Below are 125,776 nucleotides of genomic sequence, written 5' to 3' on the forward strand. Positions count from 1 at the left end.
GACAGACCAGCTATATTTACTGTCTCTATTATATTATGACAGACCAGCTAGATCTACTGTCTCTATTATATTATGACAGACCAGCTAGATCTACCCTCTCTATTGTAATATGATAGACCAGCTTGATTTACTGTCTCTATTAATATTATGACACACCAGCTAGATCTACGGTCTCTATTATATTATGACAGACCAGCTAGATCTACTGTCTCTATTATATTATGACAGACCAGCTAGATCTACTGTCTCTATTATATTATGACAGACCAGCTATATCTACCCTCTCTATTGTATTATGATAGACCAGTTAGATCTACTGTCTCTATTAAATTATGACAGACCAGCTAGATCTACTGTCTCTATTATATTATGACAAACCAGCTAGATCTACTGTCTCTATTATATCATGACAGACCAGCAGATCTACTGTCTCTATTATATTATGACAAACCAGCTAGATCTACTGTCTCTATTATATTATGACAGACCATCTAGGTCTACCATCTCTATTGTAATATGACAGACCAGCTAGATCTTCTGTCTCTATTATATTATGACAGACCAGCTAGATCTACTGTCTCTATTATATTATGACAGACCAGCTAGATCTACTGTCTCTATTATATTATGACAGACCAGCTAGGTCTACTGTCTCTATTATATTATGACAGACCAGCTAGATCTTCTGTTTCTATTATATTATGACAGACCAGCTAGATCTTCTGTCCCTATTATATTAGGACAGACCAGCTATATTTACTGTCTCTATTATTTTATGACAGACCAGCTAGATCTTTTGTTTCTATTAAATTATGACAGACCAGCTAGATCTACTGTCTCTATTATATTATGACAGACCAGCTAGATCTACTGTCTCTATTATATTATAACAGACCAGCTAGATCTACTGTCTCTATTACATTATGATAGACCAGCTAGATCTACTGTCTCTATTATATTATGACAGACAAGCTAGATCTACCCTCTCTATTGTAATATGATAGACCAGCTTGATCTACTGTTTCTGTTATATTATGACAGACCAGCTAGATCTACTGTCTATATTACATTATGACAGACCAGCTAGATCTACTGTCTCTATTATATTATGACAGACCAGCTAGATCTACTGTCTATATTATATGATGCCATACCAGCTACATCTATTGTCTCTAATATATTATGACTGCCCAGATAGATCTACCCTCTCTATTGTTATATGATAGACCAGCTAGATCTACTGTCTCTATTATATTATGACAAACCAGCTAGATCTACTGTCTCTATTATATTATGACAGACCAGCTAGATCTACTGTCTCTATTATATTATGACAGACCAGCTAGATCTACCCTCTCTATTGTAATATGATAGACCAGCTTGATCTACTGTTTCTATTATATTATGACAGACCATCTAGATCTACTGTCTCTATTACATTATGACAGACCAGCTAGATCTACTGTCTCTATTATATTATGACAGACCAGCTAGATCTACTGTCTATATTATATGATGCCATACCAGCTACATCTACGGTCTCTATTATATTATGACTGACCAGATAGATCTACCCTCTCTATTGTTATATTATAGACCAGCTAGATATACTGTCTCTCTTATATTATGACAGACCAGCTAGATCTACTGTCTCTATTATATTATGACAAACCGGCTAGATCTACTGTCTCTATTATATTTTGACAGACCAGCAGATCTACTGTCTCTATTATATTATGACAGACCAGCTAGATCTACTGTCTCTATTATATTATGACTGACCAGCTAGATCTACCCTCTCTATTGTAATATGATAGACCAGCTAGATCTACTGTCTCTCTTATATTATGACAGACCAGCTAGATCTACAGTCGCTATTATATTATGAAATACCATCTAGATCTACTGTATCTATTATATTAGGACAGTCCAGCTAGATCTTCTGTCTCTATTATATTAGGACAGACCAGCTAGATCTACTGTCTCTATTATATTATGAAATACCATCTAGATCTACTGTCTCTATTATATTAGGACAGTCCAGCTAGATCTTCTGTCTCTATTATATTAGGACAGACCAGCTAGATCTTCTGTCTCTATTATATTATGACAGACCAGCTAGGTCTACCCTTTATATTGTAATATTAAAAACCAGCTAGATCTAATGTCTCTATTACATTATGACAGACCAGCTAGATCTATTGTCTTTATTATATTATGACAGACCAGCTAGATCTACTGTCTCTATTATATTATGACAGACAAGCTAGGTCTACCCTTTCTATTGTAATATGATAGACCAGCAAGATCTACTGTCTCTATTATATTATGACAGACCAGCTAGATCTTCTGTCTCTATTATATTACGACAGACGAGCTAGATCTACTGTTTCTATTATATTATGACAGACCAGCTAGTGCTACTGTCTAAAGTATATTATGACAGACCAGCTAGATCTACTGTCTCTATTATATTATGACAGACCAGCTAGATCTTTTGTTTCTATTAAATTAAGAAAGACCAGCTAGATCTACTGTCTCTATTATATTATGACAGACCAGCTAGATCTACAGTCGCTATTATATTATGAAATACCATCTAGATCTACTGTCTCTATTATATTAGGACATTCCAGCTAGATCTTCTGTCTCTATTATATTAGGACAGACCAGCTAGATCTACTGTCTCTATTATATTATGAAATACCATCTGGATCTACTGTCTCTATTATATTAGGTCAGTCCAGCTAGATCTTCTGTCTCTATTATATTAGGACAGACCAGCTAGATCTTCTGTCTCTATTATATTATGACAGACCAGCTAGGTCTACCCTTTCTATTGTAATATTAAAAACCAGCTAGATCTAATGTCTCTATTACATTATGACAGACCAGCTAGATCTATTGTCTTTATTATATTATGACAGACCAGCTAGATCTACTGTCTCTATTATATTATGACAGACAAGCTAGGTCTACCCTTTCTATTGTAATATGATAGACCAGCAAGATCTACTGTCTCTATTATATTATGACAGACCAGCTAGATCTTCTGTCTCTATTATATTAGTACAGACGAGCTAGATCTACTGTTTCTATTATATTATGACAGACCAGCTAGTGCTACTGTCTAAAGTATATTATGACAGACCAGCTAGATCTACTGTCTCTATTATATTATGACAGACCAGCTAGATCTTTTGTTTCTATTAAATTAAGACAGACCAGCTAGATCTTCTGTCTCTATTATATTATGACAGACCAGCTAGGTCTACCCTCTCTATTGTAATATGACAGACCAGCTAGATCTACTGTCTCTATTATATTATGACTGACCAGCTAGATCTACCCTCTCTATTGTAATATGATAGACCAGCTAGATCTACTGTCTCTCTTATATTATGACAGACCAGCTAGATCTACAGTCGCTATTATATTATGAAATACCATCTAGATCTACTGTATCTATTATATTAGGACAGTCCAGCTAGATCTTCTGTCTCTATTATATTAGGACAGACCAGCTAGATCTACTGTCTCTATTATATTATGAAATACCATCTAGATCTACTGTCTCTATTATATTAGGACAGTCCAGCTAGATCTTCTGTCTCTATTATATTAGGACAGACCAGCTAGATCTTCTGTCTCTATTATATTATGACAGACCAGCTAGGTCTACCCTTTATATTGTAATATTAAAAACCAGCTAGATCTAATGTCTCTATTACATTATGACAGACCAGCTAGATCTATTGTCTTTATTATATTATGACAGACCAGCTAGATCTACTGTCTCTATTATATTATGACAGACAAGCTAGGTCTACCCTTTCTATTGTAATATGATAGACCAGCAAGATCTACTGTCTCTATTATATTATGACAGACCAGCTAGATCTTCTGTCTCTATTATATTACGACAGACGAGCTAGATCTACTGTTTCTATTATATTATGACAGACCAGCTAGTGCTACTGTCTAAAGTATATTATGACAGACCAGCTAGATCTACTGTCTCTATTATATTATGACAGACCAGCTAGATCTTTTGTTTCTATTAAATTAAGAAAGACCAGCTAGATCTACTGTCTCTATTATATTATGACAGACCAGCTAGATCTACAGTCGCTATTATATTATGAAATACCATCTAGATCTACTGTCTCTATTATATTAGGACATTCCAGCTAGATCTTCTGTCTCTATTATATTAGGACAGACCAGCTAGATCTACTGTCTCTATTATATTATGAAATACCATCTGGATCTACTGTCTCTATTATATTAGGTCAGTCCAGCTAGATCTTCTGTCTCTATTATATTAGGACAGACCAGCTAGATCTTCTGTCTCTATTATATTATGACAGACCAGCTAGGTCTACCCTTTCTATTGTAATATTAAAAACCAGCTAGATCTAATGTCTCTATTACATTATGACAGACCAGCTAGATCTATTGTCTTTATTATATTATGACAGACCAGCTAGATCTACTGTCTCTATTATATTATGACAGACAAGCTAGGTCTACCCTTTCTATTGTAATATGATAGACCAGCAAGATCTACTGTCTCTATTATATTATGACAGACCAGCTAGATCTTCTGTCTCTATTATATTAGTACAGACGAGCTAGATCTACTGTTTCTATTATATTATGACAGACCAGCTAGTGCTACTGTCTAAAGTATATTATGACAGACCAGCTAGATCTACTGTCTCTATTATATTATGACAGACCAGCTAGATCTTTTGTTTCTATTAAATTAAGACAGACCAGCTAGATCTACTGTCTCTATTATATTATGACAGACCAGCTAGATCTACCCTCTCTATTGTAATATGATAGACCAGCTAGATCTACTGTCTATTATATTATGACAGGCCAGCTAGATCTACTGTTTCTATTATATTATGACAGACCAGCTAGATCTACCCTCTCTGTTGTAATATGATAGACCAGCTATATCTACTGTCTCTATTATATTATGAATGACTAGCTAGATCTACTGTCTCTTTTTCTTATGACAGACCAGCTAGATCTACTGTATCTATTATTATATGACAGACTAGCTAGATTTGTCTCTATTATATTATGACAGACCAGCTAGATCTACTGTCTCTATTATCATCCTTGATGGCGTAGCAGTAAAGACGTGTTTGTTTTGTCCTCTCATGTACTTTTGTATTTTTTTTTTTAACCTTTTTGTTTATATATTTGTAATTATTTTATTTGATTATACCTTCCGGTAACCTGCCTCACCCAATGTGATATGGAAACGCTATTATTTTCAATTTTAGAACACATTCAAGAATCTCCAGAAGCTACCCATCTAATTAGCTACAAGCTATTTAGTCATTGTTAGCCACTGCTAGCGGCTTTTACCTTCTGCACAGATAGCAGTCCTGTTTTTAGCCTTGAGAATTCTCACCTGTCTACCAATATCTCTTGTCTACCAGTATCGGACTGTCTCTCCACAACAACGCGGGATTCCTGCCGTAATCCCTGGACCACTACTTCTAATCTTCACAGCTAGCTTGCAGCTAGCTAGCTAGCTCACAGCTTGCAGCTAACTAGCTCACAGCTAGCTTTCACTCACAGTGGCACCCAGTACTGAAGCTATTCCCTGAGGCCCACCTCCCGGCCTACTCAGCTGTTCACCCGAACCCCACTCATACACGGCTAGAGCCCAAAACTCCACCGGATCCTTGCTGTAAACTCTGGACCTTGGCACCGGATCACCGCTGCTACCGATTGGATATAGTGGCTAACGCCACTGCCACGAAGCTAGCACCAGTTAGCCGTGAGACAGGCACATCTCCCGGCTAGCAAACTAAATTCCACAATACCTCTTTCGCCATCTGGCTTGGATTCTCTGTCGACACGGCGCCCCGACGCACCACAACGATTGGTCTGCCGACGAATGCTCCATCCGCTGTGCCTTCATCCGGCCTCCATCGTAGCAGACGCTCCTACTAGCCCAGGGCTACTAACTTTAAACTCCGTTTCGCTAGCGTAGTGGGGCTCCCCTGTTCCATCTACTGCTGCCCCCTGGACTCTATGATCACATGGCTACATAGCTGATGCCTACTGGACTGTCCATTAATCACAGTACTCCATTCTGTTTATTTATTTTTTATCTGTCGGCCCCAGCCGCAATCTCAGGCTCTGTGTGTAGTTAATCCGACCCTCTCTGCCTAGTCATCGCCATTTTACCTGTTGTTGTTGTGTTAGCTGATTAGCTGTTGTTGTCTCACCTGTTGTTTTAGCTAGCTCTCCCAATCAACACCTGTAATTACTTTATGCCTCGCTGTATGTCTCTCTCAAATGTCAATATGCCTTGTATACTGTTGTTCAGGTTAGTTATCATTGTTTTAGTTTACAATGGAGCCCCTAGTTCCACTTTTCATACCTCTGATACCTCCTTTGTCCCACCTCCCACACATGTGGTTACCTCACCCATTACAACCAGCATGTCCAGAGATACAACCTCTCTTATCATCACCCAGTGCCTGGGCTTACCTCCGCTGTACCCGCACCCCAACATACCCCTGTCTGCGCATTATGCCCTGAATATATTCTACCACGCCCAGAAATCTGATCCTTTTATTCTTTGTCCGCAACGCTCTAGGCGACCAGTTTTGATAGCCTTCAGCCGCACCCTCATTCTACTCCTCCTCTGTTCCGCGGGTGGTGTGGAGGTAAACCCAGACACTCATTTGTTGACTGTGATATAAAGCCTTGGTTTCATGCATGTCAACATCAGAAGCCTCCTCCCTAAGTTTGTTTTACTCACTGCTTTAGCACATTCTGCCAACCCTGATGTCCTTGCTGTGTCTGAATCCTGGCGTAGGAAGGCCACCAAAAATTCTGAGTTTTCAATGCCCAACTATAACATTTTCTGTCAAGATAGAACTGCCAAAAGGGGAGGAGTTGCAGTCTACTGCAGAGATAGCCTGCAAAGTACTGTCATACTTTCCAGGTCCATACCCAAACAGTTTGAACTTCTAATTTTAAAAATGAATCTCTCCAATAAATAAGTCTCTCACTGTTGCCGCCTGCTACCGACCCCCCTCAGCTCCCAGCTGTGCCCTGGACACCATTTGTGAATTGATCGCCCCCCATCTAGCTTCAGAGTTTGTTCTGTTAGGTGACCTAAACTGGGATATGCTTAACACCCCGGCAGTCCCACAATCTAAGCTAGATGCCCTCAATCTCACACAAATTATCAAGGAACCCACCAGGTACAACCCTAAATCTGTAAACAAGGGCACCCTCATAGACGTTATCCGGACCAACTGGCCCTCCGAATACACCACCGCTGTCTTCAATCAGGATCTCAGCGATCATTGCCTGTATCCGCTATGGGTCTGCAGTCAAACAACCACCCCTAATCACTTTCAAACGCTCCCTAAAACACTTCTGTGAACAGGCCTTTCTAATCGACCTGGCCCGGGTATCCTGGAAGGATATTGACCTCATCCCATCAGTTGAGGATGCCTGGTCATTCTTTAAAAGTAACTTCCTCTCCATCTTAGATAAGCATGAGAACATAAGAACAGATAGAGCCCCTGGTTCACTCCAGACCTGACTGCCCTCAACCAGCACAAAAACATTCTGTGGCGGACTGCAATAGCATCGAATAGTCCACGCGATATGCAACTGTTCAGGGAAGTCAGGAACCAATACACGCAGTCAGTCAGGAAAGCAAAGGCCAGCTTTTTCAAGTAGAAATTTGCATACTGTAGACCTAACTCCAAAACGTTCTGGGACACTGTAAAGTCCATGGAGAACAAGAGCACCTCCTCCCAGCTGCCCACTGCACTGAGACTAGGTAACACGGTCACCACCGATAAATCCATGATAATCAAAAACTTCAACAAGCATTTCTCAACGGCTGGCCATGCCTTCCTCCTGGCAACTCCAACCTCGGCCAACAGCTCCACCTCCCAACCCCCCCCCCCCCCCCAACCCACCCCCGCAGCTATTCTCCCAAGCCTCCCCAGCTTCTCCTTAACCCAAATCCAGATAGCAGATGTTCTGAAAGAGCTGCAAAACCTGGACCCGTACAAATCAGCTGGACTTGACAATCTGGACCCTCTATCCGCCGCCATTGTCGCAACCCCTATTACCAGCCTGTTCAACCTCTCTTTCATATCGTCTGAGATCCCCAAGGACTGGAAAGCTGCCGCGGTAATCCCCCTCTTCAAAGGGGAAGACACCCTGGACCCAAACTGTTACAGACCTATATCCATCCTGCCCTGCCTATCTAAGGTCTTTGAAAGCCAAGTCAACAAACAGATCACTGACCATTTCGAATCCCACCGTACCTTCTCCGCTGTGCAATCTGGTTTCCGAGCCGGTCACGGGTGCACCTCAGCCACGCTAAAGGTACTAAACGATATCATAACCACCATCGATAAAAGACAGCACTGTGCAGCCGTCTTCATCGACCTGGCCAAGGCTTTCGACTCTGTCAATCACCATATTATTATCTGCAGACTAGCCTCGGTTTTTCTAATGACTGCCTTGCCTGGTTCTCCAACTACTTTGCAGACAGAGTTCAGTGTGTCAAATCGGAGGGCATGTTGTCCGGTCCTCTGGCAGTCTCTATGGGGGTGCCACAGGGTTCAAATCTCGGGCCGACTCTTTTCTCTGTATATATCAATGATGTTGCTCTTGCTGCGGGCGATTCCCTGATCCACCACTACGCAGACGACACCATTCTGTATACTTCTGGCCCCTCCTTGGATACTGTGCTATCTAACCTCCAAACGAGCCATACAACACTCCCTCCGTGGCCTCCAACTGCTCTTAAACGCTAGTAAAACCAAATGCATGCTTTTCAACCGTTCGCTCCCTGCACCCGCATGCCCGACTAGCATCACCACCCTGGATGGTTCCCGACCTAGAATATGTGGACATCGAAAGCACCTAGGTGTCTGGCTAGACTGTAAACTCTCCTTCCAGACTCATATCAAACATCTCCAATCCAAAATCAAATCTAGAATCGGCTTTCTATTTCGCAACAAAGCCTCCTTCACTCACGCCGCCAAACCTAGTAAAACTGACTATCCTACCGATCCTCGACTTCGGCGATGTCATCTACAAAATGGCTTCCAATACTCTACTCAGCAAACAGAATGTAGTTTATCACAGTGCCATCCGCTTTGTTACTGAAGCACCTTATACCACCCACCACTGCGACCTGTATGCTCTAGTCGGCTGGTCCTCGCTACATATTCGTCGCCAGTGGCTCCAGGTCATCTACAAGTCCATGCTAGGTAAAGCTCCGCCTTATCTCAGTTCACTGGTCACGATGGCAACACCCACCCGTAGCACGCGCTCCAGCAGGTGTATCTCACTGACTATCCCTAAAGCCAACACCACATTTGGCCTCCTTTCCTTCCAGTTCTCTGCTGCCTATGACTGGAACAAATTGCAAAAATCATTGAAGTTGGAGACTTTTATCTCCCTCACCAACTTTAAACCTGCTATCTGAGCAGCTAACCGATCGCTGCAGCTGTACATAGTCCATCGGTAAATAGCCCACCCAATTTACCTACCTCATCCCCATACTGTTTTTAAATTTTCTGCTCTTTTGCACACCAGTATCTCTACCTGCACATGACCATCTGATAATTTATCACTCCAGTGTTAAGCACCAGCTGTCAGAGCAGCTCACAGATCACTGCACCTGTACATAGCTCATCTGTAAATTGCCCATCCAATCTACCTTATCCCCCATCCCAGTATCTCTACTTGCACATTCATCTTCTGCACATTCTACCATTCCAGTGTTTAATTGCTATATTGTATTTATTTCGCCACCACGGCCTATTTATTGCCTTACCTCTCTTATCCTACCTCATTTGCACATGCTGTATATAGATTTTTCTACTGTATTATTGATTGTATGTGTATTTATTCCACGTGTAACTCTGTTGTTGTATGTGTCGAACTGCTTTGCTTTATCTTGGCCAGGTCGCTGTTGCAAATGAGAACTTGTTCTCAACTAGTCTACCAGGTTAAATAAAGGTGCAATAAAATGTAAAAAATAATAATTGAGCACATGTGTTTCCATTGTTAGAGCGGTCACTTGGCTATCTTGTTAATATAATAGATCATCTTTGGTTTCTTTCTTCTTCTTCTTCTTCTTCTTCTTTGAGGGTTTTTGACAAACTACAACCCCATAAAAAGGGGGGATGAACCGACTACCACCACTGACTATGAGGAATGAAAACAATAAGATCTCTAAAACATGGGGGAACTCCTACGGCTTGGAGTTGGAGTTCCACCATGTTGTGTTCGGTAGAGTTTGTGCATATATATAAAAAAATAATTTTGTGACGTATTTGTTTTGAACTTCAGTGAGGTTTTTTTTCGGAGCCAATGTCTACACCCCTTTGTCAATGATTGGTCAATGGTGGGGATTCTTCTATAAAGTCTTTGCTGTCATTCAATGAGAGATTACTTGTTTTCATGCACATTTTTTAATTGAAAATTACTGCACCAAACATTTTAGTTAGATGCAAAATTTCGCAACTGCCGTGGGTTACGGGACGATGCCCTGTCGGAGCTCAGTCGGATCCCCAAATATATCTTTGTCAATGCCGGAGGCTTCTTCGGGGAAACATGACCAAGGAGGAAGGGAGCACTGGGGATGGCCAGGAGGAGCCTGCAGGCTGTACGAACTCTGAAGATAAATGGGGGGCAATCAATTCACATATGGTGTCCAGGTCACAGCTGGGGGCTGAGGGGGGTCTATAACAAGCGACAACCGTAAAATACTTATTTCTGGAAAGGTGGATTTTTAAAGGTAGAAGCTAAAAACTGTTTGGGCACAGACCTGGATAGCATGACAGAACTAAAGCAGACTATCTCTGCAGTAGATTGCAACTCCTCCCCATTTGCCAGTTCTATCTTTGTGGAAAATGTTGTAGTTGGGGATGGAAATTTCAGAACTTTTGTGGCCTTCCTAAGCCAGGATTCAGACACGGCTAGGACATCAGGGTTGGCGGACTGTGCTAAAACAGTGAATAAAACGAACTAAGGGATTAGACTTCTGATGTTAACATGCATGAAACCAAGGCTTTTACGGTTACGGAAGTCAACAAATGATAGCGTCTGGGGAATAGCAGTGGAACTGAGGGCTACAGGGCCTGGGTTAACCTCTACATCACCAGAGGAACACAGAGGAGGAATAGGATAAGGGTACGGCTAAAGGCTATGACAACTGGTCCTCTAGTGCGTTGGGAACAGAGATTAAAAGGAGCAAATTTCTTGGCGTGGTAGAATAGATTCAGGGCATAATGTACAGACAAGGGTATGGTAGGATGTGTGCACAATGGAGATAAACCTAGGCGTTGAGTGATAATGAGAGAGGTTTAGTCTCTGGAGGCACCAGTTAAACCAGGTGAAGTCTGCATGTGTGTGGGGTGGGACAAAATAGCTATATAAGGCATGTTGAGTGGGACTGAGGGCTCTACAGTGAAATAAAACAATAAGAACTAGCCAAGACAGCAGTAGACAAGACATATTGACTTTAGAGAGAGGCATAAAGCAATCCTAGGTGTTGATTAGGAGAGCTAAGACAACAACAGGTAAATGGCAATGAATGGGCAGAGCGAGTCAGCTAGGTACATACAGGGCCTGAGTTCAATAGGTGATTCAGGGGTCCATTCGGTAGTCACTACTAGGCTAGGCAAGCGGGGGACACGGCGTTCAGAGAGCTAGTGGGCCGGGGCTAGCAGATGGTTCTTCAGCAACATCGTAACGGAATAGCCTGTTGAGACCACATTGGGCGATTACGTCGGCAGACCAGTCGATGGATTGACGGGGCTCCGTGTCGACAATAAAGGGTCCAGACCAAATGGCAAAAGAGGTATTGTAGCCCTAGAATTAGCTGGTATATGGGCCTAGCTTGAGGCTAGCTAAAGGCTAACTGGTGCTTGCTTCGGGACAGTGGCGTTAACTAACAGTAGCCACTCGTTTGCAGCTAGCTAGCAATGATCCAGTGTAATGATCCAGAGGGGCAGGAATCTGGTGATGTGGTAGAGAGAAGCAGTCCGATATGCTCTGGGTTGGTATCGCGCTGTGCTGACTGGCAGGTATTGTCCGAGCTAAAGGTGAAGACCGCTAGCCGTGGCTCACAAAGACTAGTAGCTAGTTAGCTGGCTAGCTCCTGATGGAGGTTCCAGTTATAAGGAATAAAAATAGCAGATCCGTACCACATTGGGTGATGTGGCAGGAAAGTATATTTAGTTCGTAGATAGAACGTGAGATTAAAAAATGGCTATTTACACGGGATAAGACACGACATAAGACAAAGACAAACACACGTCCAACTGCTACACCATCTTGGAAGTAATTAGTGAGATACGGTGTTCCAAACTGCCAATAAAACAATGTCCTTTTCTGGAGAGGTGTCATCATGACACGAGGGAAGTCTATTGATCCCGTCGTTTCACTCTCCCTCCTTACTGCTGACGTTAACACCGGGACCATACAGCCCCTCTCCCTCCTTACTGCTAACATTAACACTGGGACCATACAGTCACTCTCCCTCCTTACTGCTGACATTAACACTGGGACCATACAGTCACTCTCCCTCCTTACGGCTGACATTAACACTGGGACCATACAGTCACTCTCCCTCCTTACTGCTGACATTAACACTGGGACCATACAGTCACTCTCCCTCCTTACTTCTGACATTAACACTGGGACCATACAGTCACCCTCCCTCCTTACTGCTGGCATTAACACTGGGACCATACAGTCACTCTCCCTCCTTACTGCTGGCATTAACACTGGGACCATACAGTCACTCTCCCTCCTCACTGCTGGCATTAACACTGGGACTATACAGTCACTCTCCCTCCTTACTGCTGGCATTAACACTGGGACCATACAGTCACTCTCCCTCCTTACTGCTGACATTAACACTGGGACCACACAGTCACTCTCCCTCCTTACTGCTGACATTAACACTGGGACTATACAGTCACTCTCCCTCCTTACTGCTGACATTAACACTGGGACCATACAGTCACTCTCCCTCCTTACTGCTGACATTAACACTGGGACCACACAGTCACCCTCCCTCCTTACTGCTGACATCAACACTGGGACCAGAGAGAGTCACTCTCCCTCCTTACTGCTGACATTAACCCTGGGACCATAGAGAGTACAGACAAAAATGGTCTTGGTAGCCCAGAACCAAGTCTCACGTGGGATCAGCCAGCTACTCAAGGTTTCGTCATCACAAGAGACTAATTACAAACCATACAGGCCGATGCCAGACCCTCTCTCCTCTTTTCAATCCTCGTCTCTCAGACCAAACAGGCCGATGCCAGACCCTCTCTCCTCTTTTCAAGACTCGTCTCTCAGACCAAACAGGGCGATGCCAGACCCTCTCTCCTCTTCTCAAGCCTCGTCTCTCAGACCAAACAGGCCGATGCCAGACCCTCTCTCCTCTTTTCAAGCCTCGTCCATCTCTGACATCGAAGCATCCATAATCAGTCATGATAATTAATTCTCAGAAATTCATGTCCCAATGACACGAGCGGTTCTCGTCATGACATAGTGCCATGACAAGTAGAGCAGCCGTACGAATGATTTCTGCAGTCAATTTTCTACTAATTAAGTAGGGGAGGATATGTCATGGATCTCCTGTTAATATAAGGGTGTGTCTCTCTCTCTCTCTCTCTCGCTCTCTCTCTCTCCTGCCAATCCTCTGCTGTTTTATTCTCCTCCATTCACTGCGGTAACAAATTATCTAATTTATTTTTAATTATGTCTGTCAGTGTTCCTCAGTGTGATGTAGTTAGTTAATTTAATTGTCCTTCAAATTGTTCATACATTCATTCATGTACGTGAGTCGATGCTTAGTTTCTCATTCTGTCCTGAGCCATTGTTTTGCTCTCTCTCTCTCTCTCCCCACCACTAGCCCACTCATCTCTTTCTCTACCACTAGCCCACTCATCTCTCTCTCTCCACCACTAGCCCACTCATCTCTCTCTCTCCACCACTAGCCCACTCATCTCTCTCTCTCCACCACTGGCTCACTCATCTCTCTCTCTCCACCACTAGCCCACTCATCTCTCTCTCTCCACCACTAGCCCACTCAGCTCTCTCTCTGCCACTGGCCTACTCATCTCTCTCTCTCTACCACTGGCCCACTCATCTCTCTCTCCCCACCATTAGCAAATCAAATCAAATCAAATCAAATTTATTTATATAGCCCTTCGTACATCAGCTGATATCTCAAAGTGCTGTACAGAAACCCAGCCTAAAACCCCAAACAGCAAGCAATGCAGGTGTAGAAGCACGGTGGCTAGGAAAAACTCCCTAGAAAGGCCAAAACCTAGGAAGAAACCTAGAGAGGAACCAGGCTATGTGGGGTGGCCAGTCCTCTTCTGGCTGTGCCGGGTGGAGATTATAACAAAACATGGTCAAGATGTTCAAATGTTCATAAATGACCAGCATGGTCAAATTATAATAAGGCAGAATAGTTGAAACTGGAGCAGCAGCACAGTCAGGTGGACTGGGGACAGCAAGGAGTCATCATGTCAGGTATTCCTGGGGCATGGTCCTATGGCTCAGGTCAGTTGAAACTGGAGCAGCAGCACAGCCAGGTGGACTGGGGACAGCAAGGAGTCATCATGTCAGGTAGTCCTGGGGCATGGTCCTAGGGCTCAGGTCCTCCGAGAGAGAGAAAGAGAGAAGGAGAGAATTAGAGAACGCACACTTAGATTCACACAGGACACCGAATAGGACAGGAGAAGTACTCCAGATATAACAAACTGACCCTAGCCCCCCGACACATAAACTACTGCAGCATAAATACTGGAGGCTGAGACATTAGCCCACTCATCTCTCTCTCTCCACCACTAGCCCACTCATCTTTCTCCACCACTAGCCCACTCATCTCTCTCTCCATCACTAGCCCACTCATCTCTCTCTCCACCACTAGCCCACTAATCCCTCTCTCTCCACCACTAGCACACTCATCTCTCTCTCTCCACCACTAGCCCACTCAACTCTCTATCCACCACTAGCCCACTCATCTCTCTCTCTCCACCACTAGCCCACTCATCTATCTCTCCACCACTAGCCCACTCATCTCTCTCTCTCCACCACTGGCCCACTCATCTCTCTCTCCACCACTAGCCCACTCATCTCTCTCTCTCCACCACTAGCCGACTCATCTCTCTCTCCACCACTAGTCCACTCATCTCTCTCTCCACCACTAGCCGACTCATCTCTCTCTCTCCACCACTAGGCCACTCATCTCTCTCTCCCCACCACTAGCCCACTCATCTCTCTCTCTCTACCACTGGCCCACTCATCTCTCTCTCCCCACCACTAGCCCACTCATCTCTCTCTCTCCAATACTAGCTACTCATCTCTCTCTCCTCACCACTTACCCACCAATCTCTCTCTCTCTACCACTGGTCCACTCATCTCTCTCTCTCCACCACTAGCCCACTCATCTCTCTCTCTCCGCCACTAGCCCACTCCTCTCTCTCTCTCCACCACTAGCCCACTCATCTCTCTCTCCACCACTAGCCCACTCATCTCTCTCTCTCCACCACTAGCCCACTCATATTTCTCTCCCCATCACTAGCCAACTCATCTCTCTCTCTCCACCACTACCCCACTTATCTCTCTCTCTCCACCACTGGCCCACTCATCTCTCTCTCTCCACCACTGGCCCACTCATCTCTCTCTCCACCACTAGCCCACTCATCTCTCTCTCTCTCCACCACTGGCCCACTCATCTCTCTCTCCACCACTAGCCCACTCATCTCTCTCTCTACCATTGGCCCACTCATCTCTCTCTCTCTCCACCACTAGCCCACTCATCTCTCTCTCTCCACCACTAGCCCACTCATCTCTCTCTCTACCGCTGGCCCACTCATCTCTCTCTCTCCACCACTAGCCCACTCATCTCTCTCTCTCCACCACTAGCCAACTCATCTCTCTCTCTCCAGCACTAGCCCACTCATCTCTCTCTCTACCACTGGCCCACTCATCTCTCTCTCTACCACTGGCCCACTCATTTCTCTCTCTCCACCACTAGGCCACTCATCTCTCTCTCTCGCTGTCTCACCTCCCCCATCTCTTCAATCTGTACGTTAATCAGAAAGGAATTGCTCTGTGTAAGCTCTGTGTAGAGCCCACTCAGAGATAGAGACAATTGGTGTCATATAGTAAAGTTTAGGCAAGTACCAATGATTCAAGGTCTTTAATTGAATGCCAAGCTCTTTTCCCTTGCCGGGGTTTATGTTAAAACGATGTACAGGTAAAAGTGCCACTCAAGCTTTGCCCACACAGAACACATTTTAGTGGTATTGTTATTAATGTGTGAGGCTCTCATTTCTTCTGGGCCAAAACCAAGGTCTCGATCCAATCAAGGAAAGGAGTTTTTTTTTAAAAACATATCCAGAATAATGTCGGGACAAAAAATAATCTAAAGTACACAGAATCAAAATCAAATCAATGTCATGCAGTTTGACACGATCCTTCCTTGACTTTCACATGGTTTACCTCACATGGAAGTGCTATTTATTTTGCATTATGAACAATCTAGTGAAGTGAATTCTGCCCTGAATACTGCAGTTATCACAGCCTGTAGGAGAGAGAGAGGGGGGTAGGGGAGAGGGAAAGAAGATGAGAGACATGAAAATGACTAAATCAAGGAAGAGAGCTAGAGAAAGACAGAGATAGGGGTTTATAAAGGCAGGAACTATACAGCATTTTGGAGAGAGTGCTAGTGCGCATAGCTTTCACACTATGTTCCACTGAATGTTTGATCGAACCACCTGTTCTCACTGTGACCAGTTCACACCTGTCATACAGTAAGTACACAGCACAAACGCATCACCTTTATCAAGTGCACCCTCTTTTCATGTTTTCCTCCTCAGGCTGGTAGTTCCTGGTCCTCTGGCTGATGTCGTCCCCCCCCCCTCCCCACCTCCCTTAGACATTGAGGGGAGCCTATGCCGTCAGATCACTCCTGGACTCCCGGCGGAGTGGCGGTCGGCTCCAGTACCTTGTGGACTGGGAAAGGTACGGTCCAGATGAGCGGTGTTGGGTTCTAGATCCCAACATCATCTGAGATTTCGCTTTCAGGGCCGTCCTCTTGGCCGGTGTCATCCTGCGGCTGGAGACGAGCGTCAGGACATCGGGAGTCCAGTAGTGATCTAACGGCATAGGCGGGATGAGGTAGTATTCTGTAACGTAGATGCAGGGAGTCAGGAAGCAAGTGCAGTTAGTGAGTTTAAAAATAACGAGCATGAAGCGATACAAAACAAGAGCAACGTCTGACCATGGAAACATAAACAATAGCACCAGATGACTGCTAACAAAAGAGTGCTATATAAAGGATAAGTAATCAAGGGAGTAATGAAGTCTAGGTGTGACTGATGATGATGATGAGACGCAGGTGTGCGTAAAGATGGTTTGCCAGGTGTGCATAAAGATGGGTTGCCAGGTGTGCATAATGATGGGTTGCCAGGTGTGTGTAAGGATGGGTTGCCAGGTGTGCGTAAGGATGGGTTGCCAGGTGTGCGTAAAGATGGGTTGCCAGGTGTGCGTAAAGATGGGTTGCCATGTGTGCGTAAAGATGGGTTGCCAGGTGTGCGTAAAGATGGGTCCCCAGGTGTGCATAAAGATGGGTTGCCAGGTGTGCATAAAGATGGGTTGCCAGGATTGGTGGTTAGTAGACCTGTGACGTCGAGCTCCCGGAGTAGGGGAGCTGATGTGGACGTGACAGTCGCATTCACGTGCTATCAGAGTTATTGGAAATTAATAGTTCCAACTGCGAAGTTTCACTTGAACGACCCTCCAAGTTGGAATTACAAGTGGGAAATTGTAGAACATGTTGTTGCTCGAGTTGCCATGTTGTGATGTTTCACCACTGACCTTTTACCTTGTCAACCAAAAGATGACAACAAATCCATTTGAGACAACCTTATCGAATAGATAATGGGCCTCCCGAGTGGTGAAGCGGTCTAAGACACTGTATCTCAGTACAAGATGCATCACTGCAGTACCTGGTTTGAATCCAGGCTGCATCACATCTGGCCGGGTTTGGGAGTCCCATAGAGTAGCGCAAGGTTAGCCGTGGTGGGCTGTCATTGTAAATAACAATTTGTTCTTAATTCAGTTGCCTAATTAAATAAAGGTTAACATATTGTCAATGTTAAGCAAGCTAGCTAACTTTATTATTAACAACATCAGCTAGATTATCTAGCAAGCTAAAATCTTATTGGTTGAAGAATTGTTGTTCTGACCAAAAAAGCACATGAATGAAACAAAGTCATATAACTGACATCCCAACTAGGAAATAGGAAGTTCTGGCGAGCATGTATATTTCATTAAATAACTAAAAACATCGTTAGCTTTACTGCTTGCCTGTAGGGTAATAACAAGTGTGGGAAGACCAAACCAGAGGTTAGCAATAGTAACCATAGACATACTGAACAGTACATACTACATACAGCATTGTTGGAAACACTAGTGGGAGTAAGACAGGATGTATAGGTTTCATTTCTCCTGACAGATTTGTGTCCGGGTACAGAGATGCAGTTTCTATAATATCCTACTGAATGCTAGCTAATATTTTCAGTTTGCTTTGGAAGAGGAGAATACGGATTCCACATATATTATATATCTATTTGACAATTTCAAAATATAATAGTTTTAACTCTGTTGATGGCTGTTGGATAGTAGCAGAGGAAGGATGTCAGGTAGGAGGAGAAGGTAATATGAATATGGGTCACTGTAGCTGTCAGCCAATCGAATAATTTCCCCTGGGGAGAACACTGTTGAGTGTCCTGTTTATTTTTTTCTACATAATCTCAGCACCAAATCTCACATGTGCTGGTCAGCCGCTGGCCAGTAGAATGAGATGACTGTACTGATCAATTTTTGTATTTTATTTTAACTAGGCAATTCAGTTAAGAACAAATTCTTATTTACAATGACGGCCTACACCAGACGATGCTGGGCCAATTGTGCGCCGCCCTATGGGACTCCCAATCACAGCTGGTTGTGATACAGCCTGGAGTCAAACCAGGATATCTGTAGTGACGCCTCTAGCACAGTGATGCAGTGCCTAAGACTGCTGTGCCACTCAAGAGCCATCATGGAGTATAGATGCACTGCCTTAGACTGCTGTGCCACAGAGGAGCCATCATGGAGTACAGATGCACTGCCTTAGACTGCTGTGCCACAGAAGAGCCATCATGGAGTACAGATGCACTGCCTTAGACTGCTGTACCACAGAGGAGCCATCATGGAGTACAGATGCACTGCCTTAGACTGCTGTGCCACAGAGGAGCCATCATGGAGTACAGATGCACTGCCTTAGACTGCTGTGCCACAGAGGAGCCATCATGGAGTACAGATGCACTGCCTTAGACTGCTGTGCCACAGAGGAGCCATCATGGAGTACAGATGCACTGCCTAAGACTGCTGTGCCACAGAGGAGCCATCATGGAGTATAGATGCACTGCCTTAGACTGCTGTGCCACAGAGGAGCCATCATGGAGTACAGATGCACTGCCTTAGACTGCTGTGCCACAGAGGAGCCATCATGGAGTACAGATGCACTGCCTTAGACTGCTGTGCCACAGAGGAGCCATCATGGAGTATAGATGCACTGCATTAACCTCCTCTGTTAAGGTAATGGTGAAAGGTTAGCATGTCTTAGCCTTGTTTAGACTCTTTCAGGAAGGGTAAATAGTAATGTGTCCACTTCCTCATTAATAGGAGTGATGGGAAAAGGAGGAGAAGTTCTCCTGTCTGCCTGTGAATCTGCCCATCCATCGATCTGTCTTTAGCCACTCAGCCTCTTTGTCTTTTATTGACAACTGCACAGCTACAGGTACATTTATCTCAGGTCAAGTTATGATTGGACTAACAAGATAGATAGATGGGTGTTGCAATCAAAAACAAATAGCCTAATCAATACTCCTGATAAAGCCCATGTCATATATGTTCCATATTTACTGTAATAATTGACGGGCTAGAACACAAACATGAAAAAAACAACTGAATTGTTTATTGATTTGCCTTCGTGGTCATAATTATTATAATTGTAATACGTTGTGATAAAAACAATTAGGGGGGGTGATTAACACTTGATACCCAGACTGCAGGGAAGGTCTCCCACCTTTTCGTCAAGAGAGGGACAACACATCACACAACGGCCCCTTTAAGAGAGAGAGAGAGAGAGAGAGAGAGAGAGAGAGAGAGAGAGAGAGAGAGAGAGAGAGAGAGAGAGAGAGAGCAAAAGAGAGATAGAGGGCAGAGAGAGAGAGAAGAGAGAGAGAAGAGAGAGATTTTCATTTTATTGGTAAGTGCGAGTCAGTTTGAGAAAGGTCTTTAAACTCAGAGGAGTGGATGTGATTTTACTGTCTCATACTTCTGAATATCGGTTATGATGACAGCCGAATTAACATATTACGCGCTGTCACGAGATGAACTAAAACGAGCACATCGGAATCGGACTGAACCCAAAGAAGAGTCAACATCGTCTCGTGTGAATTACAACTTGAATAATCATTTTTTGCGGTAACATGTTACAGGTAGACACTTAAATGATATTTTCTGTTTTCATAATATATATATATATATTACAAATTAGGTACAACATGTTCTTATAAAACATCTCATAGGCTAATTGTCTCTCAGTTGAATTCATAGCCTATGATCAAACTGGGCTGAAGTTCTTACCTTATAGACTGATGTGATTGTACAATAACAAATGTTGTCGCTTTCTAAATAAGTACTTCTGAGATTACTTTCATTATTACTCATTAGCCTATGCCAATTAATTTAGAGATTGAGCACCTCAGAACATAGTTAGTTAATTTTCTACTAAGTGTGTTTGTATTCTCCAGTAGCTACAGACAGGTTAGAAGATGAAAATTCAATTGTTGAATGAAATCAAACCTGTGGTGTAAATTGAGCCAATTTCTAACAGAACATGTATTGATTCATATAGCATGTGTAGGTAAGATTAAATGGTAAATTGAATGTGCCCCATCAGGAAGGTATCATAACTGTGGTTTGTTGCCCAGCAGGAAGGTATCATTATGGCTGTTTGTTCCACAGCAGGAAGGTATCATTAATGGCTGTTTGTTACACAGCAGAGCTGTGATTTGTGCCAGTCTCCCGTTTTCTCCATCTCCCATCTCTTTCTTTCTTTCTTTCTTTCTTTCTTTCTATTTTTCTTTCTTTCTTTCTCTCACTGGAAATATATGTGATAAAAGCACTGGCTGGCCTGTCATCTCTCTCTCTCTCTCTCTCTCTCTCTCTCTCTCTCTCTCTCTCTCTCTCTCTCTCTCTCCCCCTCTCTCTCTCTCTCTCTCTCTCTCTCTCTCTCTCTCCCCCTCTCTCTCTCTCTCTCTCTCCCCCTCTCTCGCTCCCCCCCCCCCCCCCTCTCTCTCTCTCTCTTTTTAATTGTTATTCCTGTGGAGTCCCCAAAATACAACAGTTGATTGTTTTCAAGTGTGTTAATTTGTGTGGTAGATTCCTCTGGATTGCTGCGCTGTCTTCTAACTGTTATAATGGGTTTATAAGGTAATAATGTACTGAAGCTCATCTCTCTGTCTGTCAGGCAGATAGACAGACAGGCAGCACAGGGGACTCGCTCTAGTGTGTGTGTGTGTGTGTGTGTGTGTGTGTGTGTGTGTGTGTGTGTGTGTGTGTCTAGCCACCGCTCAGATTGACAACAACCAGAACCACAGGAGAGTAGTATTGTCAGTCACCTATATGGAACCAGAATGTGGGTCAGTGTGGACTGTAAAATTGAAAACTGTCCCATATTTTCTGGTGGACTGAATGGGGAAAATAGATAATTTGTCATGATTAGTATGATTGCGATTCTATAAATAATTTTAGAAAGTGTATACTCTAATATCTCAAATATTTTACTAAGAAATGCAATATAGCACATTTTAAATACATACCCAACTGAAATTTCAGCTTTGATTCTTACCATAACCAGATGACGAGAACAGTCCCCATTTGGTAAGTAGGGCTTTATACTTTTCCTGGTTAAGGTTCTTTCTTCGATAAACATATGTTGTACTTTGTCCTAGTGGTTAGAGCATTGGACTAGTAACTGGAAGTTTGCAAGTTCATATCCCCGAGTAGACAAGGTACAAATCTGTCATTCTGCCCCTGGACAGGCATCTAACCCACTGTTCCTAGGCCGTCATTGAAAATAAGAATTTGTTCTTAATTAACTGACTTGCCTAGTTAAATAAAGGCACAAATAAATAAATGCCCCAACCCACCTTGTAACCATCTCAGATATGATTTTTTTAATTTCACTAGACAAGACAGTTAAGTACAAATACTTATTTAGAATGACAGCCTAGTGGGTTAAATGCCTTGTTCAGGGGCAGAACAACAGATGTTTACCTTGTCAGCTCGGGGATTCAATCCACCAACCTTCTAGTTACTGGCCCAATGCTCTAACCACTAGGCTACCTGCCGACTGGCCCAATGCTCTAACCACTAGGCTACCTGCCGCCTGGCCCAATGCTCTAACCACTAGGCTACCTGCCGACTGGCCCAATGCTCTAACCACTAGGCTACCTGCCGCCCTGCATCATGGAATATATTCTCCTGCAGTCGCTCATGTGATTCTGACTGAGGAGTCTTGCTATCATAGTTAATGCCTGAGCTAGCAGATATACAACCCAGGCTGTTTTCAATCATGAGCTTAACACACAAATATATTTCTCCTGCAGTCATCCATCACATTCTGACTGAGGAGTCTAAGCTAGTGTTGTGGTTTTACCGATAGTTTGTCTCCTTGCTGGACCAGCAGATTCTAACCAGGACTCATGGGTTTAATAAATTATATTTTATTTTAACCCATCACATTCTGACTGAAGTTTAAGGGGGGCCACGTCTCGACCATGAGATAAACAAACGAGGAATATTCTTCTTCAGTTATGAATCAGACGTTTCCTTGCTGGGCCAGTAGATAGCCTACATAAAACCCAGTAGATAGCCTACATAAAACCCAGTAGATAGCCTACATAAAACCCAGTAGATAGCCTACATAAAACCCAGTAGATAGCCTACATAAAACCCAGTAGATAGCCTACATAAAACCCAGTAGATAGCCTACATAAAACCCAGTAGATAGCCTACATAAAACCCAGTAGATAGCCTACATAAAACCCAGTAGATAGCCTACATAAAACCCAGTAGATAGCCTACATAAAACCCAGTAGATACTTTACCCAGATTTTAAAAAGGACTCGGACACGATTCGTTGGATTAATGTATACTTCTAGACAATCACCCACGTTTCAGAGGAGTCTAGCTACAGTATAGATTGCTTTCCCTGGCTGGGCAAGACAATACATGTACAGACCAGGCTAGGCCTGATAATGGGATAACCACGTTATACCACATCATTATTGATAAAGATAATCAAAAAAAGACTGTATAAAATAAATAATGCTGAGATATTTTGTATGCAACAATTAAAAATATATATATTTTATAATAATACATTTGCTCAGAGAAAAATATTAGTTTAACTATAGTAAAAAACTATAGTATAAAACTATAAGGGTGAAACTTATTGGCACCCCTGTTTTCAATAATTCAGGAGACGAGGGATACCTAGTCAGTTCCACATTTAACACAACCCCTCTGAATCATTGAGGTGCAGGCGGCTGCCTTCATTGACGTCATCGGCACCCAGGGAACCAGTGGGTTAACTGCCTTGCTCAGTGGAAGAACAACAGATTTTTTACCTTGTCAGCACAGGGATTAGACGCAGAAACCTTTCGGTTACTGGCCCAAAACTCATAACCGCCAGGCTACCTGCTGCTCCTAACACCCTCCCCTCGTGCCCTTGGATAATGATGAGCCTTTTTAACAACGTTTTATGAGATTGGAGAACACATTGGGAGGGATCTTTCCAGATCCTTCATATCATTTGTCTGCACAAATGCACTGTCCTCTTCAATTAAAACCAATTAAAAATGTTGATTTTTGTGGTCAATACATTTTGTTTTTGTTGTTGTGGATTTTGATTTGTGCTTTCTGTCTTGCTGGAAGATCCATTTGTGGCCAGGTGTCAGCCTCCTGGCAGAGGCAACAAGGTTTTTGGATCAAATGTCCTGGTACTTTGTAAAGTTTGTAAAGTTTATGATGCCTTTGACGTTAACAAGAGCCCCAGGACGAGTGGAAGCAGAGTAGCCCCATAAAGTCACCACCATATTTTACCGTAGGTATGAGGTACTTTTCTGGTATATGCTTCTACCACACACATGAAAATAGCTCTTTGGCCATGCACATCAGTGGTTGGTTTGAAACATAGTGATAGGCTATCTCCAACCCAGCTCAGTCCCCAGCCCAGTCCCCAGATCAGTCCCCAGCCCAGGCTGTGTCTGTCTGTGTCCCTTCCAGCTGTGACAATGGATAGCTCCAAACCGACCTAACACATGTCATGGGGCTTCCGAGTGGCGCTGTGGTCTAAGGCACTGCATCTCAGTGCTATAGGCGTTACTACAGACCCTGGTTTGATTCCAGGCTGTATCACAACCGGCTGTAATTGGAAGTCCCATAGGGCGACACAACCCATGCTCTGTGTCTCTTCCAGCTGTGTTCTTATTGACACGGTGAGGGAGGATTGATGTGTTGGTCTGTTATAGTGAATCAGCAGTGTTACTCAGACATCCATCTGATTGAGTCTCAAATGGCCCCCTATTTCCTGTATAGTGTACTAACCAGGGCCCTAGTCAACAGTAGAACACTATATAGGGAATAGGGGGCCATTTGGGATGCAGACCCTAATTTCTCTGGCTACTATAAACACTGAGATGTATCCTCACTAACATGATTAAGGGGAGGGGAGATTGATAGAATAATAGATAAATGAGAGTAAATTACTGAAATGTCATGCTTGTCAGATGTGTGTGGGAGGGAGGGAGAGAGGTTGACTGGGCACACACTGGTTAAATCAATGTTGTTTCAATGTAATGTGTCAAAGTATTGCGACATGGAATCTATTTGGAAAATAGATGTCCATTGGATTTGAAAAAAAGTCATACATTTGTACCGTTTTGAAGATAACATTTAATTCACAGGATTATGTCATCATAGTAACCAATTTTCAACATCTTGTATAAAAATCTTATGTAAAATATGTTGAATTTGTACCTTTTGAAACAACGTCAGATCATCAATGTAATATCCATGATAAGAAAAAAACTATAGGCTGGGCAGCAACCTCCTACTGGACAGTTGATCTATCTACTGGTATCTCTTCGGTCTCCCATCCTGGGTATTAACCAGGCCCAGCCTAGCTATTTGTCCCTGAATACAACTTATGAGCTAGTGTGAGAATGATTGTTGAGAAATCTCCACTTAATAGATTCATTGTTGCTAAATAAGTCATTCCAAAGGGTAGGTTCAACAGATCAAATTAAAAGTACCCATACTTTATTTATTTAGGCCTATATGGCATTTTGGAAGTCATCGACAGCTATTGTTTAAATTCATCCCAGGATTCAACTACAAACAGAAATTAGAATAGACCTAGGGTTTGGTTGATTTCAAATGGAATCTACAAGTTAATAATACATATTTGAGATTCACGTCTGTTGGATTCTGGATCCTCAAGGAATGCTGGCGGCCATAACAGAAGCCAAACTTGAGTTAGCTTGAGGGTGTGGTTTGATGTGGGTGTGTCCCTGCAACCACCAAGACACACCCATCTGTCAGAACCTTGCCCGCAGGGGTTTCCCCCGACTCAATCACAACAAACAATCCTCCTGCAGGTTGAGTTCAATAACTAGTGAAATGGTTACCCAGACTATTTGCATTGCCTCCCCCCCCTGCCCTCTCCACACCACTGTCACTCTCTGTTGTCATCTATGCATAGTCACTTTAATTAACTCTACTTACATGTACATACTACCTTAATTAACTGGTGCCCCCGCACATTGACTCTGTACCGGCACCCCCCTGTATACAGTTGAAGTCTGAAGTTTACATACACTTAGGTTGGAGTCATTAAAACTCGTTTTTTCAACCACTCCACAAATGTCTTGTTAACAAACTATAGTTTTTGCAAGTCGGTTAGGACATCTACTTTGTGCATGACACAAGTCATTTTTCCAACAATTGCTTACAGACAGATTATTTAACTTATAATTCACTGTATCACAATTCCAGTGGGTCAGAAGTTTCCATGCACAAAGTTGACTGTGCCTATAAACAGCTTGGAAAATTTCAGAAAATTATGTCATGGCTTTAGGAGCTTCTGATAGGCTAATTGACCTCATTTGAGTCAATTGGAGGTGTACCTGTGGATCTATTTCAAGGCCAACCTTCAAACTCAGAGACTCTTTGCTTAACATCATGGGGAAATCAAAAGAAATCAGCCAAGACCTCAGAAACAAATTGAAGACCTCCACAAGTCTGGTTCATCGTTCATCTGTACAAACAATAGTACGCAAGTGTAAACACCATGGGACCATGCAGCCGTCATACCGCTCAGGAAGGAGACGCGTTCTGTCTCCTAGAGATAAACGTACTTTGGTGCCAAAAGTGCAAATCAGTCCCAGAACAACAGCAAAGAACCTTGTGAAGATGCTGTAGGAAACAGGTACAAAAGTATCTATGTCCACAGTAAAATGACTCCTATATTGACATTACCTGAAAGGCCACTCAGCAAGCAAGAAGCCACTGCTCCAAAACCACCATAAAAAAGCCAGACTACGGTTTGCAACTGCACATGGGCACAAAGATCATACTTTTTGGAGAAATGTCCTCTGGTCTGATGAAACAAAAATAGAACTGTTTGGCCATATTGACCATCGTTATGTTTGGAGGAGAAAGGGGGAGGCTTGCAAGCCTAAGAACACCATCTCAACCTTGAAGCACGGGGGTGGCAGCATCATGTTGTGAGGGTGCTTTGCTGCAGGAGGGACTGGTGCACTTCACAAAATAGATGGCATAATGAGGCAGGAAAATTATGTGGATATATTGAAGCAACATCTCAAGACATCAGTCAGGAAGTTAAAGCTTGGTTGCAAATGGGTCTTCCAAATGGACAATGACCCCAAGCATACATCCAAAGTTGTGGCAAAATGGTTTAAGGAAAACAAAGTTAAGGTATTGGAGCGGCCATCACAAAGCCCTGACCTCAATCCCATAGAACATTTGTGGGCAGAACTTAAAAAGCGAGCAAGGAGGCCTACAAACCTGACTCAGTTACACCAGCTCTGTCAGGAGGAATGGGACAAAATTCACCCAACTTAGCTTGTGGAAGGCTACCCGAAACGTTTGACCCAAGTTAAACAATTTAAATGCAATGCTAACAAATACGAATTGAGTGTATGTAAACTTCTGACCCACTGGGAATGTGATGAAAGAAATACAAGCTGAAATAAATCATTCTCTCTACTATTATTCTGACATTTCACATTTTTAAAATAAAGTGGTGATGCTAACTGATCAAAAATAGGGAATTTTTTACCAGGATTAAATGACAGGAATTGTGAAAAAACTGAGTTTAAATGTATTTGGCTATGGTGTATGTAAACTTCTGACTTCATCTGTATATTGTTATTTTTTACTGCTGCTCTTTAATTACTTGTTACTTTTATCTTTTATTCTTATCCGTATTTTTTGAAACTGCACTGTTGGTTAGGGGCTCGTAAGTAAGCATTTCACTGTAAGGTCGACACCTGTTGTATTCGGCACATGTAACCAATAAAATGTTTTTTGATTTGATGTATGGTGAGATGCTGGAGGAAGCCTTGAATAGGTCAGTAGCCTACAGAGCAATATGAGAAGAATGTAACTGCTGAATGTATGCAGATAATTCTAAACTAAGTGTTTTTGATAACTTTCAAATGTAGTAACAGGTCCATGTAAAATAAACAACCCTTTACATAATACCATAGAATAAGTGTTCTGCTAATATAACAATGTTCACCTTTCACTTTTCATAGTCCTTCCCAGACGATACAGATACTGAGCCTGTCAGCATTTTGTCTGCTGGCAATGGGGCTACCTTATCAAACATGTCAGAGTGGTCATACCTTCCTGTGTGGTGTCCCGTATACAACAGAAGTTCCCTGATCCTGGTGCAGAATACACAGGGTTTCTCCCTCCCCCAAAAAAGACAATACAAGTAAAAGTTGTGTTGAGTAATATTTTAATGTAGAGTGCTAGCTCTCTCTCCATTCAGAGACATCAGTATTAAGCCTGTCTGTCAGAGTGCCAGGTCTCTCTCCATTCAGAGACATCAGTATTAAGCCTGTCTGTCAGAGTGCCAGGTCTCTCTCCATTCAGAGACATCAGTATCTGTCTGTCAGAGTGCCAGGTCTCTCTCCATTCAGAGACATCAGTATCAAGCCTGTCTGTCAGAGTGCCAGGTCTCTCTCCATTCAGAGACATCAGTATTAAGCCTGTCTGTCAGAGTGCCAGGTCTCTCTCCATTCAGAGACATCAGTATCTGTCTGTCAGAGTGCCAGGTCTCTCTCCATTCAGAGACATCAGTATCAAGCCTGTCTGTCAGAGTGCCAGGTCTCTCTCCATTCAGAGACACCAGTATCAAGCCTGTCTGTCAGAGTGCTAGGTCTCTCTCCATTTAGAGACATTAGTATCAAGCCTGTCTGTCAGAGTGCCAGGTCTCTCTCCATTCAGAGGCATCAGTATCAAGCCTGTCTGTCAGTCTGGACTTCATCCCATCATCTTGCAAGTCTCCATGTTCTGGCTCCATACATGTTACACACAGTCAATGTTCTAAGACCAATGGCAGTTAGGATAGGTAATATATGACAAACAAACATATACTATGTTGAAGTTTGAACAGGTCAAACTAAACCTACCTAACTCTGGTCTCCCCATCCACAACTGTTGGTGAGCAGGCAAGAGGTGAGTCTGGAGGTAAGGTCTTTGCCAGCGTCTCGTTGATGGGCATAGCAGCGTAGATCAGCTCCTGAACCCTCCTCAAATATACTGGTCGTCACACACAAACACACACACAGAGCACTGATTACATTATCAATGGTAGTTATGATTAGCCTGGTGAAAACAACCTGATCACTGCATACACCTTTCTATTCCACTTCAGATATGATGATATGTAATGTGAAATAGAATGATGAACACAGCGATCAGGCAGGTTCCACCAGGTTAGGTTATCAAGGTGAATTGGGACTTTAACTAGGTCAAATGTCACCAACCCTGTTCCATTTACAGGAATGCTCACAGCGAGTGCAAGTCTACATGATGCTGAGGGTGCCCTTGCTGGTCTTCTCTATGTTGCATGTTCGGCTGTAAACTGGACATCTCTCGAACAACTGCAGCAAACAATCCTCATAAAGATTGTACACTACATGACCAAGAGTACGTGGACACCTGATCGTCGAACATCTAATTCCAAAACCATGGGCATTAGTATGGAGTTGGTTCCCCATTTGCTACTATAACAGCCTATACTCTTCTGGGAAGGCTTTCCACTAGATGTTGGAACATTGATGTTATAACAGCCTCCACTCTTCTGGGAAGGCTTTCCACTAGATGTTGGAACATTGATGTTATAACAGCCTCCACTCTTCTGGGAAGGCTTTCCACTAGATGTTGGAACATTGCTCCAGGGACTTATTTTCATTCACAAGAGCATAAGTGAGGTCGGCCACTGATGTTTGTCGATTAGGCCTGGCTCGCAGTCGGCGTTCCAATTCATCCCGAAGATGTTTGATGGGGTTTAGGTCAGGACTCTGTGCAGGCCAGTCAAGTTCTTTCACACTGATCTCAACAAACCATTTGTGTATGGACCTCGCTTTGTGCACGGGGGCATTGTCATGCTGAAACAAGAAAGGGCCTTCCCAAAAATGTTTCCACAAAGTTGGAAGCACAGAATCGTCTAGAATGTCATTGCATGCTGCAGCGTTAAGATTTCCCTTCACTGGAACTAAGGGGCCTAGCTCGAACCATGTAAATCATGCCCAGGCCATTATTCCTCTTCCACCAAAATGTACAGCTGGCACTATGCATTGAGACAGGTAGCGTTCTCCTGGCATCCGCCAAACTCAGATTTGTCTGTCCGACTGCCAGATGGTGAAGCGTGATCTTAGGCTTGGATGTTTAGCAATGGAAAACCATTTCATGAAGCTCCCGACAAACAGTTTTTGTGCTGACGTTGCTTACAGAGGCAGTTTGGAACTTGGTAGTGAGTGTTGCAACCAAGCTCTACGAGTTTCAGCACTCAGCGGTCCTTTTCTGTAAGCTTGTGTGGCCTACCACTTCACGGCTGAGTCATTGTTGCTCCTAGGCATTTCCTCTTCAAAATAACAGCACTTACAGTTGACCAGGGCAGCTCTAGCAGGGCATAAATTTGACGAACTGACTTGTTGGAAAGGTGGCATCTCATGATGGTGCAATGCTGAAAGTCACTGATCATTTCAGTATGGGCTATCCTACTGCCAATGTTTGTTTTTGGAGATTACATGGCTGTGTGCTCAATTTTATACTACACCTGTCAGTAATGGGGAGGCAGGTAGCCTAGTGGTTAGAGTGTAGAGGTGGCAGGTAGCCTAGTGGTTAGAGTATAGAGGTGGCAGGTAGCCTAGTGGTTAGAGTGTAGAGGTGGCAGGTAGCCTAGTGGTTAGAGTGTAGAGGTGGCAGGTAGCCTAGTGGTTAGAGTGTAGAGGTGGCAGGTAGCCTAGTGGTTAGAGTGTAGAGGTGGCAGGTAGCCTAGTGGTTAGAGTGTAGAGGTGGCAGGTAGCCTAGTGGTTAGAGTGTAGAGGTGGCAGGTAGCCTAGTGGTTAGAGTGTAGAGGTGGCAGGTAGCCTAGTGGTTAGAGTGTAGAGGTGGCAGGTTGTCTAATGGTTAGAGTGTAGAGGTGGCAGGTAGCCTAGTGGTTAGAGTGTAGAGGTGGCAGGTAGCCTAGTGGTTAGAGTGTAGAGGTGACAGGTAGCCTAGTGGTTAGAGTGTAGAGGTGGCAGGTAGCCTAGTGGTTAGAGTGTAGAGGTGGCAGGTAGCCTAGTGGTTAGAGTGTAGAGGTGGCAGGTAGCCTAGTGGTTAGAGTGTAGAGGTGGCAGGTAGTCTAGTGGTTAGAGCGTTGCTCCAGTACCCGGAAGGTTGCTAGATCAAATCCCAGAGCTGACAAGGTGAAGAATATGTTGTTCTACCCCTGAACAAGGCAGTGAAACCAATGTTTCTAGGCTGTCACTGTAAATAAGAATTTGTTCTTAACTGACTTGCTTAGTTAAATAAAAACAGGTGTGGCTGAATAGCCAAATCCACATACTTTTGGCCATGTAGTGTACTTCCTCATCTTATGAGGTGGTGTTAACTGGGAGGCCCTGTGACAGGGTGATACAATAGGCAGTCAAGTGTTAAATCAATTTTTTTTTATAAAGAATGTGACAAAGATTTTTGATAATGGCTCTTCTACTTGTATCTCCTTGGCTGGGTAATTAACCTAATGGTTTATCAAATTAGGTATTTTTTATACAACTTTTCACATAACACATTAAATAAAAGCAAAAAGCAAAAGCAAATGTATTTGTCACATACACATGGTTAGCAGATGTTAATGTGAGATGAGTAATGTAGGGTATGTAAACATTATATTAAGTGGCATTGTTTAAAGTGGCTAGTGATACATTTTTCCATACATTTTCCATTATTAAAGTGGCTGGAGTTGAGTCAGTATGTTGGCAGCGGCCACTCAATGTTAGTGGTGGCTGTTGAACAGTCTGATGGCCTTGAGATAGAAGCTGTTTTTCAGTTTCTCTGTCCCTGCGTTGATGCACGTGTACTGACCTCGCCTTCTGGATGATAGCAGGGTGAACAGGCAGTGGCTCGGGTGGTTGTTGTCCTTGATGATCTTTATGGCCTTCCTGTGACATCGCGTGGTGTAGGTGTCCTGGAGGGCAGGTAGTTTGCCCCCGGTGATGCATTGTGCAGACCTCAGTACCCTCTGGAGAGCCTTACGGTTGTGGGTGGAGCAGTTGCCGTACCAGGCGGTGATACAGCCGACAGGATGCTCTCGATTGTGCATCTGTAAAAGTTTGTGAGTGCTTTTAGTGACAAGCTTAATTTCTTCAGCCTCCTGAGGTTGAAGAGGCGCTGCTGCACCTTCTTCTCCACACTGTCTGTGTAGGTGGACCAATTCAGTTTGTCCGTGATGTGTACGCCGAGGAACTTAATTAAAACTTACTACCCTCTCCACTACTGTCCCGTCGATGTGGATAGGGGGGTGCTCCCTCTGCGGTTTCCTGAAGTCCACGATCATCTCCTTTGTTTGGTTGACATTGAGTGTGAGGTTATTTTCCTGACAACATTTTCCTGAGGGCCCTCACCTCCTCCCTGTAGGCCATCTCGTCATTGTTGGTAATCAAGCCTACCACTGTAGTGTCGTCTGCAAACTTGATGATTGAGTTGGAGGTGTGCATGGCCACGCAGTCGTGGGTGAACAGGGAGTACAGGAGAGGGCTCAGAACGCACCCTTGTGGGGCCCCAGTGTCGAGGATCAGCGGGGTGGAGATGTTGTTACCTACCCTCACCACCTGGGGGCGGGCCATCAGAAGTCCAGTACCCAGTTGCACAGGGCGGGGTCGAGACCCAGGGTCAAATTTTGATGTTAAATGCTGAGCTGTAGTCGATGAACAGCATTCTCACATAGGTATTCCTCTTTTCCAGATGGGTTAGGGCAGTGTTCAGTGTGGTTGCGATTGCGTCGTCTGTGGACCTATTGGGGCGGTAAGCAAATTGTAGTGGGTCTAGGGTGTCAGGTAGGGTGGAGGTGATATGGTCCTTGACTAGTCTCTCAAAGCACTTCATGATGACGGAAGTGAGTGCTATGGGTCGGTAGTCGTTTAGCTCAGTTACCTTAGCTTTCTTGGGAACAGGAATAATGATGTCCCTCTTGAAGCATGTGGGAACAGCAGACTGTGATAGGGATTGATTGAAAATGTCCGTAAACACACCAGCCAGCTGGCCTGCGCATGCTCTGAGGACGCGGCTGCGGATGCCGTCTGGACCTGCAGCCTTACGAGGGTTAACACGTTTAAATGTTTTACTCACTTCGGCTGCAGTGAAGGAGAGTCCACAGGTTTTGGTAGCGGGCAGTGTCAGTGGCACTGTGTTGTCCTCAAAGCGAGCAAAGAAGAGCAAAGAAGTTGTTTAGTCTGTCTGGGAGCAAGACATCCTGGTCCGCGACGGGGCTGGTTTTCTTTTTGTAATCCGTGATTGACTGTAGACCCTGCCACATACCTCTTGTGTCTGAGCCGTTGAATTGCGACTCTACTTTGTCTCTATACTGACGCTTAGCTTGTTTGATTGCCTTGCGGAGGGAATAGCTACACTGTTTGTATTTGGTCATGTTTCCGGTCACATTGCCCTGGTTAAAAGCAGTGGTTCGTGCTTTCAGTTTCTTGCGAATGCTGCCATCAATCCACGGTTTCTGGTTTGGGAATTTTTTAATAGTTGCTGTGGGTACGACATCGCCGATGCACTTGCTAATAAACTCACTCACCGAATCACATGGAACTTGGTAAAAGGAGGCATGATTTGTGCTAGTGTATTGGCTAGTTATTGAATAATTTCTCCTTCATAACAATGAGGCACATCCAGTAATGTCCTGTCCTCCTTCACACTCTCTCTATGTGCCTTTGGTACCTAGTAGTGACTGTTTGTGACCAGGAGGATTTTACAGATGAGCGGGCTTAATCAGTTTTTACGCTTTCATTTTTATTCCTCCCTTCTATTGTCCTGAACCTTAATCGCCCCCCTCTCTCTCTCTCTCTCTCTCACTTTCTCTCTCTCTCTAACTCTCTCTCTCTCTCTCTCTCTCTCTCTCTCTCTCTCTCTCTCTCTCTCTCACTCTCTCTCTCTCTCTCTCATTTTCTCTCTCTCTCTCTCTCTCTCTCTCTCTCTCTCTCTCTCACTTTCTCTCTCTCTCTCTCTCTCTCTCTCTCTCTCTCTCTCTCTCTCTCTCACTTTCTCTCTCTCACTTCTCTCTCTCTCTCTCTCTCTCTCTCTCTCTCTCTCTCTCTCACTTTCTCTCTCTCTCTCTCTCTCTCTCTCTCTCTCTCTCTCTCTCTCACTTTCTCTCTCACTTTCTCTCTCACTTTCTCTCTCACTTTCTCTCTCACTTTCTCTCTCACTTTCTCTCTCACTTTCTCTCTCTCTCTCTCTCTCTCTCTCATTTTCTCTCTCTCTCTCTCTCTCTCTCTCACTTTCTCTCTCTCTCTCTCTCTCTCTCTCTCGCTCTCTCTCTCTCTCTCTCTCTCTCTCTCTCTCTCTCTCTCTCACTTTCTCTCTCACTTTCTCTCTCTCTCTCTCTCTCTCTCTCTCTCTCATTTTCTCTCTCTCTCTCTCTCTCTCTCTCTCTCTCTCTCTCTCTCTCTCTCTCTCTCTCTCTCTCTCTCTCTCTCTCTCTCACTTTCTCTCTCTCACTTTCTCTCTCTCTCTCTCTCTCTCTCTCTCTCTCTCTCTCTCTCTCTCACTTTTTCTCTCTCTCTCTCTCTCTCTCTCTCTCTCTCTCTCACTTTCTCTCTCTCTCTCTCTCTCTCTCTCTCTCTCTCTCTCTCACTTTCTCTCTCACTTTCTCTCTCTCTCTCTCTCTCACACTTTCTCTCTCTCTCTCTCTCTCTCTCTCTCTCTCTCTCTCTCTCTCTCTCTCTCTCTCTCACTTTCTCTCTCTCACTTTCTCTCTCTCACTTTTCTCTCTCTCTCTCTCTCTCTCTCTCTCTCTCTCTCTCTCTCTCACTTTCTCTCTCTCTCTCTCTCTCTCTCACTTTCTCTCTCTCACTTTCTCTCTCTCTCTCTCTCTCTCTCTCTCTCTCTCTCTCTCACTCTCTCTCTCTCTCTCTCACACTTTCTCTCTCTCTCTCTCTCTCTCACTTTCTCTCTCTCTCTCTCTCTCTCTCTCTATCTCTCTCTCTGTCTCCCACTTTCTCTTTCTTTCTTTCTTTCTTTCCGTCTTTCTTTCTGGAATCTGCAGTAGTGGGAAACAGTGCCACTGAACGCCATACCACCGTTGTTATTGTTTTTGTTGCAGAGCTGAGGAGCATCGTGCAGCATGGTAAAAATAAATACTGCACATATTGTGCTCTTCTATAAAACAGTGTTCATTGTTTGTTGTTTTTGTTGTTTTTTATCGCAGATGTGGCTGTTTCACCATTTTGGAATCCAGCTTTAAGTTGTTATGTTCTAAGTCCTAAGGTCTTACTGACCTAAGGGTCGATATGTTATAACCATATAGCCTGTTAGACCCTTGGGTCTTCATGAACCTAAGGTCTTAATAACCTGAGGGTTGAATCATTGCCATAACAAAGCCAATTGTTATTTCCCTGGGGAGTATTTACAGGACATTGATATCTAGCTCCTGTTTTTTCCCGTGGATGGTCTTTCAGTGTTATTTCCCTTCCTCATCCGTGAATGTGGATGTCCATGGACTGTGAGTCGTTTTCCCGTGGAGGTTCTTTCTGTGTGTTCCACTCACTGTGGCTGTGTCCTGTGTTGTTTCCCTTCTCCACATGTGGATGTGGGTGTCCATGTACTGTGAGTCATTTTCCCGTGGAGTTTCTTTCTGTGTGTTCCACTCACTGTGGCTGCGTCCTGTGTTGTTTCCCTTCTCCACACGTGGATGTGGGTGTCCATGTACTGTGAGTCGTTTTCCCGTGGAGGTTCTTTCTGTGTGTTCCACTCACTGTGGCTGTGTCCTGTGTTGTTTCCCTTCTCCACACGTGGATGTGGGTGTCCATGTACTGTGAGTCGTTTTCCCGTGGAGGTTCTTTCTGTGTGTTCCACTCACTGTGGCTGTGTCCTGTGTTGTTTCCCTTCTCCACACGTGGATGTATTCTATAGTCTGTTCTCATCCTGTTTTCTATTCTGTTCCATCAGGCTCAGCTGGCCCTGTCGTCTCCCTCCGGATCTGGGGTGGGTCTGGGGCTATGGTGCCCCAGCGGAAGGACTGGATGTCATGGTGGTGCACCGGGGAGCGGTATGGAGATTACTAGGAGAGAGGGTTCACAGGGGAAATGGATGGGGACAGGGGAGTGGAGAGAGAGATGGCTGGAGCCAAGCCTGGGGAAAAGGCTGGGACCGAGCCTGGGTCGAGGCCTTCAGAGAGAGTTTGGAAGCTGGCTGTTCACCCTGCCTTTCCTGCTCCTTCTCCTCCTCCCCCCGGTGTTCCCCCAGTGCCCTGACAGCTGCCACTGTGTGTGGGAGAGCAACATGGTGCTGTGTACGGATGCTGGGCTCCGTGAGTTCCCCCAGGGCCTTCCTCTGGACACCGTCACACTACACCTGGAGAGAAACTACATCCGCTCGCTCCCTGAGGGAGCCTTCAGGCAAGGAAGATAACAGTTGTGTTTTAATATGATTTTTTATTCACCCTGCATGCTGTTATTGTCTTTTATTAATTCATTAATTTATTCATTACAATTCAAATCTGGCTCCCAGTTTGTCTTTAGTTTTGGGTAATTATGATGTTTCTGACACTTCCTCTTGTTATATACCTTCAGGGAGCTGACCCACCTGAAGGAGCTGTATCTCTCCCACAACCACATCAACACCCTCTCCTCCGGGGCCCTGCGACACCTGAGCTCAGAGCTCCGTCTCCTGGACCTCTCCCACAACCTGTTACGCCAGGCCAGCCGGGACGAGTTTGGTTCCACGCGGGCCAAGACGCGCCTCTATAACAACCCGTGGCACTGCGACTGTACCCTGCAGGAGCTGATGGAGACGTTAAATCTAGAGCCGGAGACTGTCAACGGGATCATGTGTGAGAGCTCTGTGAGGAGCTCCGGGGAGGGGAGTCGCTGGGAGGATCCAGGAGGGGCAGCAGAGCACTCCGGTCAACCCCTGGTTAAGCTGCTTAACTCTGGGGTAAACTTCTGTCGTCTCCAGAGGAAGACAACGGATGTAGCCATGCTGGTGACCATGTTCGTGTGGTTCTTCATGGTCATTGTTTATGTGGTCTACTACGTGAGACAGAACCAGGCTGAGACCAGAAGACATCTGGAGTATCTGAAAAGTTTACCCAGTCCGAGGAAAACACTCACGGAGACAGACACAATAAGCACTGGTCTCTGAACGATTTATTTATAGCCCTCGTTTAACAAGGTAAGTTATTGAGAAGACATTATTTTTAACAAAAACAACCCGACCAAGAGAAAACCCAAGAGAAGGCCTAAGAGAAGGCCCAAGATGAGGCCTAAGAGAAGGCCTAAGAGAAGGCACAAGAGAAGTCCTAAGAGACTGCTTAAGAAAAGGCCTAAGAGAAGGCCCAACAGAAGGCTCAACAGAAGGGCCAATAGACTGCCTAAGAGACTGCCTAAGAGAAGGCCCAAGAGAAGGCCCAAGAGAAGGCCTAAGAGAAGGCCCAAGATAAGGCCTAAGAGACTGCCTAAGAGAAGGCCTAAGAGAAGGCCCAAGAGAAGGCCTAAGAGAAGGCCCAAGATAAGTCCTAAGAGAAGGCCCAAGAGAAGGCCCAACAGAAGGCCCAAGAGAAGACCTAAGAGAAGGCCTAAGAGAAGGCCCAAGAGAAGACCTAAGAGAAGGCCCAACAGAAGGCCTAAGAGAAGGCCCAACAGAAGGCCTAAGAGAAGGCCTAAGAGAAAGCCCAACATAAGGCCTAAGAGAATGCCTAAGAGAGCTCAACATAATGCCTATGAGAAGGCCTAACAGACTGCCTAAGAGAAGACCTAAGAGAAGTCCCAAGAGAAGTCCCAAGAGAAGGCCCAACATAAGACCTAAGAGAAGCCCAAGAGAAGGCCTAAGAGAAGACCCAACAGAAGGCCCAAGAAAAGGCCCAAGAGAAGGCCTAAGAGAAGGCCCAACAGAAGGCCCAAGAGAAGGCCTAAGAGAAGGCCTAAAGAAAGCCCAACATACGGCCTAAGAGAAGGCCTAAGAGACAACCCAAGAGCAGGCCTAAGAGAAGGCTCAACATAAGGCCTATGAGAAGGCCTAAGAGAAGGCCCAAGAGACTGCATTTATTTAGGGCTTCTGTCTGTGGAGAAATCAATACATTGCACGACTCTGTATTAGATTGGAGATGGTTGTACTTACAATTGTTACTTTAAAATGGCCTCTCAATAACAACTCTGACTTGAATGAAATAATTACAACATCTTATTTTTGTAACTACTATCTCACTGAACAAAAAAATATAAACGCAACATACAACGATTTTTAACATTTCACAGTTCATATAAGGAAATCAGTCAATTTCAATAAATAAATTAGCCCCCAATCTATGGATTTCACATGACTGTTGGGGACAGATACCGTAAAAAAAAGGTAGGGGCATGGATCAGAAAACCTGTCAGTATCTGGTGTGACCACCATTTGCCTCATGCAGCGTGACACATCTCCTTCCTATAGAGTTGATCAGGCTGCTGATTGTGACCTGTAGAATGTTGTCCTTCTCCTCTTCTATGTCTGTACGAAGTTGCTGGATATTGGCGGGAACTGGAACACGCTGTTGTACATGTTGATCCAGAGCATCCCAAACATGCTCAATGGGTGACATGTCAGCTGAGTATACAGGCCATGGAAGAACTGGGATATTTTTAGCTTCCAGGAATTGTGTACAGATCCTTGTGACATGGGGCCGTGCATTATCATGCTGAACCATGAGGTGATGGCAGCGGATGAATGGCACGACAATGGGCCTCAGGATCTTGTCATGATATCTCTGTGCATTTCAATTGCCATTGATAAAATGCAATTGTGTTCGTTGCTCATAGCTTATGCCTACCCATACCAAATTCAAAAGAATCTCGCACATCTGAGCTATCTAATGGCAACAATTGAACAAGATGAAGGAAGAAAGAAACCGCACACTGCTCTTGATAGTATCACTGATATTTAATAAGCTTACGTATCGGCCTCACGGCCTTCGTCAGAGCTTTTACCCATACCATACTGCCACCATGGGGCACTCTGTTCACAACGTTGTTATCAGAAAACTGCTCACCCACAAGACGCCATACAAGTTGTCTGCCATCTACCCGGTACAGACGAAACCAGGATTCATCCACGAAGTGAACACTTCTCCAGCGTGCCAGTGGCCATCGAAGGTGAGCATTTGCCCACTGAATTCGGTTACGACTCCAAACTGCAGTCATGTCAAGACCCTGGTGAAAGCATGCGGATGAGCTTCCCTGAAACGGTTTATGACAGTTTGTGCAGAAATTCTTTAGTTGTCTCAGATGATCTCGCAGGTGAAGAAGCTTTTTGTGCGTATAGAAATAAGCTTTTGTGCGAATGGAACATTTCTGGGATCTTTTATTTCACATCATGAAACATGGGATCAACACTTCACATGTCGTGTTTCTATTTTTGTTCAGTATCCTTTCCAATACTTGAAATATATTTTTCATTTATTATTTAGAAATTACAAAAAAACAGAGCTTTAACAGTGTCCAAATGGAGAGAAAGACACAAAGAAGAAAGAAGGAGCGAAATAGCGAATCGCAAAAAAAAAGTCATTGGCTCACTAAACTACCTCTAACTTCCTTCATACTGGATGAAGAGACAGAAAAATGGTATCCACAAGTACAATTGCCTCTGTGGAAGTCAAGGGCCTCATTGCCAAATCCTGAAGTATCCTTTTAAAGTAATGGTCCTCTATTTTTCTCCTGGACTTTCAAATTGTGACTGAAGTGAGTTTAAGAGACAGTTGTCTTTGTGCACAGCGAGAGCAGGCCATTGTGACGTGATGTAAGAAGGCAAGTTTTTAGCCTCTCAAAGTTAGACATTCCTGTACCATATCGTTGTTATAGCGATCAGAATAGGATGTTAAGTGTCTCATGAACAAACTGGAGTACATGTTCACCAGCCCATCTGTAATGAGTTTCCTGTGAATATCAAAACGTGATAGATATTTCTCTATTCCATTTGTCTCAGACACTGTGTAGCAACATGTTTGTTGTGAAACCCTATATTACTTTGTATTGCATGTGTGTATCGTTGTGATGTTCAGAGATCCATTCTAGTACAGGTTGTGCTGTTCAGAGTACCATTATAGTACAGGTTGTGGTGTTCAGAGATCCATTATAGTACAGTTTGTGCTGTTCAGAGATCCGTTATAGTACAGGTTGTGGTGTTCAGATCTCTATTCGAATGCAGTTTGTGGTGGTCAGAGATCCGTTATAGTACAGTTTGTGGTGTTCAGAGATCCATTATAGTACAGTTTGTGGTGGTCAGAGATCCATTATAGTACAGTTTGTGCTGTTCAGAGATCCATTATAGTACAGTTTGTGCTGTTCAGAGATCCATTATAGTACAGTTTGTGCTGTTCAGAGATCCATTATAGTACAGTTTGTGCTGTTCAGAGATCCATTATAGTACAGTTTGTGCTGTTCAGAGATCCATTATAGTACAGTTTGTGGGGAAACTGTGCATGGTCAAAACAAACTGTGAAAATTAACTAAGAAAATATTGAAATTAATTTTGTGATAATTGAACAAATTACAAAACCTGTTCCTTTAAATTATAGCAGTGCTCGTTTAATTGACACCCCTGGTCCTTTAACTGATAGCACTGTCCCTTTAAATCAGGGGTGGGCAAACTTTTGTCTCAAGGGCCACACTGAGAGGGCCACATAGATTTTTTTTAAACCAATTACTAGTTTGTCAAAAAAATGTGTGGCCCAGAAAAATGGCAGTTATTTAAAAATATATAGGTCCATTATAATTTATTTAAATATTTAGTTCCATTATAATTTATATAAATATATAGGTCCATTATAATTTATTTAAATATATAGTTCCATTATAATTTATATAAATATATAGGTCCATTATAATTTCTATAAATATATAGTTCCATAATAATTTATATAAATATATAGTTCCATTATAATTTATAGAAATATATATGTCCTTTATATTTTATATAAATATATAGTTCCATTATAATTTATAGAAATATATATGTCCTTTATATTTTATATAAATATATAGTTCCATTATAATTTATATAAATGTATAGTTCCATTATAATTTATAGAAATATAGATCCATAATAATTTCTACATGCTTTCTATCTGGTTTTTAGATGTTCAACTGTGTTCTGGAGTGTTTGTTGTTTTACCCAAAATATTAGTTGACTCAAACCACCCGCGATTTGATGATGATAACACAGCTCCTTTAATTGATAGCACTGTACAATCATTAACTGTTCTGTAACTGTTTTGTGTCACAGGCTACAATGAATGTAGACCACAACCTGAGTGACAAAACCGATTCTGTGGAAATGCCAATGACCCAAACACAAGAACCAAGCATCCCTCCTTTTGTGTCATTTGTTTTATTTGTGATGTATTTTTGTTGATTTGTTTACCTGTTGTTCTTTATGTTAATAATTATTAAAACAAAGATTACATCATAGATTTGGAAACCAATACATTAAATATTAAATGAACTCTAAAACCAAGTTTAAGGAAAAAAATATATGTAAAAAATGAAACAAACGTGGCTCTGTGTTGTTAAGAGAAATGCTTCTACCTTTTATTGCTACGGTGAAAGGTGAAAGGTGAAAGATGTAAAGTCAGGAAAGAAAATTAAATAAAAAGTACAGGATGACATAATAAACCCATACAGTTACTGATTATTGTGGTTGGAAATGTTTCCCATTCTTACTCTATCTACCATGCTTAAAAACGATCTGAAAATATTGCAAAACTATTTTACACATACAAAATAGTACATGATATGAACTTTCCACTTCCTCACTAAATTTAGCCTTTTCTCTCCCACAAATAAAACAAAAAGAAAATGGCCGCTCACCATCATCCACCTCTCCACTGTATCTCCTTGTGTGTTCTGACTGCATCCCACCCCTCGATATGCATTTAGCCCAAACACACAGACCAAGGCAGAGTGCATACAGGACACAGGATCAAGATTTGGTATTGCTTCTATCTCTGAGAACATAATAGCAACAGAAAAGTTTTTCATCATAATTTCAGGGTACAGAAAAAAGACCTTCCCAGATAGTTCATGCACACTTTTCTCTGGAGCAATATGAGGATGAATAACAATCAAAATCCCCCCAAAAATAAAATTAAAAAAGCGACTTCAGTCTGTTACTTGTTTTTTCTTTTATTTCCAATTTACATTTATCAAAACTGCAACAAAAACAAAATCATGATCATCATATTTAATAATAATAATAATAGTAATGCTATCATTATTAGCAATAATACTATTATTATTATTAATAATACAAAATATACACACCCTCAAAAATAAAAGCACCCTCTGCCCTGGTCGTAGGTGGTTTTCCTCTGTGTGTAAAGGAGGTCTGGATTGTCTAGTAGTGATATCACTGTGAGAAAGAACTCACTCAAGTCTAACAGCCCTGCCTTGTTCTTGTTCCTGGGGGGCATGGCCTGTTCCTACGGGGCGTGGCCAGGGCCAAGGTACTTCCTGCCAGGGTAGAGGATATTTCCTGTGTGAGGGGACAGTGGGGGCATATGGGACAAAGTGGAGTGGGATAGGTCAAGGGTTAAAGGCACCTTCTGGTGGTCTTCTCACAACATGGGGTCTCATGCACCAAAGATATGATCACCCAAGCTGGATTTGTAAACTTGGAGAACTTTGCTTAGTTGTTTCTTTCTTTTTTAGCGTGAGGTAGCTTATAATATAATTAAAACAAAACAAAAAAAGTTTAGATCTGAGATTGAAATCCCGAATTGAACATGTCTTTTACAAAAATGATAGACGCTATTTATGTTTCATTGGGCAGCCAATGAGGGGGATTGTGGTCGGGGGGGAAGGGGCAGCGACATTTACCACTCTGAAAACAAATCTCAGCGTGAAATGTACTCTCTGAAAACTGTAGATATATGTATACACACACATATACATATATACACATTATGAACATGTCACTAATACATCAGTATCTGGTTGTTAAAGAATACAGACTGTTTTTTACAGCAATAGCACCATTTGACTATATTATAATACACAGTAACTTCCTGATACACACTGGGGCGGCGGTTGGAACTAGGAACACCTGCACCTATCACACTGCTCCATTTTGGTTTGGATTTGATATAAGGTTTGAGAAGGTATGGAATAGGAGAAAGAAAAGAGGAGATTGGGGAGGTGGGGAACTGATAGATTATGTATGTAGTTGTGCGTGGGGCCTTTTTACAGGGTAACACACTCAGTCCTAACACACCTGGGACCTACACCTGAACAATAAATAAATAACACCAAGTTGGCTCTCTTTCTGTCATGCTCTGACATACTCCCCCTTTCTCTCCTTCTCCTCTTCCTTTGTTCCTTCTTGTTAGTGGGGAGGTGCTCCCAGGCTGGGGGGTGGAGTGGATGGGGGAATGGAGGGAGGGGTTGACGGAGGGAGACTGGAAGTCGATGAAATCACAGATGAATATTGCCGGTGCCATTCAGTGCAGATATCCTAGTTGGAAAAATCACTTTTTACTTAAAAAAAAAAAGTGACTTGATCTTTCTCTTTTCTCTCTTTCATTCATTTTGCTAGAAGTGTGTGTTCCTCTCTCTCTCTCTCTCTGTCTCTCTCTCCCTCATCTTTTATGGGTTTTTTCTCAGCTTTTCCTTTTTCATTCCTTTGTCTTTACAAGAAGCAGACTGCACCGACGTCGACTCCAAACTCTTGGTCCGCTCCTCCAATATCCATGGGAGCAATGTCCACGATGGGCAGCCGGCTGGTCTTCTGTGATCTGTAGTCAATCACTGTCTTGCCCCATGCTCCTGTGTGTTTCTGGGGACAGAGAGGGAGAGCTGATATTGTTAGAGGACAGGGCTGATATTGTTATAGAACAGGGCTGATATTGTTATAGAACAGGGCTGATATTGTTATAGAACAGGGCTGATATTGTTATAGAACAGGGCTGATATTGTTATAGAACAGGGCTGATATTGTTATAGAACAGGGCTGATATTGTTATAGAACAGGGCTGATATTGTTAGAGAACAGGGCTGATATTGTTATAGAACAGGGCTGATATTGTTATAGAACAGGGCTGATATTGTTATAGAACAGGGCTGATATTGTTATAGAACAGGGCTGATATTGTTAGAGAACAGGGCTGATATTGTTATAGAACAGGGCTGATATTGTTATAGAACAGGGCTGATATTGTTATAGAACAGGGCTGATATTGTTATATAACAGGGCTGATATTGTTAGAGGACAGGGCTGATATTGTTAAGAGGACAGGGCTGATATTGTTATAGAACAGGGCTGATATTGTTATAGAACAGGGCTGATATTGTTATAGAACAGGGCTGATATTGTTAGAGGAGAGGGCTGATATTGTTATAGAACAGGGCTGATATTGTTATAGAACAGGGCTGATATTGTTATAGAACAGGGCTGATATTGTTATAGAACAGGGCTGATATTGTTAGAGGAGAGGGATGATACTGTTATAAGACAGCAGACACTGCCTCAAGAATGAACCCCACGAGACTGCAATGTTGGAGTTTCTGTGTGTGTGTGTGTGTGTGTGTGTGTGTGTGTGTGTGTGTGTGTGTGTGTGTGTGTGTGTGTATGAATTGTGTCTATCTATGTATGTGTGTATGGTGTGTCTATGGATGTGCGTATGGTCTGTCTGTCTGTCTGTCTGTCTGTCTGTCTGTCTGTCTGTCTGTCTGTCTGTGTGTGTGTGTGTGTGTGTGTGTGTGTGTGTGTTTTCATCCTCTCACCGTGCAGCCGTCCTGCATAACGGTGTAGGTGAAGCGGCTGTTTCCCTCGGCCCTGATCTCCACATCGTTGGAGCCCTGGAGCAGCACGGCCTTCTTCAGGTTGCCCGTGGCTCCGTCCATGTAAGCCACACTGTTCTTGCAGTGGTAGGTGAGGTTCTGGCTAGCCTCGGTGGATAGCAGCCGCAGGAAGGTCATCTGGATGCTGGCCGTGTTGGCAGCCAGGCTGTCATCGCCATAGCTGAACTGTAGAGGGCAGCGGACAGAGAGGAAGGGAGACAGGAAGGTTACATCCAGTACAATGATGTGGAATTATAACATGTCTTTAGTTAAAACTAGTGAAAGAGGAGGGGGAAACAGGAAGGTTACATCCAGTACAATGATGTGGAATTATAACATGTCTTTAGTTAAAACTAGTGAAAGAGGAGGGGGAGACAGGAAGGTTACATCCAGTACAATGATGTGGAATTATAACATGTCTTTAGTTAAAACTAGTGAAAGAGGAGGGGGAGACAGGAAGGTTACATCCAGTACAATGATGTGGAATTATAACATGTCTTTAGTTAAAACTAGTGAAAGAGGAGGGGGAGACAGGAAGGTTACATCCAGTACAATGATGTGGAATTATAACATGTCTTTAGTTAAAACTAGTGAAAGAGGAGGGGGAGACAGGGAGGTTAGGACCAATGTGATAATTATATACTGTATGATGTCTGGTTAAAACTAGAACCAAAAATTAAGCAAACTTCTTCAGACTGGTGGCATCAATTGAGAATATAAAATTCACTGCCAGTTTAAAAAAAACACTTAACCAAAGGCAAAGATTGAATCTGAGACTGAAGAGGAAATGTGTATTTTGTATTTTCATTTTGAACAAAATCATATAACGAGGATAGAAGAGGGATTGAATGGTGACTCACGTGGAATCCTCCGTTCATGGTCTCTCCGAACCAGACGTGTTTGGCAGCCTTGCTCTTGCTGGACCACCAGTTCTTCTTGGGGATGCTGGCGGGCTTGGGGTAGACACAGGACTCTCCGGTCTCCATGTTACAGTAGACCTTGATGGCGTCTATGGTGCAGCCCTGGTTAGGGTCGATCCAGTACTCTCCTGCAGACAGACGGAGGAGTCAGGTCACATTCAATCAGTAGTACTTCCTATGTAACTGTTTATACCTGGTCATATTTATTTTGTCTTTTGAACACTATAGAACCTTCCAGATTTCCTCATGAGCACATAGTTTTTCCCGATCTAATCGGTAGGGGTAGGAGTTTAACCTCACAACATCACCTGACCATACCAGGAGAAACTCTAGGACCCCAAGTTCTTCCTGGTCAAGTCATGTTGGTCTATTAAACTCTTGTCCCCTAACAAATAGACAATGGTCACTCCTATCCCGTCACTCACCGCTCTTCCAGTCTGGGTGGCACAGCTTCAGGTCTCTGCAAGTACGTGCAGGGTTCTTCTTGGAGCCCTCGGGGGAGCGGATGTTCTCAATCTGGTTGTTGAGAGACTTGAGCGTGGCGTCCACCTCGGCGTCGTGCGTCCTCAGGTTTCCGGAGGCCTGGTCGGCCCTCATGTACCTCAGGGGATCGGGGGATTTCTCAGGCTGAGACAGGCCAGCGAAGGCAGACATGTCGATACCAGGGCCGGGAGGACCAGGAGGACCAGGGGGACCAGAGTTTCCAGGGGGACCCTGCGATACACAGATAGAAAGATAGAATACTTGATTGAAGATATTGTAAAACCAAGATGCTAGACTACGAGGTACAGGTGATGTATTGCTACCAGCGCAGTGCCATAGGTATTACAGAGGAGGAAAAACACAGAGCAAAGAGGAGTTCAAGTACAGGTAGCATCAAGTGTTGCCGTCTGAAACGACACCCTGCTCCCTAGGGCATTACTTTGACCAGAGCAAAGGGAGCGCACTGCATTGGAAATAGGGTGTCATTTGAGATTGGCACCAAGTCACCCACTGCTCTGTGAACTTTGATGATCCGTAAGATACAGTAAGTTGAGAGATGAGAGCGTTACTCACAGAGGGACCAGTCTCTCCAGAGCGACCACGGGGTCCGGGGGGTCCGATGGGGCCGGGCATACCGTTGGAACCATCCTTTCCAGAGGGACCAATAGGTCCGGGAGGTCCCTAAACAGAACACACACAAGGATTCAGATGTACTGTTACTGTACACACTACAACTCTGCCTGCCATGCTCTTTGGTTGAGTATGAATAAGACAGGTACCTCTCAAAACCCTGTGTTAGACTTTTTATTGCTTTTGTCTATACTCACTCTTGATCCACTTGGTCCGGCAGGTCCAGATGCACCCTGGTCTCCAGCTTGACCCTGTGGTGAGACACAGGTCAGACAATGTCTAGGATGTACACAACTTCAGATAAAGGGTACAATGAGATTTTTTAGGGTATAGAGAGAATTTGAGGTACTGGAAGATTAGGGGTACAGGAAAATTAGGGGTGCAAGAAGATTAGGGGGTACAGGGAGATTAGGGGTACAGGGAGATTAGGGGTACAGGGAGATTAGGGGTACAGGGAGATTAGGGGTACAGGGAGATTAGGGGTTACAGGGAGATTAGGGGTACAGGGAGATTAGGGGTACAGGGAGATTAGGGGTACAGGGAGATTAGGGGTACAGGAAGATTAGGGGTACAGGGAGATTAGGGGTACAGGGAGATTAGGGGTACAGGTAGATTAGGGGTACAGGGAGATTTGTGGGGGAGGGAGGTACTTACGGGAGGTCCAGGCAGACCCTGCAGACCAGTGAATCCTCTGTGTCCTTTCTGTCCTCTCTCACCACCCTCTCCAGCCTCACCCTTGTCTCCACGGGGTCCTTGGGGTCCAGCCATTCCTCTGGCTCCAGCAGGCCCGGCAGGTCCAGCTGGTCCTTGAGCTCCCTAGAGAACAGCCAAGAGACATACACAGGGTTAGGACGGGTTGCAATACATTAGTATCTGAGTGAACTCAATTACATGTCCTTTAAATCAAAGACAGTTAATGGATTAATGAGTGGACTATCACATATCCAGTATATCCTGGAAATAGAAATGGAGTGAAAAACTCAACTTCATGTCCTGGCGTCCTGTATTATAGGGGTTCTACGAGGTGTAAACAGGGGCTCCATGGGGATGTTGAGGGGTGTTATAGGGGTTCTACAGGGTGTAAACAGGGGTTCCATGGGGATGTTGAGGGGTGTTATAGGGGTTCTACAGGGTGTAAACAGGGGTTCCATGGGGATGTTGAGGGGTGTTATAGGGGTTCTACAGGGTGTAAACAGGGGTTCCATGGGGATGTTGAGGGGTGTTATAGGGGTTCTACAGGGTGTAAACAGGGGTTCCATGGGGATGTTGAGGGGTGTTATAGGGGTTCTACAGGGTGTAAACAGGGGTTCCATGGGGATGTTGAGGGGTGTTATAGGGTGTATACTCACAGCCTCTCCCCTGTCTCCCTGCTTGCCGGTGGGGCCGACAGGGCCGGGGGAACCATTAGCTCCCGGGGAGCCAGGAGCACCAGCAGGACCGGTGTTACCACGGTCACCCTTGATTCCAGTGGCTCCATCTCTACCAGGGGGTCCATCAGAACCAGCGTTGCCCTGAGAGACAATTACACATGGTTTAATATCAGAAGGATCAAAAGCATAATTAGTGATTCACTTAATCATGACAGTGAGTTAACGTACTGTACTGCAGGTATAGAGTTGACAATGAGAGGCCATATTGGGGACACTGTGCTGCATTGAATGGCACACTATTCCCTATGTAGTGCACTACATTTGACCAGAGCCCTATGTGGACCCTGTTCCAAAGTAGTGCACTATAGAAGAAATGGGATGCCATTTCATACACAACCCATGTTATGGGACAGACACTGACCTCTCTACCGGGCTCTCCTGCGGGTCCAGTCAGTCCAGGGGGCCCCACAGGGCCAGGGGGCCCACGGTCTCCGCTTCCACCAGGAGATCCTTGTTTACCAGGCTCACCCTGGGGAGATGGACACAGGCTAGTTGGAGGACCACCGGTAGGGGTTGACACTCATCTAATCAATAGTCATATTTTCACTGATCATTCTCTTTGAATATCCATCTATCCATTCTTATTTGAAATTGGGTGGGGTGGGTACAAGGCAATTGATTGTAAAATATTATTTTGTAATTAATTAATAAATGGGTGTCAAGTCGCCTTTAGCAACCCATAGTCTACTGTATAATAATGAATCAATAACTTATTAATTAATCAATGTGTAAATGTATTCTAATTGTAATCTAATAGAATGTGAATGTGACTTACAGAGGGTCCTGGCAGGCCAGGGAAACCTCTCTCTCCACGTTGTCCTGGAAGACCAACAATACCACGCTGTCCAGCCAGACCTGAAGGGCCTGAAGGACCATCGGGACCCTGGGAGGAGGAAGAGAGGAAGATAGGAGGAGAGGAGGAAGACAGGAGGAGAGGAGGAAGACGGGAGGAGAGGAGGAAGACGGGAGGAGAGGAGGAAGACAGGAGAGGAGGAAGACAGGAGTAAAGGAGGAAGAGAGTAGGAGAGGAAGAAGGAGGAGATGAGGAAGTGAAGGGGAGAGGAAGAAGGGAGGAAGTGAGGAGGAGAGGAGGAAGTGAGAAGGAAGAGGAGTCAGAGAGGAGGAAGAGAGGAAGAGGCGGAACAGAGGAGGAAGAGAGGCGGAGAGGATGAAGAGGAGGAAGAGAGGAGGACAGGAGAAAGTGAGAAGGAAGACAGGAAGTGAGGAGGAGAGGAGGAAGTGAGGAGGAAGACAGGAAGTGAGGAGGAAGTGAGGAGGAAGTGAGGAGGAAAATGGGAAGTGAGGAGGAGAGAAAGGGGTGAGGAGGAAGACAGAAAGTGAGGAGGAGAGGAGGAAGAGAGGGGGACAGCATGTTATTATCAAGAATCTCAACAAAAAAAGATCAACATTTTTTTTTACTGAAAAGCAAGAAAAAATATTTTGTGTGCACTGCATCCTACTCTCCTCCACTTATGTGATTCAGACCAGAGAGGAACAGTGTGTCTTATGTCTGTTCTCTGTGCTTGCCTATCTAATTTTAGTAACTCTCAGCTGTCAGTTCAGTGTTACTCAAGGGATAATTGTAGGGTGTGTAAGTGCAAAGTAAAAGCCTTGGCCTCTCTGCCATCATGTCTCTGTCCAGGGGAAGCCTACAGGTGCTATTAAGGTCCCGGCAGACAGCAGTGTGGTTAGTCTGGTTATTGGGTCAGTGATGAACACACACTTACAAGCTATGTGTTATGACGGGGATGGGGGAGTAGTGTTGTTGTCCGTTATAATGGGCCTTTCTTTCATTCCCTGGACTAATGTCTATGCCTGTGTGTTGGAAGTAAACAAGAGAGACTTTTTGGGAAATAAAGCCAGTCTGGTTTTATAGCTGCAAAATTTCAGATGTATTTCAGTGTTAACTGGGGTGATGAGGCTGTGCGGGGGCTTTGTCTGTAACATCACAATCTGTGGGAGTTCAGTGGACTAAATCACTTTCAAATGTTGAATAAAGCCTGCGGGACCTTCAGTTGAGGATGGTTTTGATGAAAGATGAACCTACTGGGGACAGATAATTCAGCTTGTATTACCCCCTTTTGCTTAGTGGGGTGCTGGGCTGAATGAGAGTTATCAAGCCATTCACTATACCCCGGGCTGGTGCTTGGAGGACGGTACTGTAGTGATAAACAGGTGAACTTACAGAGGGACCATCCTCTCCAGCATCTCCCTTCTCTCCAGGGGATCCAGCGGCTCCACGCAGCCCAGCATCTCCCTGTCTGCCTGGGGGTCCACCGTCTCCACGCACACCTTTAGGGCCATCTTTACCAGCAGGGCCAGAGGGACCAGCAGCACCAGGGTTACCCTGCAGAGAGACACATCAATCAATCATTCAACAAATCAACCAATCAATCAATACATTGATCAACCAATCCATACATCTGTAAATCAATCAACCAATCAACACTCAATCAATGAAACAGCAATCAACCAAACATTAACCAATCAACCAATCTTAAAAAACAAAATAAAAGACAGACAGAGAGGAGACAGAGAGAGACAGGAGCAGGTCAATACTCTGTAGAATAACAACCATTTAGACTGAAACTGCCCATAGACAGACAAGAGCAGGTCAATACTCTGTAGAATAACAACCATTCAGACTGAAACTGCCCATAGACAGACAAGAGCAGGTCACAACCATTCAGACTGAAACTGCCCATAGACAGACAAGAGCAGGTTACAAGCATTTAGACTGAAACTGCCCATAGACAGACAAGAGCAGGTTACAACCATTTAGACTGAAACTGCCCATAGACAGACAAGAGCAGGTTACAAGCATTTAGACTGAAACTGCCCATAGACAGACAAGAGCAGGTTACAAGCATTTAGACTGAAACTGCCCATAGACAGACAAGAGCAGGTTACAACCATTTAGACTGAAACTGCCCATAGACAGACAAGAGCAGGTTACAAGCATTTAGACTGAAACTGCCCATAGACAGACAAGAGCAGGTTACAACCATTTAGACTGAAACTGCCCATAGACAAGACAATAGCAGGTCAGAACCATTCAGACTGAAACACACTATAGTGCTGATGAATGATTCTGTGCCCGTCTGGTTATAGATCAAAGGTCAGTACTCATTTCACCTTCCGAATGACCATAAAAGTCATAAAATCAAAAGCATTACACCTGCTTGTACTGAAATATATCAGAAAACTATTGGAAAAACCTGGAATTACATAAAAGAGCTCATTCATTTTGGAAAATGTTAATAACCAACACTGTTACACCCACATTAAACTAATTCCTTTTCTATTCCAGTCAAATCCAACACTTTTTACTAAATGAACAGTGTAACGAATCAGTATGATTTATTATTCGATGCTCAGGTAGGGTGACAGAAGATGTGAGTGTTTGAGTTGTATTGCTGACAGGTGGTTGTACTTACATTGGGACCAGGGGGCCCGACTCTGCCGGCAGCTCCAGGGAAACCAGTGGCACCCTGTTAGAGAGAGAGAGAGAGAGAGAGAGAGAGAGAGAGAGAGAGAGAGAGAGAGAGAGAGAGAGAGAGAGAGATTGTTGATGAAAATGGAAACATTAGAAATAGAGCAGAAATTAAATATACAATATGAGATGTGTATGAAATGTGTATGAGATATGAGATGTGTATGAGATATGAGATATGAGATGTGTTTGAGATATAAGATGTGTGTGAAATGTGAGATGTGTATGAGACTAAAGATGTGTATGAAATGTGAGATGTGTATGAAATATGAGATGTGTATGAGATATGAGATGTGTATGAGATGTGTTTGAGATATAAGATGTGTGTGAAATGTGAGATGTGTATGAGTTGTGAGATGTGTATGAGATATGAGATGTGTATGAGATGTGAGATGTGTATGAGATATGAGACATGTATGGGATGTGAGATGTGTATGAAATATGAGATATGATATGTGTATGAGATATTAGATGTGTATGAGATATTATATGTGTATGAATTATGAGATGTGTATGAGATGTGTATGAGATGTGAGATGTGTATGAGATGTGAGATGTGTATGAGATATGAGATGTGTATGAGATGTGTATGAGATATCAGATGTGTATGAGATATGAGATATGTATGAGATGTGAGATGTGTATGAGATATGAGATGTGTATGAGATGTGAGATGTGTATGAGATATGAGATATGAGATATGTATGAGATGTGAGATGTGTATGAGATGTGAGATGTGTATGAGATATGAGATGTGTATGAGATGTGAAATGTGTATGAGATATGACATGTGTGTGAGATGTGTATGAGATGTGAGATGTGTATGAGATGTGAGATGTGTATGAGATATGAGATAAGTATGAGATGTGAGATGTGTATGAGATATGAGATATGAGATATGTATGAGATGTGAGATGTGTATGAGATATGAGATATGTATGAGATGTGAGATGTGTATGAGATATGAGATATGAGATATGTATGAGATGTGAGATGTATATGAGATATGAGATGTGTATGAGATATGAGATGTGTATGAGATGTGAGATGTGTATGAGATATGACATGTGTATGAGATATGAGATGTGTATGAGATGTGAGATGTGTATGAGATGTGAGATGTGTATGAGATGTGAGATGTGTATGAGATGTGAGATGTATATGAGATGTGAGATGTGTATGAGATGTGAGATGTGTACTTACAGAGGGTCCCTGAGCACCGCGAGCACCTTTAGGTCCAGAAACGCCAGTAGGTCCCTGAAATGAAGGAAATTGATAGTCAGTTTTATGAAGAAATGTGAAGCAAGTAACTCCATTTGAATATTTCGTTAACAAAATAACTACTCTCTATATTTTTTTATTTCAGGACAAAGTGAGTTATTGAAGCGTACGGAAGGTCCAGGAGCTCCGGAGGGTCCCTGTGGTCCAGGGGCACCAGCGTCTCCCTTCTGTCCACCCTCTCCCTGCTCTCCCTTGACTCCGGGCTGACCATCAGATCCCTGGGGTGGGACACAGGGGAAAAGACTGCTCAGACAGTTGTTTGCTTCAACATACAACAAGCAGCTGGAGTTGGTCCCGGGCTGTTGACGGTAGCACTGATAGCGAGAGAAAGTGCACGGACAGTACTGTCCTTGGGGTGGTACTTACAGGAGGCCCAGCGAAGCCAGCAGGCCCAGGAGGTCCAGTCTCACCCCTGTCACCCTGTTAGGAGAGAAGAGGACAGAGAGGTCAAGTTGAGCATCAACGACTTCCCTTGACATTTCCTTGTTCAAACAAGCATCATGTACTGTATCAAGTTCTGTGTTCACTTCGTTGTTAATTCTGAGAGGTGGAGAGCATTCAAGGAAACAGCATTGTGAGTGAAAGTAATTCTCGCCGGATCAATACAGTAGCCTAGAGATGGCAGTAATCAGATGGCAGTAATCAGAAGGCAGTAATCAGAAGGCAGTAATCTGATAGCAGTAATCAGAAGGCAGTAATCTGATAGCAGTAATCAGAAGGCAGTAATCAGATGGCAGTAATCAGAAGGCAGTAATCAGAAGGCAGTAATCTGATAGCAGTAATCAGAAGGCAGTAATCTGATAGCAGTAATCAGAAGGCAGTAATCAGATGGCAGTAATCAGAATGCAGTAATCTGATAGCAGTAATCAGAAGGCAGTAATCAGATGGCAGTAATCAGATGGCAGTAATCAGATGGCAGTAATCAGATGGCAGTCATCAGATGGCAGTAATCAGATAGCAGTAATCAGAAGGCAGTCATCAGATGGCAGTAATCAGATGGCAGTAATCAGAAGGCAGTAATCTGATAGCATCAATCAGATGGCAGTATTCAGATAGCAGTAATCAGAAGGCAGTAATCTGATAGCATTAATCAGATGGCAGTAATCAGAAGGCAGTAATCTGATAGCATCAATCAGATGGCAGTAATCTGATAGCATCAATCAGATGGCAGTAATCAGATAGCAGTAATCAGAAGGCAGTAATCTGATGGCAGTAATCTGATGGCAGTAATCTGATGGCAGTAATCAGAAGGCAGTAATCAGATATCAGTAATCAGATGGCAGTAATCAGATAGCAGTAATCTGATGGCAGTAATCAGATAGCAGTAATCAGAAGGCAGTAATCTGATGGCAGTAATCAGATGGCAGTAGGCCCTAGTCAGGTAATTTAGGAAAAGGGAAAACATAGGGAAAACATTTCTTATGTAAGTACGATCTTATCCTAACTTGTATGTGTGTATGTGTGTGCTGACAGGTGTGGTGTGTGTGTGTGTGTGTCTGTGGTACTTACAGGGGCACCTCGGGCACCAGCAGCACCGGAAGGTCCAGAGGGACCAGATTCACCCTATAGGAGGAAACACAGAGGTCAGAGTTCAGTCACAGAGGTCAATCATACATCATACATATATCACACCTTATATAGACTGTTTTATAACACCTAGGGGATACAGTAACCTCATTACAGGTGATATGGCTGAATGTGTATTTTTCAGATGTATCTAATACAAACACTTATTTAATCAATTAACCAATTAACTGGTATACAAGTTAAAATATAAACACACACCTTCTCTCCATTGGGACCAGCTGGGCCAGGAGGACCAATTGGACCAGTCAAACCCTAGACCATATAGAGAAAGAGAGGGAATAGAAGAGTAACAAAGAGAAGGTTCAGTATAGCTCTCCTTCTGCTGTTAGCGTCCATGAACAATTTAACATGTGTACAGCTCTCCTTCTGCTGTTAGCGTCCATGAACAATTTAACATGTGTACAGCTCTCCTTCTGCTGTTAGCGTCCATGAACAATTTAACATGTGTACAACTCTCCTTCTGCTGTTAGCGTCCATGAACAATTTAACATGTGTACAACTCTCCTTCTGCTGTTAATGTCCATGAACAATTTAACATGTGTACAGCTCTCCTTCTGCTGTTAGCGTCCATGAACAATTTAACATGTGTACAGCTCTCCTTCTGCTGTTAGCGTCCATGAACAATTTAACATGTGTACAACTCTCCTTCTGCTGTTAATGTCCATGAACAATTTAACATGTGTACAGCTCTCCTTCTGCTGTTAGCGTCCATGAACAATTTAACATGTGTACAACTCTCCTTCTGCTGTTAATGTCCATGAACAATTTAACATGTGTACAGCTCTCCTTCTGCTGTTAGCGTCCATGAACAATTTAACATGTGTACAACTCTCCTTCTGCTGTTAATGTCCATGAACAATTTAACATGTGTACAACTCTCCTTCTGCTGTTAATGTCCATGAACAATTTAACATGTGTACAGCTCTCCTTCTGCTGTTAATGTCCATGAACAATTTAACATGTGTACAGCTCTCCTTCTGCTGTTAATGTCCATGAACAATTTAACATGTGTACAGCTCTCCTTCTGCTGTTAATGTCCATGAGCAATTTATCATGTGAGTGTATACATGATTGCTGAACTAATATTTAAATATGTTGAATGTTAAACAGTAGAGTGTTGACATCTTCAATGTGTTGGATATTAAATGGTAGAGTGGTTGACATTATAAATGTTGTGGATATTAAATGGTAGAGTGGTTGACGTTATAAATGTCTTGAATATTAAATGGTAGAGTGGTTGACGTTATAAATGTCGTTGATATTAAATGGTAGTGGTTGACGTTATAAATGTCGTGGATATTAAATGGTAGAGTGGTTGACGTTATAAATGTTGTGGATATTAAATGGTAGAGTGGTTGACGTTATAAATGTCGTGGATATTAAATGGTAGCGTTGTTGACGTTATAAGGCTGGGGGATATAGTGGATGATGATGATGATGATGATGATGATGGTCACTCACTCTTGAACCGTCTTTGCCAGAAGCACCCTCAGGTCCCTTCTCTCCGTTGTCACCCTGTGGGACACAAACACAGTTATATTGGACTACATTATGATTAAAGGAATAGGGTAGGTTAACACATTATGAAATCACAACATCAATGAGCATGTACTGTAAATAGACCTACATCATTTGTTGCCACTCCACATCATTACTGCTGTGCTGTGTTGCTTTACTCCAGTGGCTCTTGTTGCAAAGTTCATGGCTAGTGATCCCTTTCATGGCTTAGTACGATTCCCATGCCTATGATTTGAACTAATATTAGGATGCTTCTTTCAAGTGCCACTCACTCTGTCTCCCTTAGGTCCGGGGATGCCTGAGGCTCCTCTCTCTCCGGGCATACCTTGCAGACCGGGGGGTCCCTGGGCACCCGATGCACCACCTGGTCCGATCGCGCCCTACAACACAAGACACACAACAGCTACTGTCAGCAACTGAATACAGAACTAATAGCAACTCAGCAACTGGTAGAGGTTTTGATGGAAAACAACAGTAACAGCCTGTAGAATACAACAGAATACAACAGAATAGAACAGACTAGAACAGAATAGAACAGAATAGAACAGAATAGAACAGAATAGAACAGAATAGAACATACTAGAAAATAATATAACAGACTAGAACAGAATAGAACAGAATAGAACAGACTAGAAAAGAATAGAACATAATAGAACAGAATAGAACAGAATAGAACAGAATAGAACAGACTAGAAAAGAATAGAACAGACTAGAAAAGAATAGAACAGACTAGAACAGAATAGAACAGACTAGAAAAGAATAGAACAGAATACAACAGAATAGAACAGACTAGAAAAGAATAGAACAGACTAGAACAGAAGAGAACAGAATAGAACAGACTAGAAAAGACTAGAACAGACTAGAACAGAACTGACTAGAACAGAACTGACTAGAACAGAACTGAATAGAACAGAACTGAATAGAACAGAACTGAAGAGAACTGAATAGAACTGAACTGAATAGAATAAATTAGAACTGAAGAGAACAGAATAGAACTGAATAGAACAGAACAGAATAGAACTGAATAGAACAGAACTGAAGAGAATTGAATAGAACAGAATAGAGCAGAACAGAATTGAAGAAAACTGAATAGAACTGAATAGAACAGAACAAATTAAAAAAACCATTTCACAGAAGCTCTATCCCCACAATGAGGAAACTGGCCTGTTCACAGTGATATTATTCATCTAAACAAACCATATCAAATGCAAGGTGAACACTACCCAGTAGATAACTAGCTGAAAAGTATTTCCCAGCTTTGGCAACTGGGTATCAGGAGCACCTTCAAAGGTTTTCATTTTTCATAAGGACCTTCATTAAAAGCTTTCATTTTCAGTTTCCTTCAAGATATTGGCTGGTTTGAGAATATATATTTGAGAATGATCTGAGGACTAAATGAAGTTGTCCATTGCAACATGCATGCTCAAATTATGTAAGAAGTTCATTTAGCAGGGACATTGTACAACAAAACCATAAGTCTCAGAGCATTGAGAAAACATTTGTCGCACCAGATTTAGTTAATAGCTCATTTCCATCTGTAGTCCCTAAAACATCTAGACATGGAAATATTATATACATCTAGACATGGAAACATTATATACATCTAGACATGGAAACATTATATACATCTAGACATGGAAACATTATATACATCTAGACATGGAAACATTATATACATCTAGACATAGGTTAACATCTAGACATGGAAATATTATATACATCTAGACATGGAAACATTATATACATCTAGACATGGAAACATTATATACATCTAGACATGGAAACATTATATACATCTAGACATGGAAACATTATATACATCTAGACATAGGTTAACATCTAGACATGGAAACATTATATACATCTAGACATGGAAACATTATATACATCTAGACATAGGTTAACATCTAGACATGGAAACATTATATACATCTAGACATGGAAACATTATATACATCTAGACATGGAAACATTATATACATCTAGACATGGAAACATTATATACATCTAGACATAGGTTAACATCTAGACATGGAAATATTATATACATCTAGACATGGAAACATTATATACATCTAGACATGGAAACATTATATACATCTAGACATGGAAACATTATATACATCTAGACATGGAAACATTATATACATCTAGACATAGGTTAACATCTAGACATGGAAACATTATATACATCTAGACATGGAAACATTATATACATCTAGACATAGGTTAACATCTAGACATGGAAACATTATATACATCTAGACATGGAAACATTATATACATCTAGACATGGAAACATTATATACATCTAGACATGGAAACATTATATACATCTAGACATAGGTTAACATCTAGACATGGAAACATTATATACATCTAGACATGGAAACATTATATACATCTAGACATAGGTTAACATCTAGACATGGAAATATTATATACATCTAGACATGGAAACATTATATACATCTAGACATGGAAACATTATATACATCTAGACATGGAAACATTATATACATCTAGACATAGGTTAACATCTAGACATGGAAACATTATATACATCTAGACATGGAAACATTATATACATCTAGACATAGGTTAACATCTAGACATGGAAATATTATATACATCTAGACATGGAAACATTATATACATCTAGACAGGTGAACATCTAGACATGGAAACATTATATACATCTAGACATGGAAACATTATATACATCTAGACATGGAAACATTATATACATCATGACATGGAAACATTATATACATCTAGACATGGAAACATTATATACATCTAGACATAGGTTAACATCTAGACATGGAAACATTATATAAATCAAGACATGGAAACATTATATACATCTAGACATGGAAACATTATATACATCTAGACATGGAAACATTATATACATCTAGACATAGGTTAACATCTAGACATGGAAACATTATATACATCAAGACATGGAAACATTATATACATCTAGACATGGAAACATTATATACATCTAGACATAGGTTAACATCTAGACATGGAAACATTATATACATCAAGACATGGAAACATTATATACATCTAGACATGGAAACATTATATACATCTAGACATGGAAATATTATATACATCTAGACATGGAAATATTATATACATCTAGACATAGGTTAACATCTAGACATGGAAACATTATATACATCTAGACATGGAAACATTATATACATCTAGACAGGTGAACATCTAGACATGGAAACATGATATACATCTAGACATACACTATGCCTCACAAGTCCTCAACTGGCAGCTTCATTAAATTGTACCCGCAAAGCACCTGTCTCAACGTCAACAGTGAAGAGGTGACTCCGGGATGCTGGCCTTCTAGGCAGAGTTCCTCTGTCCAGTGTCTGTATTCTTTTGCCCATCTTAATCTTTTATTTTTATTGGCCAGTCTGAGACATGGTGTTTTCTTTGCCTCTTCACTGTTGAAGTTGACATGTACAATTTAATGAAGCTGCCAGTTGAGGACTTGTAAGGCATCTGTTTCTCAAACTAGACACTCTAATGTACTTGTCCTCTTGCTCAGTTGTGCACAGGGGTCTCCCACTCCTCTTTCTATTCTGGTTAGAGACAGTTTGTGCTGCTCTGTGAAGGGAGTAGTACACAGCATTGTACGAGATCTTCAGTTTCTTGGCAATTTCTCGCATGGAATAGCCTTCATTTCTCAGAACAAGAATAGACTGAATAGCTAACAAGAATAGCTAACACAACGTGCCAATGGAACACAGGAGTGCTGGTTGCTGATAATGGGCCTCTGTACGCCTATGTAGATAGTCAATAAAAAAAATCAGCTGTTTCCGGCTACAATAGTCATTTACAACATTAACAATGTCTACACTGTGATTTCTGATCAAATTTGATTTTCTTTCAAAAACAAGGACATTTCTAAGTGACCCCAAACTTTTGAACGGTGGTGTAGGTGAACATAGAAGTCAAAACATTGCTGATTGAAACACATTTCTATTGGATAGAACATGCAATAGTCTTATAAAAATACATCAGCCACATCAAGACACAGATTTCTAACACTATCTGAACTCAGGTCTGAGCTGTTTATAGAGTTTACGTTGTTGTTTTTTGTCTCCCTCTTCTGTATTACGCTGACTTGGCCGTCTGGTAGCTCATTCTCATAAACGTTCTCTAAGCTTGTTCTCGGCCAATTTGCCAAATGTTCCTGCTGCGCTTAGCTCGAAGAGGAATGCTGTGTTTGTTCTCTCCTGCTGGCACTGCTGCCTCTCTGAATCCCCAGTTACATTCATCTGTCTGTTCATCCCTCCTCCTCCTCCTCCTCCTCCTCCTCCCTCCTATCATTAGCTTTAATCCCAGCCTCTTTCTATCATTTCCTCCTTGGCTAACAGTCAGAGGGGTTCTGAACTAAAATGGCCCCGAAGGCAAGCAGGCAGGTTCTTTCACCCCCTAGTCTCCTCAAATCTGCCCGAAGTCTGTTCCACTCATTACCAGTATTGAGAATGAAAAGTTGCATTGAGCCGTGGTTGACGGACAACAGAAATATCTGTGAATGTGGCACGTTTCCTTTAATGTGATAACCGTAAATCCCTTCTTCTATGTAGTGAAAAGGCTGTGTAGAATTTTCCCTTGGTGTTAACGAGATGGTATTGCTGGCATGCTTTAAACAGATACTGTGTAGGATCAGGATGGGACTGTGCATTATGGTAATGCACCTGTCTCATATATCAAAGACTACATGTTTTTCTGTGGGATATGGTGGAACCAAACAAGTGTCCTGACTCTCTGTGGTGACTAAAGATCCCATGGCACTTATGGTAAGAATAGGGGTGTTAACCCCGGTGTCCTGGTTAATTCCCAATCTGGCCCTCATACCATCATGGCCACCTAATCATACCCAGCTTCCAATTGTTCACTCATTCAAATACTAGCTGCAAATTCTACTGCAAATTCTACTAGCTGCAAATTCTACTAGCTGCAAATTATACTGCAAATTCTACTAGCTGCAAATTCTACTAGCTGCAAATTCTACTGCAAATTCTACTAGCTGCAAATTCTACTAGCTGCAAATTATACTGCAAATTCTACTAGCTGCAAATTCTACTAGCTGCAAATTCTACTAGCTGCAAATTCTACTGCAAATTCTACTAGCTGCAAATTATACTGCAAATTCTACTAGCTGCAAATTCTACTAGCTGCAAATTCTACTAGCTGCAAATTATACTGCAAATTCTACTAGCTGCAAATTCTACTAGCTGCAAATTCTACTGCAAATTCTACTAGCTGCAAATTCTACTAGCTGCAAATTCTACTAGCTGCAAATTCTACTAGCTGCAAATTCTACTGCAAATTCTACTAGCTGCAAATTCTACTAGCTGCAAATTCTACTAGCTGCAAATTCTACTAGCTGCAAATTCTACTGCAAATTCTACTAGCTGCAAATTATACTGCAAATTCTACTAGCTGCAAATTCTACTAGCAGCAAATTCTACTGCAAATTCTACTAGCAGCAAATTCTACTGCAAATTCTACTAGCTGCAAATTCTACTGAAAATTCTACTAGCTGCAAATTCTACTAGCTGCAAATTCTACTAGCTGCAAATTCTACTGCAAATTCTACTAGCAGCAAATTCTACTGCAAATTCTACTAGCAGCAAATTCTACTGCAAATTCTACTAGCTGCAAATTCTACTAGCTGCAAATTCGACTAGTTGCAAATTCTACTAGCTGCAAATTCTACTAGCAGCAAATTCTACTGCAAATTCTAATGGCTGCAAATTCTACTAGATGCAAATTCTACTAGCTGCAAATTCTACTAGCTGCAAATTCTACTAGCAGCAAATTCTACTGCAAATTCTACTAGCTGCAAATTCTACTAGCTGCAAATTCTACTAGCTGCAAATTCTACTAGCTGCAAATTCTACTAGCTGCAAATTCTACTAGCTGCAAATTCTACTAGCTGCAAATTCTACTAGCTGCAAATTCGACTAGTTGCAAATTCTAATGCAAATTCTACTAGCTGCAAATTCCACTAACTGCAAATTCTACTGCAAATTATACTAGCGGCAAATTCTACTGCAAATTCTAATGGCTGCAAATTCTACTGCAACTTCTACTAACTGCAAATTGTACTAGCTTCATTTAGGCATATCAGAAGACTAAGTTCTCTACAGTAGTATGTTTGTCTCACCTTAGGTCCGTCAGTTCCAGGAGTTCCAGGAAGACCACGGGGTCCCTGCAGCCCCTGAGGCCCAGCACCTCCTCTCTCTCCTGGGAAACCACGCTCACCCTACAAGGAGACAGGGACGGATGGTTAGCATTATTATCCTCCATAACTCCATAAGTGGAGTTAGCTATATGAACATCGTAGGTATGGAGATGATGGAGGAGGAAACTAAACTCACTCTTGGTCCAGTGGCACCAGCAGCTCCACCCTCTCCTGGAACTCCCATGTCACCAGGCTTGCCACCCTCACCAGGGGGTCCAGGAGGTCCGGGCAGACCCTGTTCAAAGGAAGCAAAACAACCAATCAATCAATCACGTGGCTGTTGTTACTACTTGCGAAGTGTATAGTTGACTGAATTGTCAATGTGATTGGACAAATGTAGTGTATAATGGCTGCATTTGCACAGGCAGCTTAATTTTAAAAAAATTCCAGGAATGTCTTTTTTGACCAATCAGATCAGCTCCTTTGTCAATAATTGGGCAAAAGATCAGAATTGCGCTGCCTGTGTAAACGCTTCCTAATATTTTTTAGGAGCATGCAGAGTACCAAAAGACAGGTATTCAATGAATGCATACAGACAGACAGACAGACAGACAGACAGACAGACAGAAAGACAGAAAGACAGGTACATAGTCAATGCAGAGTGACAGACAGACAGACAGACAGACAGACAGACAGACAGACAGACAGACAGACAGACAGGTGCACAGTGAATGCAGAGAGACAAATAGACAGGTACACAGTGAATGCAGAGTGAGAGAGAGAGAGGTGTAGATCGACTGACCTGGAAGCCAGAAGGTCCAGGTTGTCCTTGCTCTCCTCTCTCTCCAGCAGGGCCCTGTGGTAAAGGGAGGCTTAACAGTGAGCATTATTCATTGACCTGTCAAAGCCACTGCTAATTCAGAGGCTTTCCTCAACTGGCCTAGACCAGGCTGCATGTAACTGGTTTAAAAATTACTTGACAGATAGAACTCAATGTGTGTCTACTGTTAAATCAGGTTTCCTGGATATTACGAAAGGAGTCCCGCAGAGGTCGATTCTGTTTACATTGTGAATATCGACTTGTCTGTAAAACATTTTTTCCTGCACTTGTATGCCGATGATACTGTTGTGTATGCTATTGTGCCCACGGTTGACCAGGCTCTATTTGAACTACAGTCTGCCTTCATTGTATTACAGGAAAACTTTGACCTGAAATTAGTATTGAATGCAGGTTATTTTGATTTACTAAGATCAAATTCTTATTTTCAATGACGGCCTAGGAACAGTGGGTAAACTGCCTGTTCAAGGGCAGAACGACAGATTTGTACCTTGTCAGCTCGGGGGTTTGAACTTGCAACCTTTCCGGTTACTAGTCCAACGCTCTAACCACTAGGCTACCCTGCCGCCCCAAAAGGTAAAACTAAGTATATGTTATTATTCAGTCAACGTTTCTATCGGTTCTAGACTATGGCGACATCAACTCTATGAACTCAGCTGCCAACTCGTTAAAGCCGTTAGATGCAGTTTATCATAGTGGACTGCGTTTTATAACAGGCAACAATTTTAGTACTCATCACTGCATTCTCTACCAGGAAGTTGGTTGGCCCTCTTTGATGTCACGTATGTTGATACATTACTATATTTTCATTTGAAAAGCCTTAAAAAAAAAGCCACACTGTACCTAATGTCTTTACTAAACTTTAGACATAGGAGTTACCACTCCAGGTCTCAGGGATGGATAACTCTGGAAATTCCTCTGGTCTCCACTGAGTTAGGTAAATCAGCTTTTACTTGTCTTAAAGCTTATTTGTGGAACAATCTTCAAAATGTTCTTGAATGTGATGTTCTGGTGCCTCCAGGGTAATTCAGACAGCTGATTGAGGACCTTATTACTGATGAATGTGATGTTCTGGTGCCTCCAGGGTAATTCAGACAGCTGATTGAGGACCTTATTACTGATGAATGTGATGTTCTAGTGCTTCTTGGGTAATTCAGACAGCTGATTGAGGACCTTATTACTGATGAATGTGATGTTCTGGTGCCTCTTGGGTAATTCAGACAGCTGATTGAGGACCTTATTACTGATGAATGTGATGTTCTGGCCTCTAGGGTCATTCAGACAGCTGGTTGAACACAATGAATGTGTTTGTTTTTTTATGATCGTGTTTTTCTTTCTGTTTGCATTTTGTATCGATATTGATGTGTGCATTTTCTGTAATTTCTGTCATTCAGGGCTCATTTGTAGAATAGACCTTGTTCTCAGTATGACTCCCTGATAAAATAGGTTAAAGGTTAAATAGAATTATAGCAAAACAAGGCATTGGGCTGCCGTTAAAAAAAACTAAAACATTGTGCCTTTAAACTCAATCGGCGCGTCTCACATCAATCCAAGTCATTGTGAAGAAACGGGTCTCATCTTGACGATACAGTGTAATAATCTTACCATCTTACAACCACAATGAAACTTGAATCAGAAAGGTTAGCTAGCAGCGAATTGACAACGATACACGTTGAACACATTGGAGTATATCCAGCCTGGGTTTGGTGGAGTTATCAGGTCGTTTTTTCGAGAGTACGTTGAGAAAGGTGGATAAGAGCAGTGAGACAGACGTGACTGCAGCAGAGTGTGATTGGAGAGATAGAGATACTCACAGCAGGGCCAGGGGGTCCAGCAGCTCCGGTCTCACCATCCTTACCAGGAAGACCCTATAGGGAGAGAGAGAGAAAAAAGAGAGAGGGTAGAGAAAGAGAAAGAGAGAAGAGAGAAGAGATAAGAGAGAGAAGAGAGAGAGGGTAGAGAAAGAGAGAGAGAGAGAAGAGAGAGAAGAGAGAGAGAGAGAGAGAGAGAGAGTAGAGAAAGAGAGAGAGAGAGAAGAGAGAGAGAGACAGAGAGAGAGAAGAGAGAGAGAGAGAGGGTAGAGAAAGAGCGAAAGAGAGAAGAGAGAGAGAGAGAGGGTAGAGAAAGAGAGAGAGAGAGAGAGAGAGAGAGAGAGAGAGAGAGTTAGAGGCCATGGGAGCCAGATGAAGACTGATCGATGTAATTACTACTATGGCAACTGAGTAGGGATAAACTGAGTATGTGGAATGGTTTCCTAACAACGTCTTTAAAGTGTTTTCTGCACATTTGAAATGGCATATATTATCATCAAAAAGAAGATAGAAGGAAGGCTATTTATGATTTGTAACTCTGTTTGGTTTAATCTTAATGGATTCCTTTCTAGTCGGGCACAAGGTGTGTTTACCCTGGCATATTTCACATGGCTCAACTGAAAAGGCTGTCTGTGTCTGTCTGTCTGGGTGAGATAAATGACTTACTCTCAGACCTGGCGCACCGAGCAATCCTTTCTCTCCGCCTTTGCCAGGTTCGCCCTAGTCAGAAAACACACACAAAGCAGTCAGCCACCAATAATGTCCAGTTGTATGTAAAATAGACATACACTCTGTCCATGTAGATATGCAATCTCCCTATGTATATGTAAATCATCCAACACACCCAATCAACCAATCATCGAATCATTAAAAACACTGAATCAACCAATCATCAATCATCCAAAACACCCAACCAACCAACCAACCAAATCAATCAATCTACAATCAATCAAACAGTCACACTCACGTTGGCTCCCTTGGGTCCGGGGAATCCCATCACGCCAGGCTGACCGCGGGCTCCCATAGGGCCAGGGGGACCAGGGCGACCATCCTCACCAGAAGCACCCTACAGAGGGGAAACAGGAGGGTCAGTCAATCAATCAATCAATTATGCAAAATAAAAACTAGAAGTTATGCACCTGAGGGGGTTTCTACACTGTCAGAGTCAATGATGTACCCTATCAGTCATCTAGTGTCTATATAAATCAGTGGTCAGAGTCCTGTGAACATGCTGATTCATCTAGTGTCTATATAAATCATTGGTCAGTCCTGTGAAAATGCTGATTCATCTAGTGTCTATATAAATCATTGGTCAGAGTCCTGTGAACATGTTGATTCATCTAGTGTCTATATAAATCAGTGGTCAGAGTCCTGTGAACATGCTGATTCATCTAGTGTCTATATAAATCATTGGTCAGAGTCCTGTGAACATGCTGATTCATGTAGTGTCTATATAAATCATTGGTCAGAGTCCTGTGAACATGCTGATTCATCTAGTGTCTATATAAATCAGTGGTCAGAGTCCTGTCAACATGCTGATTCATCTAGTGTCTATATAAATCAGTGGTCAGAGTCCTGTGAACATGCTGATTCATCTAGTGTCTATATAAATCAGTAGTCAGAGTCCTGTCAACATGCTGATTCGTCTAGTGTCTATATAAATCAGTGGTCAGAATCCTGTGAACATGCTGATTCATCTAGTGTCTATATAAATCAGTGGTCAGAGTCCTGTGAACATGCTGATTAATTTAGTGTCTATATAAATCAGTGGTCAGGGTCCTGTGAACATGCTGTTTCATCTAGTGAGCAAATTCATGTTTATTCTTAATTTTTTTTATACAAAAATGTTATTTTTACAGTTGTTGAACAAAACAGACAACAAGTGTACTTACACCGGGTCCAACTTTTCCTTGAGGACCTGCATCACCGGGACGACCAGTAAGACCCTGCAAGAGCACAGAGACACACACACATCACTGTATACTGTACAGTATGTGAGTTAAATCTACAGTGATTATTGTCCTGGCTTCGTAGTGTAGCCATTACCAGAGCCATTACCCTTAGTAACCTACATACAATATTATTATGCGAGTCAAAATTACAAAGATAATGTATTGGCTCCATTACTCAGCCATAGTTTGGAGAACTATTCCATCTTACCAGAGCATTTATACATACTACTGTTACAGATGGTAGAGAGATGTTGTAGTTGAACTTACTCTTGCACCAGGAAGACCGGGCTCGCCAGGGCGACCAGGGTCACCGCCGGCTCCCTTAGGGCCAGACACGCCACCGACTCCACGCTCGCCAGGGGCTCCCTGGATTAGGAGGGAAAAAAATGTGTGTTACTCAATGGAGACGATCAATCAATCAAGTAATCAATCCAATAAATCAAATCAAATGTATTTATATAGACCTTCGTACATCAGCTGATATCTCAAAGTGCTGTACAGAAACCCAGCCTAAAACCCCAAACAGCAAGCAATGCTTCAACCCAGCAATCAATCAACACATCAATCAATCAACACATCAATCAATCAGCCAATCAACAAATCAATCAATCGATCAGATAGATCTATCTCCACAGCCACTTTATATGAGGCTACAGTAGTACTTGTAATGTATTAGGAGGCTAAATGAACTGACGACGCTCTGAGGGAAGTGTCGACAGATCATTACAGACATCTGTGTTCCTCTATCTTTTTGTGTCAGGGGGTAAGATAATTCACATCCTATTGACATCAATGCTTGACTAATGCTTGACTAAGTGAACATTTGACTTGAGTGGAAGTGATGATTCACCCCTATCGTGGGAAACATATGCTCCATCTGTCTCCACAGTCACTTCACATGAGGTTACCCTACGCAAACACCCTCAGGCGGCAGGTAGCCTGGAGGGTAGGAGGATTGGGCCAGTAACTGGAAGTTTGAGCAGAGGTCAAAATCTGTCATTCTGCCCTTGAGCAAGGCAGTTGTTCCCTGGGTGCTGATGACATGAATGTGGAAGACACATATTGGTTGAATACATTCCGTTGGACAACGGAAATCTCCCTTCTGAGGAGGGGGAAAAAGACAGGGGTCAATTGTCTTGAAATTAGAAATGATTCCTTCTGACACATTTACCCAATGTAACGAATACGGGTGAATAATATTTAATTTGGAATGTAATGAAACGCTTCCAATTGCGGTCTGAGACACTGGTGTCAGCTAGACTAGAGTTGGTGGTGAGGATGAGGTTGAGGTGCCCTCTGGTGGTGATATAGTAAAATTATAGATGACGCCAGTAGACAACACTGACACTAAGGCTTGTGTCTAGACTTGACTGTTCATGCAGGATTTGTACACCTACATGTAAATGTGTCTACCTTGTCCACAGTGTGTCCTGATTCCCTTTTCTCGCAGTATATTCAAATGCCAGTATGCATTCTACAAAGGTGAAATAGGCTGATGGCAGTAGCTAACTACCGTAGCTAACTAGCCACCTAACCCCTGTAGCTAGCCAGGAAGCTAACCTCTGTAGCTAGCCAGCAAGTAAACCTCTGTAGCTAGCAAGCAAGTTAGCAAGCAACGCTAAAGAGAATGCATATAGTTTAGCATAAATTCTAAAAATTCAAAATATTAGCTAGCTGGCTAGCTTTTATGAGGCCACCAAACAAGTTCCTCACACGCTAGAAATGTATTTGCTCCAACGTTATAATTAAAAGGTGCCTTTCGGTCCCAAAACACAAGTTTTCTGGAGACTTGTGGGAGGAGTGCTGATGAAGTCGACCACTTTATGGGCTTTCGGTAGCCTGATTCAAAATCTGAACACAATCAGAACAACTAAGCGATTTTTGTGTGTCTACACGTCTTTTCAATGCGATCTTCGTATTCTGATAGCAGAAGTACGTACGTGTCAAGTGTGGACATGGCCTAATAGGGGCTCTGTCTTTTTCACGTATAATTTTCTCTGTGATGCCTGGCTGTTCCACTATCGATGCGCTCCTAACAAAATATTCAGTCAGGTTGGATAGTAATTGCCTGAAGGACTCCAATAAATTATTGTGTTCAGAAAACGATGATGGAATGTCTTCACTACTACTCTAGTACAGAAGGGCATTTTCACACCAACGCTTGGCTGTAGATATATAGATACATATAGTATAATACCCATGATCCTGTGGTGTTGAAATGTACAGATATGTCATTGCTGACCTTATGTCATAATAACCCAGAACCAATCTTGCGTGGTTAACGTTTATGTTAACAATCCGTCACTCAATAGACTATTGCTGACACAGTCCTGCAAGTATTAGTGTAACCTATTCAGTTGATCTGAATGTATACTTCCTGTTAATTTCCTGTGCCATAGCACTTAGTTTCCCCTCCTTTAACGATAAGCCCCTCCCGCGAGACCATATTGTCATGTTGACACTCACCTTGGGACCAGCCAGACCATCCTGACCTGGGAAACCACGGTTACCGGGGGCGCCCTAAACAAAGACAACAACAACAAAAGGGTTCAGGGTTAGAAGAAGAAGAAGAAGAAAAAATCAACATTTAACGCTGGGAGCCAGACTACAGTGTGTGATAACTGTAAAGTGACATGGACAGCCCTCTCTGAGACAGCCCTCTCTGTGACAGCCCTCTCTGAGACAGCCCTCTCTGGGACAGCCCTCTCTGGGACAGCCCTCACTGTGACAGCCCTCTCTGTGACAGCCCTCTCTGGGACAGCCCTCTCTGGGACAGCCCTCTCTGTGACAGCCCTCTCTGTGACAGCCCTCTCTGTGACAGCCCTCTCTGGGACAGCCCTCTCTGAGACAGCCCTCTCTGGGACAGCCCTCTCTGAGACAGCCCTCTCTGGGACAGCCCTCTCTGGGACAGCCCTCTCTGGGACAGCCCTCTCTGAGACAGCCCTTTCTGGGATAGCCCTCTCTGGGACAGCCCTCTCTGAGACAGCCCTTTCTGGGACAGCCCTCTCTGTGACAGCCATCTCTGGGATAGCCCTCTCTGTGACAGCCCTCTCTGGGACAGCCCTCTCTGGGACAGCCCTCTCTGTGACAGCCCTCTCTGGGACTCTGTGACAGCCCTCTCTGTGACAGCCCTCTCTGTGACAGCCCTCTCTATGACAGCCCTCTCTGGGACAGCCCTCTCTGTGACAGCCCTCTCTGGGACAGCCCTCTCTGTGACAGCCCTCTCTGTGACAGCCCTCTCTGGGACAGCCCTCTCTGGGACAGCCCTCTCTGGGATAGCCCTCTCTGGGATAGCCCTCTCTGGGATAGCCCTCTCTGGGACAGCCCTCTCTGTGACAGCCCTCTCTGTGACAGCCCTCTCTGGGATAGCCCTCTCTGAGACAGCCCTCTCTGTGACAGCCCTCTCTGGGACAGCCCTCTCTGGGACAGCCCTCTCTGTGACAGCCCTCTCTGGGACAGCCCTCTCTGGGACTCTGTGACAGCCCTCTCTGTGACAGCCCACTGGCAGTGTAGCCGTCCATTTCATTTCCTCCTTTTTATGTCCAGGAAACACATTGTGCCTCAACAAGTGGTTGGAATGATAGGTAGCCTCGTACGCCGACGGGGTGACAAGATGGGTGTCATCGGTGGGACTCACTCTCTCTCCGGGAGGTCCGAGAGGTCCAGCAGCGCCGGGCTCTCCTCTGGGTCCCCTCTTCCCCTCCTCTCCTGCAGGGCCAAGGGCTCCTTGGGGACCTGCGGGTCCCTACACAAACACAACAGGATGTCAGTAATCACATGTAATATCCATCATCCAAAAATAGATTTCGATTTAGAAATAGATTTCACTAAGAAGGGAGAAAAACTGTTCAAGTATATGCTGATGTTAGGTGAAGATCTGTTGTGTTATCATTTGCTTCCAGAAAGCATTTACCAAGCCGCAGACATCTTACTAAACTAATGATAACACAACAGAACTTCACCTAACCTCAGCAGACATCTTACTTAACTAATGATAACACAACAGAATTTCACCTAACCTCAGCAGACATCTTACTAAACTAATGATAACACAACAGAATTTCACCTAACCTCAGCAGACATCTTACTAAACTAATGATAACACAACAGAACTTCACCTAACCTCAGCAGACATCTTACTTAACTAATGATAACACAACAGAACTTCACCTAACCTCAGCAGACATCTTACTTAACTAATGATAATACAACAGAACTTCACCTAACGAAGCAAAGTTGTCTCTCAATCTCATTTTTTATAATGAATGCTGAGGATAAATATGCATTCTTTACTTTATTTTCGAAACTACCATAAAATGTTTAAAATTATGTTGCTTGCCTGGTCCTTAGTAGGTCTAATGTTACATTGTTGACAGATAACAAACCAACAGGGCCCCCATGTGGCTTAGTTACAAACTCTGTTACAATCTGGAAGCAATCTGGGATGCTCTCCATTCTGTCTATGAGTTTCATGGGGCATTATAAACTCTTGGACATTATCCAGTATTTTGAGGGATTACTTAGCTATGAGAGACTGAAAGAGAGAGAGGAGGAAGAGAGAAAGAGAGAGAGAGAGAGAGAGACTTGAGTATGTACAGACTCAGTGAGCATAGCCTTGCTATTGAGAAAGGCAGCCGTAGGCAGACCTGGCTCTCAAGAGAAGACAGGCTATGTGCACACTGCCCACAAAATGAGGTGGAAACTGAGCTGCACTTCCTAACCTCCTGCCAAATGTATTACCATATTAGAGATACATATTTCCCTCAGATTACACAACAAATCCATATCTACTGGGTGAAATTCCACAGTGTGCAATCACAGCAGCAAGATGTGTGATCTGTTGCCACAAGAAAAAGGCAACTAGTGAAGAACAAACACCTTTGTAAATACAATCCACATTTATGTTTATTTATTTTCCCTTGTGTACTTTAACTATTTGCACATCATTACAACACATAATATGACATTTGAAATGTCTTCATTCTTTTGGAACTTGTGTGAGCGTAATATTTACTGTTCACTTTTTATTGTTCATTTAATAATACTCACAATCTCTCCTTTGGGTCCAGCCTCACCCTTGAAACCTGGGATACCAGGGTCACCCTAGAGAGAAAGAATACATGGGTCATTATTACAGACCTTCAACATTCTTCAATATTCAATTGTCTTTTGACAAGGAAGTCAGATTACAACCATTTCCTCCATTGGAGTTGCATATTACGAGCCTTTGAAATGCAAACTGAATCACGCTACATTACAATATATGATTATATTATAGATACCTCGTATCGTCCCTGACATTCATTATACATTACAACAGCTTTGACGTACAGATGTTCCCTTTGGTCCGAGAGGCCCAGTGGCTCCCTGGGGTCCTGGAGGGCCACGGGGTCCCGGGAAGCCAGGCGCGCCAGCGATACCAGGAGCACCCTATGGTAGAGCAACAGATAGGACACAGGTCAATATCAATCACGTACCAATCAATCATCACGCTGAAATGATCATGTGTGATAGTGGAAGGGAGCATTAAACATTCAATCAACACCGTGACATTAAGATCTGAAAAGAAGAAGTAGTGATATGTTTACTGTTGCTTGTAGATCAATGAGGGAAAAAATCTATAACTTTATCTAAGGAGGTTTCTGGACTTAGATCAATGTCTTCAATTTTACATGAGTTAGAGGGTGGAGCAGGTGGGAGAGGTCCTGAAGCTAGAGACACGGCCTGGACATCCAGCACCAAGTACCAAATGCAGTCTGCTTGACGATTATGTAAGGGATAGGCGTGTGCGTGCGTGTGTGTGTGTGTGTGTGTGCACGTCTGGCCCCAGATCTGGTCTACTCAGCCATAATTAACTCAAAGCGACATATATCCTGACTGATTCTCATCTAAATTATTTTAATGGGTTCTTGATTTTGTTACAGGGAAAATTAAGACCAAGAGCTTTTCCTAACCACGTCACCTGACCAGATAAATAGAACAACTCGTGGTTAGGGGCACACGAAAAAGGAAATGCAAAAACTACTGACTCACAGTAATGGAGATGAGATCCACAATCTTTTTTTTTTCAGGGTCAAAGGTGGGTTTCATAATGTGGCAGTGACTAAATATTTGTATTTATTTAACTAGGCAAGTCAGTTAATTTACAATGACCGCCTACCCCGGCCAAACCCTAAACCGGACGACGCTGGGCCAATTGTGCGCCGCCCAATCACGGCTGGATGTGATACAGCTTGGATTTCAAACCAGGGACTGTAGTGACACACTGGGATGCAGTGCCTTAGACCACTGCGCCACTCGGGAGCTATTTCTCTTTAGTTCTCAGACTGAACTAGTGGACTAGGCTGGTCACAAGCGTTCACATTTAGTTTGGAAATTATGTCTGTAACTCTTTACTTTTAGTCTGCAGGTGCATTATAATGCTTTATAACTTGTCATATGAGACTTTATAATGTCTTACATTTTGTAGATTTCATATAGTGCATGAAAACTCAGGGCCATCTCTGGTTATCTCTGTAGATATCCCAGTGGTTTAGATATGACCTCCATTCACCTTCCATGTTCCAGCTAGAAGCACTGACAGATGCCACACAACTCTATTCAACTCTAATAAAAAGGTACTTCAGGCATAACAGTTTATTAGACTTCATTGGAGATGACCCTCAAACCCTGCCCATACTGTGGACATGGACTATCTTAAGTTACACTGATAGAAGTCTGTAGGCATAGTGTGAGAACAGAGTGTAGGACTATAAGATACAGAGACAGAGGACAGAGGAAGGGAGGGAGACAGGAGAAGAGGAGAGGTTGTCCAGGAGACTCACAGCTGATCCTTTAGCTCCACCAATACCATCAGTACCAGGGTTACCCTGTAGGGAAGAACAGACTAGTTAGAATGATCATTACATCCTTGTATATAGCCATTGTTTTCATCTTACATCATAAGCCTATGACAAGGACACAGAGTGTTTCCTGTTCAAGTGACATTGTCAGGGAAAGATTCAGGTCCCTAGTCATATGAATTGGACCACTGACACAGAGGGGACACTGTTTTTCTGGACACTGTCATAATGGGACACTGTCATACTGGGACACTGTCATAATGGGACACTATTTTGTTGGGACACTGTTTTGTGGGGACACTGTCATACTAGGACACTGTTTACTGGGGACACTGTTTTGTTTGGACACAGTTTTGTGGGGACACTGTTTTGTGGGGACACTGTTTTGTGAGGACACTGTCATACTGGGACACTGTTTGTGGGGACACTGTCATACTGGGACACTGTTTGTGGGGACACTGTTTTGTGGGACACTGTTTTGTGGGGACACTGTTTTGTGGGGACACTGTCATACTGGGACACTGTCATACTGGGACACTGTTTTGTGGGGACACTGTTTTGTGGGGACACTGTCATACTGGGACACTGTTTTGTGGGGACACTGTTTTGTGGGGACACTGTCATACTGGTACACTGTTTTGTGGGGACACTGTTTTGTGGGGACACTGTTTTGTGGGGACACTGTCATACAGGGACACTGTTTTGTGGGGACACTGTTTTGTGGGGACACTGTCATACTGGGACACTGTTTTGTGGGGACACTGTTTTGTGGGGACACTGTCATACTGGGACACTGTTTTGTGGGGACACTGTCATACTGGGACACTGTTTTGTGGGGACACTGTCATACTGGGACACTGTTTTGTGGGGACACTGTTTTGTGGGGACACTGTCATACTGGGACACTGTTTTGTGGGGACACTGTCATACTGGGACACTGTTTTGTGGGGACAATGTCATACTGGGACACTGTTTTGTGGGGACACTGTCATACTGGGACACTGTTTTGTGGGGACACTGTTTTCTGGGGACACTCACAGAAGCGCCGGCGGGTCCGGGAGATCCGGGGGTTCCTGACTCTCCACGTGGTCCCTGGGCGCCCTCAGGTCCACGAGCACCGGTGGGGCCAGCTTCTCCCTGGAGAGAGACAATCAAACAATCAATCAATCAATCAAATGGTCTATAAAACATCAATAAATCAAACAATAAATTCAATCGATCAATCAAGCAATCGATCAATAATCTATTGAAGTGTACTGTTTTAATATTATCGTAAAGAGCCTAAAAACACAGAAACTTTGTGCAAAATAAACGAGGTGCAGATTTGGTTTAGATGGTTAAGCATTTATTGTCAAATAAACACCTCCATAAGAATTAAAGTGTTGAAATCTTGTAAAATAAAGTTACAAGTGTTTATTCTTAATTGAATTTAGTAAAAGCCCAAGTAGGTAAATATTAATATTAAGAATGTATAAAGTCAAACAACATTTATTGGAAGACAAATTAAATTAAGAATCAAATATGGTCAGAATATTTAAAAAAATTAAAAAATTGAAACCCTACTTATGATTGAACTGTTTCTACGTTTCTAGAGGTTTCTAGAGGAAACACTGTCGTTTACACACTAGGTGGTTTTTGTAACATTAGCCACCCACACACACAGTCACACATGCATGCAGACACGGTTGCCCGCGCGCACACACACACACACACACACACACACACACACACACACACACACACACACACACACACACACACACAGTTGCACAAAAGCCCCCAGATCATTTGGCATCTACAGGGCCTTCAGAAAGTATTAACACCCCTTTACTTTTCCCACATTTAGTTTTATTACAAAGTGGGATTAAATTGATTAAATTATCAATTTAATCAATTTAATCCCACTTTGTAATAAAACAAAATTGATTAAATGGTCATTTTTTGTTGTCAACAATCTACACAAAGAACTCTGTCAGAGTGGGGAAAAAATGCTATTTTTTTTCAGAAAAAATAAAATAATTGGTAAAACAATAATATATCTCGATTAAATAAGTATTTAACCCCCTGCGTCAATACATGTTACAAACATCTTTGGCAACAATTACAGCTGTGAGTCTTTCTGGGTAAGTCTTTAAGAGCTTTGCACACCTGCATTGTACAATATTTGCCCATCATTTTTGTATTCTTCAAGCTCTGTCAAGTTGGTTATTGATCATTGCTAGACAACCATTTTCAAGTCTTGCCATAGATTTTCAAGCAGATTTGAGTCAAAACTGTAAGTAGGCAACTCAGGAACATTCAATGTCATATTGGTAAGCAACTCCAGTGTATATTTTAGGCTATTATCCTGCTGAAAGGTAAATTTGTCTTCCAGTGTCTGTTGGAAAGCAGACTAAACCAGGATTTCCTCTATGATTTTGCCTGTGCGTATCTCTATTCTGTTTCTTTTTATTCTAATAACCTTTTAGTCCTTGCCGATGACAAGTATACCCATAACAAGACGCAGTAGTACTCAGAGATGTGTTGTGCTGGATTTTCCCCAAATATAATGCAAACTTAATGAAGAAAAAAGTTAATTTCTTTGCAACATTCTTTGCAGTTTTACTTTAGTGCAGTATTATTTTAGTGCAGTTTTACTTTAGTGCAGTATTACTTTAGTGCAGTATTACTTTAGTGCAGTTTGACTTTAGCAGTATTACTTTAGTGCAGTATTACTTTAGTGCAGTATTACTTTAGTGCAGTTTTACTTTAGTGAAGTTTTACTTTAGTGCAGTTTGACTTTAGTGCAGTTTGACTTTAGCAGTATTACTTTAGTGCAGTATTACTTTAGTGCAGTTTTACTTTAGTGCAGTTTGACTTTAGCAGTATTACTTTAGTGCAGTTTTACTTTAGTGCAGTTTGACTTTAGCAGTATTACTTTAGTGCAGTATTACGTAAGTGCAGTATTATTTTAGTGCAGTTTTACTTTAGTGCAGTATTACTTTAGTGCAGTATTACTTTATTGCAGTTTGACTTTAGCAGTATTACTTTAGTGCAGTTTGACTTTAGTGCAGTTTTACTTTAGTGCAGTATTATTTTAGTGCAGTTTTACTTTAGTGCAGTATTACTTTAGTGCAGTTTTACTTTAGTGCAGTTTGACTTTAGTGCAGTTTTACTTTAGTGCAGTATTATTTTAGTGCAGTTTTACTTTAGTGCAGTATTATTTTAGTGCAGTTTTACTTTAGTGCAGTATTACTTTAGTGCAGTTTTACTTTAGTGCAGTTTGACTTTAGCAGTATTACTTTAGTGCAGTATTACTTTAGTGCAGTTTGACTTTAGTGCAGTTTGACTTTGGCAGTATTACTTTAGTACAGTATTACTTTAGTGCAGTTTTACTTTAGTGCAGTTTTACTTTAGTTCAGTATTACTTTAGTGCAGTTTGACTTTAGTGCAGTATTACTTTAGTGCAGTATTACTTTAGTGCAGTATTACTTAGTGCAGTTTTACTTTAGTGCAGTATTACTTTAGTGCAGTATTACTTTAGTGCAGTTTTACTTTAGTTCAGTATTACTTTAGTGCAGTTTGACTTTAGCAGTATTACTTTAGTACAGTATTACTTTAGTGCAGTTTTACTTTAGTGCAGTTTTACTTTAGTGCAGTATTACTTTAGTGCAGTATTACTTTAGTGCAGTTTTACTTTAGTGCAGTTTTACTTTAGTGCAGTTTTACTTTAGTGCAGTATTACTTTAGTGCAGTTTGACTTTAGCAGTATTACTTTAGTGCAGTATTACTTTAGTGCAGTTTTACTTTAGTGCAGTTTTACTTTAGTGCAGTTTTACTTTAGTTCAGTATTACTTTAGTGCAGTTTGACTTTAGCAGTATTACTTTAGTACAGTATTACTTTAGTGCAGTTTTACTTTAGTGCAGTTTTACTTTAGTGCAGTTTTACTTTAGTGCAGTATTACTTTAGTGCAGTATTACTTTAGTGCAGTTTGACTTTAGCAGTATTACTTTAGTACAGTATTACTTTTGTGCAGTTTTACTTTAGTGCAGTTTGACTTTAGCAGTATTGCTTTAGTACAGTATTACTTTCGTGCAGTTTTACTTTAGTGAAGTTTTACTTTAGTGCAGTTTTACTTTAGTGCAGTTTTACTTTAGCAGTATTACTTTAGTGCAGTTTTACTTTCGTGCAGTTTTACTTTAGTGCAGTTTGACTTTAGCAGTATTACTTTAGTGCAGTTTTACTTTAGTGCAGTTTTACTTTAGTGCAGTTTTACTTTAGTGCAGTTTTACTTTAGTGCAGTATTACTTTAGTGCAGTTTTACTTTAGTGCAGTTTTACTTTAGTGCAGTATTACTTTAGTGCAGTATTACTTTAGTGCAGTCTGACTTTAGCAGTATTACTTTAGTACAGTATTACTTTAGTGCAGTATTACTTTAGTGCAGTATTACTTTAGTGCAGTATTACTTTAGTGCAGTTTTACTTTAGTGCAGTTTTACTTTAGTGCAGTATTACTTTAGTGCAGTTTGACTTTAGCAGTTTTACTTTAGTGCAGTATTACTTTCGTGCAGTTTTACTTTAGTGCAGTTTGACTTTAGCAGTTTTACTTTAGTGCAGTTTTACTTTAGTGCAGTTTTACTTTAGTGCAGGGGTACTCAACTCTGACCCTGCGAGGTCCGGAGCCTGCTGGTTTTCTGTTCTACCTGATCATTAATTGCACACACCTGGTGTCCCAGGTCTATAATCAGTTCCTGATTAGAGGAGAACAATTCAAAAATGCAGCGGAACTGGCTTCAAGGTCCAGAGTTGAGTTTGAGGGCTTTAGTGTGTTCTTGATCCATACTCAGGTTTCTCCTATCACAGCCATTAAACTGTGTAACCGTTTTAAAATGACTAATTCACCATGCTCAAAGGGATATTCAGGGTCTGCTTTTTATTTATTTTTTACCAATATACCAATCTGTGCTCTTCTTTGCGAGGCATTGGAAAACCTCTGGTCTTTGTGGTTGAACATGTTCTTGAAATTCACTCCTCGACTGAGGGACCTTACAGATAAGTCTTTGTGTGGGGTACCAAGGAAACCGTGCGTCCTATAGCTGCATCTTTAAAAGATGTTCCGTAACTGGGACACTGAGAGGGACAACAGAGGAAAGTGAAACCAGCGGTAAAACACACACACGCACGCACGCACGCACGCACACACACACACACAGCCTGGCCTGTCGGCTCACCGTTCAGAAGGAACCAGTCCTTAGCAAGTGGACAGAAGGAAATAAAACAGCCCACCACCCAAACCCCCTCTCTCAGATGGAAGAAAATATGTTTTAGTTTCTGAGCACTTTTCTAACGCTGCCTTCTCCGGTTTCACCTCTTTCACTCTTTCTTCAGCTTATGTTTAAAAAAAAAAGAGATTTCTGAACTGAACTCCACCATTTTCTCTCTAGCCCTTTTACACGAACAGTACACAATGTACAGTGGCATCTTAGTTTGTACCCATCCTTATACTCTAAAATAACGTATTTGTACAAAAGAGTCCTTCATTGACGTACCCCTAGGTTTATATGGCTACGTTACAAAACTGGAACTTTCCAGACACAGAGATAAAAGGACAGTGACATACCTTAGAACCTGGAGAGCCGGGGAAGCCTGGAGCACCAGATGGACCGACTGGGCCCTACAGAGAGAGAAAGAGAGAGGAGAGAGTGGAGGGGAGGGGGGAGGGGAGGTGGGGGCAGAGGAAAGAGGGCAAAGAAAGGAGGGGTAGAGGGAGGAGAGGGGAGTGAGTCAACAAACACTACTGCCACAGTGAGGGCATTCAGGTGTATTGCAGCAACACTTAGATTTCTGCTGAAACGTACAGTGTTACTATACAGTATATAGTGAAATGAAATAATGAATAAAACTACATTGCAATAATACTTACAGGAGGACCAGCAGGGCCGGGCAGACCGTCATTACCACGAGCACCCTAGACAGGAGAAGGACAAGATACTGTCACCACACATCAGAGAACCAGCTCCATAACACATATTGTCATGTACCGATCACTGGAATGACACTACGTTATTCTTCAGAGACAGAAAGTTCTAGACAGGTTGTAGATAGAGTTCTAGACATGGTTCTAGTATGAGTTCTAGTATGAGTTCTAGTATGAATTCTAGAATGAGTTCTAGACAGGGAGTTCTAGCATGAGTTCTAGATATGGAGTTCAGGACAGGGCACTGTAATGAGTGTTCTAGGCCAGGGAAAGGTACTTACAGCAGCTCCAGAGGGACCGGGGCGACCTCTCTCACCAGGCAGACCACGTGGTCCCTTTAGAGAGGGAGAGAGAAAGAGCGGTGCAGAGGTTACAATCACAAACAGTCAACAGTATCACATGTAGATCTCATAGCCTATTTGCCATAGATATTCAATGTGTGGCAGATCTATTTCACAGTATTTCTACTCTACTACATCAACTACATATGATGTCACATTGTGATGTGTCTGACAGGTATCAGTGGTCTGACAGGTATCAGTTATCTGGCAGGTATCAGTTATCTGACAGGTATCAGTTATCTGACAGGTATCAGTTATCCATCTGTGCTCACCATGGGTCCGGGAGCGCCATTCTCACCGGGCGCACCAGACTCCCCCTAGAACAGAGAAGAGTCATTCAATTAGTAGGAGGAGATGGAGAGAAAAGGAGGAGGGGTTTGTGTTTTAGAGGTGGTCAGAATGGTAGGTAAACAGGCATCACAACATGACAGACAAAAAAGGCAAAGTAGGATATCTGTGAGATTAGAATGAATTGAGAGAGATAGAGGATGCTGATGTTGAGTCCTTCCTACCTTAGAACCAGCAGCTCCACCCTCTCCCTTGAGTCCATCAAGACCTGGATAACCCTGGAAAGAAGAGATACAGACAGGACTGAGTACAGGACTGGGAACCAAGTCTTTACTGTCACATTGACTGGGCAATGCAGTTTCTCACAGCTTTATAACGTTCACTAAAAGCAGGTAAACAGGAAAGAACACATTTGAAGATGACATATTATATAATGTCACTGCTATGACATCACTTACTCTATGCCCTTTGATTCCAGGCAGACCGGGAGTTCCTGGGAAGCCACGAGCTCCCTGTTGTACAGAAGAGAAAACAAGAGACAGGGGAAGATAGAAAGAGGAGAGATAGGAGAGAATGGAATGGTTATTCAGTTTTTCTCCAGATCTGCTTTCCTGCTCTGGTCTAGTCTGGTTTGGAGCCAGACATATGATGTTCAAGGGGCAGAAGGCCAGAGGGCCAGAGAGACAGATGACATGAGGGAGGATTTAGTAGAGACAGCTCTTCCTCTTCTGTCTGACTGAATCATCTTGGAGAGCCTTCTAACCGGACTGTATCTGACTGAATCATCTTGGAGAGTCTTCTAACCGGACTGTATCTGACTAAATCATCTTAGAGAGTCTTCTAACTGGACTGTATCTGACTGAATCATCTTGGAGAGTCTTCTAACTGGACTGTATCTGACTGAATCATCTTCGAGAGCCTTTTAACCGGACTGTATCTGACTGAATCATCTTGGAGAGTCTTCTAACCGGACTGTATCTGACTGAATCATCTTGGAGAGTCTTCTAACCGGACTGTATCTGACTGAATCATCTTGGAGAGTCTTCTAACTGGACTGTACACTTCCCTTGTCTGCTTGAATGATCATCAAATAAAATAAAATTGTATTAGTCACATGCACCGAATACAACAGGTGTAGATCTTACAGTGAAATGCTTACTTACGAGCCCCTAACCAACAATGCAGTTTAAATTAAAATCGTTGTGTGTACAACTGTAATAACTAAGTCAGCATGAATAGGAAGTGAGATCAATTGAGTGTAGATAAATGAACATATAAATGAAAAGATAGTGAAGAGATAATGAAACCATACCTGAGGACCAGAAGGTCCACGATCACCACCTTTTCCGGGTTTGCCAGCCTCACCCTTTAGCAGAGAGAAAGAGACAGAGAGGAAGAGACAGAGAGGAAGAGACAGAGAGAAAGAGACAGAGAGAAAGAGACGGAGAGGAAGAGACAGAGAGAAAGAGACAGAGAGAAAGAGACAGAGAGGAAGAGACAGAGAGGAAGAGACAGAGAGAAAGAGACAGAGAGGAAGAGACAGAGAGGAAGAGAAAGAGACAGAGAGAAAGAGACAGAGAGAAAGAGAGAGAGGAAGAGACAGAGAGAAAGAGAGAGAGGAAGATACAGAGAGAAAGAGACAGAGAGAAAGAGACAGAGAGGAAGAGACAGAGAGAAAGAGTCAGAGAGAAAGAGACAGAGAGAAAGAGACAGAGAGAAAGAGAGAGAGAAAGAGAGAGAGGAAGAGACAGAGAGAAAGAGACAGAGAGGAAGGGAGGGAGAAGTGGGCTATTAGATCAGTTGGTTGTCTGTGATGTAAATAAAATAAAATAAAAAGTTTTGATCATTCACAATTTATTTTAATGCTAATATTTTTTTACAAGCCACTCACTTGAAATTAACATTTCAGATTGAAATTCAATTAACAAACAGTGCCTCCTGATGGACACTGATAAATGACTAGTGGGCCAGTCAGATGCCACCCAGTGGCTGAATGGTGGAACTGCAGTTTCAATATTTATTTTTCACTTGTTTCAATCAAATCAAATCAAATATTATATGTCACATACACGTGGTTAGCAGATGTTAATGGCCACGTGGTTAGCAGATGTTAATGGTCACGTGGTTAGCAGATGTTAATGGTTACGTGGTTAGCAGATGTTAATGGTCACGTGGTTAGCAGATGTTAATGGTCACGTGGTTAGCAGATGTTAATGGTCACGTGGTTAGCAGATGTTAATGGTCACATGGTTAGCAGATGTTAATGGTCACATGGTTAGCAGATGTTAATGGGAGTGTAGCGAAATGCTTGTGCCTCTAGTTCCAACAGTGCAGTAATATCTAACAAGTAATCTAACAATTACCCAACAACTACCTAATACACACAAATCTAACAAGTAATCTAACAATTACCCAACAACTACCTAATACACACAAATCTAACAAGTAATCTAACAATTACCCAACAACTACCTAATACACACAAATCTAACAAGTAATCTAACAATTACCCAACAACTACCTAATACACACAAATCTAAAGGTGTGAATTAGGATTTGTGGATGAGCGATGGCCAAGCGACATAGGCAAGGTGCAGTAGATGGTATAAAATACATTATACACATGTGATAAGAGTAATGTAAGATATATAAACATGATTAAATCGTCTTTAATATGGCAGAGGATGATAGTGGAGATGATATACAGAACACGGGTACAGACCACTGGGTACAGACTAGTGGGGATAGACCATTGGGGACAGTTCTGATTATAATATTCATATTATGACCATTTATCATCATGATCAAATGATAGAGTTTGTACATGTGGCTGTTAGAGGTGTGACAATATTGGTGTGAGAGTAGTGTGGACGGACGGGCACAATATGGGCAATAGTGATTGGCTCACACTCTTAACTTTACATGAGGAGTGATTGGCCAGATGGACTGTAGACAAACCAATGGGGATAGGTGACTGTGAGGGAACATCATGATGGGGGCCAGGACATTTTCCTGACCCTGTGACATCATCACCAAGAAAAACTCCTGGCCCTAGTTACGAGGACATTTCTATGTGTAATTATTTAGGACAGTGAATGCTGTTCACTTCATAGTATTTTTGTATTATTATTTTATTGGTGTAAACGTGCTGTCAACATTCTACCAACAGACACAGTCAGAGTGGAGGGTGGAGGGGAGATCAATGGATACAGTGTGGATGGGTGGAGGGGAGATCAATGGATACAGTGTGAATGGGTGGAGGGGAGATCAATGGAAACAGTGTGGATGGGTGGAGGGGAGATCAATGGAAACAGTGTGGAGGGTGGAGGGGAGATCAATGGAAACAGTGTGGATGGGTGGAGGGGAGATCAATGGATACAGTGTGGATGGGTGGAGGGGAGATCAATGGATACAGTGTGGATGGGTGGAGGGGAGATCAATGGAAACAGTGTGGATGGGTGGAGGGGAGATCAATGGATACAGTGTGGATGGGTGGAGGGGAGATCAATGGATACAGTGTGGAGGGGTGGAGGGGAGATCAATGGAAACAGTGTGGATGGGTGGAGGGGAGATCAATGGATACAGTGTGGATGGGTGGAGGGGAGATCAATGGATACAGTGTGGATGGGTGGAGGGGAGATCAATGGATACAGTGTTTAGGGTGGAGGGGAGATCAATGGAAACAGTGTGCAGGGTGGAGGGGAGATCAATGGGTACAGTATGGATGGGTGGGGGAGATCAATGGGTACAGTATGGATGGGTGGGGGAGATCAATGGGTACAGTATGGATGGGTGTGGGGAGATCAATGGGTACAGTATGGATGGGTGGGGGAGATCAATGGATACAGTATGGATGGGTGGGGGAGATCAATGGATACAGTATGGATGGGTGGGGGAGATCAATGGGTACAGTATGGATGGGTGGGGGAGATCAATGGGTACAGTATGGATGGGTGGGGGAGTTCAATGGATACAGTATGGATGGGTGGGGGAGATCAATGGATACAGTATGGATGGGTGGGGGAGATCAATGGGTACAGTATGGATGGGTGGGGGAGATCAATGGATACAGTATGGATGGGTGGGGGAGATCAATGGGTACAGTATGGATGGGTTAAGGAGATCAATGGGTACAGTATGGATGGGTGTGGGGAGATCAATGGGTACAGTATGGATGGGTGGGGGAGATCAATGGGTACAGTATGGATGGGGGGGGGGATCAATGGGTACAGTATGGATGGGTGGGGGAGATCAATGGGTACAGTATGGATGGGTGGGGGAGATCAATGGGTACAGTATGGATGGGGAGGGGAGATCTATGAAAACAGTGTGTGTCATGTCATTTTGGCTCTGCTTTCTTTGACACTTGTGTTAGTCTCCTGCATCAGACACATCCTCAATAGCCTGCGGAGGTTACATTTCTGTGTGTGTGATAGTGAAAGTGGCAGTAGTTCTACTTACGTCATCTCCAGGTTTACCAGAGGGTCCAGGTGGACCACGGGGACCCAACGGGCCCTGTCAGGAGAGAACAGAGACAGTCAGTCAGATAGGCAGACCATGAGGCCCTGTCAGGAGAGAACAGAGACAGTTAGTCAGGTAGACAGACCATGAGGCCCTGTCAGGAGAGAACAGAGACAGTTAGTCAGATAGACAGAACATGAGGCCCTGTCAGGAGAGAACAGAGACAGTTAGTCAGGTAGACAGACCATGAGGCCCTGTCAGTAGGGAAGAGAACAGAGAAGACAGTTATTCAGATAGACAGACCATGAGGCCCTGTCAGGAGGACCTAAACCAATAGAGGGCAGCACTGTAGAGGTCATACACGTAATACAGTGACAGGGTAGACGGAGTGTGTGTGTGTGTGTGTAAACGTGTGTTTGTCTGTGTGTGTGTGTGTGTGTGTGTGTGTGTGTGTGTGTGTGTGTGTGTGTGTGTGTGTGTGTCGTAAAGGCTTCCTTTCATGTGGTCGGTCCAGTGTCATCATAGAGCTGGATGGTTTTTGCTACTGCACTTGGAAGAAAGTTCTGGAAATTTTCCAGATTGACTGACCTTCATGTCTGAAAATAATGATGGACTGTCATTTCTCTTTGCTTATTTGAGCTGTTCTTGCCATAATATGGACTTTTACCAAATAGGGCTTTCTTCTGTATACCACCCCTACCTTGTCACAACACAACTGATTGGCTCAAACGCATTAAGAAGGAAAGAAATTCCACAAATTAACATTTAACAAGGCATGTTATGCCAGGACAGTGAATAACAGTGGAGGCAAGTTAATTGACAATGTATGGTTAAAAACAAGAGAATGTTACAGTAAACTGTAATGTTTTTTTCCAGTCGTTTCACCTTTTCTGGCAACATTATGCACTCTTTCTATGGGTAGACTCTTTATGGGACGCTCTATGGGAAGACAGAATCAACTGACTTTACAGGTAGATTAGGTTGAAGGAATACTTCAATATCCTCTGAGTGTATTGGCCAGCTGTTTCTTGGCCAAATCTTCAGTACTAGGGTTGTTTTTTTGGGGACGTGTGTGTGTTCCGTGTGTGTGTGTGTGTTTATGGGAACTGATGTGATTCATTCTGGCCTGCCAACAACAGAGCCAGCAGGTCTGATTCTAATTGCAGGTGATGATGTATTAAACAGTGGACTCGAGGTGGGAGGTGAAAGGAGAAGGAGCCTCTGTCTGTCTGTCTGTCTGTCTGTCTGTCTGTCTGTCTGTCTGTCTGTCTGTCTCTCTCTGTCTGTCTGTCTGTCTGTCTATCTGTCTGTCTGTCTGTCTATCTGTCTGCCAGTCAATCTGTCTTTTTTCCCTGCCTGTCTGCCTGATCAGGCTTCTGAGTAACTGCTCTCAGCAGGAGGTTAACACAGTGGTGGTGGCTCTCATAATGCCCTCACATCATCTAGGTGTGTGTGTGTGTGTGTGTGTGTGTGTGTGTGTGTGTGTGTGTGTGTGTGTGTGTGTGTGTGTGTGTGTGTGTGCGCACCTCTGTTGGTCCCTTTCAGTCGCTAACCCTGCACTGTTAGAAAAAATGGTTCCGAAAGCATTATTCGTCTGTCCTCATAGGAGAACCCTTTTCGGTTCCAGGTGTAACCATTTTTGGTTCCAGATTGAACTCTTTTGGGTTCCATGTAGAACCCTCTATGGAAAGGGTTTAGCATGGAACCAAAAAGGGTTCTACTTGGAACCAAAAGGGTTCCACCTGGATCCAAAAAGTGTTCTCCAATAGGTTATTCTATGGGGACTGCTGAATCATCTTTTTAGGATCTGTTTTTTTCAGTGGGAGTTTTTATTAGGATGTTTTCTCCGTACATCCACGAATGAGCCAGTCACACTTTATATGCAATGTAGGCTATGGGATGGTAGCTATCTAAGTGCACACAACACTAAATACTTCCTCCAAGCTAGCAAACCACAGTAGCTAGTACTGACATTATAAATAATGCACAATGGATTAGCCAGTTTCCATGAAACAGCTACCTGTGCTAGCTGCCGAGTTAGTGCAGTGTCCTTAGCTAGCTAGCTATGTTGTGCTAGCTAGCATATATGCTAACGTTAACTAGCTAGCTAAACATTTGGCTATGGGCTGGCACTGGCAGTATGGGATTTTGGATAGTGGATTATCCCCAGTTAGATAATGCTTTGTGACATTATGTTAGCTAGCTATCCCCAGTTAGATAATGCTTTGTGACATTATGTTAGCTAGCTATCCCCAGTTAGATAATGCTTTGTGACATTATGTTAGCTAGCTATCCCAAGTTAGATAAAGTGTTTTCACTTAGTCGGTAGTTTCTCATTTCTTTCGAGTGGCGCGGTGGTCTAAGGCACTGCATCATAGTGCTAGAGGCATCACTACAGACCTGGGTTTGATCCCGGGCTGTATCACAGCCAGCCGAGATCGGGAGCCCCATAGTGCAGCGCACAATTGGCCCAGCTTTATCCGGGTTTAGCCGGTGTAGGCCGTCATTGTAAATAATAATTTGTTCTTAACAAACTTGCCTATTTAAATATAGATTAAATTAAATGATTGTATTCTCCCTGGTGCACTCATTCATTAGTATATGGTATAATCTAATCTGTTCAAAACAGGGGCAGCAATGAGCAGCAGTGGTCATTTGGATTATGACTTGCAAAAGTGAAACAGGTGTATTTACGTTGTTGTTTAAATGCACAGGTTGATTTATATATCTTCTCGGAGAAACTAGCAGCTTGAAAACTTAGCATCATAATTCTGTCATGCTGCTTTGTTGACAACAACCACCTTGCGCCAGGGTATTCAGTCAATCAGCGGCCACATAGGATATAGTAACCTAGGCTACAGTAACTTAGGCTACAGTAACCTAGGCTACAGTAACCTAGGCTTCAGAGGGGAGGGGCAGGTAGCCTACATGCACACCCACTGGTAAAGATTTCCAGTTGGCAGGCGGAAGCTGGAATAATGCCGTGTTCATGTGCTAGTCGGAACTCTGAAATGTTCGACTTGCTAACTGGTTGTAGTTATACACATGCCGCAGTTCAACCAGTTAGCAAGTCAAACATGTTTGAGTTTCCTAATTCCGAATGGCACTTGAATGTGGCAGAGTGAGGGCTCTGCATAGGCGCTTTGTTGTGATTTTTGTGGGACTGGAAGAAAAAGCTTGGAACGTAAAAGAACGTTCTCATGCTTTTAAAATAACGTTTATATTCCGGAACAGTATAGATCTCTTTTGTTTTTCGGTTCGGGTTCTATTTCTCAAATAATTTAGTTATTTTCCGGTTTTTGGTTCTGTTCCTTGAACTGGTTCCAACCCTAGGTTAGCCCTCAATATATCCTCATAGCTCACAGTTTCCGTGTGTGTGTGTGTGTGTGTGTGTGTGTGTCTGTGTGTGTGTGTGTGTGTGTGTGTCTGCTTTAGTGTGTGTGTATGAGGAAGAGGGTAGTTGAAAATGCCCTCACACTGTGGGTAACTATTATGGGATACTTACAGCTGATCCGGGCTCTCCAGCCTCTCCGGGGTTGCCTTGGAAACCTTGTGGGCCCTGGGATAGAAGAGAAGAGAATAGAGAGGGCAGATTAGAGACGTCTGCGACGTGAACCTGATGACCTTAGATGGCTATTGGTCTTTTAATAATATGTAATATTTCCTTTGATTTCTTAGCTGATATTACTGTAAGGACTACAGGAGATTTAAAATATACACTATTGTTTTTGATAAACCTAAAAGTATGGTAAAAGTACAACAATAACTGATCTATGATGGGCTCACTAGTTTGAGTAGAGATAGCATGTGATATCCTCTACTACGTGTATGCTATCTTATTACTCAGTTAACAAATACCCCAGCAATATCAAATCACACCAAATCCGAGTGTTTTCCTATCCCCCTCCAGGGGCCGTGACTCTACCAAGACGAGGGTGTGTGTGTGTGTGTGGGGGGGGGGGGGGGGGGAGTGCAGTGGTTCCCCAAATCATGGGCTTCATGCTCAGTCATGTCCTCTGGCTGGCAATACCTTCCACTTGAATTACTTTAGAGGAGAGGTAGGAGAGGAGCTGAGCTGAGGGTGCTTTGGTTGGAGGGCTTTGGAACATACATGGGTTCAAATAGGAGTTGATCTCTTTCAAGTACTTTAGCTACGATTGCCTGGAGCAATAGGACTAACTGAATAGTCGCAAAACTGTAATCCCCATCCATCTGGCTCTCCAGGCAGACTCAAGCAAATGTTTACAGTATTTGAAACACTTTGAATACTATTTGAACCCAGTTCTGGCTGCGCCGAGGGGAATGGCCCACCGAGCTCTATGAAAGGTATATTGTCAGGTGCTGCGCTGCATGTCTGCCTGTCTGTCTGCGGTAGGATAAACCCCTGCAGTGTGCAGCTGGGACATGAAGGTATTCAATGCCATCTTCCTCCTCTGGAAGGGAATGCAGCACAGGAACAAATAAATCTACAGTGTGTGGAATAATGTCTACTCTGTGTTCTACACCTGCATTGCTTGCTGTTTGGGGTTTTAGGCTGGGTTTCTGTACAGCACTTTGACATCGGCTGATGTAAAAAGGACTTTGTAAATAAATGTGATTGATTTGATTGATTGCTATGCAGTAACCATAACCATTCTGCTGTGTGCAGTAACCATAGTAACCATATCTAATGTCTACTCTGTGTTTACGTTATGCTATAGACTCTCTGTTTCTGTTTCCCGTCATTTATTCATTCACTGCTTGATTCAGGCCTTCATCTATACACATTCAGCATGAAGAGAACTAGACTACTGACTAATAATTCAACTCAATACAAAACTTTGTGAAGTTCTTTGAGGGAGCACTATGGGACAAACTACTGTAAAGAACCACAGTCATATCATAATGTACCAGTAGACTGTATATCTGTATATGATTATATATTTATATATGGCTCTGGGCTGAACTAAAGGTGGTTGTGAACATCTACATTAAGAGCATCTACAGTACCCAGTGTTATATAAGGTTATAACTTTCAGGGCTTGTAGACGGGAGTGTGTGTATGTGCGCATGTGTGTGTGTGTGTTTATTTGCAGGTACTTACAGGAGCTCCAGAGGGGCCAGGTGGCCCTCGAGGACCCATAGGGCCCTGGGGGAGAAAGAGAAACAGACGAGACGTTAGACAATAACAAAATAACCTCAACCAATCTTCAAACAACTCAACGTTAAAAAATATGTAGTTTCTCATTTTCATAATGAACTTTGACATATTTCAGAATGGAGGGGGAAGAGATAGATGTGTGTTTTTCCACTTGAACTTCTCTCTTCTCTTGTGTTAGAAAACATATTATTGGCTTCTTCCCCCCAGCAACACAAACTCATTAGCCTGCCTCCTGCCTGCCTCCTGTCTGCCTCCTACCTGCCTCCTGTCTGCCTCCTGCCTGCCTCCCGCCTGCCTCCTGTCTGCTACCTGCCTCCTGTCTGCCTTCTGTCTGCTACCTTCCTCCTGCCTGCCTCCTGTCTGCCTCCTGCCTGCCTTCTGCCTGCCTCCTGTTTGCCTCCTGTCTGCCTCCTGCCTGCCCCCTGTCTGCCTCCTGCCTGCCTCCTGCCTGCCTCCTGTCTGCTACCTGCCTCCTGCCTGCCTCCTGCCTGCCTCCTGTCTGTCTCCTGCCTGCTACGTGCCTCCTGTCTGCCTCCTGCCCTCCTCCTGTCTCCCTCCTGCCTGCTTCCTGTCTGCCTCCTGTCTGTTACCTGTCTCCCTTCTGCCTCCTGCCTGTCAGAACCATAAATCATTTTGGAATTCCACATTCAGACTCTTTCTCTCTCATTCTTTCTCTTTCTCTCATTCTCTCTCCCTCTCTCATTCTCTCTCTCTCCCTCTCTCATTCTCTCTCTTTCTCTCTCCCTCTCTGTTTTCTCTCTCTCGGTATCTCTCTCCCTCTCTGTTTTCTCTCTCTCGGTCTCGGTCTCTCTCTCTCTCTCTCTCTCTGTATCTCTCTTGGTATCTCTCTTGGTATCTCTCTCGGTATCTCTCTCTCTCTCTCTCTCTCTCTCGGTATCTCTCTCTCTCTCTCTCTCTCTGTAGTTCAGAGGTCAGGGCCAGAAGTGTTGTACTCTGAATTGGAGTCTTGAACCCTACGTTAGCCACCTTGTTTCTTCATTAATAAGATCATAAATCTTCAAAGTAATCCTTGCGCTGCTCACTGATCTAACGTTAATCTCCTCTAACGTTAATCTCCTCCAGTTTATAAAGACTTGTCTTGTCAGTAGGTGTAATACTCTTGTCAGCTGAACGTCATCGTGCATCGTTACTCAGAGTTCAGAGAGACGTTTCACATTCTACACAGGTGATCTGTCACACAGAGAAAATCTGTCACACAGAGAAAATCATTACATGACCAAAGACAAGACGATGAGAAAATGTACCTGATCAGTGAGAATGTCGAGGGCTTGCATCTGAAATCACACCCTATTCCCTACATAGTGTACTACTTATGACCAGAGATCTATGGGTACTGGGCTAAAGCAGTGCACTAAGTAGGGGAGAAGTAGTCCCACTATAAAGGGAATATAGTGGCATTTCAGTCGCAGCCTAGACATTCTCTCTAAGAAAAACGAAAACGTTAAAATAATAAAACTAGGGGGGGATGGATACCAGATCAACAGTAGATGGTAGAGGGGATGGATACCAGATCAACAGTAGATGGTAGAGGGGATGGATACCAGATCAACAATAGATGGTAGAGGGGATGGATACCAGATCAACAACAGTAGGAAGGGAATGAAAGTCATCTTTTCAGCAGGGCGCACCGCGGACAAATCCAACGCCGCAACGGACTAGCGGCTTATCAATGGTGCTCTATGTCCATTCGTAGGCGGAGTGTGGGTGAATGTTTGGAGTCTGTGTGTGTGTGTTTGGGGACTGTATGTGTGTGTGTGTTTGGGTGGTGTGGACCACTGCCTCTCAGTGAAGACACTGTGTTAGGGACCAGGGGGTGTAGGTAGAGACGTAGGGTGTTGACTCGCAGTGAAGACACCGTGTTAGGGAACAGGTGGTGTAGGTAGAGACGTAGGGGGTTGACTCTCAGTGAAGAGTCAACCCCAGCTCCCCTCTCCACAGGTCTCTAATGGGGTACAATCCACAGTGGTGACTGGGTCTCAGACTTCAGCTACACCAGCCAGCCAAAAGCTCGCTGTGGGAGCAGCCAGCCGAGCGCTGCTTGGTGGGTTTCCAAACCAAAATAGCTCCTAGTGAGTGTGCTCTTCTTTTCCCTCTGGCTGACAGACTGGAGGTGATGCCAGCTGGATGTGATGCCAGCTGCCAGCCAGCTCGTTGGAGTTTTCAGTAAACTCAACATGTTTTTTTTTTTATGAAGACCAAGTCTGTTTGCCCCAAACTAAACCCTGGTACACTCCATAGGAGGGTGTCGGCCCAAACCAAACCCTGGTACACTCCATAGGAGGGTGTCGGCCCAAACCAAACCCTGGTACACTCCATAGGAGGGTGTCGGCCCAAACCAAACCCTGGTACACTCCATAGGAGGGTGTCGGCCCAAACCAAACCCTGGTACACTCCATAGGAGGGTGTCGGCCCAAACCAAACCCTGGTACACTCCATAGGAGTGTGTCGGCCCAAACCAAACCCTGGTACACTCCATAGAGGGGTGTTGAGTCACTCTGATACCCATTCACCTAAGCTCGTCTCACGTAGGCATTAGTCAGAGCAGACCAGAGAACATATAGAAACCTGGGAAATGATACTACTCCCAAGCTGATAGGAGAAAACTGGTAAAATGGCACCAGGATTAAGGTGTTATGATGTTTCTCATAATCTCTCTCACCATTGGTCCTTGCATCACGCCCATCTGTGCTCCGCCAGCCTTCTCGTCAAATCCTCCAGCCATCTGAGCAGCAAAGTTCTGTTGGAAGACAAATGGCATCAGTAAGACACTGTGATATGACCACAAAAATATTTGAACACTCTCGTCATAACAGTCGGCATATATCTGTCATGGTAGTCTACTCTCAGACAGCACAGCATGACTAAACAGGATCCGTGTGTCTCTGTCTGTGTGACAACAGTAGATGGTAGAGGGGATGGATACCAGATCAACAACAGTAGATGGTAGAGGGGATGGATACCAGATAAACAGTAGATGGTAGAGGGGATGGATACCAGATCAACATAGATGGTAGAGGGGATGGATACCAGATCAACAGTAGATGGTAGAGGGGATGGATACCAGATAAACAGTAGATGGTAGAGGGGATGGATACCAGATCAACAGTAGATGGTAGAGGGGATGGATACCAGATCAACAACAGTAGATGGTAGAGGGGATGGATACCAGATCAACAACAGTAGATGGTAGAGGGGATGGATACCAGATAAACAGTAGATGGTAGAGGGGATGGATACCAGATCAACATAGATGGTAGAGGGGATGGATACCAGATCAACAGTAGATGGTAGAGGGGATGGATACCAGATAAACAGTAGATGGTAGAGGGGATGGATACCAGATCAACAGTAAATGGTAGAGGGGATGGATACCAGATCAACAGTAGATGGTAGAGGGGATAGATACCAGATCAACAGTAGATGGTAGAGGGGATGGATAGCAGATCAACAACAGTAGATGGTAGAGGGGATGGATACCAGATCAACAGTAGATGGTAGAGGGGATGGATACCAGATCAACAGTAGATGGTAGGGGGGATGGATACCAGATCAACCGTAGAGACAGGGAGTGGTGCACGATAACTATTTTCATCTTTCTCCTTCACTAAATATCTCCTTGTGTTTTCTTCAAAGCCCCTCCCCTCTTCTCCCCTTTCCTTTACTCCTCCCTTCTCCCCTTCCCTCCTTCCTCTCCTCCCCACTTCTCCCCTTCCTCTCCTGCTCTCTGCTCCCCTTTCTCTCCTCCTCTCTGCTCCCCTTCTTCTCCTCCTCTCTGCTCCCCTTTCTCTCCTCCCCACTTCTCCCCTTCTCCTGTTCCCCTCCTCCCTTTCGTCCTCTCTTCACCCCTTCCCTCCTTCTCCCCCTCCCCTACTTCCTCTCCTCCCCTTCCCTCCTTCCCTCTTCTCCCCTTCCCCAAATCTATCATGCTGCCTCCTGTCTAGCCACCTCCCTCTTTCTCTCTCTCCTTCCTCCCTTCTTCTCTCACCAGGAATGAAAAGCATTCCACCGTGTCTCTCTCTACCCCACCATTCTACACTATACCGCCGTTTCTTCGCCGTTTCAAAACATCTCACAATATTACACCCTTTCACTATTACACCCTTTCACTATTACACCCTTTCACTGTTACAACTTTTCACCATTACACCCTTTCACTATTACACCTTTCCACTATTACACCCTTTCACTTCCCATTTTCAACCCCAACGTCTTTATTGATAGAATTAGCTAGCCCATGCCTTGTTATTTTGGGATACACCTCCATGATCCATAAAAGACGAAAGCACGTCCATTTTGCACTCTGCATGTGCTTTCACTTTTACACATTGATATATTTTGGGACTATATAACTGCTATTTCAGATTTTTCTGCAGAGATACTTACTCCTCCAAGGCCGGGAGGTCCATTAGGTCCTGAGGGTCCGGGGGGGCCGGGGTTACCAGGGGTACCAGGCTCGCCATCTCTGCCACGGGGCCCGGGACTGCCCTGAGACGGGAGACAGAGAGAGGAGTTAGATGAATAATAGCATGTCATCTCAATAGGGTATCTTCCTCGAAAGCTGAAAGCTTTTGTATTTATTTCAAATTCTATCCCAAATGGACAATAAAAATACTGAACTTTGAACGCTATCACTTCAACATCAAATAAATCAATTTCTTTTGCAGTCACAGTAGAAATAAGTTGTTTCACAGGGGGAAACTTTAAATATAATACAATCCCACAAAAATTGTAAAGAAAAAAAATGTGTGGTAATCCTAATACTTCAGATGAAAAGTCAGGGACATGAAACTGCCCTTCAGTAATGTGAGACAATAATAATATCCATTGACAGTTCTCTTAGAGAGGTACAGTAGGTGCCATTTTGTTTTCAAAATGACTCTTTCCAGATATGAAGGTGCTGCTACTCTGTACAGGGTAGTCCCATGTCATCAGCTAAAACTAGCTGATTCTAGGCTAATTGTACTTTACTGAGAAAAAGTCAGGATAATGTCAGGATAAAGTCCAGAAGAATTCATATGCAGTGGATCAGATTCTGATCACTTAGGACACTGCAGTAATTATTTGGGCAACTTGTTTTCAAACTATCCCACTTGGCAACTGAACACCAATTTGTATCGTTATTCATTCAAAATAAATTCATTTAAAAAAACAACTGATTTTACATTCAAAAAAATGTTGAGAAAAAAAATCCAGAAATCCAGCATGTAAACAGCCTCAATTCCATGATGCAGCCTGCGGCATGTTACTACCTGGGATACATGATTACAACCTGGCCAGGCAGATATTGTTACATCAACCTAATACCAACTGTGTCCTTTCCAAACACTTCCTGATAACAACATGAAATTAAGGGTTGGCAAACTATTCCCTCAGTCAACGGATGATGTCAACCAGCCCTTTGCTGTGAGTCATTGATGTCTGACTTTGCGTGTTACAGACAGTTCATGTCAAAGCGTGTGATTGTTATGTCTATGTACTTAAAGTTGTATTAAAACTCAATAGTAGAATCTAAAGCGGTATGTTACTGGAGATGAGATGTTGCTCATTCAACAACCAGAGGAAAAAGTTGGCAGGTCAAAATGTTTGAAGCACATTTTTTCTGAGAAACCCAGCATACCACACTGCATGCTCTGACAAATGATCATTCAAGGAATGTGTTCACAACACTGTGTGCGTTCATTCCTCTTTCATTTTGGTGCAAACAAAGACTTAATTGCAAATGTTTCTATAGTAGCAGGTACAAAATAATAATACAAAAATGCCAAATTGGAAAAGCAAATTGTAGACTGAAAATGTGAATAAAAACAGTAATTGTAAAAGTAAAAAAATCTCCATTATCAAAGATGAAAACATGCTGGACCTGACCTGAGGACAATATATCCAATGTTATAACCAGGGTTGGGGTCAATTCCATTTAAATTCCAGTCAATTTAGAAAGTCAAACCAATTCCAATTCCACATCTGGCACTAGCTAACCACTACCTGTTCTCCTGGCTGGGTCAGAGACTATTAGCTATTAGCTAACTTGCCAGATTCACAGAGATCAGGTGCATTGTCCCTGTCAAATAAATCTACCAGAGTTATGTAAGTAAAATCATTGGCGGCATAAGCAAATACTGTGCACATGTCACTCAGAGCCAACCATTTTAGCCAACCGAGCAAGAGACAAGTCTGTCACTATATCAGCAGCAGTTGGTGTGACGTCACCAATGGTGTGATGTCACCAATGTACTCCAGCCAACATGCTACGGGCCAGTTTCACTTCCACTACAGACACAACAACCAACCAACGGGCCAGTTTCACTTCCACTACAGACACCACAACCAACCAGTGGGCCAGTTTCACTTCCACTACAGACACCACAACCAACCAACGGGCCAGTTTCACTTCCACTACAGACACAACAACCAACCAACGGGCCAGTTTCACTTCCACTACAGACACCACAACCAACCAATGGGCCAGTTTCACTTCCACTACAGACACCACAACCAACCAATGGGCCAGTTTCACTTCCACTACAGACACAACAACCAACCAACGGGACAGTTTCACTTCCACTACAGACACCACAACCAACCAATGGGCCAGTTTCACTTCCACTACAGACACCACAACCAACCAATGGGCCAGTTTCACTTCCACTACAGACACAACAACCAACCAACGGGCCAGTTTCACTTCCACTACAGACACCACAACCAACCAACGGGCCAGTTTCACTTCCACTACAGACACCACAACCAACCAATGGGCCAGTTTCACTTCCACTACAGACACCACAACCAACCAATGGGCCAGTTTCACTTCCACTACAGACACAACAACCAACCAACGGGCCAGTTTCACTTCCACTACAGACACCACAACCAACCAATGGGCCAGTTTCACTTCCACTACAGACACCACAACCAACCAATGGGCCAGTTTCACTTCCACTACAGACACCACAACCAACCAACGGGCCAGTTTCACTTCCACTACAGACACCACAACCAACCAATGGGCCAGTTTCACTTCCACTACAGACACCACAACCAACCAATGGGCCAGGTTCACTTCCACTACAGACACCACAACCAACCAATGGGCCAGTTTCACTTCCACTACAGACACAACAACCAACCAACGGGCCAGTTAAACTTCCACTACAGACACAACAACCAACCAACGGGCCAGTTTCACTTCCACTACAGACACCACAACCAACCAACGGGCCAGTTTCACTTCCACTACAGACACCACAACCAACCAATGGGCCAGTTTCACTTCCACTACAGACACAACAACCAACCAACGGGCCAGTTTCACTTCCACTACAGACACCACAACCAACCAATGGGCCAGTTTCACTTCCACTACAGACACCACAACCAACCAATGGGCCAGTTTCACTTCCACTACAGACACAACAACCAACCAACCTTCTCTAATCTAGACTGTTCTTCAATAACAGAAACTGTATTCTTTTATCATATGATTTCCTGAAGGAAGAACATGTGAGAGACCTGTCTTCAACAAAATGTCTCATTAAACTAGTGTAGGCAGACTGGAGAAAATGGATTCACCTTCATACCTACCTACCTACCTACCTCTAAAACCATTATGCCCAAATACAACACTAAATTGAACCAAAGCTTGGGTCCAAACTAAATCAAAGCTTGGGCCCAAACACAAGACTAAATTAAATCAAAGCTTGGGGCCAAACACAAGACTAAATTAAATCAAAGCTTGGGCCCAAACACAAGACTAAATAAAACCAAAAACACAACATATCTCATTAAAACTATTATATTAAATGAGAACCTGAACAAATAACCTCCTCCACTGTGACAGACAGACATATAGCCTCATAGCCTGGTTCCTCTCTAGGTTTCTTCCTAGGTTCTGGCCTTTCTAGGGAGTTTTTCCTAGCCACCGTACTTCTACACCTGCATTGCTTGCTGTTTGGGGTTTTAGGCTGGGTTTCTGTACAGCACTTTGAGATATCAGCTGATGTAAGAAGGGCTTTTATAAATTAATTTGATTTGAACATTTGAAATAAATAAAATTTGATTTGACATACAGAGGTACACAAGGTCTTTATAATCAGAACATTTCCTTAGAAAACTCTCATTAGACGACAGCCTGAACACACAAACTAACAGCACTGTGTGACAAATCTTTCTTCATAATCAGAACATCTCTTGTCAAAAAAATCTTCCTTTCAGACAACCTCAAGAATACATATTCATAACCTACGTACCGCCAAAATATTATACACAAACACACATTTAAACATCACAGAAGCCTGGCCTGGAGCTGTGACTGGGGCTGAGGCCATGATGTTGACATACTATTGGTGTTTAACACAGATTACCACAATGATCAAAGTCATTACAGCCTCTCTCTCCCCATCCTAACATCACTGATTTATTACACAGACGTGATTGGCTGTGGGTTGGACTGTCGGTTCTCTGACAGCCACAGGTTTACGGCTTCACACACACACACACACACACACACACACACACACACACACACACACACACACACACCAGAGGAGGCTGGTGGGAGGAGCTATAGAAGGACTGGCTCATTGTAATGTTGAGAATGGAATCAATGGAATGGTACCAGACATGGCAAACACATTGAAACTATGTGTTTGACTCCGTTCCAGTGATTCCATTCCAGACACTCCTATGAGCCCATCCCTCCTATAGCTCCTCCCACCAGCCTCACACACACACCTCCTCTTCTTTTTCATCTTCTTCTTCATCACACACATCTGCTAAACAACCCAGACCACAGACACGGCCTAATGGAAACTACACATGACAGCATTGAGCTGGATCTGCTTTGCTCCTCCAATGACAGCCTGCTGCCTCCAACTCTGCTGCTGCTGCTGCTGAGACCAGCAATGAGTCCAGCAGCTCCTCCTGACCAGAGCATTCTCTATCTATCAGACCAATAGGAAGAGTTTAGACTCTGAATTATGCATTGTTTAGTCTTAGAGAGAGGGAGAAACAGATAGACAGAGAGAGAGAGAGAAAGAGAGCGAGAGAGAGAGAGAGAATGGCAAGGAAAGGATCTCCTGCTATAAAACTCACCTTATCGCCTTTGTCTCCTCTGTCTCCGCGTGGTCCCTGCTCTCCTGGGGGGCCCTGAGGATGGAGGAGAGACTAGTGAGTATCCAGGTACATCCAAACACTAGATGTGCACCCTATTGCCAATGTAGGGCACTACTTTTAATAAGGGACCCTAGGGATCTGGTCCAAGGTGGTGGAATAATTAAGGAACATGATGAGGGAAATTCACACTATCATATGTGGGAAAAACACACCTAATACATGGGATAAATTGACACCTAATACATGGGGGAAATTTACACCTAATACATGGGGGAAATTCACACCTATTACATGTGGGAAATGCACACCTATTACATGTGGGAAATTGTTGAAATGCTTTCCATACCATAGGGCCTCCAGGTCCTCTTGGTCCTACGACCTGAGGAAGAGGAAAGAGAAAAATAAAGTGTCAATAACGTTTTACTACAATTAAAAAAAGTGTGTTGATTGAAGTTAGATGATGAGTTTATGGATTGTTGTCAAAAAATGTACGTCTCAGTGTACAATTTCCTGGGATGACAGAGAGACAGAAAGAGAGCGAAAGAGAGAAACAGAGAGAAACAGAGAGAGAGAGACAGACAGAGAGACAGAGAGAGACCGAAACAGAGAGAGAGACAGAGACAGAGAGACAGAAAGAGAGAGAAAGAGAGAAACAGAGAGAAACATAGAGAGAGAGACAGACAGAGAGACAGAGGGAGACAGAAACAGAGAGACAGAGAGAGGGAGACAGAAACAGAGAGAGAGACAGAGACAGAGAGACAGAAAGAGAGAGAAAGAGAGAAACAGAGAGAAACAGAGAGAGAGAGACAGACAGAGAGACAGAGGGAGACAGAAACAGAGAGACAGAGAGAGGGAGACAGAAACAGAGAGAGAGACAGAGACAGAGAGACAGAAAGAGAGAGAAAGAGAGAAACAGAGAGAAACAGAGAGAGAGAGACAGACAGAGAGACAGAGGGAGACAGAAACAGAGAGAGAGACAGAGAGAGGGAGACAGAAACAGAGAGAGAGACAGAAACAGAGAGAGAGACAGAGACAGAGACAGAAACAGAGAGAGAGAGAGAGAGAGCCCTGAGTCATTAATATGTCTCTAAGAGGGAATGAGGGAAGGACAGATTTGTTGTGTTTGGCTTTCTGCCTTCTGAGTGGGCTACACCCATATTGCCAGACCAAATAAACTGAAAATTAAAAAAGGTGCAGTGAAATGCATTGCAAACCCTATCCAAGCCTGACTATTAACTATGACCGAAATATGGGCCAGCCCTAACCAAGCCTAACAGACTGTGGGTTTAGCTTACCCTGGCCTAATTACATAGACCACTTACCGTTTTAGGAGTTCATTTGATAAACACCATGTATTGTATGAAAGGTGCTGAACAAATGTTTCTAATTGTTTTTATTGACATTAATAGACTGCATTGCTACAAGCAAAGCATTCCTGGCCCTGACCTCTGTTACTGTGTAATTAACAGAACAATCCACTTTCACAGCAGGGAGAATTAAATCAGCCATGGTCCTGTCCAGTGTATTCTCACATTGGCACTAATACTGCACACTCATGGCACATGCCTCTAGTAATACAGGCATACAATACTAATAATCCACATAGGCCTATTGTGCTGACGTAACTTATTTCCTCAACCATTAAATAGGTGGGAAAAGAGAGACACGGAGGGGTTGCCTGCAAATGAAATAAAGATCTGCTATTAAGACATCAGACAGCAGTGCTAGGAAAGTGTTTTCAGAGATCAGACTTACATCTGTGATATCTCCTGGTTCCCCCTTCTGACCCTGTTGGGAAAGAGAGACAAGAAACAACAATATGAGTGATTCTTCAGCAATGGAAAAGTGACAATACCTTCTTTCATTCTCTTCTTTCATTCCTGTCACCTACCCTTTTTTCTATCTGCTAGCACTGGTACGAGCTACAAGCAAGTCATTCTAATGGAGCACTGGTACGAGCTACAAGCAAGTCATTCTTATGGAGCACTGGTACGAGCTACAAGCAAGTCATTCTAATGGAGCACTGGTACGAGCTACAAGCAAGTCATTCTTATGGAGCACTGGTACGAGCTACAAGCAAGTCATTCTAATGGAGCACTGGTACGAGCTACAAGCAAGTCATTCTTATGGAGCACTGGTACGAGCTACAAGCAAGTCATTCTTATGGAGCACTGGTACGAGCTACAAGCAAGTCATTCTTATGGAGCACTGGTACGAGCTACAAGCAAGTCATTCTTATGGAGCATTGGTACGAGCTACAAGCAAGTCATTCTAATGGAGCACTGGTACGAGCTACAAGCAAGTCATTCCTATGGAGCATTGGTACGAGCTACAAGCAAGTCATTCTTATGGAGCACAGGTACGAGCTACAAGCAAGTCATTCTAATGGAGCACTGGTACGAGCTACAAGCAAGTCATTCCTATGGAGCACTGGTACGAGCTACAAGCAAGTCATTCCTATGGAGCACTGGTACAAGCTACAAGCAAGTCATTCCTATGGAGCACTGGTACGAGCTACAAGCAAGTCATTCTTATGGAGCACTGGTACGAGCTACAAGCAAGTCATTCCTATGGAGCACTGGTACGAGCGACAAGCAAGTCATTCATATGGAGCACTGGTACGAGCTACAAGCAAGTCATTCTTATGGAGCACTGGTACGAGCTACAAGCAAGTCATTCTCATGGAGCACTGGTACGAGCTACAAGCAAGTCATTCCTATGGAGCACTGGTACGAGCTACAAGCAAGTCATTCCTATGGAGCACTGGTACGAGCTACAAGCAAGTCATTCTAATGGAGCACTGGTACGAGCTACAAGCAAGTCATTCTTATGGAGCACTGGTACGAGCTACAAGCAAGTCATTCTTATGGAGCACTGGTACGAGCTACAAGCAAGCCATTCTTATGGAGCACTGGTACGAGCTACAAGCAAGTCATTCCTATGGAGCACTGGTACGAGATACAAGCAAGTCATTCTTATGGAGCACTGGTACGAGCTACAAGCAAGTCATTCTTATGGAGCACTAGTACGAGCTACAAGCAAGTCATTCTTATGGAGCACTGGTACGAGCTACAAGCAAGTCATTCTTATGGAGCACTGGTACGAGCTACAAGCAAGTCATTCCTATGGAGCACTGGTACGAGCTACAAGCAAGTCATTCCTATGGAGCACTGGTACGAGCTACAAGCAAGTCATTCCTATGGAGCACTGGTACGAGCTACAAGCAAGTCATTCCTATGGAGCACTGGTACGAGCTACAAGCAAGTCATTCTTATGGAGCACTGGTACGAGCTACAAGCAAGTCATTCCTATGGAGCACTGGTACGAGCTACAAGCAAGTCATTCTTATGGAGCACTGGTACGAGCTACAAGCAAGTCATTCCTATGGAGCACTGGTACGAGCTACAAGCAAGTCATTCCTATGGAGCACTGGTACGAGCTACAAGCAAGTCATTCCTATGGAGCACTGGTACGAGCTACAAGCAAGCCATTCTTATGGAGCACTGGTACGAGCTACAAGCAAGTCATTCCTATGGAGCACTGGTACGAGATACAAGCAAGTCATTCTTATGGAGCACTGGTACGAGCTACAAGCAAGTCATTCTTATGGAGCACTGGTACGAGCTACAAGCAAGTCATTCTTATGGAGCACTGGTACGAGCTACAAGCAAGTCATTCTTATGGAGCACTGGTACAAGCTACAAGCAAGTCATTGCTATGGAGCACTGGTACGAGCTACAAGCAAGTCATTCCTATGGAGCACTGGTACGAGCTACAAGCAAGTCATTCTTATGGAGCACTGGTACGAGCTACAAGCAAGTCATTCCTATGGAGCACTGGTACGAGCTACAAGCAAGTCATTCTTATGGAGCACTGGTACGAGCTACAAGCAAGTCATTCCTATGGAGCACTGGTACGAGCTACAAGCAAGTCATTCCTATGGAGCATTGGTACGAGCTACAAGCAAGTCATTCTTATGGAGCACTGGTACGAGCTACAAGCAAGTCATTCCTATGGAGCACTGGTACGAGCTACAAGCAAGTCATTCCTATGGAGCACTGGTACGAGCTACAAGCAAGTCATTCCTATGGAGCACTGGTACGAGCTACAAGCAAGTCATTCATATGGAGCACTGGTACGAGCTACAAGCAAGTCATTCCTATGGAGCATTGGTACGAGCTACAAGCAAGTCATTCCTATGGATGACAACATAAAGCTATAGTCAACAAAAGAGTTGGAATCCAAACTGGAATCTAAACTGAATAATGCTCTATTTCTTCACTAACTGAAACATAGCAAAACAGATATTCCATGATATTAAGTGTGGATGCCAGGCCTACTCAAAATAGACATGCATGTGCTTCTCTGTGGTGTAAAGTAATTAAGTAAAAATACTTTAAAGTACTACTTAATTTTGGGGGAGTATCTGTACTTTACTATTTATATTTTTGACAACTTTTACTTTTACTTCACTACCTTTTCTAAAGAAAATGATGTACTTTTTTCGGCGTACATTTTCCCTGGCATTTTGAATGCTTAGCAGGACAGGAAAATTGTCCAATTCACACACTTATCAAGAGAACATCCCTGGTCATCTCTACTGCCTCTGATCCTGGCTGTCCGTAAATAAAAAAAACAAGAAAATTCTACCTTCTGGTTTGCCTTATATAAGGAATTTGACATGATATATACTTTTACATTTACTTTTGACACTTAAGTATATTTTAGCAATTACATTTAAGTATATTTAAAACCAAATACTTTAAGACTTTTACTCAGGTAGTATTATACCCAATAACTCATGTTTACTTGAGTCATTTTCTGTTAAGGTATCTTTACTTTTAATCAAGTACTTCAATTGGGTACTTTTCCCACCACTACTGCTTCTGTGTATGAGGCTGGAGAAGACAATGTTATTAACTGTCTGTCTTTTGCGCACATCAAGTATCACCATCATCTATCAAAACACAGAGGTGAGTCCAGCTTTGGTATTAGTCGCCCTCATCACCTTCACACACACACACACACACACACACACACACACACACACACACACGCACGCACACACACACACACAGACGCACGCACGCACACACACACACACACACGCACGCACGCACACACACACACACACACACACAAAGCCCAACATTGTCTCACCTTAGCTCCCGGGGCCCCTGTTGTTACGAAGGAAGAGAGGGATGAAAGGAGATGGAGAGAAAGAGATGGATGTTAAAATAACGCTGGAGACAAAACCCACTAGGTCTGTCCTCCCTCACTGCCAGTCAGACAGACAGACTACAGGGAACCAGTATTGTTTCATAACCTCAACTACTGAATTCTAAGTCTGCATCCCAAATGGTACCCTATTCCCATAGGGCTCCGATCAAAAGTAGTGCACTATATAGGGATCGGGGTGCCATTTGGGTCGCAGAAGAATGGAATAGCGTTGGCTGACCACCACCAAATAACAGTGTAGATACCCATAGAACCAAAGAACCCATGAGGATTCAGACAACGTGTTGGTTGAAGCACCATCTCAGGAGGTAAAAGCAGGGGACCGAAGCAAAGCAGGGGGAGGGCCAGGGAGGGAGGGAGGAAGGGAGGGAGGGAGGGAGGGAGGGAGGGAGGGAGGGAGGGAGGGAGGGAGGGAGGAAGGAAGGAAGGAAGGAAGGAAGGAAGGAAGGGAGGGAGGGAGGAAGGAAGGAAGGAAGGAAGGGAGGGAGGGAGGGAGGAAGGAAGGAAGGAAGGAAGGAAGGAAGGAAGGAAGGAAGGAAGGAAGGAAGGAAGGAAGGAAGGAAGGAAGGAAGGAAGGAAGGAAGGAAGGAAGGAAGGAAGGAAGGAAGGAAGGAAGGAATGATTAATATAAAGCAAGATAAAATAAAGTGTAGTTTCCTTGCCATAAGTTACCTTGCCATAAGTTACTTAGCCATAAGTTACTTAGCAATAAGTTACCTTGACATAAGGAACTTAGCCATAAGTTACCTTGACATAAGGGACTTAGCCATAAGTTACCTAGCCATAAGTTGCATGGCTAGTGTTAGCATCTTGCAGTAATTGCTTACAGTATGTCAAAAATACAGTACTTAAATACAGTACAGTTGGAAAGGCAATAGCAGAAGTTAACTTGCCTTTTAGTCTGTTGATATTAAAATGAATGACAGAAAGCCCTTAATTAATATCATATTGTATCAAGTAAAATAAAGCATCAATCATTATGTATCATGTTTAAAGCATAATAAAGCATGTATAAAATTGCACTTTTGTTCAGACGACACTTCTGATTTCAAAGATGCTCTTCAAATGCATTTGATGACAAAACTTTGAATGCTCAGTTCAGATCAAAAGAGCTGAGACGAATGCAAATTATGGCCACATCTTTTTTCAATTCCATCTCAAAACAGGCCCCTTATTGTTAGGATATTAACCCAGGATGTAAACCCTGCCAGTCTCTAGACGCAGCAGAGTTAATGCTATTGTTGTCCCAGAGGGTTATAGCCCTGCTCCACCTACCATAGACCCTGTCACTTCTCTCTCTCTCTCTCTCTCTCTCCCCTCTCTCTCTCTCTCTCTCTCTCTCTCTCCCTCTAACAACCTTTCATAGACCATATCGCCCTCTCACTCCCTCTCTCTCTCTCTCTCTCTCTCTCTCTCTCTCACACACTTTTCTCTCACTTCTCTCTCCTCTCTCTCTCTCCTCTCGCTCACCTCTCTCTCTCCCCTCTTTCGCCTCTCCCCCTCCCCTCTCTCTCTCCTCCTCTCTCTTTCTCTCCCTCTAACCACCTTTCATAGACCATATCGCCCTCTCACTCCCTCTCTCTCTCTCCTTTCTCTCACTTCTCTCTCCTCTCTCTCTCCTCTCGCTCACCTCTCTCGCTCCCCTCTTTCACCTCTCCCCCTCCCCTCTCTCTCCCCTCCTCTCTCTTTCTCTCCCTCTAACCACCTTTCATAGACCATATCGCCCTCTCACTCCCTCTCTCTCTCTCTCTCTCTCTCTCACTCCTCCTCTCTCTGTCAAATCATATTAGTTGGATTCTGCGTGGAGAGAGAGTCTGCAGCAGTAGTCAGTATGCTAGGCCATGTCTGTTAAAGTGAGGTATTTCTGTAATGACTCCCACATGTCTTCGTGATACTGGGGATGGTAGACTGGCTGAAGTAATATCCAAACAAGAGGAGGCCTAAGGTGAGTTGAACCAACTGTGTAAAAATAACATTGAATCTTTGAAATAAATCATACAGAAGTGTCATTCTGATTTTGTTATTATAGTTTTTTTTTTCATTTGTTTTTAGGACAAGAACAGCATATAGGGCCAAATGATGACATTATATAGGGCCAAATGATGACAATATATAGGGCCAAATGATGACATTATATAGGGCCAACTGATGACAATATATAGGGCCAAATGATGACATTATATAGGGCCAACATCAATTACATTATATAGGGTTAGGTGATGACATTCTAAGTCATAGCTACAGGTCGAGGTACAGGTCTACAGTATTAGCCATCCTTATTCCTTATGCTGTTTCTTTCCCAAAAGTAACAATATGAATTCCACAGACAGACAGTAATTTATTTATGTGTGATAAGTAAATAAATAAATTACGACCACTTGGGGGGGCTTCCCCGTCCCGCACGCAGATGGGGCAACACTCTCCGAATGGGATCTCAGGTTTGGGGCAGTCTTTAATCTCCTCGCAGATTATTTCGTCACACAGGACAGTTCCCGTGTCGCACACACAAATACGACACGGCTCTGGTTTCCATACGTCCTTGTCACTATAGCGCTGTCCGTCCTGCATACAGCTGCCTAGGTCCTCTATGAGTGTGAGTGTGTGTGTGTGTGTGTGTGTGTGTGTGTGTGTGTGTGTGTGTGTGTGTGTGTGTGTGTGTGTGTGTGTGTGTGTGTGTGTGTGTGTGTGTGGTAGGAAGAGAGACAGTAATGCATCACTCATCAATCACCCAAGCACCTAGGGATAAAATGTGAGTTAATCAAATTGTATTTGTCACCTTAGTGTGAAATGCTGACTTACAAGCTCTTAACCAACAATGCAGTTCAAGAAATAGAGTTAGTGGTTTTACATTATTATAACAGACAACAGACTGAGCAAGACCAAAAACAAAGAAAATCAATTATTTAAAACGATTTGCACCTTTACTTGTTTATAGAACCACTATGTTCCAGGTCAACGTCATCACTTTTAAAAACATCAGTTGATTCAAAGGCACACAGACACATTCACCTATAGGTCCATGATCAACCACTAGGGGGCAGCACCAACTCACAAAACAGCTGGAGTGCTCCACTTCCCTGCTGTGACATCTGTCTTCAAGAACATCCTGGGAAGTGTCTCAATCATTTTGGATCAGTGGACCATGTCTCGTGCCTGAACCTCTCCCCTCTAATTGACTATTTAAGCTAAATATAACTGATAATATCCTACAGAGACTAAGACATTGAAAACACAGGCCTAGGCTACTGCACATGAAACACACCATTTTGTTCCCTTATGTAAAAGTTATAGGCGGAAATGATGTTCTCACCTGAAGCGAAAAAAAGTGTTCTCTGCCTGTCCCCACGGGAGAACCCTTTATGGTTACAGGTACAGTAGAACCCTTTTGGGTTCCATGTAGAACCCTCTTGTAGGCCAATCAGGCCATTCCATTAGGCATGGAATGTACTGTATGTACAGTAGATATTTTTTTACCTTTAAAGGCTGGTCAGCTCTTGGTAACCCAATGGACCTGAGTAGGCCATGAATGAGGCTATTTCTTAAAGGGACAGAGAGGGCAATTCACAAGCTACTGCCTTGTACAAACAAAACACAGGGCCCTTTTAACACCCATCTGGAAGCCATAACTGCCTCGTCAGATGCCAGTTCAAACACGTCAAGGAATGGAGAAAGGACACCTTTCATTCACATACCTGTTGGCCTACTTGATGTTGGTTTCTAAGAGGTTAATTAATATGGGCCTATCTCCTCAATTGTGCATCACAGGCTCAAATGTAAGTCCTATTGAAGCTCTGATTAATCAAAATGTTCAATATCTGTAGAAAAACATTTCAATAAAGTATCTATTCTAGTCTGTTCTATTCTGTTCTAATTGATTATATTTGGCCTTAATGAATGCATGGGACAAGTGGTAATCATAAACTACGGTTCTTTATTGAAAACATATGGAAAGGCCTAATCTGTGCTGCACTCTTCATGTGTTGGCTACAGCCAACTGTTTCCTCTAGGAAGAGACAAATGGAGGATGGACTGTGTTAAAGTGAAGACGGGTGTGTGGCAGAGGAGGATATTGGACTTAAAGGAATTCCACACCAACAAAATATATATATTTTGGTATTTGTTTCATCAGTCCATTGTTGATACAGTCCCAAAATGTTTTGCATCATTTTGGGACTGTATCAACAATGGACTAATGAATCAAATATCAAAAGATAGTTTTTGGGGTGGAGTTTATTTTTTAACTGGTGGAGTATAGGATACCTCCACAGCCATCCAACCCTCCATATGCCTCTCCTTCGTGGCATGGGGATATAGGTAGGCCTGCATCTGAAATGGCACTCTAGTCCTTATTTAGGGTACTACTTTTGACCAGGGCCCAACAGCCTATTGACTATTTCCTGCACTACGTTTGACCACTAAATGGGGAACAGTGTGCAATCGAAACCCACCATTGATTTACCTCCTCACTCCGCTCAGCTCTCTCCACATAGGCCTATCATTCCATGGCACGGCCAGGGACTGAGAGGTGAAGGTAGAGGTTTGACCTCCTCCACCTTGCAGTGACTTGATGCCAACCAGGTACTTGGAGCTACTGCTCCCATTTGAGCCTGTTAGTCTTGCGGACTCTAGCCGCTCCAAACTCTTTAGGACTTCCTAGCATATCCAAGTCAGGCGCTTTGCCTCCAGTAGCTCTCTCCCTCTCTCTCCCTCTCTCTCCCTCTCTCTCCCTCTCTCTCCCTCTCTCTCTCTCTCTCTCCCTCTCTCTCCCTCTCTCTCCCTCTCTCTCTCTCTCTCTCTCTCTCTCCCTCTCTCTCTCTCCCTCTCTCTCCCTCTCTCAGCAGAACAACAACTTGCATTATATTCCAGGGGTCTCAGTCTTCTCCGAGCGGTTAACTTGACTGTCTCATGTTTTTTGGGGGCCAACACATTTTTCCTTTTCTCTTTCTATATTTTTCAAACCCCTACCATATCTTCTCTGATTCAGAGGGGTTGGGTTAAATGCAGAAGACACATTTCAGTTGAAGGCATTCAGTTGTACAACTGACTAGGTATCGATCTTTCCCTTTCCTTTCCCCTCTCTCCTCTCTGCTACTCTACTATTGTCATTGTGTTGCCTTATTTCGTCTGAGCTCTTACGCATGAAACAATGTGCCTTAGTTGAAAAAATACTAACAAACCTTCTCTCTATTTAATTATATTGTTTTCCAGTAGTCCTCCTACCAGACTATCGTTCGTTCTCCCTCTTACTGTCACTGCCGTTGGCTGGGTTATTCCTCGATCAAAATCTGCTGAAATACATTTTGTACATATATGCGCGAATTGAATGTGAGGTTGGCCTGCTCGATCACACCGATAGCGTAAATTTGGATTTTTCCAATGTATGCATCAAATTGTATCCGTAGACTTGACAGAAACAGTAGTAAAATGTGAATATCGAACTTTTGTTGCAGACATATCTAGTAAAAAATGTTGTATTAGATCATACTTTTTATTTTTATTTTTTTATTTTTTTACATCAGAACGTATTACAGAGTATTTATGCCGACCCAGTCGGTCTGATCGACGCGTTAATCTAGGAACCAGATGGAAACACTAAAATCATATGGATGGACCATTATTCCTGGCCTCCGTCCACCATCATACTCTCTCAACTGCCCCCATAAATAGCCGATACAGTTTTTAGGGATGAAATCATAATTTCAAATTGTTACATTTAATCGATTGAATTTATTGCAAAGCCAGACACATGTCAATAACGCTTCATCAACGTGGCCAATGTTATAGGGAGGGATTCCAGTGGGGTTTCAAGTGACATAGAATCAGGATTTCAGAATATCAGGGCCTTGTGTACGAGTATGGGCATTTTATGACGAGGCTGGTTGGGATATTCATATAATAATTCGCAGGTTTTGGCATAGAAAGATATTCGATATAGTCCAGCATTCCGCTTCAACACGCCTGGATTCGCCTTGGTGCTCTCTGAGAGCTAAGGAATGTTAACGCGTTTTCACCCAAAGGATTTAAGCCGGAGCACTTTTGCTTCGTTTCAAAATGAATGAAGTTGGTGTCACATTTAAAAAATAATCTCTGTCAAAGCGCTTTTGGAATGTCTCCAAAGTACCCGCAGGTGTCCGGTCCAGCAGCAGCGCAACTCGTCAGAGTTCACGGCTCGATATATGTGGCATATAGTGGAATTTCCGTACAACTTATCTGTTTTTGCAATCACTCTCGTACTGAACGTACAATCAGTGACACGTTTTAGAATGTCCAATAACCCAGAGTTTTAGACAGCACATTATTCATTCATATTACCTTATTGCACTTGGACCAACAAAATGAAAACTGTCAGCAACTCAAGATTGAGTCCATCACTTTTACGCAAATCATTGAAATTCTATTGATCTTTTATATTGAAAATTGGTTAAAATAGTCATTATGCTCCCCAAACACCGTTCCTTTATCCATCCACCTTTTCGTGGCGCGGTGGAATGGGAATAATTGCGCATACCCCACGCTTAACCGTGAATATGCAGATCCTACAACTACATCGCCTCAAGCAGAAAAACAATTAACAACAATTACAAATCAAATAAATATCATATCCACAATGGACAAGTATCCCAAATATATGCGACTTATTGCCAGGGATTTACGAAACTTTCCCCACAAGTAAAGTTATAAACGTCCTCAAACGTTGCATTTGACATTCTGTTTCAGTTAATTTAGCATTTCAATAAATTCCACTCGCTTTCTTTCAAATACATTTTTTAGAGAAAAAAAAACTGCCACTTACGGTCTTCTTCCTGACATTTGACAACTGCTAATAGAACGACTTGGGTTGCTACAAGTAGCAGTACAGTCCTCGAATCCACAAAGCTGAACATGTCTAAATGTTAGACATGCAGTGCCTTTGGGGGAGAAGCAGAAGAACGGACGAAGTTGGCGGACGGAGACTTCTCTCTCTTTTTTTTGTGTTTCAAGTTACAGAGCCGAACCATACATTCAACCACCTTCCAAAAAACGATGGGGAAGCCAGACCCAGACCCCTGCAGAAACGTAGTACCGGCACGCGTCAGATCAGGCACTGCAGTTTTATGTGTCCGTTGCCTTCAATGAATCTTTGTATATTCCCAAATATCATTCCAGCCCCTTACCCCCAGTCAAGCTGAAATCCGAGCCCCCTTCCCTCCCATTCTGTCTGTCCTGAAGTACTATTATTCCACCCGGCTCAGACCCCTCCTTCTTCCATGTGCTACTGAAAAGGGGTACCCAAAAAGTGAGGAAAAAAAATCTATCCAACTGGTCTGGCTCCCCTCCCCCTCGCACAGTTCCGCTATATGCCTCCGCTGAAAGGTGCTCGCTGTTCAGTGTGAGCGTGGTGCGACTACACATGAATGCATAGATTTTGCCGAATATCGGACCCCCCCACCCACCCCACCCAACAACAGTGTGTCCTAGTGAGGGTGTAGTTCACGGAATTATTTCAGGATCGTGAGCTGTTGAGAGCAGTGACATGTGTGCTTGGTCTCCATGGATTCTGTTGACATTACTACATGTTAAAATATGACATAAAAAATAATGCATTCATTAAGGAACTTATGTGTATAGTTAGCAATCTTTCTCACATTATCACCATGGGCAATGGACATTTAGGCCTTTCGTGTAACTATTAAAAGTGGTTCAGATATTAACCACAACATTTCTCTACCACATTTAATTCCCATCACTCCACTATTTTATCCAATATCAGTTTGGGGGGCAGGATATAAACAGAGCTTTTGATTGGCTCAAGGCACAAGCAAGTTGGGTGCAGAGCCAGGTTACCTCACCTGGTTTGTCTGGTGGGCTGTCATTCTGCAGAGGGAGATAAGCAGGGTCTGGGCTGGCTCTATAAAGCCAGGTCTGGAGACCAGAGGGAAGGAGAATGGGTCCTCTGAAGCCAGGACTAGCAGAGTGGAAGGGAATGGGGCCTGGACAAGAGGGGAGGGTCTTCTACAGCATAAACCAGAGGGGAGGGAACGCTGGGAATGGCTGGGAATGGGACCTGGGATCTAGGCTCTTGGAGGGAATGATGGGATGGAAGGAAGTGAAAGAGTGGCCGGAAGGAATGAGTCCTTGCTCCTTGGCCTGGGACGAGTGAAGGGTGAAGGGGACAGGAACCGGAGGCTAAGGGGGCCCAGGAATCTGACACAAAGGTGTTGCTCTTCAAGATGGAGAGAGAAGATGTTGGTGACATCAACATGGCATTTAGGCTTCTCAAACATGGCATTTAGGCTTCTCAAACATGGCATTTAGGCTTCATGGCATTTAGGCTTCTCAAACATGGCATTTAGGCTTCTCAAACATGGCATTTAGGCTTCACGTCATTTAGGCTTCTCAAACATGGCATTTAGGCTTCTCAAACATGGCATTTAGGCTACTCAAACATGGTATTTGTCTACGTAACAGAATCAACTGTAGGATTTTTTTTAATGAAAAGCTTCATTTACGCCACTTGAGAGCCCAATTGAGAGCAATGCATCAAATAAACCCATATTTCCTTATTAGAGGTGTTCAACACACACACACACACACACACACACACACACACACACACACACACACACACACACACACACACACACACACACACACACACACACACACACACACACACACACACACACACACACACACACACACAGAGAGAGAGAGAGAGAGAACAACTTGGACCAGCAACTAACACTTCACAGCAGTAATCCCACACACTGACCCCAGAAAAGAGCCAAGATGTCGCACTACAACTACCGTGGCTTTCAATCCTACAACCCTGGCCATCTGATGTGGCTCAGGTCTATTTAACAAATTACTATAGCGGACATAAATCAGGTACCTACCTACCTGATTAGCTCTCGGAGACGCATGACACGGGCCATGAGAACCCTTGTTGTACGTTGCTGACTAGCCACTGAGGGGGTATATTTAGTGGTATCCACTCCTCAGGGCCATCACCCCACTGTGCCCAGGGCTCTGGCCCCTAATCCCTGGCCTCTGGACCTTAACCTTTCACAACTTTACTGGCAACATGAGCAGCTGCAGCCAATTGTATTGGATGAGAATGGAGAGGCTATTCTTTGCTGAAAAAAAAAACTGTTTGCATGATTAATGCCTAAACAAATGAATGTCTATGTGTCCTAACGGTATTTGTGACTGGAGTAGAACGTTTTAAAAAAGTTAACCCCAAATAAACTAGCAGTGTTATTTAAAGTCTTATTGAAAAAACATTCAGTCAAAGTTTTAAGGAAGTTATTCAAAAACCTTTAGATAACCTTTACATTTCGTTCTTAGTGTTCAACTGTCAATAATAACCAAGTGAAATAAAATGTCACTTATTTTCTCAGAATGTATAAAAACCAAACGTTCCGTTTTACTGGTCAGGGAACTTATGTCTTTGTTCCGACAACCAATGTGAAACCAAAAATATATGTTCCCACAACTTCAAAGGAACCAAATGTGCTAGCTGGGAATACTACTGTATGTTTTAGCAGTAGTTTAAATGTAGGCTAATCCCTATGTTTTACATATATTATTTTGTAGTGAGTCTAGATATAACATTAAATTGCTGGGGTAAGCCTATGTTATATATTTTATTGTATTATGTCCAATACAGTAATTGAGTCAGAGTAGTTCAACAAACTACTACCAGAAATGTTATACCAGATTTTATCCCAGAAACTGACCTGAGTTGACTCACAAAACAATTTGTATATCCTTGTTGACGTTGTGTCATGAAAAGATCTAGGAATAACTTTTCCTGTCTCAAAGTTCATTTCAGCGTTCCAGTGCGTTGTGAATTGAACCACTTTGTAATTTGACGTTCTCTTCGCCAACTCATGTTTTCAGAGGTAGAGAAACACGCCATGCCTGACTATCTATAGCACACGGCACAGTAAGGGATATAGACATGGCTTCTCTGTTGTGACACCGTGGCCTTGTTCTTCAATCAAACATCCTGAATGGAGCCCCTATCATTTAGTCTGTTCCAACATTCTAGAATGCCTTGAAACCCAACCGAGGTAGTTTCTCGTTTAGGGTTGGCAGTCAGTACAGGGAGGGACAGTAATACATTTTATGATGGACCCAAACTTGTCACAGTCCCAAAAACTAGCCAGAAGTCAGCCCGTGTGTGTGCGTGTCTCCTCTCTTGAAGAGTTTTTTGAAGCCCAGGCCATTTCCTTCTATGAGGTCTTTGAAAAGTGTTCATATTTCTGACTCCTCTCCTGAGCATCAATAAATAAAAAGATGTGTGTGTGTTTCTCTGTCTATATGTGTGTCAGTGTATGTGTGTCCCCGTTTATTTTTCTCTGTGTGTTCAAGTGTGTGTGTGTGTGTGTGTGTGTGTGTGTGTGTGTGTACAGCCCATCAAGGGAACCGTCCTGAAACAAGCCACCTCTTTGTTACTGAGAGCCTGAGAGACTTGGCTCATAGCTGGACGTGATTTTGATCAGAGTGTGTGTGTGTGTTTGTGTGTTTGTGTGTTTGTGTGTGTGTGTGTGTGTGTGTGTGTGTGTGTGTGTGTGTGTGTGTGTGTGTGTGTGTGTGTGTGTGTGTGTGTGTGTGTGTGCGAGAGACAGACGTGTCCCCCTTCAACAGGGTGAGAGGTAAGGGGTGAGAGGGTCCATGATGGTTTCAAAATTCCTTCGTGAAAATAAATACTCAATAAATAAATAAACAGTCAAAAGTGTGTCATTCAAGTAGACCTTCGAGTTCTGTTACAATTTTCCTAATATATGTTTGAATAGTATGCGGGTTCATAGGGTCGGTTTGTAGAGTAATTTACATCAGGAAGGCAAATAAGTTTTTAGAGCAAGAATGTGTTTCTGTAGTCTTGATGATTGTACCTGTACCTCTATCAGAAACCTATAACTGAGAGGGGTAATTGTACCTCTATCAGAACCCTATAACTGAGAGGGGTAATTGTACCTGTACCTCTGTCAGAACCCTATATCTGAGAGGGGTAATTGTACCTCTATCCGAACCCTATAACTGAGAGGGGTAATTGTACCTCTATCAGAACCCTATTTCTGAGAGGGGTAATTGTACCTATATTCAAACCCTATAACTCAGAGGGGTAATTGTACCTCTATCAGAACCCTATAACTGAGAGGGGTAATTGTACCTCTATCAGAACCCTATAACTGAGAGGGGTAATTGTACCTCTATCAGAACCCTATAACTGAGAGGGGTAATTGTACCTCTATCCGAACCCTATAACTGAGAGGGGTAATTGTACCTCTATCAGAACCCTATAACTGAGAGGGGTAATTGTACCTCTATCCGAACCCTATAACTGTGAGGGGTAATTGTACCTCTATCAGAACCCTATATATGAGAGGGGTAATTGTACCTCTATCAGAACCCTATAACTGAGAGGGTAATTGTACCTCTATCAGAACCCTATATCTGAGAGGGGTAATTGTACCTCTATCAGAACCCTATAACTGAGGGTATATGTACTTCTATAAGAACCTTATATCTGAGAGGGGTAATTGTTTCTCTATAAGAACCATATAACTGAGAGGGGTAATTGTACCTCTATCCGAACCCTATAACTGAGAGGGATAATTGTACCTCTATCAGAACCCTATAAATGAGAGGGGTAATTGTACCTCTATAAGAACCCTATATCTGAGAGGGGTAATTGTTAAGATTTTCTCCATAAGTGTCTCTCCATCTTAGATGGCAATTTATCATTGATCTTTAGAAGCCTTCACCATAACATACAGCTGCATTGTCACGCCCTGAACATAGAGATTTTTTTATTCTCTATGTTTGGTTGGTCAGGGTGTGACTCGGGTGGGAAACTCTATGTTCTTTGTTTCTATGTTTTGGCCGGTTGTGGTTCTCAATCAGGGACAGCTGTCTATCGTTGTCTCTGATTGGGAATCATACTTAGGCAGCCTTTTTTCCTTTGTATTTGTGGGTAGTTGTCTTTGTTAGGGGCATTATAGTCTAAGTCAGCTTCATGGTCGTTTCCTTGTTCTTTGTTTTGTTGGCGACATTTATCAATAAAATAAATGTACGATCACCCAGCTGCACCTTGGTCCGGTCATTTCCACGACGACAGCGATCGTGACATGCATTGCATTTATGTGGGCCGTTTAGTAGTTAAAATGGTTATACTACTTCCATGTCTTAATTTAGACCTATGTTTAAATGAGAGAGCAGGGAGAGAGATCAAGGAAAGATATGGTGAATCTAGTTTTAGTTGGAATAGAATCAAGCTGGAAAGGTAATCAGAGGTTCTGGACAGAGAGAGAGAGAGGAGAGAGAAGGTTGAGAGGGAGGGAAGCGAGGTAGGGAATAGAGGGAGGAGGGAGGGGATAATTGAAAGTGAGGGAGAGGGTGGGAACCCAAAATAGAGTGGAGGACAAAGAGAGGATGAGGGAGAGAGAAAAGGAGAATGTGCTGTACAAGGCCTGAACTCTCACCATATGGAATTGCCACTGAAATAACAAGAGCCTATGACATCACCAGTTGGGTTGAAGCAGAACGAGGTGGTGTGTCAGTAATCAGATGTGGGGTTTACTTTTGGTCCTAAAAACACTACTCTCCCCTGTCAAACCTTCCATATTACCATGAAGTCATACGCCTGGCTCAGTGTTCATAAAGCATCTCAGGAAGAGTGCTGATCTAGGATCAGCCCCCCCCCCGTGAATATAATCGTATTCATTATGATCTAAAGAAAAATTATTAGGATCAGCACTAGGACCAAATTTATTTTACCAGATCCAATAACCCCTAATAATGAGTTAACCCCCTGCATATAGCCTCGTTATTGTTATATTATTTTGCTACTTTTTATTTTATTTTTTACTTTAGTTTATTTAGTAAAGATTTTCATAACTCTATTTCTTCAACTGCATTGTTGGTTAAGGCCTTGTAACTAAGCTTTTCATGGTAAAGTCTGTCAGCACAAGAGACAAATAAAATGTGTGTAGGGGGACTGTCTAGACTACAGGAACTGTCTAGGGGAACTGTCTAGACTACAGGAACTGTCTAGACTACAGGAACTGTCTAGGGGAACTGTCTAGACTACAGGAACTGTCTAGACTACAGGAACTGTCTAGGGGAACTGTCTAGACTACAGGAACTGTCTAGACTACAGGAACTGTCTAGGGGGACTGTCTAGACAACAGGAACTGTCTAGGGGGACTGTCTGGACTACATGAACTGTCTAGGGGGACTCTCTAGACTACAGAAACTGTCTGGGGGAACTGTCTAGACAACAGGAACTGTCTAGGGGAACTGTCTTGGGGGACTGTCTAGGAGAACTGTCTAGACTACAGGAACTGTCTAGGGGAACTGTCTAGGGGAACTGTCTAGAGGAACTGTCTAGGGGAACTGTCTAGGAGAACTGTCTAGATTGCAGAAACTGTCTAGGGGAACTGTCTAGACAACAGGAACTGTCTAGAGGAACTGTCTAGGGGAACTGTCTAGACTACAGAAACTGTCTAGAGGAACTGTCTAGACAACAGGAACTGTCTAGGGGAACTGTCTAGACAACTGGAACTGTCTAGGGGGACTGTCTAGGCTACAGGAACTGTCTAGGAGAACTGTCTTGGGGGACTGTCTAGGAGAACTGTCTAGACTACAGGAACTGTCTAGGGGAATTGTCTAGGGGAACTGTCTAGGAGAACTGTTTATGAGAACTGTCTAGACTACAGGAACTGTCTAGGGGGACTGTCTAGACTACAGGAACGGTTTATGGGGAATGTCCAGACTACATAAACTGTCTAGGGGAACTTTCTAGACAACAGGATCTGTCTAGGGGAACTTTCTAGACTACAGGAACTGTCTAGACAACAGGAACTGTCTAGGGGAACTGTCTAGACTACAGGAACTGTCTAGGGGGACTGTCTAGACTACAGGAACTGTCTATGGGAACTGTCTTGGGGGACTGTCTAGGAGAACTGTCTAGACTACAGGAAATGTCTAGGGGAACTGTCTAGGGGAACTGTCTAGAGGAACTGTCTAGGAGAACTGTCTAGACTACAGGAACTGTCTTGGGGAACTGTCTAGGGGGACAGTCTAGGGGAACTGTCTAGGGGAACTGTCTAGACTACAGGAACGGTCTATGGGAACTGTCTAGGGGAACTGTCTAGACTACAGGGACTGTCTAGGGGAACTGTCTAGACTACAGGAACTGTCTAATGGAACTGTCTAGACTACAGGAACTGTCTAGACAACAGGAACTGTCTAGGAGGACTGTCTAGCTGGACTGTCTAGACTACAAGAACTGTCTAGGTTCTTTGGGACTGAGGGGCAGTATTACAGAAAAAACCTGAGAAAAAATCTTACCAGGAAATGGGAAATATGAGGTTTGTAGGTTTTCAAGTCTTGGTTATCCAATATACAATGTCTATGGGGTCATATTGCACTTCCTAAGTATTCCACTAGATGTCAACAGTCTTTGGAACGTTCTTTCAGGCTTCTACTGCGAAGGGGGAGCGAATAAGAGCTGTTTGAGTCAGTGGTCTGGCAGAAGGCCATGAGCTAAGTCAGGTGCGCGGCAGTGAGAGCGAGCTCTGTTCCTTTTCATTTCTAAAGACAAAGGAATTGTCCGGTTGAAACATTATTGAAGATTTATGATAAAAACATCCTAAAGATTGATTATATACATCGTTTGAAATGTTTCTACGAACTGTAATATAACTTTTTTGACATTGTCTGGACCTAGTGGCTACGCATTTGGATTACTGGACTAAACACGCGAACAAAAAGGAGGTACTTGGACATAAATAATGGACTTTATCGAACAAAACTAACATTTATTGTGGAACTGGGATTCCTGGGAGTGCAATCCGATGAAGATCATCGAAGGTAAGTGAATACTTATAATCTATTTCTGATTTTTATTGACTCCACAACATGGTGAGTATCTGTATGGCTTGTTTTGGTGCCTGAGCGCTGTACTCAGATTATTCCATGGAGATCTTTCACTGTAAAGCTTTTTTGAAAATTGACACAGTGGTTGCATTAAGGAGAAGTATATCTTTAATTCCATGCATAACACTTGTATTTTCATCAACATTTATGATGAGTATTTCTGTAAATTGATGTGGCTCTCTGCAAAATCACAGGATGTTTTGGATGCAAAACATTACTGAACATAACACGCCAATGTAAACTGAGATTTTTGGATATAAATAAGAACTTTATCGAACAAAACATACATGTATTTTGTAACATGAAGTCCTATGAGTGCAATCTGATGAAGATCATCAAAGGTTAGTGATTCATTTTATCTCTATTTCTGCTTTTTGTGACTCCTCTCTTTGGTTGGAAAATGGCTAAGTTTTTTTGTAACTAGACGCTGACCTAACATAATCGCACGGTATGCTTTCGTTGTAAAGTCTTTTTGAAATCGGACACTGTGGTGGGATTAACAACAAGTTTATCGTTAAAATGGTGTATAATACTTGTATGTTTGACAAATTTTAATTATGAGATTTCTGTTGTTTGAATTTGGTGCCTTGCAGTTTCACTGGCTGTTGTCAAATCGATCCCATTAACAGGATTTGAGCCAAAAGAAGCTAGTGGAACTGTCTAGACTACATGAGTTGTGTAGAGGAACTGTCTAGACTACAGGAACTGTCTAGGGGACCGTATAGGGGAACTGTCTAGACTACAGGAACTGTCTAAGAGAACTGTCTAGGTCTAGGGGAACTGTCTAGACTACAGGAACTGTCTAGGGGGACTGTCTAGACTACAGGAACTGTCTAGGGGGCCTGTCTAGGGGAACTGTCTAGACTACATGAACTGTCTAGGATAACTTGCTAGGTCTAGGGGAACTGTGTAGGGGACTGTCTAGACTACAGGAACTGTCTATGGGAACTGTCTAGACTACAGGAACTGTGTAGGGTAACTGCCTAGACTACATGAACTGTCTAGGGGAACTGTCTAGGAGGACTGTCTAGGGGAACTGTCTAGACTACAATAACTGTCTAGGGGACTGTCTAGGGGAACTGTCTAGACTACAGGAACTGTCTAGGAGAACTGTCTAGGTCTAGGGGAACTGTGTAGGGGACTGTCTAGACTACAGGAACTGTCTAGGGGGACTGTCTAGGAGAACTGTCTAGGTCTAGGGGAACTGTCTAGACTACAGGAACTGTCTAGGGGGACTGTCTATTGGGACTGTCTAGACTACAGGAACTGTCTAGGGGGACTGTCTAGGGGGACTGTCTAGGGGAACTGTCTAGACTACAGGAACTGTCTAGGAGAACTTTCTAGGTCTAGGGGAACTGTGTAGGTGACTGTCTAGACTACAGGAACTGTCTAGGGGAACTGTCTAGACTACAGGAACTGTCTTGGAGAACTTTCTAGGTCTAGGGGAACTGTGTAGGGGGACTGTCTAGACTACAGGAACTGTCTAGGGGGACTGTCTAGGGGGACTGTTTAGGGGACTCTCTAGTGTAAATATCTAGGTCTAGGAGAACTGTGTAGGGGGACTGTCTAGAGGAACTGTCTAGGGGAACTGTCTAGTGGACTGTCTAGGGGGACTGTCTAGGTGAACTATGTAGGGGAACTGTCTAGGGGGACTGTCTAGGGGAACTGTTTAAGGGACCGTCTAGGGCAGGGGTGGGCAATTCCAGTCCTCAAGGCCCTGATTGGTGTCACAGTTTTGCCCCAGCGCCAGCGAACACACCTGACTTCCGTAATCACCTAATCATGATCTTCAGTTTAGAATGCAATTTGATTAATCAACTGTGTTTGCTCGAGGACTGGAGTTGCCCAACCCTAGTCTAGGGGAGCTGTGTTGGGGAACTGTTTAGGGGACCATCTAGGGGAACTGCCTAGGGGACTGTATTTGTATTTATTATGGACCCCCATTAGTTCCTGCCAAAGCAGCAGCTACTCTTCCTGGGGTCCAGCAAAATGAAGGCAGTTATACAATTTTAAAAACATTACATTCATGTTTTAAATATTTTTGGATATATTTTTTCTCCCCTATTGGTGGTTACAGGGGACTGTCTAGGGGATTTGGCTCTAACTTGTCAACAACAAACTAGCCATCCAGCTGACCACTGTAATGACTACAATACATACAGTACATAACTGTGTTGCATAGGGACTGTAGAGATAAGGAGACAGGCCTTTAGAGATAGGCACGTGTGTGTGTGCGCGTGTGCGTGCTTGTGCGTGCGTGTGTGTGTGTAAGGCATCTTTCTTTCCGCCTCTGTCTAAGCTCATCAGCCAATAACAGACCAGTGTCATATTTACATTGGTTAATGGCTGTCTCCCAATAACACTGGCTGTTTGAACGGCTGTCTCCCACTAACAGTGTACCCAAACCGTCCGCGCGCGTGCGCCATTGTGCGCCATTTGATTTTGTCCCCCCACACCAAACGCGATCACGACACGCAGGTTGAAATATCAAAACAAACTTTGAACCAATTATATTAATTTGGGGACAGGTCGAAAAGCATTAAACATTTTTGGCAATTTAGCTAGCTAGCTTGCAGTTGATCGTTAACTTGTCCTATTTAGTTACCTTGCTGTTGCTAGCTAATTTGTCCTGGGATATTTTACCTGAAATGCAGGTCCTCTACTCCGACAATTAATCCACACATAAAATGGTCAACCTGAATCGTTTCTGGTCGTCTCTCCTCCTCCTTCCAGGCTTTTTCTTCTTTGGACTTTATATGGCGATTGGCATCTAAATTTCATAGTTACCACGACAACCGACCGAACTCAGTTCATCTTTCAATCACCCATGTGGGTATAACCAATGAGGAGATGGCACGTGGGTATCTGCTACTATAAACCAATGAGGAGATGGGAGAGGCAGGACTTGCACCATGTTCAGCGTCACAAATAGGACTGACTTCTATTTTAGCGCTTGGCAACGCAGACGCTCGTTGGCGCATGCGAGCAGTGTGGGTGAAATAATTGAATAACATGTATGTTTCAATTTATTTTGCAACGTGCACGCGACGCGAGCGGGTTGCTCAGCATGTAACACTGGAGGACTGAGCTTTTTGAATAGCTGTCTCCAACTAACACTGGAGGACTGGACTGTTCGAATGGCTGTTTCCCACGAACACTGGAGGACTGGGCTGTTTGAATGGCTGTCTCCCACTGACACTGGGCTGTTTGAATGGCTGTCTCCAATTAACACTGGAGGACTGGGCTGGTTGAATGGCTGTCTCCCACTGACACTGGGCTGGTTGAATGGCCTGCAGTTAATCTTTGAGGCTACAGTAAAAATACAACAGAAAGCCCTTCTTTACAGTAATGTGCTGAAGTTTCTTTGGAATTTACAGAAACGTACTGTAATTTTTTTTACAGATAAGTTACCGTACAAAACAAGTTACAGTTTTTACAGTGTAACACATAAAGCTCTGTTTGTAGTACAGAGGGAGAGAAGGATTTCAACGGGAGAATGTGGAGCTTCTCTCAAGCTGCTGGGCTCTTGGCGATGGAAATAAATATCCACAAAAGTGGGGGTGGGGAGAGCCCTCCCTCCCTGTCTCTCTCTCTCTCTCTCTCTCTCTCTCTCTCTCTCTCTCTCTCTCTCTCTCTCTCTCTCTCTCTCCTTCTCTATTCTCTCTCCTTCCTTCCCTCCCTCTCTCTTTGACTCTCTCTCTCTCTACTCTTTCTTCTTCCATCCCTCTCTCTCCTCTCTCTCTACTCTCTCTCCTTCCCTCCTTCTCTCTTTGACTCTCTCTCTCTCTACTCTTTCTTCTTCCCTCCCTCTCTCTCTACTCTCTCTCCTTCCCTCCTTCTCTCTTTGACTCTTTCTCTCTCGTCAAAGTATTCCAAATCTCTGTAAGAGTTTGGTTTCACTGTTCCGGGCACATTGTTATTGTGACTCTTGTAGACTGTTCAGGAGAGAGAGGGAGATGGAAGGAAGAGAGGGAATGATGGATGAGGATGAGAGGAGAGAGGGCAAAAAGAGAGGGGAGGGAAGAGGAATAGAGAGAGAGGTTGGGAGAGAGATGAAATAGGAAATGTGGGGAGAGGGGAGGGAAGAGGGGAATAGAGAGAGAGAGAGGGTGTGAGAGAGAGAGAGGGTGTGAGAAAGAGAGAGAGGGTAGGAAGGAGAGGAGGGAGAGTTAGAGAGAAATAGAGAAAGGGTAGGAGGGAGAGAAGGAGGGAGAGATAAAATTGTGGGAGAGGGGAGGGAAGAGGGGGGAGAGAGAGAGGGTAGGAGGGAGAGAGAGAAAGAGAGAGAGGGGAGGGGCAGCGATGGAAAATTCATGTGCATTATGTGAATGCTGACGTAGAGATTTGAACTGTTGCCTATACTTCTATCTTCTGAGACTTCCAAAGGAATATGAAGTATTTCTGATGACCTGTCAATTGTTATGACAATACTCACAGCCCACCCCTCTTCATTATAGCACAAACTTTATACTTGAATTCTACTGACCTATATTTCGTTAAAATCAACTCATGAAGTGTTGTAGTACCAGCTACCTGTGTAACAAGGAACAAGAGGCACAACATATGTAAAAAGTTAGATAAAATATGATTGATCATTTTGATCTCTCTGGGACTGTGTTTGTGTGTGTTTGTGTGTGTGTGTGTGTCTATGTGTCTGTCTCTCTCTATGTGCTTGTGTGTGTGTGTGTGTGTGTGTGCGTGTGTGTGTGTGTGTGTGTGTGTGTGTGTGTGTGTGTGTGTGTGTGTGTGTGTGTGTATGTGTGTATGTGTGTATATGTGTGTGTGCGCGCACGCCCGTGTGTGTGTGCGTGTCTGGTAAGGCCATCAGCATGCATGCAGCCCTGTGGGACTGGCTCTGACTGTGTGGATTTGAGAAGGGCTGTATTACCACTTGCTGGGCTGGCTGGTTTCTGGGTAGATGTTTTCAATACAATGTTCATATCCAACAGTCTTCCAGGTATGTCACCAGAAACTAACCGAATATCGATTATTTGAGTCTGTGTGTATCAGGCAGCTGAGCAGATCGCTATAGCAGAGGCAAATACCTGATATCCTACCCTGAGTAAAGTGATGTGTGTGTGTGTGTGTGTGTGTGTGTGTGTGTGTGTGTGTGTGTGTGTGTGTGTGTGTGTGTGTGTGTGTGTGTGTGTGTGTGTGTGTGTGTGTGTGTGTGTGTGTGTGTGTGTGTCCGTGAGTAAATGTGTTTGTGATTACTTGAATGACTATGTGTGTATCCCTGTCCCTGTCCCTGTGTTTGTGTGTCTCTGAGCAAGGAACCAAGGTTAGGGTCTGTTAAGGCACTGTCTAGGGTTAGGGCTGTTAAGGAACTGTCTAGGGTTAGGGCTGTTAAGGAACTGTCTAGGGGAACTGTCTAGGGAAGAGTCTAGAGTTAGGATTGTAAGTGATGTGTTGTGTGTCTCTGAGTATATGTTGGCCTATTGATGAATCAGAATCTCTGAAGATCCTTTCCTCTCTTTGTTGTTAGTCTGAACTTCTTGTGACTCCCCATCCAGGTTATAACCCTTCATACATACTGTACATGTGGTAACCCGGAGCAACATGTTGTGTGCTCACAGACATTGTCACAGACCTTTATAAACACAAGGCCCTTTGATTCTGAGAAACGAGTTCAGTGGTCTGAATAAAAACAGACGTTACATGGTGAACGTAGAAGAATCACCTGACCTGCCTTGTTACGGCATTCAGGCTCCTGTTTCCTGCCTGTCACCTAACAATGTGCTGTCACCAGCTGTCCACTCCAGTCTGAAACCCCCAGCATATACGAGGAGAAAGCACGGCCTGGCACGGCCTGGCACGGCCTGGCACGGCCTGGCACAGCCTGGCACGGCCTGGGCTCACGTTACTGGACCATTAGTGAGAGAGGAATGTGAGGTTTCAGGGAAAGGTCTGGATGGGGTGTAGAAGGTTCAGGAGGGAGGATTGGGGGTAGGGTTAGTCCAGTAGGGAACTATTGTGACAGCGCTGGCCTTTATTGATACAGCTGGGCTCAGCCAGTTGACATGGCAGAGAGCTGAGAAGCGCTATGGACTCTAGGACGTCTGGGACAGGGAATAGAGGAGAAGGGGTTCCACTTCTACTTAATTTACAGCTAGCCGAGCTCCCTCTTGTGCAAACAACCACTGTTTATGGCGGAGATGGGCATGGCTGTGAAATTCTCCCAGCCCAGCCGTCGTTTCTCAGTGTCATCTTTGTGTGTTTGTGTGTGTATTGACCTCACTGAGAGGCAGAGAAAAAAGGTTAGGGATGTCTTGTTTGAGAGTCAGAAGTTATATTTCTTCTTATTGTTCACCAGTCTCTAGCCACTTTCCCTTATTTGTTTCCATCTACACCGACCTTTCAACCTTCCAGAGGGTTTTGTCTGAGGCTGTCCTAAACACATCCTAAAAGGAACAGAGCTAACCCTAAGTCACTATTTAGAAAATGTAGGAAGAGAATTTGAGAATTTAGAGCGTAGCAGATGTACTGAGAATA

The 125,776-nt window shown here is 43.2% G+C and overlaps 2 protein-coding genes across 3 annotated transcripts; one reads left to right on the top strand and one right to left on the bottom strand.

Moving 5' to 3' along the window:
* Nucleotides 1-36,027: 36,027 nt before the first annotated feature.
* LOC139414469 (leucine-rich repeat-containing protein 3-like) lies at nt 36,028-37,119 on the top strand. The gene is made up of 2 exons (XM_071162382.1): nt 36,028-36,374; nt 36,549-37,119. Exons 1-2 carry the CDS (start codon nt 36,028-36,030, stop codon nt 37,117-37,119), a joined length of 918 nt encoding a protein of 305 aa, XP_071018483.1.
* Nucleotides 37,120-41,323: 4,204 nt separating this feature from the next.
* On the bottom strand, nt 41,324-111,426 carry LOC139413873 (collagen alpha-1(II) chain). Of its 2 annotated transcripts, XM_071161703.1 has the most exons (51): nt 111,150-111,426; nt 106,732-106,941; nt 104,279-104,295; nt 100,874-100,906; nt 99,465-99,497; nt 99,098-99,151; nt 94,391-94,492; nt 92,667-92,744; nt 89,930-89,974; nt 88,352-88,405; nt 84,847-84,900; nt 81,698-81,751; nt 80,844-80,897; nt 80,610-80,663; nt 80,370-80,414; nt 80,038-80,091; nt 79,703-79,747; nt 79,400-79,453; nt 74,839-74,937; nt 73,783-73,827; nt 72,290-72,388; nt 72,008-72,061; nt 70,596-70,703; nt 69,425-69,478; nt 67,226-67,324; nt 66,899-66,952; nt 65,974-66,072; nt 65,673-65,726; nt 65,010-65,063; nt 63,160-63,213; nt 62,554-62,652; nt 62,340-62,438; nt 56,401-56,508; nt 56,072-56,125; nt 54,809-54,862; nt 54,533-54,586; nt 53,390-53,443; nt 53,134-53,241; nt 52,946-52,999; nt 51,687-51,740; nt 50,435-50,596; nt 49,025-49,132; nt 48,611-48,718; nt 48,169-48,330; nt 47,474-47,635; nt 47,017-47,070; nt 46,763-46,870; nt 46,132-46,420; nt 45,647-45,834; nt 44,730-44,972; nt 41,324-43,782 (listed from the first exon to the last, which is right to left on the bottom strand). In XM_071161703.1, the coding sequence occupies exons 1-51, from the start codon at nt 111,238-111,240 to the stop codon at nt 43,636-43,638; spliced, it is 4,473 nt and encodes a 1,490-aa protein (XP_071017804.1). In that variant the 5' UTR covers nt 111,241-111,426; the 3' UTR covers nt 41,324-43,635. The 2 variants fall into 2 exon arrangements, with proteins under 2 accessions (XP_071017804.1, XP_071017805.1); XM_071161704.1 differs by lacking the exon at nt 106,732-106,941.
* Between the last annotated feature and the right edge of the window lie 14,350 nt (nt 111,427-125,776).

The sequence above is a fragment of the Oncorhynchus clarkii genome, chromosome 7 (genome assembly GCF_045791955.1).
Source record: "Oncorhynchus clarkii lewisi isolate Uvic-CL-2024 chromosome 7, UVic_Ocla_1.0, whole genome shotgun sequence".
Lineage (NCBI taxonomy): Eukaryota > Metazoa > Chordata > Actinopteri > Salmoniformes > Salmonidae > Oncorhynchus > Oncorhynchus clarkii.

Bases quoted from the DNA above. Each gene is read 5' to 3' on its own strand.
- LOC139413873 (XM_071161703.1), bottom strand. From the start codon at position 111,240: ATGTTCAGCTTTGTGGATTCGAGGACTGTACTGCTACTTGTAGCAACC. The intron at 106,942-111,149 runs GTAAGTGGCAGT...TCACACTCATAG, and splicing joins CAAATGTCAGGAAGAAGACC to AGGACCTAGGCAGCTGTATG. The intron at 69,479-70,595 runs GTGAGTCCCACC...GTCTTTGTTTAG, and splicing joins TCGGACCTCCCGGAGAGAGA to GGCGCCCCCGGTAACCGTGG.
- LOC139414469 (XM_071162382.1), top strand. From the start codon at position 36,028: ATGGAGATTACTAGGAGAGAGGGTTCACAGGGGAAATGGATGGGGACA. The intron at 36,375-36,548 runs GCAAGGAAGATA...ATATACCTTCAG, and splicing joins CTCCCTGAGGGAGCCTTCAG to GGAGCTGACCCACCTGAAGG.